Source organism: Muntiacus reevesi, chromosome 2, assembly GCF_963930625.1.
Source record: "Muntiacus reevesi chromosome 2, mMunRee1.1, whole genome shotgun sequence".
Taxonomy (NCBI): domain Eukaryota; kingdom Metazoa; phylum Chordata; class Mammalia; order Artiodactyla; family Cervidae; genus Muntiacus; species Muntiacus reevesi.
Genome location: NC_089250.1, coordinates 183,052,489 through 183,174,384, shown reverse-complemented (window position 1 = coordinate 183,174,384; position 121,896 = coordinate 183,052,489). Strand labels below are relative to the sequence as shown.

The following is a 121,896-nucleotide window of genomic DNA, read 5'->3' as shown; positions in this document are numbered from 1 at the left end:
TTCAGATGTGTGGACGTTAGGGGAGCAGAAGGCAAGGCAGGCAGGCAGGGACAGAGACTGCTGGGGCTCAGGACAGTGGGAGCGAGTGGGTCGGGCAGAGGAGCTGAGTCTCAGTGAGAAGAGTGGGCGCGACAAGCCACCACCTGCTTCTGTAAATGGGCTGACTGGCGCGCATCCACACCTGACCCTCCACTGTGGCTGCGCTTGTACCGCAACAGTGGAGTCGAAGAGCAGTTGCAACAGAGACCCTATGGTGGGCAGAACTTAAAATCTATACTATCTGGCTTTTTACAGAAAACATTTGCGTACATCTGAGACAGAAGATTGCTTGTGGCTTAGAGACTCGGGTGCCAGGAAAGAGGCAAGAAAGAACTGAGTGAGGCAGACTGACTATGAGAAGGATCTTACTGGGGAGGCATTAGGGAGAGGGGAGGACTGTGGCAAACTGGAGAGCACATAGCCCATCTAAAGAGGGCAGCGAGGGACTTCCCTGGAGGTCCAGGGGTCAGGACTCAGCACTTTCATTGCCAGAACCTGGGTTCAATCCCCGGCCAGGGAACTAAGGTCCTGCAAGCCATGCAGCATGGCCAAAAGATAAATAAATAAAAAATTAATAAAGAGGGCAACTTGAGTCAGCTCTAGGCTGGACCCAGAGTTGCCAGGGATTATAAATCGCTTTGCTGTTCAGTCACTAAGTTGTATCCAAATCTTTGTGACCCCATGAACTGCAGCACACCAGGCTTCCCTGTCCTTCATCTCCCAGAGCTTGCTCAAACTCATGTCCGTTGAGTTGGTGATGTATCGGTCCGTCGGTCAGTGAGATGTACCAGAAATCGAGACACTGATGTGAACAAGAAAAGAGACTATAGAGGTGAGCATGTGGACACAGCTCCCAGTTCTGCCACTTCCTCACTGTGTGACCTTGAACCACTCTCTGGACCCTTATGTAAGCTGGGGTTTCCTAGGTGGCACTAGTGGTAAAGAACCTGGCTGCCTGCCAATGCAGGAGACATAAGAGATGAGCACGTTCCATCCCTGGTTCAGAAAGATCCCCTGGAGGAGGGCAAGGCAGCCCACTCCAGTGTTCTTGCCTGGAGAATCCCGTGGACAGAGGAGTGATGGGCCACAGGGTCACCAAGTCAGACACAACTGAAGCGGCTTAACACACGCAGGGCTAGTAATAACACTTACTCCCATGAAGACCGTTGACAGGTTACCATCCTAAGGCTCCTAGAACAGTTGTTAACACAGACCCAACACAGAGCGTGTTGACAGGATGACACCGGCAATGGACAGGCCAAAGAAAACACACACACAGGTGTGCTTTCCGCTGTCTTTTTGGTCACGGGTTTCCTTCCCTGACAGAGTGGTTTAAGGGCATGATCTCGGAAGCCAGAGGAACCAGAGGCATTCCCGCTGTGCCTCTTACCAGTGACTTTCAGCAAGGGAGTTGCCCTGGGGCCCTGGCTTCCTGTCTATAGAACCAGGCTGGTGTCATTGTGAGGGTTACAGGGTACTGACCCGAAAGGGCCCGGAGGTGTGGCTTAACTGCTTCTGTCCCCGGGCCCCTGCTGCAGCGGAGCCCCCGGGGTTGGGGGGGTCATGGGAAGCAGGTGGAGCTCAGATTCTTCAGTTAACTGTCACCTGTCCCCTCCCCCTCACCACACACACCAGGGTCTGCCAGGACAAGGCAGTCCCCCAAGGCTCCCACAGGGACCCAAGGCCACCAGGTGCCCACGAAGCTGCCTGTCTCCCTCTGTGCCCCCCCACGGGTCTGGCCCCTGGCTTTTGCCAGGCCGGCCACACAGCTGCGGGAGCCTGGCTGGGCCGAGGGTGGGGGAGGGACAGATTCCTGGGGCTGGTGCATCTCAGAAAAGGGGTTCAGTCTCCCCTGAGAGGCCACGCCCCCAGGCACCCCTTGCCAAGCTCCATGGGCCATGGGGACTTAGCAGGGTACATAGGTCAGGAGATGTGAAGCATGGGAATGTCTGGGAGCAGGTCTCAGGAGTCAGGGTTCAGAGATGAGAATTCGGATGGTCCCCCTCTGGAGCCCCAGCGACCCGCTTCTCCCCACCCCGACCCAGATGACAGGCATCGTTGTTCCTTGGCTCCATGGACCCCTTGAGGCAGTCCCCCTCGCCCAGTTCATCACAGGCCTCCAGCCCGAGGACCCTCTCCTGCGAGGGACTTGGTTACGTGGGCATCGAGGCTGTGCTGGACCAACTCAAGATCAAGGCCATGAAGATGGGGTTTGAGTTCAACATCATGGTGGTGGGTGAGTGAGGGGTCGGGGCTTACAGGAGGACTGAGCCACGGACAGCACCCTGTGGGCCTGGATGTGTCACCTCTCAGAGCCTCAGTCTCCCCATTTGTAAAGTGGTCCTGACAATTGTACCTCAAAGGGGAAATGCTGAGTCATGAAAAGACAAAAATCACCCAAGAAGCCCCAACTAAACCCAATCAGAACATGAAAAGGGGAGGCCGTGTGTGGCAGGAAGTGGGGACACCCGGACTTAGATGCTGGTCCCAGGATTTAACGCCCACCAGTGTGTGACCTGGACCCCTGACCCCTCGCTGCCTCAGTTTCCTCATGGGGTTTAGCATAGTGCCCATGGATCAGCTGACCTGGAATTGCATTTTTATACATGCAAAATTAATGTGGTAGGTCAAAAGCTACACTTCTCTGCTTCCCTGGTGGTCCAGTGGTTAAGACTCCAAGCTCCCAATGCAAGGGGCCCACATTCCATTCCTGGTTGGGGAACTAAGATCCTGATTGCCACACAGTGCAGCCAAAAATGTAAATCAATATTTTTAAAAAGACATCAGTTAAAAAAATAAAACTACACTTCTCACAAAATAAACTGGATGCAATGGAACATAAAATGTCAGATATATAGCACCAACTAAGGGTATTATTCTAAGGAGGGTGCACCCAACAGAAATGTCATGGGAGTCACATCCATAATTTTAAATTTTCTAGTAACTTCCTTTAAAAAAGTAAAGAGAAACGGGAGAGATTACTTTTAATCATCTTTTTTACTTAACCCAATACATTCCAAAAATACTATCATCTTGACATATAATATACAGAAAACATTATCCATGAGATTGTTTGCATTCTTGTATCATATTAAGCAAAATATGGTTTATTCCTTTACACTGACAGTGCATCTTGGTACCGATTGGCGCATGACCATATTGCTGGTAACAATAGCCAAGGGTGGCTCCCACTCTGAATATCAAAGCCCAAAGGACAATTTCAGCTATAGACACAAAGGTGCATCCTGTCCTGTGATGTAGAATGTTTCCTACTGCAGGAAAAGGTTCATGGGATTGAGAAGCCAGCACAACAGGGAGAATGGACCATCTACAAGTACAGACAGCATGGCGATTGTCGTTTTTCAGTCACTCAGTCATGTTTGACTCTTTGCGACCCCACGGACTGCAGGACACCTGGCTTCCCTGTCCTTCACTACCTCCCGGAGTTTGCTCACACTCATGTCCATTGAGTCAGTGATGCCATCCAACCATGTCATCCTCTGTCACTCCCTTCTCCTCTTGCCCTCAATCTTTCCCAGCATCAGGGTCTTTTCCAACAAGTCGGCTGTTTGCATCAGACGGCCAAAGTATTGGAGCTTCAGCATCAGTCCTTCCAATGAATATTCAGCATGAGGGAATCTCACCAAAAGAAGCCAGAGATGAAAGAGCATGTGCTGTGTGATTCCCAAGTAGAGGGTGGGTGGGCAGAGCTGCTCCTTGCTGCTGCAAGTCAGGAGAGTGGCTGTCCCTGGGGCTGTTAACAGAGATGTGATCAGAGTGGTCTTGGGTGGAATCATGTGTTCTGTCTCTTCACCTGGTGCTGCATCTATCAGTTGTTTCATTTGTAAAAAGGCATTGGCCTGCCCATCCGAAGATGAATGGATAAACAGTGTGGTCTATCCATCCAGTGGAGTATTATTCAGCCGTGAAAAAGTATGAAGTCATGGTACATGCTACAGTGTGGATGAGCCTGAAAGCATTATGCTGAGTGGGAGCAAGCAGATACAAAAGGACAAGTATTGCATGATCCCATTTATATGAAGCATCCAGGGAATTCCCTGGAGGGCCTGTGGTTAGGATTCAGCGGTTTCAGTGACGATGGCCTGGGTTCGAGCCCTGGTTGGGGAAATAAGATCCCACAAGCTACACAGCATCACCAGAAGAAAAAGGTTGAAAAAAAGAAGTATGTACACATTAGGCAAGTCCATAGATGGAAAGCAGATTAGTGACTGGGTAGTGTGTGCCTAATGGATGTAGAGTTTTTGTTGGGTTGATGAAAATGTTTTGGCGCTAGAGAGAGATGGTGTTTGCACAGCACTGTGAACGCATTCAATGCCCCTGAACTGTACACTTCAGTGGTTAATGTTAATTTTTATTATATGAGTAACATAATTTTTATTCATGTTTTACATAATTTTATATTTTATTTAAGAATAAATAATTTTTTATTTTATTTCTGCCTCAATAAAAAATGGGGAAGGCACTGAACTGGAGACTTATGATCATACATGCTTTTCTGTGTTTATGTTATACTTAAAAAACGGTTGACTTTCTGAAAGTTTATTTGAGAGTTTCGGAAACATGCCTAGCCCTTCTACTTTGTTGCTGCCCTGTGGTTATTCGCAGGACAGAGCGGGCTGGGCAAGTCCACCATGGTGAACACGCTCTTCAAGTCCAAGATATGGAAGTCCATGATGCCGGGTCTGAGGGTGCCCACGCCCCAGACGCTGCAGCTGCATTCCGTGACTCACGGTGAGTGAGCCCCCGTCACCCCACCCCCCTCACCCCCCCAGGCCCATGCTCTGCCTCCCGCTTTTCCCCCACAGTCATCGAGGAGAATGGCGTGAAGCTTAAGCTGACCGTGACCGACACACCGGGCTTTGGAGACCAAATCAACAACGACAAGTGGTGAGTCCTCCGAGGGGGCGGGGAGGGCCAAGCCCTGGCCCTCCAGTCTCCAGGAAACATCAGGCCTGGAGCCACCTGGATGTGGCATCTTTGAGACTCAGTTTATTCACCTGTACAATGGGTGCGTGCAGCCCTCCTCCCAAGATCATCGGGAGTCAAGTACATAAAAGTCTTAGCTTGCTCTTAGCTCGATGATGAAGGCTACAATATGGCAAGGCAATAGAAGCCCTCACTCCAGAGTCAGGACCCCTGGGTACCTGGGCCTGGCTGCAGATGCTCTCTGAGCCTCGGTTTCCCTTTTTTGTAACTTGGGGATGATGACATCCCCCGTCCAGAGTTGTTTTAGGATCTCAAGGAGATGAAACACACTCACACAAGCACCTGGGTGAGGCCTGGGATGCTTCATCCATAGACACCTGGTCTCCACCCCTTCCCCAAGGGACCCGGCTAACCTACACAGCTCTTTTGCTTGAATTAGAAAAAGGCAGTAGCATTCTTCACAGACAGGAGCCTGCATGGGATTCATCCCTACACAGCCTCATGGTGGGTTGCCTTTGTGCAGTGCACAAACTGCACATCTGTACAGAGATGCCCCATAAGGGCAGAACACCCAGAGAACCTGGGGAGGTGGTGGTGGCAGGAACTCCCAGCAAGTTTCTGAGGCTGGGCCATCTCCCGCCCCAGCTGGGACCCCATCCTGGGCTACATCAATGAGCAGTACGAGCGGTACCTGCAAGAGGAGATCCTCATCACCCGCCAACGACGCATCCCCGACACGCGAGTGCACTGCTGCATATACTTCGTGCCGCCCACCGGGCACTGGTGAGGTGGCTGAGCCGGCGGGCAGAGGAGGAAGGGACCCTGGCATGGGCTGTGGGCTGGCACCCGCTCATCATGCCCTCACCACCATCACTGCCCTACCTGAGCAGCCTGAGGCCCCTGGATCTTGAGTTCCTGCAGCGGCTCTGCCGGGCTGTGAACGTGGTGCCCGTGATAGCCCGGGCCGACAGCCTGACCATTGAGGAGCGAGAGGCCTTCAGGCACAGGGTGAACTGGGCATCTGGGATCAGTCTGGGGTCAGTGGGGGTGTGGAGGGGGCAGAGTTCACCTTAGCGTGGGCTGAGGTCACCTGTGTGTGGTCCGCAGATCCAGGATGACCTGAAGACTCACAGCATCGAGGTGTACCCTCAGAAGTGCTTTGACGAAGACATCAATGACAAGATCCTCAACAGCAAGATCCGGGTAGGAGGCCGTCTGAGGTGGGGAGGCTAGTGGGACTGAGTCTGGGTGATGTGCTGTCCATTCATTCTTTCCATCTGAAGATTTGTCTCTCTGAAACTTGGGGAAAGTTCATATATTTCTGGCAGACACAAATCTCCGCTCACAAACAAGGTGAGCAAGAAATTGGCCACATCAAAAACACCTAGAATGGAAGAAAATGTTCTCAAATGATATATTTGATAAGGGACTTGTATCTTGAATATAAAAAGAACTGTTACAGATCAACACTAAAAGACAGGAGGGACTTCCCTGGTGGTTCGGTGGTTGAGAATCTGCCTTGCAATGCGGGGGGACGTGGGTTCGATCCCTGGTCTGGGAAGATTCCACATGCCCCACCCCACCCCCGGGGCAATGAAGCCCGTGCACCAGAACTACTGAGCCCACTCTCTAGAGCTCGTGAGTCACAGATGTTGAGCCCATGAGCCGCAAGTACTGAAGCCTGCATGTCCTAGAGCCTGTGCTCTGCAACAAGAGAAGCCACAGCAATCAGAAGCCCAGGCACCACAGCTCCTGCTTGCCCCAACTAGAGAAAGCTGGCACAAAGCAACAAAGACCCAGTGCAGACAAAAATAAATTACTAAAAAAAAGCCAGAACTCTTACAAGTCAACAATAAAAGACAAATAGCTCAATTTAAAAATGAACAAGGACCTTCCCTGGTGGCTCAGGGGTAAAGCATCTGCCTACCAATGCAGGAGACTTGGGTTCAGTCTCTGGTCTGGGAAGATCCCACATGCCATGGAGCAACTAAGCCCATGTGCCACAGCTACTGAGTCTGCACTCTAGAGCCTGGGAGCCGCAACTACTGAAGCCTGCTCACCCTAGAGCCTCTTGCCATAAGAGAAGCTAAAATGGACAGAGACTTCCCTCACCGTCCACTGGTTAGGACTCATGCTTCCGATGCAGGGGACGTGGGTTCAATCCCTGGTCAGGGAACTAAGATCCCACAAGGCATGGCAAAAGAAAAAGACAATGACAAGTGTCAGTGAGGGTGTGCAGAAACCAGAACTTTCACACACTGCTCGTGGGAATGTCAAATGGTGCAACCACTTCGGAAAATAGCCTAGCAGTTCTTCAAATGTTAAACACTGTTACGATACGGCCCAACAATTCCCCTCTCAAAAGAAATGGAAACCTTATGGCATTTTAAGACCCTAAAGAAAAAAAATAAATGAAAACCTATTTTGATATAAAAACTCATACACAAATGTTCATATAACAGAACATTTAGAATGATCTGTAATAGCCAAAAAGTGGAAACAATCTAAATGTCCATTAACTTGTGAATGGATAGACAAATGTGGTCTATCCATACAATGGAATATTCCTTAGCCATCAAACGGAATAAAGTTCTGATAGTGCCTACAATGTGGATAAACCTTGAAAACATGACGTTAAATGAAAGAAGTCAGACACAAATGCCATGTGTTTTATGATTCTGTTATATGAAATGTCCAGAATGGGCAAATCTACAGAGATAGAAAATAGATCTGTGGTTGCCAGGGGCTGGGAGGTTTAGGGGGAGATGGAGAGTGACTGCTAAAGGGTTCAGGCTTTCATTTGGAGTGATGAAAGTGCCTTGGAGTTAGATTGTGGTGACGGTTGCACAATCTTGTAAGTATACTGAACTGAACCTCTAAAGGGAAGTATGTTATAGTGTATAAATTATATCTCAATAAAGTTGTAGAAAGAAAGAGAGAGAGGGAGAGAGAGAGAAAGAAAGAAAGGGATGGAAGGAAGGAAGGAAATGACTCATATCTTCTTTTTCCCTGAAGCAACTGAATTCCACGTCCAAGTCCCAGTCTCCCTGTCCTTGGGGTACATTCAATGTCAGTCTGTCTTGTTCCTGAAAAGCACCTGGGTGAAGCCTGGGATTCTTCGTCCATAGACACCTGGCCTCCACCGCCTCCCTGAGGGACCCTGATAAACTACACAGCACTTTTGCTTGGATTAGAAAAAGGCAGTAGCGTCCTCCACAGATAGGAACGCACATGGGATTCAGCCCTACACACCCTTGTGGCATGCCATGCACATCTGTACATGGAAACCTTGCTTCCTGTCTGGCCCCCAATTTCTCCACACAGTTTCTCTTTCTGCTCCCCACTGGAGCAATGAATAGTATTTCCTGTGAAAGATTCAAAGAGCTTTGACCTTCCGCTTTCTGCCCCAAGGCCAGCAAAGACAGCAGCCTGGTCACAACTGGATTAGAGCTGGGGGAATAAAGGAAAGCTTTTCAAATTAACCTCTCAATAAATCATCCAGACATATAACATCTGTCAAGGGTGGAATACTGGCTGGTGCATAATAATTGTGCAACAGATAGCTATTTTTTAAATACTTATTTATTTTTACATGGCTGCTCTGGGTCTTAGTTTCCTCACAGGAACTCCTAGCTGTGGCATGTGGGATCTAATTCCCCAGACAGGCATCAAATCCGGTCCCCTGCATTGAGAACTCGGAGTCTCAGCCTCTGAACCACCAGGGAAGTCCCCAATACATAGTTATCATTATTAGCATCAATTTATTCCCCATCACAGCCTAATTCTTAGAAATAAAAACAAACCCCCATGCTGCACTTGAGAGCCTAATCTCCACTTGTAGCCACGAATGGGCTTCCGTAGAAGGTCAGTTGGTAAAGAATCTACCTGCAATGCAGGTAGATTCCTGGATTGGGAAGATCCACTGGAGAAGGGATAGGTTACCCACTCCAGTGTTCTTGGGCTTGCCTTGTGGCTCAGGTGGTTAAGAATCCACCCACAATGCGGGAGACCTGAGTTTGATCCCTGGGTTGGGAAGATCCTCTGGAGAAGGGAAAGGCTACCCACTCCAGTATTCTGGCCTGGAGAATTCCATGGACTGTATAGTCCAGGGGATTGTAAAGAGTCCGACATGACTAAGTGACTTTCACTTGTACTTTCTAGCCATGAACAAGTAAGAAACTAAAATTTACAAAAGGGCTTAGCAAACTTTTGTGTGTGTGTGAAGGGTCAGACAATGGTATTTTAGACTTTGCTGCGATCACTCAGCTCTCCCAAAGTGGTATAAAAGCAACATAGACAACAGTAAATGAACGGCCAGGGTTGTATGCCCATGAATTTGACTGCTTTGGTCCAGGAGCCGTAGGTTGCCAGCCCCTGGTTTACAAAGTTCTCTCTCTCTTTCAAATTCCTTCTATGGAAGTATCGTTGATTTACAGGGTTGTGTTAATTTCTGGTTTACAGTAAAATGATTCAGTTACATATATAATTTTCCATTATGGTTACGGGATATTGAATACAGTTCCCTGTGGTATATAGTAGGAGCTCGTTTTGGTCCTTTCTATGTATAACAGTCTGCATCTGCTAATCCAAACTCCCGATGCACCCCTCCCCACCCTCCTTCCCCTTGGTAACCACAACCCTGTGTTCTGCGTCTGTGAGTCTATCTCTGTTTCCCAGGTAGGTTCTTTTGTGTCACAGTTTGGATTCCACCTATAAGTGATATCACGTGGTATTTGTCTTTCTCTTTCCGACTTACTTCATTTAGTATGATATGGCATCGCTTCATTCTTTTTATGCCTGAGTAATATTCCATTCTTTATCCATTCATCTGTCACACGGTGTTAGGCTGTTTCCATGTCTTGGCTATTGTAAACAGTGCTGCCATGAACACAGGGGTGCATGTATCCTCAAATTATAGTCCAAAATTGTCTCTTTTAACCTTATAATAATGGTTTAAAGTGATTGCTTTCAGGTAAGAGACAGGACATGAACAGAATTGACATCACTAACGTAGCTCTGAGTAACACTTGGTTTCCAAGATTGTTCTGCTAAGCCCTTCAAACTGCTAAGCCCTTCCCAAATATTCAGAGCCCTGCATCGGTACTATCATGTCTCCCATTTTGCAGATGAGGAAACCAAAGCACCGGTCAGGCTCTGTGCCCTCCGACTTCAGACATCTGTGCTCCTCTGGCCACTTTCTGTCCCCACAAAGGGCAGCAACTTGAGGGTTCATACTCTCTCTCCACGTCCCCAGTGAGGCCAACCCTCCTGTCTTGTCTCCTCCCTGCAGGAGCGGATCCCCTTCGCTGTGGTCGGGGCCGACCGAGAGCACATGGTGAACGGGAGGTGTGTCCTGGGCCGGAAGACGAAGTGGGGCATCATTGAAGGTCAGTTCAGGGACCCTAGGGAGGGCTCAGGGGAGAACAGATTGCAAAGTGAGGCTCAGCCTCTTGCCCTTGCCATCCTCACACCCACCAGAGAGTCTGGTGGGGATTTTAAGCCCAGAGCCAGAAAACAGTCAGACCTGGGGTCAAGTTCCTTTGTGCTTCTGGGTGACCCTGGGCAAATTACCCAACTCCTTCAGTTTCCTCACTAACGGCTATCATGAAGTCATCAGCCTCATAGGGTGGGTGGAGGGGGCAGAACCACCACTTTGCATTGAAACCTGGCACCCAGGAGGCACCCTATTCATTCACCAGAATTTATTGTGGGCCTACTATGTGCCGGGCGCACTATGTGCAGCTCCCAAAGGGAAACAGTGAAAGTGGGACCAACAGAGTCTTCGTGCCCACAGAGGTGGCCAGACAAGGACAGGTGGGGACGCACAGAGAAGGAAACGTGTGGGGTTGGGGGTGAGCCCTGAAGGAGCAGAGGGAAGTCCTGTGACTCAACAGCCGTTTACAGGAGCCGCCTGTACCAAGGGCTGGGGACACAGCAATGAATGAATGAATGAATGAATGGGAGAAATGTGGGGAGGGGCAGGCAGTGGTGGGGGGTGGGGGAGTGCAGCATACAGCAGGCGCTTACTCAGTGCTGGCCAAGGGCAGAGCACCGAGCAGAGCCCACACTCAGGGTTCGGTGCCGTGTCTTGCAGTGGAGAACATGGCCCACTGTGAGTTCCCCCTCCTGAGAGACCTGCTCATCCGGTGAGTCGGTGGGGAACCCGGGGGGCGCCCCCGCCCGCCCCGCTGACCGGTTGCCCATCTCCCAGCTCCCACCTCCAAGACCTGAAGGACATCACCCACAACGTCCACTATGAGAACTACCGCATCGTCAGACTGAAAGAAAGCCACGCGCTGCCCCGGGGGCCCGGCTGGGTGAACCTGGCCCCCGCCCCGCCCACCGCCCCCGGCCCGGCCCCCACGGGCACCCGGGCCAGCCCCGGGCCCGCAAAGGTGTGCCGGTGGGCCGAGGACAACTCAGACGAGGACTTCTAAATGGGTGCTGGGCGGCCCCCCAATATGCAGTTGTGTACTCAAGCATGTATTAAAGGTGGACATTGCTTTTTATGAAAAGCTGTGCTTTGAAAACAAAAAGCATTTTGTAAATGACTTCTTTGAGCTACCCTCCAATAAAAGTATGGTTCTTTCTAAAATAACAGTGTAAGACCCCAGGCCCTCAGGAGTCTTGAAGAGCTGGGAGGCCCTGTCTTGGACAACCAGCCCCCTCTTCTGCCCAGAACCAGGGTCAAGGTCCAGATCAGGCTCTGTCCTCGGTCACAATGCCTCCCTCCCGCACAGGCGTCATAAGATGTGACCTGGAGCAAGTTGCTTCCTCTGGTGGGCCTCAGTTTCCTCATCTACAAAATGGGGATGACACTATCCCCACACTACAGAGGTGCTGTGCAGATAAAACGAAGTGACTCGGAATGTGGCTGCCACCGAGGAGAAACAGTTCTCAGAGGCAACAGGATAGCACAGACCACCAGTCCAGGGAAGAGGCTGTGCCCACAGGATGTGCGAGCACTTGCCAGGGCCCTCGGGATCCCTGGAAAGGAAATGGACTTCACCGAAGCCCTCACGGTACGCCTGAGCTCCCCCAGGGCACCGGCAGACGGTGAGCATCCAAAAGTGACCCTGGGGAGCATCAGTGGTGTCCCAGCTGCTGGTCTGAGCACCCCTCATCACCAGGGCAATCTTTCTCGGCGGGGGGGAGTAGGTATTCCAAGTGTTACCGAAAGCGGCTACTCACCGCTCAAAGCCGATACCAGCCAGGCTGGTGGAAAGGAAAGTGTGCTTTATTTCAGATGCCAGTGACTGGGGCTGGGGGAGGGTGGATGTTGGTCCAAAGGCTGACTTTCCCCACCCCCACCCTGCCCACTGGCCTCCAGTGGGACATGAGCTTTTCTTTTTTTTGGGGGGGGGGGGGGCATGAGCTTTTATAGACAGAAGGAAAGGGCTACATGCAGAAACAGCACAGTCAGCTCTGACAGTCATCTTCAAATTGGTCACTGGTGGTCTGACCAGCATCATCTTGGTTGTTTTAGGCACAGTTAATCTTCAGTTTCAGGGTCCATTTTTCCCCATTTCTTTGAGGCCAATTTTCAGAATTGTGGCAGCTTCTGTGGTGGGTGCAGTCCGGTCACCAAGTAGTTAATTTTTCCACCTGATGTTTCAGTATCTATAAGACAGCTCACAGGATGTGGCTCAAAATATTATCTATAGCCCTTGAGAAAGAACTAAAGGTCCTCCTTGACTATGCTTAATGACTACATCATTATTATTTGGTCTCCTTTGACCATTTTCCTATGTTTCTGCATTTCTCATTTCTCTGATTAAACTTGTTTTTTGACTAAAGTTTTCCACGGACAGAAGGCAGGCAGAGGACATGGAGGGTAAGGACCATAGGGTCCAGCTCCATTTCACAGGGACAGTGGTCCTGTTCTCTGCTGACAACTTTCCCTCCAGTTCTGGAAGCTCTTGCCATGCCCACAGAGATGCTACAGTGCATGCCTGGCATAGACTCAATTGTGGACCCAGTAACAGTAATGACTGTACACAGATTACTTCTGCATTTCCTGACCTGTATCAGCTGGGTGAGGGCGGGGTGGGAGTGGGGCTTCAGCTGGCACATTTCTGGATTCCCCAGGCCCAGCAAGCGTGGATGACACATCCAGCTCTGCCCCTTTTTAGCTGAAGGACTTTAGGACTTTAGCAAGTCACCTGACATCCTAGATTCCACTTCCTCCTGCAGAAAACAGGGACAGTACCCCCAACCTACTCTCCCAGGGTGTGTGAAGGCAAGCCTGCTCACAGATGTCTAGGTCCCATAAGTGATCATTTATCTGAATATTTTGTTCCATTTTATAGGTATGAGGGGGTTCCCATTGTGCTACATGCTAATCAGGTTCATGTCATAATGATAAAGTCATCGTATCAACTAACAATGCTGGTGTTGTTGTTTAGTCCCTAAGTCATATCTGACTCTTGCAACCACATGGACTATAGCCCAGTAGGCTTCTCTGTCCACGGGATTTCCCAGGCTATAATACTGGAGCTAGTTGCCACTTCCTTCTCCAGAGGATCTTCCCAACCCAGGGATCAAACCCCGGTCTCCTGCACTTGCAGGCACATTTTTTTAAACCACTGAGCCACCAGGGAAACCCAATAAGTAACAATAGTGGGCCTCTTTTAAAACAGGGAATCACAGATGAAGTTAGTTGCAAAGCAGAAAGAGATAGAGAGGTAGTGACCAAGTATATGGTTACCAAGGGGGAAAGTGGGGTGGGTGGGACGAACTGAGAGATTGGGATTGACATATATATACACTATTGATACTACATATAAAATAGACTAACTAATGAGAACCTACTGGAGGGCTCAGGGAAGTCAACTCAGTGCTCTGTGGTGACCTAAATGGGAAGGAAATCCAAAAAAGAGGGGATACATGTACACATATATGGGCTTCCCTGGTGGCCTAGTGGTTAGGATTCAGCGCTTTCACTGCCACAGCCCGGGTTCAATCCGTGGTCGGGTGGGTTCAATCCATAGTCGGGCGGATTCAATTTGAGGTCGGGGAACTGAGATCCCACAAGTCACTTGCTCAGCACAGCCAAAATAATAAAAACAGACAAACAAAAACTTGCATTTTTATGCCACCTGCACTCTTCCCCCATCACATCTCTCTCCAGCCCCTGCCCCTATCACCAGGGATAACCATCATCTTGAATTAGGTGCTTACCCAAATTCCACCTTTCTTTACCCTCTACCATCTATGCTGTTGTTGTTTAGTCACTAGGTCATGGCCCATATACATTTAGAGATACCTACATGTATATGTTCCTAAATCATACACAGCATCATTCTTTTTTTTTTTCATTCTGTGTGTTCTTATAATTCATGGAAATGATTTCGTTCTGTCACTTGCTTTTTAGCTCAACATAATCTGTGAGATTTATCCATCCATCATTCTGTTGATCAACACTGAGATTGTTTTCAGGTTTTTATCATTACAAACATTGCTCTAAACACAGAAGCAGTCTTTATTACTTTAAAAATTAGCATGTATTAAGCATATATTAAGCCTTTATTGGGCTTCCCAGTGGTTCAGCGGTAAAGACTCCACTTACAGTGCAAGAGACATAAGAGATGCGGGTTCAGTGCTTGGGTTGGGAAGATCCCCTGGAGGAGGGCATGGCAACCCACTCCAGTACTCTTGCCTGGAGAATCCCATGGACAGAGGAGCCTGGTGGGCTACAGTCCACAGGGTGGCACAGAATCGGACATGACTGAAGTGATTTAGCACAAGCCTTTATTATGTATCAGGTATTTTATTGCATATTTAAATCATGAGGTTTCCTACCCCAGGTGTTACTATCCTCATTTTATTAATGTGTTATTCTTGTCTTCTCCCTCCTTCACCCCAACCCAATCACTCCCAGGGCCCTGTGGACTCTGCTTCAGGAATCTGGATCAGATCCCTCCCTGAGTGACTACCACCATCTCCAGTATTACTTCAACTTCAGACCTCAGGGCTTCCCTCTTAGTTCAGATGGTAAAGAATCTGTTTCCAATGCTGGAGACCTGGGTTAGATCCCTGGGTTCGATCCCTGGGTGGGGAAGATCCCCTGGAGAAGGGAATGGCTACCCATTCAGTATTCTTGCCTGGAGAATCCCATGGACAGAGGAGCCTGGCGGGCTACAGTTCATGGGGGTCCAAAAGAGCTGGACAGAACAGAGTGATTAACACTTTCACCTTCAGACCCCACAAGCTTCCAGCCGGTCTCACTGCGCCCCTATGGACTCCCTGACATCTGTATTCCACCAAGCTTCCTCTCCTACCAGGACACTATCCTGCCTAAAAGCCCAAACTCCTCCTTTATCCTGGCTCTAGGGATGTAACGTTCAATCTTCCTAGGAGCCTTCCAGAGACCCCTGCTTGGTCCCACCTCTCCAGTCTTGTCTCCCAAGGTTGGCCCCCTGCACCGGGACCACACTGGTCTCCTTTCTGACCTGCAAATGCACCCCGATCTCTTGGGCCTCAGGATCTTCACACTTGCGGTTCCTTCTGTGTGGACCCTTCCCCCCACAAACCCCCAGGCTAACTCTAAGCTACCTTCCCTCTGACACATTCACCCTAAGAAGGTCAGGTCCCCTCTCCTCTACTGCTTTTGTAGCATCTACCAAAGAGGTGACTAAACAATTATTTGTGCAATTATTTGTCCAGTGTATACCTTTTTCTTGGTAGAATGTAAGTTTCATGAAAGAAAGCACTTGCTCATCATCGCCAAAACCCCAGGGCATAGCAGAGCTGGCGGATGGGATCGCTCAATTGGCGGCTTTAAAATATACATGTATGAATAATAAAAAAGAAAAGAAAAAAAAATATGTATGAATGGATGAAGGATTTTGAACGAATTAATGTCCCCCATTCACAGATGTGGAAACGGAGAAGAGGAGCACGCAAGGGACCGGCAACGACAACGTGGCGCCCAAAGGCTGATGCCCCTTCTCGCCCGCGCCTTACCGGGTCACCTCCAGGAAAGACCCTTAAAGCAACACGACCCCTCGCCCTGCCGCAGGTAGGCCTCTTGGCATCTGCCTTAACAGCGCCGCGCGGCGCATTCTGGGAAATGTAGTCTAGCTGTCTCCCCGTTTCCGGCGTCCGCGACTTCTGCTTCCCGCGGGCACCAGCCTCTTGCGAGGCTTTGGGAAGACGGGCGAGACTGCGGTTGTGGATCCGGTTTGCGTCTGAGTTGCTGCTGCACCGGGCGCGCTGGCGTTCGCTGTGTAGCGAGGTCCTGTCAGCCTTAGTCATGCGCTGCGGCTCCTCCCCGGGCGCGGAGGTGAGTTCCGCACGGTCGCAGCCGTTAGGGCAGAAGCGGGAGTCGAACCTGGAGTGCCTCCTCTTGCTGGCCTCTCTTGCTGGTGAGGTCCAGGCCGCGCCTCAGAGCGAGTTCAGTCAGAGTCAAGGGTGGCTGAGTCAGGCCTCAGGTTGTCAGCGTTGTTATTTCGGGCTACAGTGGATTAGCCCGGGACTTAGGAACTAGAGTTCTGGAATCAAAAATGTGTGTTCCAGTCTCATTGCTATCACTTCACAACCATATTATCCTCCCTGGGCTCTATACCTAAAACTCGTGGAGCTTCAGGGTTATTTATTTATTTTTTTTTTTAACATGTAAAATAGAGATACAGCACCTTTGGCGTTAGTAACTTAGAAACAGAGTGGGAATGGGTATTGCCCGGCGCTCAGAAATTGGTGGCCATTATTATTCTTGTATTGGGGAGAAGCAGCAGGCGGGACAAGGAATTGGGGTTGGAAGTTGTTGGGGTCTTGAGGAGGGTGGGTCTTGACTCCGGAGGCCGTTGTCTCCCCGGCAGAGGGTAGGCAAAGGCACTTGGCATCTCTTTCAGAGGCTTAGCATGAACAACTTCGGCCTTTGGAAAGAAGAGTCTCCAGAGGCCACTTTTCTCCAAAGGTCACTTTTTTCTCCAAAGCAGTCTTCTCTGTCAGGGACAGGGAGGCAGGTTACCCTGGACCAGGTGGCAAAGGGTCTCTTCTTGACCAGACTCTACTTGGACTCCTCTGAACTCTCTTCTCAGCTAGGCCCTGATTTCTGGGCTTCCCTGTTTATTTCTGCATTGTTTGCTTGTGGCCATTTTAGCCAGAACCACCCACGGAATTGGGTTCCTCATCCTTCAGCATCCTCCAGGTGATGTCTCGTCACCATAACCTTCCTTCAGCAAGAAACCCTTCTTACCCCTTACGTTTCCTTTTACCAATTTTCCATCCACTGCCACTCTGCCACCTCAGTCCCCAGGCCTGCACCTTGGCTATAAGTTCCCACCTTTCCTTGTTGTATTAGGAGATGAACTTGATCTCTCTCTCCATTGCAGTGTAATAGGGAAGAACCTTTGTAGTCTGTTGCAGGTTAATTACTAAAGGGATGTTGCCTGTAAGCTTAAATTATCCATAATGGCTCTGGGAATTATCCATCTCTGGGAATGCTGCCTTCCAAGTAATGATCATTAAGCGCAAATACCTTTGTTTAGGGCTTCTCAGGCAACTCAGTGGTAAAAGAATCCCTGTGTCAATGCAGGAGATGCAAGAGAGGCTGGTTCAATCCCTGGGTCCAGGAGATCCCCTGGAGGAGGAAATGGCAACCCACTCTAGTATTCTTGCTGGAAAAATCCCATGGACAGAGGGGCCTGGTTGGCTACAGTCCATGGGGTCACAGAGAGTTGGACATGACTGAGTGACTCAGCACACAAGCACCTTTGTTGAGCTCACTAGAAATATCCTTACCAGACCCACGTGTGAATGACGGCAAGAAATTAACACAGCCGTTCTGGAGGCTGACCAGAACCAGGAAATGTTTGATTTTACGCCCTCCCCTTTTAGTATAAAAGAAGCCTGAATTCTAACTTAGGCAAGATGGTTGTTCGGGACACAAGTCTGCCATCTTCTCAGTTTGCCGACTTTTTGAATCAAGTTGCTGTTCTTGCACCAACAACTCGCCTCAATTTATTGGCCGGTTGTGTAGCCAGCAGTACAAGTTTGGACTCGGTAACAGCAGTGGTCCCTAAAAAGTGGCATCAATAATTTCTTTTCTTAGAAGTGGCTTAAGAAGCTCCATTCCTCAGCTGTTCCTCTGTGTGTCTGTCTGTCTCACAGGCTGGCTCTCCTCTTTGTGATTGGCTTCAGCCCACAGCAGATTCTTAGAGGGAAGCTGGACATTTTACCTCTATTTCTCTTCCCTAGCTCTGGCCTCCTGCCCTTTTAAGAAAGCCTTTGGAGAAAATACTGAAGCCAAGGAGGTGCTGGCTTCCCTTTCTGAAATGGAGGCCAGGTGAATGAATGGTCTTTTGTCTAAATATTTTCTACCTAAAAGAGCAGCTGCATTGCTCTTTCCCCTCCCCGTGGTGTGTTTTTCTTCAAAGCAGTATCATCACCTGCATCATTTTTTTTTTCTGTGTATAGACTTACTGGCAGCTCAGATGGTAAGGAATCTGCCTGCAATGCAGGAGACACAGCTTCAGTCTCTGGGTCGGAAAGATCACCTGAAGAAGGGAATATGGCTGCCCATTCCAATATTCTTGCCTGGAGAATTCCATGAACAGAGGAGCCTGGCAGGCTACAGTCCATGGGGCTGCAGAGTTGGACATGACTGAGCAACTAACACACACAGGCATACCTCGGAGATACTTCCAGTTTGGTTCCAGACCACCGTGAGAAGAGGCTATCACCATAAAGTGAGTCACATAAATTCTTGCTTTTCCAGGGCATATAAAAGTCAGGTTTATGGGGACTTCCCTGGTGGTTCAGTGGCTAAGACTCCATGCTCCCAGTGCAGGGGTCTGGGTTCGATCCCTGGTCAGGGAACTAGATCCCACATGCTGCAACTAAGACTCAGTGCAGTCAAATAAATTAAAAAAAAATAAAGTCAGGTTTATATTATACTGTAGCCTATTAAGTATGCAGTAGCGTATGTCTAAAAACTCTACAAATCTTAATTTAGAAAAATATTGCTAAAAAATGCTACCATCATCTGACAATACAGGGTTTCCACAAACCTTCAATTTGTTAAAAAAACGTAATATATGCAAAGTACAATAAAGTGCAATAAAATGAAGTCTACCTATACATCTTTGTGCCAGAAACAGCCCAGAAATGTGTTAGTGGGTTTGATTTATCTCACACAGGATTTAATCCCATTTTGAGTCTGCATTTAAACTTGGGAGTTTTCACCTAAAAATCCAAATATTTAGATTCTGCAAAGTGACCAAATTGGCAGGCAGTGTTGGGCCTGTGTCCCCCACTGCTTCCGGTGGCCTTGTATCTGCTCCATCTGCCACATGGCACTGTTATGTTTCTTGTAGAGAGAAAATCTCCACACTCAAGTCACTCTCACACACAGTAATACAGAAGAAAACCCAAGAGGGACATGTTTAAAGAAAAATGGGAGAGCGCGTATGTCTTTGTGGAAAGCAAGAATATTCCAGAATGTTTAGTATCTATGTCAAAAGCCCATTTTTACCTTCCTTTCTGACCCTTGTGGGTATTTGAGCAGGTGACCCCAGGCCCGGAGTGGGTGATAGTCTGAGGGGGGACTTTTGCCATTCCAGGGACTGGTGGTGTTTGTGGGTTCTGTGTGTTACGGACTGGACTGTGACCCCCAGAACTCACACTGAAGCCCTATCATGACTGTATATGGAGACAGGGTCTATAGGAGGTAATTAATATGAAAAGGAGAGAGAGAGCACCGTTTTTTCCCACCAAGTGAGGGCACAGAGGAGGCACCATCCATGAGCCAGGAAGAGAGTCTTCACCAGGAACCGAATCTGCTGGCACCTTGATCTTGGACTTCCTGCCTCCAGAACTGTGAGAGATAAATGTCTGTTGATTAAGCCCCCTGTCTCTGGTACTCTGTTATGGCAGCCCAGCAGACTCTAACACTGTTTTTCCCAAGAGAAGTATGTGAATCATCACCCTGTCCTGAGCCACAACTGAGCCGACCTTGAACAGGAGACTTTCCAGACTTGACTACATCTCCACGGGTGAGGATTTCCAAGCATGCCTGGTGGTCCTTGAGTCCCTTCCTTCCTCCAGACTCCAGCCTTTTTTCGTGATGCCGCATCCTTTGCATCCTTCATGCTTTGCACACCTGTTGTCACTCATCTGCTTCTCATTTAACTTGCTGACTTAAGGAAAAAGACAGATAGTTTCAAATGCTGGGTGGTTCGAGGTGTAAATGGTATCTCCTGCCTCCCTGTTAACTGATGAATCCTCTTGTGTGTCTAAAATCTCATGATGGAACCAAAACACAGCCAGACTCCATGGAGAGATTTCACAGTATTGCCCAGCAAGCACTCTTATTCTCCATCCTTTCTGTTAATGAAAATAATAACAAAACATTTGCCGTTCACTGAGTGCTCCTATGTTTGAGTCTAGAGCAAAATATTTTAATGTACTCTGTCATTTAATTCTATTATAGTAAGTATCCTCTAGGGAATAGGTACCATTAACCCCCATTTATATTATTGTCAGAATTAAGAGGGTTGTTTTTTTTTTTAATTTTTATTTATTATTTATTTTTGGCTGTGCTGGGTCTTTGTTGCTGGGCACAGGCTTTCTCTAGTTGGGGCGAGCAAGGGCTACTCTTTATTGCAGCTCAAGGGATTCTCATCGCAGTAGCTTCTGTTATGGAGCACCAGCTCCAGGCATGCGGTTTAGTAGTTGCAGCCCACAGGCTTAGTAGCCTCACAGCATGTGGAATCTTACCAGACCAGGTATCAAACCTGTGTCCCCTGCATTGGCAGGCAAATTCTTAACCACTAGACCATCAGGGAGGTCCTGGAATCAAGTTTGTGATAAAGTTGGGCAACAGAGTTCAGTGTCTAAAGAACAAATTCCACCCACTTATTTATTTGAGCCTCTACCATTAGTATATGCCAAGTAGATCTATTTAGTGTGTTGAGAAAATTAGAGGGGCCCTGCTTGGGCAACTCAAAGGAGAATCTTGGGACAGGACTAGAGTCTTCCAAGAAACAGCTTGCGTATTTACTGTGGGTCAAAGCTTCAGTTACGTAGGTGGCATTCAAGTTTACCTTTAGGAGAGTGTTCTAAGGAGCAGAGTCTGAAGCATGCTTGCCTGAGTTTGTCTTGGCTTTTACACTTTCCTAGCCGTGTGACCCTAGGCAGGGCTCTGCACCTCTCTGAGCCTCAGTTTACTTAACTAAAATGTGGGTCACGATGATGTTTACATGATTGTCATTATGAGGATTTTAGTAAGTAAAAACATGAGCTCCCTGGACTTAGGAAGTACTTAAAAAAAGTTAGCTTTTATTGTTAGCTTGCAAAGGCCTTAGAAAAAGTATAACAAAACACCAATTACATGTTAGTTTTGGAAAACTAGTTCTCTGGTGACTATCTGATATAGTTCAGTTGAATTATGGACTGTAGCCTGCCAGGCTCTGTTCATGGACTTCTCCAGGCCAGAATACTGGAGCGGGTAGCCGTTGCCTTCTCCAGGGGATCCTCCCAGCCCAGGGATTGAACCCAGGTCTCCCGCATTGCAGGTGGATTCTTTCCTGTCTGAGCCACCAGGGAAGTCCAAGAATACTGGAGTGGGTAGCCTATCCCTTCTCCAGGGGGTCTTCCCGACCCAGGAATCAAACCGGGGTCTCCTGCATTGCAGGCAGATTCTTTACCATCTGAGCTACCAGGGAAGCCCATAAAAAAACACCCATCACATATCAAGTTTTGAAAACTGTAGTTCTCTGATGACCTGAGATAATTCAGTAGAATTAGCTAAACTGGTAACCTTGTACTGAATTGTTGGTCCTTAGTTATTTGGGCTTTGGGAAATTGCTACCACAGGTGACTTAGACTTGCAGAGTGCTGGATCATAGACCATCTCTTCCCAGCCATAATTAAGTCATGGGAGTAAGTGTGAGCTGAACCAATGCCCAGTTGTGATTATGAATTGTGTGCCATCTGTCTGAAGATGATCTTCCCCTCTGTCTTCAGAGGAGGACATGTGTGAGTGAACCTCTCAGTTGTTGGCCTGCTTCAATGAGTGTGAGGCTGCCATTTTATTTATTTATTTTTAATATTTATTTATTTGGCTGTGCTGGGTCTTAGGTGTGACATGTGGGATCTCCCATCAGAAATTGAACCCAGGCCCCCTGCATTAGGAGGGTAGAGTCTTAGCCACTGGACCACGAGAAGTCCTACGCTTCTGCTGCTGCTAAGTTGCTTCAGTCGTGTCCGACTCTGTGCGACCCCATAGACGGCAGCCCACCAGGCTCTCCTGTTCCTGGGATTCTCCAGGCAAGAACACTGGAGTGGGTTGCCTTCTCCAAGAGAAGTCCTATGGCTGCCATTTTAAGTCGAACTGTTTTGTAAACTCCATAAATGCTATGAAAACAAGCTACCTTTATAATTATAAATAATTATATGTGATTATAGATACATGTACAGCAATAAATACTTTTCCTTCAGACTCCACACCGTGCTTGGCACTTTAATGAACTGTGAACCTCTTACAGGAACTCCATGGCCCCAGGCATCTGAGATCCACAAATCTGGAGGCCTGTAGGCTTCATCCCAGTATGGTTGCAGGTCATGAGCTGGTGTTTATGGAGCACCTGTTAGATGCTAGACATCATCAGAGGGACTTTATAAGCTCAATCTCATCTGTCAGCTCTCAGAAGCTGGAGCTATGACAATCCCCATTTTACAGATGAGGTAAAAGGTAAGGCTTACCCAGTTACTAAGTGGTAGAGCCAGGATCTGGTTTGGGTGTGTGTCAGTGTAGGTCCAAATCCATACTGGTGTGCATTGGTTATGGAGTGAATGTGTGTCCCCCTCAAAATAGATTTAAGAAGGAAATCCTGGGCAAAGTAGAAATGTATCCTTTAAAACTCCATTGGCCATAGTCACTGAAAACTGCCCAGAGAGGAGAGGACCAGGGCTATGTCAGTCAGGCTGTGGTCACTACATGGACTTTGCTGACTTGTGTGTATCTGGCCCTGAGGAGATGATGCAAGACACAAGGCCAGGGCCCTGCAGCTAAGCAGGAGGCCGTTAGAAACTGGAAGGTGTGGGGCAGGTTTGAGGATGGTAGTGTCCCCACCCCTGTCTGCCCCTCCAAACAGAGCCCAACATGTCTCTTCTGTTTTCCTCCTTTTCCCTGTTGTACATCTGTCTCTCTTCTTCTTCTTCCTGTTCTCTCTCCTTCCTCCCCCGCTACATACCTCTGTGACTTGTTCAAATTTCCCCTTTCCACTCCCCGCTGAGGCTGACAGAATGGCAGGCTGCTTGTGCTCAGCTTGAGTGCCAGTGCTCTGGACGGCCCCACATCTTGGTTCTGGTTCCCGCCAAGAGCATGGCTTTCCTGACCAGCAGCCCAAGATTGTAAGGGGAAAATGAAGCACATGTGGTCCTGACTTGCTTGAAGCCCCACCTCGAGGCTGCCCTGAAATCTGGTGTCTTCCCTTAAAGATGCCTCCCACTCCGCAGGGGTGGTCCCTAGAAGTCAGGGGGTGGGCAGTCCAGCGTCTTGTTCTGCCTGTGTGCCACAAGAAAAAATGGATGTTGGTTGTAGGGGGAGAAGTGGAACGTGAGCAAGAATGGAGAGTGAAGCGAGAATGAAGTGGATGGAAAGAAGGAAGCCAGTGGGAGGTGCTAGGCCTGGGGATGCCAGCGCTGAAGGACTCAGGGTCGTCTGGTGGTTAGTCAGTGATTTTACGGAGCTCTCACTACTCACCGCCAGGCACACAAGCCTCACCATGATCCTCTGCCTGCTCAGAGCTCCCTCCCTGCCTCCACCTCCCTCCTCCAAGCTCCACAGGGACACCAAGGACTGACTGTCCAGTTCACCTCCTGTTCATGGTGCCTCCTTGGGTCAGAGCAGAGGCTAATAAAATACATATTTGTTGATCAGATTAACAAATGAAGAAATAAGCAGTTGATAACCAAGATGCACCAAACAATTTTATCAGTCTTCATCTTCCAGCCTCTAAAATTGGAGTTGAACTAAGACACCTGAGTTCCAGCCTCACCCCAGCTCTGCACCTGCTGGGTGTGTGTGTCTTTGGGCAGGTCATTGAACCTCTGTACCTGTGTTTTGCTGTTGCTGTTTAGCTGCTAAGTTGGCTAAGTTGTGTCCGACTCTTTGGCAACCCCATGGACTGTAGCCCTCCAGGCTCCTCTGTCCCTGGGATTTCCCAGGCAAGAATTTTGGAGTGGGTTCCCATTACCTCCTCCAGGGGATCTTCCAGACCCAGGGATCGAACCAAGGTCTCCTGCATTGCAGCAGGTTCTTTACCATCTGAGCCACCAGGGAAGCCCTGCACCTCTGTTTACTGACCTTATAAAGCAGGGATAATAAAACCTCCTTTGTTTCAAAGAGGAACCGATTTAATAATTACAAAGCGTTTAGAACAGAGCCTGGCACATACATAGTACTATGTAGGTAAAACAGTAAATTTCCAGGGTCCCCTCCACCTTGGGACTTTCTCAGGCCGGGGGCGGGGAGTGGTAGAACGGAGGCTGGGAGAATGGCCAAGTAGCTGGGTAGCCGCTGTAGCACTCACACATGCGCACTGGAGGTTCAGGGCTACTATCACCTACAATGCCTACTGGAGTGGGTAGCCTACCCCTTCTCCAGTGGACCCAGGAACTGGGGTTGCCTGCACTACAGGCGGATTCTTGACCAGCTGAGCTACCAGGGAGGCCCACAGCGCCTCCCAGGACCCTTCCAACCCAGGGCGCGGCTTAGCCGGGGGAGGACTACATTACCCACAGTGCATCCCGCGGGGCCTCAGTTCAGTTCAGTTCAGTCGTGTCCGCCTTTGTGACCCCGTGGGCTGTAGCCCGCCAGGCTTCTGTGAACTGAGCCGGTCCCACCTCGCGGAGCAGAGTCGCTCCGTAGTTCGTTTCTTTGCGTGAAAGTCGGTTCAGCCAATAGGGTTCAGCCTAAGGGCTGCGTTACCTAAGGTAGCCTAAGGTTCAGCCAAAGGGCTGCGTTACCGAAAAAGCCTCCCGTTGGCCCGCCCACCAAGACCCATTCCCATTCAACAGCGGGCTTGAACGTGTGAGGACTACGTTACCCAGAATGCTTCCCGTGGGCGGCCCTCGCGGCCTTGCTCTCCAGCTCGACGCGCGGCTCAGCCAATGGTCGCTTCCGAGCGTTCGGGTTTGTGATGCACGGATACTGGTCCTAGTTTCTGGACCGCCTAGACCTCCGTACCCACTGTCCCACTCCGGTTCCACCCCGCAGCACCGGCCCGCCGCGAGCTCCCCACGAGTCGCAGTGCTGTCGGTGAGTGCGGACGCAGGGTCCCCGCTCGAGCTTCTGTCTGCGGCGCTTGATGGAGCGTGGTTTGTGTTCGGCCTCGGTTCTAGCTGTCCCTCTTGCTGAAGGGGCGAGACGGCAAAGCAGGTCGGCCAGAGAGTTCTGACCTTGTCAAGACACTGGAAGGAGAGGGGCTGTGGTGGGGCTCGTGGAGCCCGAAATCCGGGTTCAGGTTGGGATAGAATCTAAGCCTTCCTGGGCAGAGAGGTCCCAGATTCTCATTATATTTTCGAGGGACCTCGTCCAAAAATGGCAAACTGTGAAAATGAAAACTCTCTCGAATTGTGACCGCGTTCCAGGCTCTGTGCTAAAAAAATAAACCCTTTTAAAACATCCTGTTTAGTCCTCTCAGCAACCTCCTCTTTCACTTGAGGAACTGAGGCCCAGAGATTAAGAAATTCTTGGGGGGGGGGGTGGGATTCTCCTGGGAATTATGGGGTTAGTAGCGAAGACAGGTTGATCTACTTTAACTGTTTCTTTTGCCGATAAGGGAGAGTTGGCCTTGGGGCCAGGGCAGGGGCTTATGGGCGCAGAACGCTTATCCAGCCCCTGTGCTGCACCCCGTATGAGTTTACTGTCTCTCCACAGAGCCCTGAAAACATCTTTCCCAGTGTCTGGCCAGAGGTGCAGGGAGAGACAGGCGTTATCTCCAGGCCGGGGAAAGGGCAAGGGCCGCCAGAAGCAATGGCGACCGCTCCCGGCCCGCAGCCTCTGGCCCCCCTGGAGCAGGAGGGTGACATCCTCGAGGGTGACATCCTCGTCGTGAAGGTGGAGGATGACTACTGCTGGGAAGAGGAGCCCTCCTCGGAGGCGGAAGACCCCAGCCCTGAAACCTTCCGCCAGCTCTTCCGGCTGTTCTGCTACCAGGAGGTGGCGGGACCCCGGGAGGCCTTGAGCCGCCTCTGGGAGCTCTGCTGCCGCTGGCTGCGGCCCGAGCTGCGCACCAAGGAGCAGATCCTGGAGCTGCTGGTGCTGGAGCAGTTCCTGACGGTGCTGCCGGGGGAGATCCAGGCCCGGGTACGGGAGCAGCAGCCAGAGAGTGGTGAGGAGGCCGTGGTCCTCGTGGAAGGGCTGCAGCGGGAGCCCAGGAAGCAGAGGCCGCGGGTGAGGTGGGGGGCATTTGAGCCCTGAGGTGAGGAATCGGGGCCCTGCTCCTGAGGTCTGCATTTGTAGGTCCCGTGGGCTCTGACTGACATTGAGGAAGGTAGCTTCAGAGTTTCCTAGCTCTGGCTAGTGTGTGTGTCCATCTATTGTTTAACCACCATAGTCCCAGTCGCCCTTTCTGAGCTACATGGTTTGGTTCCTTAACACCATACCAATATACACAGGTTTTCATGGGAGGGAGGCTGAAGGCCTTTTAAGGCTGGACCTTGAGAGTTGAAAAGATTCCCAAAGAGGGAGGAGCCCTGGGAAGAAAGAACAGGTGCTGATGGATGCTCTGATTAGAGCCCCTGTCTCTCCAGAGCGGTACCATTCAATACAGTAGCTGCCATGTGTGGCTCTTCTTTTTATTATAATTAAATAAAATATAAATTCATAGGTCATACTTTACCACCTTCCAGAGGCTCAGTCGTCACATGTGGCCAAGGGCTACTTGTTGAACAAGGATAGTGCAGATATGGGACACTTCCATCATCATGGAACGTTCTCCAGAGAGCACCACTCAAGAGCACTCTCCTCCTCCTCAGCAAATGCGGGGAGTCTCTTACATATCTCTTCTGCTTGGGTCAGATTGAGTCCTCCTGACTCGATACTTGGCAAACTCTGCAGGTCACCTTTTATCCTGTAGCAGTGCCATTGGCTGCACACTGCTGTTCTTTTGCATCTGTCAAAAGAGAGCAGCACCCACCCCCCACCAAAAAAAACCAAACCTGACCACAAGATGAGTCGAATGCAGTAAGCAAATCTTGCCTTGAGATGGCCAACAGGAATTCAGGAGCCCTTCTCAGACCCCCGCCAGCCTGGGCACTTGGGGTCCCTGGCACGGGCTTTCCTCTGCCACTGTGCACCATCATCTCCGGGTGACAGAGCTGTGGAATGTTAAGCCTGGAACAGGGTCCCTGGCACTGGTTTCACAGTTCCCCAGGGACGTCTCTTGTCCTTGGTATGGTTACAGTCAGTGTTCTCTGAGACCCGATTTCGTCTGATTCGCCGTCCCTGGAATTAGGAGGTAGATGGTTCCAGAGGACCTGGAGATGACCTTCAGAAGTGGAACAAGTGCAGTAACTCAGACTTCCAAGACGAAAGCTGATTCAGGGCCTTCCTGGCTCAGTCCTTTCGGGAACACTCATGGAAGGGAGGAAGGGTGAGAGTGTGATATGGTGTGACAGGGCGAGATGCAGAGTTTCAGGAGTGGAGCGGGCCTCCCCTTCCCCAGCTTGGGAGCCTGACCTCTTCCCGGGTCACCGGCCTTCCCCCTGGGGGCTGGCTGAAGGGCGGCACATGGATGGTTGCAGAGGCCGTCAGACTGAACAAGGCAGCCCAGTGATGAGGCAGAGCCTGGGACCAGGGTGCCCACGATGAGGGGTGGGGCACCTGTGGGCGCCCCCAGCCTTCTGGGAGCTGGCGGGCAGATCTCTGTCTGTTGTAGGATCCAGAGTTGCTCCCTGATGATGCACTGTCCCATGGGACAGAGGAGTGGTTCTCGAAACACCAGGTGGAAGCCCAGCCAGAGGAGCTGTCCCTGGGGGAAGGGGCTCAAGACTCCAGCCAGCCGCCCCCAGCCCAGCTGAGCCATAGACCAAGAGGAGACCCCTCACTCTGGCCAAAAAGGGGTGAGTATCTGCCCCTCTAGAGGAAAGCAGAGTGCTGCACTCAGGAAGGAAAAAGGGAAGGAGTGTGGCTGGTCAGACCTGCGTGCCTGTGGGGTGGGCGGGCTCCCTTCAGGTGAGCGTCCGTGAGGGATAGCTGAACCTGTCCAGCCTTTGCTGCTGTGGGCATGGGTGGGTGACTCTGTACTGTCTCTCCAGGCCCAGCAGCTTCACGGCATCAGGAGACAGCAGCCCTGGCCACATCCTTCCTTTCAGCCTGGTCCCAGGTGCGCAGCTTCCCACTCTGCAGCATCCCCATGCATCCCACGCCCTTGTTATGAGCACACTTCTCTCAAGTGGTCAGGTCTGTGGGTTTCTGAGGCAGACCTTCACCCCCTGGGAAGTCTTACCTGCTCTCAGATGCCACCTGAGTATCAGGTGTGTGCTGCAGGATTCTGTGTTCCCAGTGGTAAGCTCAGGCAACCGCTTCAAACCCAGCTGTATGTTAAAATCTCCTGGGATCAGGGTAAAAATTAGAGAATTTTCCCCCAGACCTGGCCTGGAATCCTAATCTCCTTTGTTTGTTTCAATAACAGCTCTGTTGAGGTGTAATTCACATACCATGCAATTCACCCATTTAAAGTATACAGTGTTTAGTGTATTTACACAATCAAATTTTACAATATTTTAATCACCTCCCCAAAATATCCCCCACTCATTAGCAGTCGCTCCTCATTTCCTCTCCCTCAGCTCCCTGGCAGCCCCCAATCTCTATCTCTGTGCATTTGCCTCTTCTGGATATTGTTTGGGTGTTAATTGTGCTCCCAGGTACCTTGGGTACCACTGGCCTAGAGGCATCCTGAAGTCCCCAGTCACCCCATTTGGGTCCCGGGCCTGGCTTGAGCTGAGGCAGGGCGGGCTAACTCATGAACCTGGAAAGTGTCAGCTCCAGCGGGTGAGATCTCAGCAGACGCAACTGCCCCCCGCAGCGCGTCTGTCCATGGCCCTGCGGCACTGCATGGAGCTTAGTGGTGACAGTGTCCTGAAGAGCAGGGTCCAGCCGTGCCTGAGCTGAGCTTCGGAGGGGAGGGTGGATAACAGCATGTGGAAAGGGAAAGGGTGGGAAGGGAAAAAGGCGGGGGAAGCAGGGCCTTCCTCATCACATAAGAGGAGGGGATGGGTGGGCCCAGCAGGCTGGCCCCGCCTGCATGGCCAGGGGCATGGGCTCAGCGAGCTGCGCTCCCGCAGGTGCCAGTGACCTTGGGGGGCGTGGCCGTGTACCTGTCCCAGGAGGAGTGGGGCTGCCTGGACCTGGCTCAGCAGGACCACAGCTGCGACATGCTGCTGGAGGATGCAGGTGCCGTGCGGAGACGCCGTCAGACGCTGCGCTATGTCTCAGAGTGGGCGAGTCTCTGGGGGGGTGCCCCTTCCTTCGGGCTCACTGAGGGTGTGTGTTGGTTTCCAGGACCCAAGGCCCCTGGCCACCTCCCTGTTCAGCACTTTCCCTGGCTCCCCCCACCTTTAGGAGCCGGTCCAGCAGTTCTCAAACTTTAGTGGCCTGAAGAATCCCTGGGGAGGATGTTAACAGTAGGAACTCGTGGGCCTCGTGTCCAGGGCTTGGCTGAGTGAGGCAGGGTTGTTCCCTGGCGAGTCTGCTAAGCAGCAGCTGCACGCAGCCCGCACCGCCAGGGTCACTGGGTGTCCTGTCAGCCCCCCGCCTGCAGTGAGGGCAGTGTGGTGCTTGCCCCATCTCAGGCAGACGCCCAGAGCTGTCCTGGGTGCCTTCTTGTCCTCCTTCGCCACGCGGTTGTCCAGTGTCAGTTCAGCCTCTGTGCCACACTCGGGCCCTGTGGGCAGGGCTTCTCTTGGCCAGGCTCTGGCTGTCTGCAGCCTCTCCTTACCACCCCACGCTGTCCCTTCTCAGCTTGCCCAGCCACTCTTGACACCTGTTCTCTTCCTGAGATGTTTTCTAAAGGAGTTGAGACCCTGCTTTGTATCAGCTGGAGTCCTCCAGAGAGAACGAACTATTAGGATGTGTGCATATGGAGAGGTTTATTTTAAGGAATCGGTTCTCATGATTGTGGAGGCTGGCAAGTCTGAAATTTATACAGCAAGCCAGCTGGCTGGAAACCCAGGCAGGACTTCTTGGCTGCTGTCTGGAGGCAGAATTCCTTCTCCAGGAAACCTCAAGTGTTGCTGTTAAGGCCTTCAACTGATTTGGTGAGGCCCACCCTCAATGTGGAGGGTAATCTGCTCTATTTATAGTTATCTGATTGTAGATATTAATTATATCTACAAAATAATCTCCACAGCAACATCTAGACTGGTATTTAGGGAATTATCTGGTGGCCAAGGTGATTAGGGCTCTGTGCTTTCACTGCCAAGAGTGTAAATTCAGTCCCTAGTTGGGGAACCAAGATCCTGCAAGCCACGTGGCCAGGAACAAAAAAAAGCCTGCTATATAACCAGAGAGTGACACCGTAACCTGGCCAGCTTAGCACAGAAAATTAATGATCACATACCTTGATTTATATCCTGATCTTTTCCAAACTTAAGTGTATACACAACAAGAAGAAACTTGTCTGTTGCTGAGAATACTGGCTTGCTGGGTCTGCAGTGTTGCTGTCCCACCTCTCTGTGCCCTCTGCTGTCTCTGCCTCCTGTGTGTTGTGACTCTTGGCCATTTCCACTCGGTTATGGTGAGACCCTGACGCCTCGGGACACCTGGCTTCCTTCCCAGAGCCAGGGAGAGCCGTGGGCCCTGTTTCCTCACTTCCTCCTCTCTGAGCAGCTAGTCTGCACAGAAGCCCAGCGCCTCCCTCTCTGTCTTTCGAGGCATTGAGCTTGTCCGCAGGTTCTCCTGACACCCCTTTGCCCTCACGAGGAGGGGGTTGTTGCAGTCCTGTGTTCCGTCCCGGCCACATTCACATCCTTTCTTCTCTTTCCCCACAAGCAGGACTCCCCACTCCTGGGCCCTGTCTGACCGCCCTGCAGGGGCGAGGAGAAGGCCCGTGGGACCCAGCTCGAGCAGCCTCAGGGCCAAGGGAGATCTCTGGTGGAGCCAGTTCAGGTAAGGTATCTTCGAGGAGATGGCATCCCAGATGAAAATCTCGCTTCTCCTGGGCTGAGACTTTGGTGACTGTGTCTGTGGGCTTCAAGCTCAAGGGCTTAGAGCAAGTGCTGGCAGGCTTTTTCCAAAAAGGGCCAGAAGTAAACAGGTTTTAGGGACCATGCAGTCTCCCTTGCGATGCCTCAGCTCTGTCGTCCTGGTGCAAAAGCAGTCACAGGTGGTAGGAAAAGACACGAGTGTGTGTGTGAAACTTCGCTTGCCAAGACTAAGCTCCACCTGAAGGGAAGGTCGGGGGAGACAGGTGGCTTGAGGGGCTCCAGAGGCACGCCCTCAGGATTGCAGGAGAGAGTCCTGCCAGCTCGACTGGGACTGTGCTGCACGCAGGTGCGACAGGGAGCCTAGTCCCAAGGAAGACATGAGGGGCCAGGTGGGGGCCCACAGGATGTCCCGAGTGTCGCCCGGCCAGCAGAGCTCACTCTCCTGGGCCTGCAGTGTGGGTGGAATTGCACAGTCATGTGGTCACTCGGTGTCACCGCCTGAAGAGATGCCAGACTCAGCTCTGTAAAAGCTCTCCCCAAAGGCCAGAGCGGTGGTTCTGTCACGTCTCAGCCGTACAGACGAGGCGAACATGAGCTCGAGCCCACGCTTGGCTTCCAGGATGAGCCAGTGTGGAGACAGGAGGGGCCCGTGGGGGGGGGGAGCGGATGTTTCTCAGAGGGCCTGTCCCTCCCCTGTTGAGTCGTGGGCTCCCACGTCCTCAAGTGTAGATGTGCCCGTCACAGCCCCACCTCACAGGCCTTGATGAGTTACTGTGTGTTTCTGAGTGTCTGCCCCTGATTTGAGTTCCTGGACTCAAGCTCTTGAGTGACGTGTGCCCGGGGAACGTGTGGAAACGGCCCTTGAAGGTACTGCCCTGCATCATCCGCCTCAGATGGGCCACCGCGCCCCTGCCCGCCTTCTGCGAGCGACCCTGTCCCTCCCCCCTCCCCGTGGAGCCCTCAGCCGTGTGCTGTCTGTCTCAGGGCGTGGGAGGCGCTTGGAGGCTGGAGAGGACACCAGGGCGGACGCGTCGCTGAGCACAGGGTGGGCCCACGCACGCCCAGATCTGGCTCCGGGGCCCGGCCAGACCAGACCCCAGCAGCCTCAGGACAGAGCGGGGCCCCTCGGGGTCCGGAAGCCACACGCGTGCCCCGTGTGTGGCAAGGCATTCCGCAAGACGTCGCACCTGGCCAAGCACCAGCGCACGCACACGGGCGAGCGGCCCTACCAGTGCCAGGTGTGCGGGAAGCGCTTCGGCGACCGCTCCAACTGCAGCACGCACCAGCGGGTGCATACGGGCGAGAAGCCCTACGCCTGCGCCGAGTGCGGCAAGCGCTTCAGCCAGAGCTCCAGCCTGGTCATCCACCGCAGGACGCACACGGGCGAGCGGCCCTACCAGTGCCAGCTCTGCGGGAAGCGCTTCAACAACAGCTCGCACTTCAGCGCGCACCGCAGGACGCACACGGGCGAGAAGCCCCACACCTGCTCGGCCTGCGGCAGGGGCTTCCGCCGGGGCACCGACCTCCGCAAGCACCAGCGCACGCACGGCGGGGAGCAGCTGCCGCGCAGACCTCCAGGGCTCCAGGACACGCCTGGGGCCTGGGCCTGATCATTCGGGGACCTACAGGGTCGTTTCAGTCCTGGAGTCAGCCCCCCCATCTCCAGGCGTCTTCAGACTCTGTTCCCGTGGGCCCAGTGTGAGCAGGAAGCCGGGCCCGCAGGTGGATCAGGGTCTGGGGCTACCACAAAGGACCACATGCAGGGGTGCAGGAATTCTTAGTTCAGGGGCCAGAGTCTGAAATCAAGGTGCCTGCGGGCTGCTCCTTCAGGAGGCTCGGGTGGGGTCCGTTCTGCAGTCTCCTCCAGGCCTGTGGCCACAGGGCTCTGCCACCGCCCTCTCCCCGCCCCCCCCCCGCCCCGCCCCCTCTATGTGTCTCCACGTGTGCTCCTGTCTTGTAAGAACACCGTCATTGGATTTAGGGCACACTCAGTCTGGAACAACCTCATCTTAGCTTGTTATATTTGCAAGGACCTGTTTCCTCCAAGTGGGGCCCCCTCTAAGGCTCTGACTGTTGATTTGGGGGACACCCTTCAGCCCACTTTGGGGGAAGCCTTGGTGACTGTGGCCGCTTGCAGCTTTACATGTCCCCGTCCTCCCGGGATTGCTCTTCTCCTTCCCCCAACCTCACCGCACTTACCGGGTGTAGCCTGAGGGGGTTCTCCAGCATCACAGTCGTTGGGGGTCCCCCTTGCAGATCCACGGCTGTCCTGTTGGATGGATGGCTGGTGCGGGAACACTTCCCTGAGACCCTTCCTTCCAACCTCCCCTGCCCGCTGGGAAGTCTTGGGGGTTTCCCCAGGAGAGGTGCCAGGGCTGCCATTGTTCCGGCCCAGGTGGCCATGTCCCAGGATGCAGGCTGGCCTTGGTTGCCCCTCCTTGTCTTTCTGATGTGGCCATGCCTCTCTGATCGGTTCCCATCTGTGGCCTCACACATGGCCGAGTGGCGCAGTAAGAGGCCTTGTTTGCTGTCGCCACGAGTGGGGCAGCTCTGAAACCTCTGGGTTTCAGAATGTTCCATCCCATCACTAGACATACTGTTACTTTTTCACACACCCCACGCACCCCGGTGTGAACTGCCCTTCTCTGTTCCCTTAATAAACAGCGTCTGTCAGTCATCCTGGCCGCTGTGCTCTGTTCTGTGTGTTCTCGGGAGACTGGGGCCACCCAGTTTAGGGATGGCTTCTCCCTTCTGGGCCAGCTTGTGGGACACGTAGCGTCCACCCAGATCCAGCCACGTCAGTGTCGCCAACGGCCCACCCACCTGCCACTCACAGACTCACTTCTCACATCCCGTCTGCTGCTGGAGGTAGCTGCGCTCTGCCAGGCCTGAGAGCAGGGCGAATCCAGTGCCTGTTCCCTGACACTCTCCCTGTCCTGTAACAGGACTTCACGTTCTCCCATTCTCAATGGAAACTGAGGTCTGAGAGCTTGAAGCACCTTGTCCAAGGGGCAGGACCCGCTCTCAACCCTCACCCTCCTGGCCTGCTGCTTCAACAGTTAGCAGAGTTTAACTTGGGACAAAGATTTTGTTTTCTGTCACTGTTGGGGAAACATCTTGAGTGAACTTAACTGCCATTAAAAAGGGTAGAGAGAGTAGGGGAAATGGAATTTTAAAAATAGCCATTGCAGGACTTCCCTGGAAGTCTAGTGATTAAGACTGCATGCTTTAAAAAAAAAAAAAAAAGACTGCATGCTTTCAATGCAGGGGGCACAGGTTTGATCCCTCGTTGGGGAACCAAGATTCTGCTTGCTGCACGGTCTGGCCTTCTGCCTCCACCACCCCCCCCACTCCAATAGATTTTGCTCTTGAGAGCTAGTGACTAGTGGAGGCTGTGTGCCCAGGGCCTGAGCTCTGACCATGCTGTGTGTGCCCCGGAGTGGAGGGCGGGGGCCTCCACAGTGAGGAGAGGGTCTGGGGGCCCCTGGTGATGGTAGTCTGGCTCCAGTCCCTGCAGAACAGGCTCCACAGGGCCTCATGTGGCCTTGGAAGCCAGTTCACATCTGGCTTGTAGTGAAAATGCTCCTTGTTGTCGAGAACAGGGGCTGCCGGCAAGGCCCCCGTGGGAAGATCAAGTGGAGTCTGTGGCCCTGATCTTGGCTGCCTGTGGCTGGGCAGGGCCTGCCTTATTTCGCGGGGGGGTTGGGTGGGGAGGAGGCCCTCGCCCACCCTCAGGGCCCGGCAGCCAGTGGTAACCCCAGCTGAACGATGGAACGCATGCCCAGAGGCCAAGGGCCGTGCCGGGCTGCCTGAACCCTTGGCACAGGGGGTCCAAGCCGACCGCTCTGCTCTTCCCATGGGGCAGACAGGGCGGAGGGGCGCTGAGACCTTGAAAACAAGTTGGAGTCAGAACAGTCGTCACAGAATAGGGCCTGTTGGGAGCAGCTGGGCCAAGAACCAACGAAAGGACTAAAAATTGGTGGAGGTTGGCAGTAGTGCTAGGAAAGGATTGGTGAGGGAGACGGCAGAGCCGCCTCAGCTCTTGCTGGTTGTCCACACGGGCAAGCCTGGCTCCACTGTCCATGGGACAGTTTCCAGCGTCAGAACATTCATATTCTGTATTTAAAAGTCAACCCACCTTTACTTTGGAAGGACCCTAGAACATGATTATATACATGCCGCCTTTGTGTCTTGGTTAAGGAAAAAAGCAAATTTCAGTTCACCGTTCCATTCAAACATTGTGTGTGTGTGTGTGTCATGGTTTGTTCAAAACAGCAAACATCAAGGACCCAGAAAATCAAGCTAAGTTTTTCAAGACCTTTTCAGCTCTGAAATTCTCTAAAGAAGTTTTACTTTAGTTTTGTAGTTACAAGAAAAACAAAAACAAAAAACTTGTATGATGGAAATCAATAGATGCACATTAAAGAGGAAAAAATGCAGAAATGGAAAAAACTGAGAAAGCCCCCTAGTCCCGCTATCAGAACAAATCCATTGTCTCCGTGGTGTTTCGGCCTGGCCCCTTTCTGGAGGATGTGGGGCCAGGTGACGTGTCATGCTGTATGTACAGGTCTGCACTGCGTCCTTGCTGTCAGCGCGTGAAGATGTTCTGACTGAATTCCAGCAGAGGGCTGCAGCAGAGCCCCAGTTGGGGGGTCCCTGTGCTGCAGATGGGAGCGGGAGGGTGAGGGGACCACCAGTACCTTGGTGTTGGTATCAAAGGCAAGTCAGATCACCAGCTCACCTCCTCAGACCTGAGGCATCTACGGCTGACCCCGAGGAGGCACCGGGCCTCCAGGGCTGTCGCTGGGACTTAGCCCTGCGGGTCTGGCCTGTGTGCCCCTCTCGGCCCAGAGCGTTCCGTGCTGCTTCACCCCAGGGCTGGACCCGGCCGGATCTCCAGGGGCCTGAGCCTTCTGATTGACAGGCCTCTCGCCGGCAGGCAGCTGAGGCCGCGCTGCCGCCTCCCGAGATGCCCTGAGCTGCTGGAGGAGCTGACTCTTCCCCGTGCAGTCTCTATGATACAGGAGATGTGCCCTCCATCAGCGCCAAGTGGAGCCCGCCTCCCAGTGCTGGGCCACAATCCTGGGGTACTGTGCCTGAAACAGGACCCCAGCAGAGGGAAGCCAGGGCGCCTCTGGAGCATGTGCCTGGTTCTCAGGATACTAAAGAAACCAGGACTGCGGCCTCCCGGCCCACACCAAGTCACCGAGCACATCAGCATGCTAAAGGCCTCTGGGAGGACCCCTGTGGGACACTTCTCAACCCCAGTGCGTCTCCCCTTTTTGTTCCTGGGATGTCCAGCCACACACCACGTGGGAGGAAAGCTGCAGCAGACTCTGACGTTCCCAGAGGGCAGAATCTGCAAGGTCTGGAAGTCCAATAGCGACAGAGACTTTCAGAGCACCTAGTGCAAATTCACCTTGCGGCCCTGGGGTGGCCACCGTGCCTCAGAGACCCGAGCCTTCCCTGAATCTGACGCTTCACTTAGCTGACCTGAGCCTTTCCTCTCCGGCCGTTAACCATCACATAGTCCCATCCCTGCAATATCTCTTCACCTCTGTTGCCATCACTGGCAGGGAGCAAGTCAATTTGCAGAGCCATTTTTCAGAAAGAAAATGTAACCCCTTCTTGAGATCAAGCTAAGGCATCCTGGGGGTTGTCTGGAGGGGAGTAGGGCAGGCTGGGCTACCCTGCCAGCCTCCCAGAGCAGCCCACACCCTCCTGTGCCAGCCCTGTGCGTGCAAGATGCTGAGAGCAGCAATTAAAAACACGAGCTGGAACCAGGTGAGCATCCCTGCCTGTGATGGTGAGGGGCGCCCCTTGCGGTTACCGTAGCGTGGCTGGGCCCTGCGGGTCTCTTTGAGCTGCTGTCTCATCTTCCGCCTCCTCGCTGTCAGAGGAGCTGGAGTAGGAGCTGGAGCTGCGGGCAGACGAGAGGTGGGTTCCTCTGGACATGTCCAGTCTACTCTGGCCCGGCGTGGCTCCCACCAGGGACTTGGAGCGCCCAGGGCTCCCATGTGACCCAAGACAGGAGGACGGGCAGCCGGCCAAAGCCACAGGGCCAGTGAGCTTCCTGCAGGTGGTGGAGGGGTGCGGCCAGGGCCGGGTACCCCTTGCTTGCTCGGCTAAGCAAGACCCCTGCCCCAGCTTCCCACCTCCCTGCAGGGAGGGCCTGTGGCTGGGGCCCCATGGGATTATGGGCCAGACTCAGTTCCTGGGTGAAAGCACTTCTCCAGTGAGTGGAGCCCCCAGGACCTGCTGTCCGAGTCCCCTTCTTCCCGAAGCAGCAGGGAAGTCTGCGCTTCCCCTACCTCTCCGAGGGTCTCTGGTCCGATGTCTTTGTCGGCCGCAAGTCAATGAATATGGTGGGAGGCTCCACCGGGTTCCTCAGCCGCGTGTCCTGGGCCAGTGCCTGAAAGCCCAGCTCCCTGGAAGCACATCTGGGGGTGGGGGTAGCTGAGTCACTTCCCGGCGGTCACCGTGACCTGCCTGTGCTGGGCTGGGGGCCCCCGTACAGGACCCTGAGGCAGGTCCTGAGAACAGTCCTCAGGATTCAGGCCAGCGCTGTCCAGTGGAACTCTGCGTGGCGCTTAGACGTTCTGTATCTGCCCTTTCCAGTGTGGTAGACACTTGCCGAAAGCTATTTAAACTTGCATTTAAGCTAATATAAAGTAGAAATCCCGTTCCTCAGCTGCACTAGCCACGTGTAGCCAGTGGCTACTGACTGGACAGTGCAAAGTCCTTTCTACCGGACACATAGGTTGTCAGGGACAGAAGCCCGCTTCAGCTAGCTCAGGCAAGAAAGGGAATTCCTGGCTCTCAGACTTCTAAAAAGGGTGGGACAACCAGAGTGTTGGAAGTTGGGATGCAGCTGGGCCTCAAGGGACCCCAGGGCCCTGTCCCCACCTCTGCCCACCCCGGCCCCCAGCTGACCTGGCTGGGGACAGATGCTCGAGGCTGGCCCAATCAACAGTGGCCAGAGGGAGAGGGTCCTCCCCTAGGGAGGATTCCCATGGGGTGGGAAAGAGCAGGTGCTTTGGGGCCTGAGTCCCAGCTCTGCCACTTATGTCCTGGGCAAGACAACCTCTCAGCCTGTTTCCCCATCTGTAAAATGGGGGGTAATAGTAATACTGACACCTGATCATATTCTTGAGATGAAGAGAAATACACATCAGGTGCCCTGCCCTTAAATCAAGGCACCATAAATGCTGAGAGAAGCCACTACTAGGGAGGACGGGGCCAGGGGTCAACAAGGCCCACCTGCTTCCGCCTTCTCGGGACCGGGCTTCCCCGGGCATGTCAGCAGGCACTCTCCGAGTAGAGGCAGCAGCTCTGGACTGCCTGGAGCACAGGAGGCTGAGGCGTTCCATGAGTCGGTCCTGGGTGCTGGGCGCGGTGTGGTCTGCGGGGAGGGGGAAGGCAGCTTGGTGAGGACACAGTCCCTGCTTTGACCCACTGCAGCCTGAGCCTCAGGGCTCATCACATGGAGATGCTGGGCTTACGCGTAGAGAAGTGCCAGGGGCCCAGCCCACCCTCTGCAGCTCACAACCTTAGTGTGGCCCCCTCCAGCTCAGCAGGGTGAGGGGCCCCTTCTTTCCTAAGCAGGGAGCTGTGTGCACCCTGGGAAGCAAGGGTGACCACCTGTTCACAAGGTCGTCCACTCCCTGGCTCCTATCTCACTTGTCAGAGGGAACCATGGTTAACACTTGTGTGTGTTTTTTCCTTTTTTTAAAAAATAGCAACAGGGGGAGTTTCCCTGGTGGTGCAGTAGTTAGCCTTCCAATGCAGGGGTACAGGTTCAATCCCTGGTCAGGAAGATAAGATCCCACATGCCTCCTTGCCAAAAAAACAAAAACATAAGAAATAAAAAAAGCAAACAAACCCCAAACAGAAACAAAATTGTAACAAATTCTATAAAGCCAGCCCACATCCAAGAAAAATCTTAAAAATTTTTTAAAAATAGCAATAGGATCGTCTATAGGTTGCTTTTTTTTTTTGCCTCACTAGGCGGGATGTGGGATCTCAGTTCCCTGACCAAGGATGGAACCCATGCCCGCATGCAGTGCAAGCATGGATTCTTAACCTCTGAACCACTAGTTAAGTCCCCCTCTACAGACTTTTTTTCACTGAATGTACTTTATATCCTTCCATGTTAAGATAGATGTGTGATGATAGGTTGTAGAAGTGGGATAGCTTAGTTAAAGGCTTGTGTGCCTTTAAATGAAGAACGGGGCATTCCCAGATGGCCCAGGTGGTAAAGAATCCAGCTGCCAATGCAGGAGATATCTGGATCAAGAAGATCCCCTGGAGCATAGTGGAAACCGACTCTAGTATTCTTGCCTGGAAAATTCCATGAACAGAAGAGCCTGGTGAGCTACAGTCCATGGCGCTGCAGAGAGTAAGACACGGCTGAGGCTGAGCACATAGCACACAAACAAATGGATAGCAGATTCCGCTGCACTGCTGCCCAAGGGGGCAGCCACTAAGCCCCTCAACCCTGCCCCACTTGTAGTAGGGTGAGTTTCTCCATACCCTGCTCTAAGGGGTTAAATTACAAACAAAACCCTTCTTAAAAGCAGCCTTTGCTCTGGAACCAGGGGCTGGAAATTGCACCTTCTTTGCCTCAGGCCAGCCTCCATTCGCTTTTATGGGAAACTCTTAGGAAACCGCCCAGAGCCAGACCACAAGCCCAGTGAAGGAGTTAGCCCTGGCTTTGTTGCAGAAGCACGCCAGCTGCGAAGGACGGCGCAGAAGCGTGGCGGTGAGGAGCTACCTCTCGCCCAAGGTCAGAGGTAGCGACCGAGAGCGCCAGGCTGCGACAGCGTAGGAGCGACGGCCGAGAGGAGCTTCCCCACCTCCAAGGAGCGGCTGCTGCCGGGCGCAGGAGGGCTGAGAGGAGCTACTCCACGTTCAAGGTCAGTGAGAGGGTAACAGGCAGGAGGGCCAGGGATCTCCACACGGAGGAAATAGGCTGCAAGTGTCAGACATTTTTATCTCTGTTAAGAGGCAGGAGGAAACAAACTAGCGATATTTTTTTTTTCTCCTCTATACAAATTTAAAAGGATGTTTCTCTTAAAATGCTGTGTTGCCCTGACACCTGGTTTCACCTGAAGCTAACTATTCTCAAGACCTTGAGTTAACCAATATATTTTTTCTTATGGAAATGTTTGTCTTAAGCTATGTTAATGTACCCCAGACTCAGTCTTCAAGTTGGTTCTGCCAAATGGCCCAACCTACTTACTCAGATATTGTTCCCCTCATCTATGTAAACGAAATTATTTGTTTGGTAAAGATTCAAGTCAATCGTTTATGGCCAGGGATGAATTATCTGGTGCCATTCTAAATTTTAAGACATTCTTTTCATTAACAGACTGCGAGTGGCTATATAACATACAGCTGAAGACTAGATGGGGGGTACTCTTTCTGCCCCCTTCTGATGCCTATGTCAGAAGCTTTCTCTATCTCCTTTATACTTTAATAAAACTTTATTACACAAAAGCTCTGAGTGATCCAGCCTTGTCTCTGGCCCCGGATTGAATTCATCTCCTCCGGAGGCCAAGAATCCCGGCGTCTTATCGTTCAGCAACAACCTTTCATCTTGGGGGCTTGTCCGGGATCCTTCAGGACAAGGCAGGGATGCTTTGAGCTCTAGTTCTTTGTTCTCCTAGCGAACACATTTTCCACTGTACTTTACTAACTCTATGGTGTGCTTGTGTGAATGAATGAAACGCTCTGTGCGAAGCAAGTGAGGAGCCCTGCTCTTCGGTTCCGTGGTGACCTCATAAGGCTTATGGCAGAAACCTGTCGGGGGTTTATACTGACCTGCCAATGCCAGGAGGCAGCCAATGTCTTCTTCGAGAACCGACCAGAAATGGGCAAAGCGTGTGGACTGAACTCTCCTTTCTTGGTCAGACTTTTCGGTCTCTTTGACCATTTCATAACTCCTTGGAAACTAAAAGTACTAACCTAATCTATCGGATCATAGGCTTTCAAGGGACTTGTAATCTATGTTGCTACTGTGTACTAGGTGGCCTAGGTCTCAAACTTGGATTGATAGTCAGGAAGCACCTAGCCTCGCTAGGCATCGAAAGTTTGGAAGCTAGATGGAGCTCTAGCTCCAAGAGCATCTCTGAGGTTAAAGGTTACTCAGATTGGAACTGCAATGGGGCTTTTTTCCTTTGGTAACACTGGCTCTTAGTGGACCAGAGGAGGCTCTTATACCGGTGTGATGATGCTTGGAAGGAGCATCTCAGTTTAAAGTTCGTGCAGGTCTTATTGCGGTCAGGAATATTCTCAGGATCGTGCACAGGCACTCAGGTGATGCATGTGTCCCCCAGAGGTCTTAGCTTGGGAGGCATCCCAGACGGTTACTCTGATTGCACCCCGGGTGGCATCAGAGGCAAGCAAGGTGAAGAGCTGGACGTCAGTCAGGGATGCCATCAGGTCTACCGCTGGTGCATCCCCACCCCATCTCGGTGGTAGAACCGGGAGGGACGAGTGTGATGCCTGCGTCGATAAGGGACAGAATAAGTCCGACCAGGAAGGAAAAGTTTTTGGTGTAAAGTCTGTCTACACCCCCATCTAGAGCAGGGAGGGACGCCTCTGGTAGAAAAAATGGCGCTGGTCGCTTTTTTTTCTCTCTTACAAATAGGAGCTAACAATTCCAGCCTCACTCCTTTGAACTGTATCCTGAAAAACTGGGATAGATTTGATCCCCAGGTCTTAAAGAAGACACACCTGGTCTTCCTATGTGATACTGCATGGCCGCAGTACCCACTGGGAGTCAGGCGGTCCCAGCTACAGAACCAGACTGGGACTATAACACTGCTAAAGGAAGATGGGATCAGAGTCATTTTGCCAGATGTATTCTTGAAGGACTCAGGCAAGCGCGTTCTAAGCCTTTAAACTACAGCAAACAGGCAGACATAGAACAGGAGGAGAAGGAAGCTCCTGGTAAATTCCTAGATAGACAGAGAGAAGCCCTTCGCAGATTCACTGAGATTGATCCCGAAAGTGAAGAGGGAAAAGTGATCTTAAAGGATAGATTTCTCACTCAGTCGGCTCCAGATATTCGCCGTAAGTTATCAAAACGGGCTTATGGACCAAATCAGTCTTTAGATAATCTGTTACAACTGGCTCAGACAGTCTATTATGGTAGGGAATATGAGGAAGAGAAAGAAAGGCAGAGAAAGACAAAGGAAAAGGTGGAAGCCCTCTCAATGGCTATGAAAACCGTTCTTAAACAGCCTGAGAAAAATGCTCAGAGGGACCCAGGTGAAAAGGGATGGGCTTGCTATTACTGTGGAAAGGAAGGGCATCTCAAGCAGGACTGCCCTCAGGCATCTAAGCCGCCCCTGGCTCCCTGTCTGGTCTGCAAGGGACCACACTGGAGGAGAGACTGCCCCCAGAGGCGTAGGTCTCAGAGGTCTGACTCTCAAGACCATCAGGACTGAAGGTGCCTGGGGGTCCTCACACAAGCTCCCGTCCTAATTACACCCGAGGAACCCCGGGTATTGATAACGGTGGGAGGCCAATCCGTCAATTTCCTTTTAGATACTGGGGCAACTTACTCCGTGCTTACTGAAGCCCCTGGCCCACTTTCTTCCCGATCCGCTTCCGTAATGCGACTGTCTGGACGAGCCAAAAGGTATTATTTCAGTTATTCTCTATCGTGCAACTGGGATTCTGTGCTATTTTCACACGAGTTTCTTATCGTGCCAGAATCACCCTCACCCCTTTTGGGGAGGGATATACTGAGCAAGGTCCATGCCTCTGTTTTCATGAACATGGAGCCTTCCCTTTCTCTCCCTTTAGTTGAACAAAATGTGAATCCTAGAGTATGGGCTGATGGAAAATCTGTGGGTCGAGCACAAAATGCTATTCCTGTAGTTGTCAAGCTCAAAGGCCCGCACTTATTTTCACACAAGAAGCAGTATCCACTGAAACCTGAGGTTAAGGAAGGGTTAAAATCCATCATTGAGAATTTAAAGGAGCAGGGACTGTTAGTTCCCTGTAACAGTCCATGCAATACTCCTATTTTGGGTATATAGAAATCAGATGGTAAATGGAGATTAGTTCAAGATTCACGAATAATAAATGAGGCTGTGGTTCCTTTACACCCCGTGGTGCCTAATCCTTATACTCTTACTGTCTGAAATTCCTGAACGAGCCAAATATTTTTCAGTAATTGATTTAAAAGATGCTTTCTATTCAGTGCCTTTGGCAGAAGAAAGTCAATTTCTATTTGCCTTTGAAGACCCTACTCAGCCAGCTTCTCAGTTAACCTGGACAGTTTTGACTCAGGGATTTCGTGACAGTCTTCACTTATTTGGGAAAGTTTGTCACAGAATCTACAAAACTTTAATAGCTCTGAAGCGGTAGTGTTACAATATGTAGATGATATTTTGCTCTGTGCTGAGACAAAGGAAGCTTGTTCACGAGCCTCAGAAGATTTCTTAAACGTTCTGGCAGGCTGCGGTTACAAGGCATCAAGAGAAAAGGCTCTGCTTTGTCAACAATCTGTTAGATATCTGGGCCTAATCATATCAGAAGGGACTAGGGCCATAGGCCCTGAGAGAATTAAACCTATCCTAAACCATCCCCTACCTATGACTTTAAGGCGATTGAGAGGATTTTTGGGAATCACAGTCTACTGTCATATTTGGATTCCGGGCTATGGGGAACTTGCCCGGCCTTTATATAAACTTATAGCTGAAACTCAGCAGGCCCAAACCAACAAACTGATTTGGCCTCCAGATATTCAAAAGGCTTTTAAGGTTCTTCAGACTGCTCTCCTGCAAGCTCCCGCTTTGAGTTTGCCCACAGGGTCAGAATTTAACTTGTATGTCACTGAAAGAAAAGGTATGGCCTTGGGAGTTTTGACACAACCCCGAGGGCCTCACCAGCAACCTATTGCTTATCTAAGCAAAGAATTAGATGTAATTGCACGTGAGTGGCCCCACTGCCTAAGAGTAATTGGGGCAGCGGCTTTATTAGCACCTGAAGCTTTAAAAAAAATAATTAATGGACGAAAACTTACTATACTGACTTCTCATGATGTGAGTGGAATCTTAAATTCTAAGGTTAATATTTGGATGACAGACAGTAGACTTCTTAAATATCAGTCATTGTTGTTAGAAGGACCAGTAACTAAGCTTAAAGTTTGTGGAAATTTAAATCCTGCTACTTTCCTTCCTGAGAAGGAAAATGAAACACCTGATCACGATTGTTCCCAATTCCTAACTTTAAACTATGCAGCTCGGGAGGATCTAATGGATACCCCATTAGATAATCCTGACATGGAAATATTTACAGATGGCAGTTCTTTTGTTCGGGATGGAAAGCGTAAAGCAGGTTATGCCATGGTGACTGCTGAACAGGTTTTAGAAGCAAAATCTCTCCCCCAGGAAACCAGTGCCAATTAGTGGAGCTTATGGCTCTGACCCACCTGAGTTAAGCAAGGGACAGCGAGTAAATATCTACACCGATTCTAAGTATGCTTATTTGAGTTTACATGCTCATGCGGTGATATGGAAAGAAAGACAGTTTAAAACAGCAACAGTAGACCCTATTAATCATTTCAGAGCGATCGAGAGACTTTTAAATGCTATATATTGTCCTAAAAAAGTAGCGGTTATGCATTGCAAAGGGCACGGCAGGGATGGGAGTAAAGTAGCCGCTGGTAACCTGTTACCTGACTCTCAAGCCAAAAAAGCGGCACTTTACGAAACCCCTCCCTACAGATGCCTTTGATCTGGACAGGTCCTGTGGAACAGGAAAAACCACAATATACTGAGGAAGAATTAGAAAGATATGAGAAAAGAGGAGCAAAGATTACTGATAAAGGATGATTACAGTCCGAGGATGGGCGATTAATATTTCCTGAAAATGCTCAGTGGAAAATTCTTAAGGATTTACACCAGAGTTTGCATTTGGGTGCAAAAAGTACTTACCAGATGGCTTCTTGTTTGTTTGAAGGTAAAAATGTAATGAAAACTTTAAAGAACATTATCAAAAGGTGTGAGGTTTGTCAGAAAAATAACCCAAGACTGAAAAGCTAGCAAAATCTGGATTACAATGAAGTGGAAAGTATTCTGGAGAGGACTGGGAAATTGATTTTACTCATATGCCAAAAGCTAATGGATATTCTTGCTTACAAGTTTGGTGGATACTTTTACGGGATGGATTGAGGCTTTCCCCTGTCATAGTGAACAAGCTAAGGAGATTATAAAGATTTTAATCCATGAAATCATTCTCAGGTTTGGGCTGCCACGCAGCCTTCAGAGTGACAATGACTCTGCCTTTAAAGCTGCTGTAACTCAGGGGGTGTTTAAAGCTCTAGGAATAGAGTATCACTTACACTGTTCCTGGAGACCCCAATCCTCAGGAAAGGCTGAAAAAGCTAATGACATTATCAAAAGACATCTGCGCAAATTAACTCAAGAAACGCAGGACAACTGGATTAAAGTCCTACCCATAGCTTTAATGAGGGCTCAAACTGCCCCCAAAAAGGAGGGACTGTCCCCCTTTGAATGTATTTATGGAAGGCCTTTCTTACGCACAGACATTGTTATAGACCCTGAAGCCTTGGAGTTAACTAATTATGTAACTCAGCTCTCAGCTTTTCAACAGGCATTAACAGAACTCCGGACGACTCCTGACCCAGCCTCTGAATCCAGCAAGCCTCTATTTGAGCTAGGAATCAAGGTCCTCATAAAAACATTGAGATCTGGGGGCCCATCCCCCGAGCCCCTCTGGGAAGGCCCTCACCAGGTCATTCTTTCTTCTCCCACAGCTGTCAAAGTACCAGGAATTGATTCATGGGTACATCACACTCGAGTCAAGAGGTGGCATCATGATCAGAATTAAGTGATGTCATTTTATGTCTTTACTTTCTATGCTCTGACTTTGTACTTTTCAGATGGGCCTGATAATCTATGTGAGCCTACTTCTGCTGACTCCAGAAATCCTGAGTCTGCCGTTTGATCCTCAAGACAATGCCTTCCTGTCCTGGGCTCACTCCTACGCTGCATTCCACAATCAGTCTAACTGCTGGGTCTGTGGAGCACTCCCCTCTTCATCAGTGGAAGGCTTCCCGTGGTGGACAGCTCCACTTCAAGGAAAAGACTTTCTCCAAGTCTGCGAATACCTTCGACAACAATCGCATGTGATGCCTCTTCTTCATCATCTGATGACATCTAAAAACCCTGGAATGGACTGGTGCAACACTTTGTATTTGAACTATGGACATAACGTGACTTTTAATTTTAATTATACATTGTCTCAGTTTAATGACTATTTTGCTGCACATAAGACAAATAGGTCTAGATCTGATGGTTTTTTACCTGATGTTTATCAAATATGGGATGAGGTTATATGGCTAACTCCTGAAAAAGGACGTCTAATATCTACTGCCCCCATATGCTGGGAACAAATAGAGCCATTCCCCAAAGTTAGCCAACAACTTAATTACAATGATTGGAAAACAGTGGGATTTTTGTCTCAGGAAATGTGTAACATAATCATTCCCGTGTTTTCCAACCCCAGTTCAGGATCTCCCTTTGTCTGGCCAGGCACTAACTGGGACTGGGTATCTCAGTCACGCTGGCTTGCTCCAAATGGGACTTACTGGATGTGTGGCTCTTACTTATGGTCTTGGCTTCCCCCTGGCTGGATAGGGAGATGCACCCTGGGTCTAGCCTTTACTCACGGCTTTATATTTTCAGAGCTTCCAGAAAAGCCTGCTAATTTTCCCCACCTTAAAACTCGGTGGGCAAGGTCTGTATTTCACTGGTATGATTATTTGGCCGCAGTGTTTGTCCCTTCTTTGGGAACTGCAGATGTTATGCTACGAGTGGATGCTTTGACTAATTTTACTCAGCAGGCATTACTAGATTCTAAAAAAGCTATTTCAGCTCTTAATGCTGAACAAGCACAAATTAGAAAGGTGGTTTTACAAAACAGATTGGCTTTAGATATTCTGACAGCTGCGCAAGGAGGAACTTGTGCCATCATTCATACTCAATGCTGCACATATATACCTGATATGAGCACTAATGTTACTCATTTCACTGAACACATGAACAAGATGATTTGGGCCATGGATACTCCTGAAGTCTCAATTGCCTCACTTTGGGAATCGTTAACTAGTTCCTCATGGTGGAAAAATATCTTAATTATAATAATTCTGATTGTTTTGTTTTTGCTGTTTGCTCCTACCATCTGTAACTGTGTAATTGGATTTGTTTCTAGTCGCCTGCAAGCTTTTAAGTTACAAAGGATTGCTCAAACTCCTGCTAAGGATGCAGCTTCTTCCAACTACTATTTGGGGCCCCAGAATAAGACATCCTCAGTATGAGGATTAGGAGAATTTGTTGCCTCTCCAATTTAGGGACAATGCCCCTGGTCAGCTCAGAAGCAGTTATGGAATGAGAACAACGCCCCTTTTCCCTAGGCAACATAATTCTCCTAAAAGAAAAGGAGGGAATGAGAGGGTAACAGGCAGGAAGGCCAGGGATCTCCAAATGGAGGAAATAGGCTGCAAGTGTCAGACATTTTTATCTCTCTTAAGAGGCAGGAGGAAACAAACTAGTGATTTTTTCTTCTTCTCTATACAAATTTAAAAGGCGGTTTCTCTTAAAATGCTGTGTTGCCATGACACCTGATTTCACCTGAAGCTAACTATTCTCAAAACCTTGAGTTAACCAATACATTTTTTCTTATGGAAATGTTTGTCTTAAGCTATGTTAATGTACCCCGGACTCTGTCTTCAAGTTGGTTCCGCCAAATGGCCCAACCTACTTACTCAGATATTGTTCCCCTCATCTATGTAAATGAAACTATTTGTTTGGTAAAGATTCAAGTCAATCGTTTATGGCCAGGGATGAATTATCTGGTGCCATTCTAAATTTTAAGACTTTCCTTTCTTCTCATTAACAGACTGCGAGTGACTATATAACATACAGCTGAAGACTAGAAGGTGGGGTACTCTTTCTGCCCCCTTCTGATGCCTATGTCAGAAGCTTTCTCTATCTCCTTTATACTTTAATAAAACTTTATTACACAAAAGCTCTGAGCAATCCAGCCTTGTCTCTGGCCCCGGATTGAATTCGTCTCCTCCGGAGGCCAAGAATCCCAGTGTCTTATCGTTCAGCAACAACCTTTCATGAGGAGGGGCGGCTGTAAGAAGATACCCCTCGTCCAAGGTAAGGAGCAGTGGCTGTGCTTTTCTGGAGCAGCCATGAAGAGATACCCCACGTCCGAGGTAAGAGAAACCCAAGTAAGACGGTGGGTGTTGCGAGAGGGCATCAGAGGGCAGACACACTAAAACCATAATTACAGAAAACTAGCCAATCTGATCACAGTACCACAGTCGTGTCTAACTCAGTGAAACTAAGCCATGCCGTGTGGGGCCACCCTGACAGAATGTGGTCCACTGGAGAAGGGAATGGTAAACCACTTCAGTATTCTTGCCTTGAGAACCCCATGAACAGTATGAGAAGGCAAAATGATAGGATACTGAAAGAGGAACTCCCAGGTCGGTAGGTGCCCAATATGATACTGGAGATCAGTGGAGAAATAACTCAAGAAAGAATGAAGGGATGGAGCCAAAGCAAAAACAATACCCAGTTGTGGATGGGACTGGTGATAGAAGCTAGGTCCCATGCTGTAAAGAGCAATATTGCATAGGAACCTGGAGTGTTAGGTCCATGAATCAAGGCAAACTGGAAGTGGTCAAACAGGAGATGGCAAGAGTGAATGTCGACATTCTAGGAATCAGTGAACTAAAATGGACTGGAATGGGTGAATTTAACTCAGATGACCATTATATCTACTACTGTGGGCAGGAATCCCTTAGAAGAAACGGAGTAGCCATCATAGTCAAAAAAAGAGCCCAAAATGCAGTACTTGGATGCAATCTCAAAAACGACAGAATGATCTCTGTTTGTTTCCAAGGCAAATCATTCACTATCACGGTAATCCAAGCCTATGCCCCAACTAGTAACACTGAAGAAGCTGAAGCTGAACGGTTCTATGAAGACCCACGAGACCTTTTAGAACTAACACCCAAAAAAGATGTCCTTTTCATTATAGGGGACTGGAATGCAAAAGTAGGAAGTCAAGAAACACGTGGAGTAACAGGCAAATTTGGCCTTGGAGTACAGAATGAAGCAGGGCAAAGGCTAATAGAGTTTTGCCATGGAACGCACTGGTCATAGCAAACATCCTCTTCAACAACACAAGAGAAGACTCTACACATGGACATCACCAGATGATCAACACCAAAATCAGATTGATTATATTCTTTGAAGCCAAAGATGGAGAAGCTCTACATAGTCAGCAAAAACAAGACCAGGAGCTGACTGTGGCTCAGATCATGAACTCCTTATTGCCAAATTCAGACTTAAACTGAATAAAGTAGGGAAAACCACTAGACCATTCAGGTATGACCTAAATCAAATCCCTAATGACTATACAGTGGAAGTGAGAAATAGATTTAAGGGACTAGATCTGATAGACAGAGTGCCTGATGAACTAAGGATGGAGGTTCATGACATTGTACAGGAGACAGGGATCAAGACCATCCCCATGGAAAAGAAATGCAAAAAGGCAAAATGGTTGTCTGAGGAGGCCTTAACAAATAGCCGTGAAAAGAAGAGAAGCAAAAAGCAAAGGAGAAAAGGAAAGATATTCCCATTTGAATGCAGAGTTCCAAAGAATAGCCAGGAGAGATAGGAAAACCTTCCTCAACGATCAATGCAAAGAAATAGAGGAAAACAACAGAATGGGAAAGACTAGAGATCTCTTCAAGAAAATTAGAGATATCAAGGGAACATTTCAGGCAAAGATGGGTTTGATAAAGGACAGAAATGGTGTGGACCTAACAGAACCAGAAAATATTAAGAAGAGGTGGCAAGAATACACAGAAGAACTATACAAAAAAGATCTTCATGACCCAGATAATCACGATGGTGTGATCACTCACCTAAAGCCAGACATCCTGGAATGTGAAGTCAAGTGGGCCTTAGAAAGCATCACTACTAACAAAGCTAGTGGATGTGATGGAATTCCAGTTGAGCTATTTCAAATCCTAAAAGATTATGCTGTGAAAGTGCTGCATTCAATATGCCAGCAAATTTGGAAAACTCAGCAGTGGCCACAGGACTGGAAAAGGTCAGTTTTCATTCCAATCCCTAAGAAAGGCAATCCCAAAGAATGCTCAAACTACTGCACAATTGCACTCATCTCACACGCTAGTAAAGTAATGCTCAAAATTCTCCAAGCCAGACTTCAGCAATACGTGAACCAAGAACTTCCAGATGTTCAAGCTGGTTTTAGAAAAGGCAGAGGAACCAGAGATCAAATTGCCAATATCCGCTGGATCATCAAAAAAGCAAGAGAGTTCCAGAAAAACATCTATTTCTGCTTTATTGACTATGCCGAAGCCTTCGACTGTGTGGATCACAATAAACTGTGGAAAATTCTTAAAGAGATGGGCATACCAGACCACCTGACCTGCCTCTTGAGAAACCTGTATGCAGGTCAGGAAGCAACAGTTAGAACTGGACATGGAACAACAGACTGGTTCCAAATAGGAAAAGGAGTACATCAAGGCTGTATATTGTCACCCTGCTTATTTAACTTATATGCAGAGTACATCATGAGAAACGCTGGGCTGGAAGAAGCACAAACTGGAATCAAGATTGCCAGGAGAAATATAAATAACCTCAGATTTGCAGATGACACCACCCTTATGGCAGAGAGTGAAGAGGAACTGAAAAGGCTCTTGATGAAAGTGAAAGAGGAGAGTGAAAAAGTTGGCTTAAAGCTTAACATTCAGAAAACTAAGATCATGGCATCTGGTCCCATCACCTCATGGGAAATAGATGGGGAGACAGTAGAAACAGTGTCAGACTTTTATTTTTTGGGGGCTCCAAGATCACTGCAGATGGTGACTGCAGCCATGAAATTAAAAGACGCTTACTCCTTGGAAGGAAGGTTATGACCAACCTAGATAGCATGTTAAAAAGCAGAGACATTATTTTACCAACAAAGGTCCATCTGGTCAAGGCTATGGTTTTTCCAGCGGTCATGTATGGATGTGAGAGTTGGACTGTGCAGAAAGCTGAGTGCCGAAAAATTGATGCTTTTGAACTGTGGTGTTGGAGAAGACTCTTGAGAGTCCCTTGGACTGCAAGGAGATCCAACCAGTCCATCCTAAAGGAGATAAGTCCTGGGTGTTCATTGGAAGGACTGATGGTGAAGCTGAAACTCCAATACTTTGGCCACCTCGTGCAAAGAGTTGACTCATTAGAAAAGACCCTGATGCTGGGAGGGATTGGGGGCAGGAGGAGAAGGAGACGACAGAGGATGAAATGCTGGATGGCATTACCGACTCGATGGGCCTGAGTTTGAGTAAACTCCTGGAGTTCGTGATGGACAGGGAGGCCTGGCGTGCTGCGATTCAAGGGGTCGCAAAGAGTCGGACACGACTGAGCGACTGAACTGAACTAAACTTGTTTGTAAACAGAGGTCGTGGAAGCAGGATTCTGTTTAGGAGCTGGCTGAAGGGGGCACAATATGCAAGATTACTTGGCTTCCAGAAGGAAAGAGGAAGGAAAAGGCAGTCACATATATAGCAGGGGGATGAATGGGTGAGTTGGTGAGTGAATCAAAGGATGGATGGATGGATGGGTGGATGAAGTCTTACGTCCTGTGTGTGTGGGAAGGCGAGGGCTGAGCAGCACAGAGGGTGTGGCGAGCTGCTGAGGTGACCCTGCTTAGCCCACCCCCCATTTTACTGGGAAGCCCTGGAATGAGCCACTTTGGGAGATGTACTCGCCCCCCACCCCACCCCTGGTGCTCAAGGTCAAACCTTGGCCCTGGAGGCGGTCAGCAGCCCACCACGCAGCTCTAGGAGCACCATCGCCCCGGTCCTCTTCTCGCCCAGTCAGACTCAGAAGGACTTGATCCAAATCCCACTCTTCAAGTTCCTGAAATAATTAGAGCAGTGATGATGAGGCTGCCTCAGGGTCCCAGGGACAGGAATTCTGGATCCACAGAGGCTGTCCCGGGATGGCTGGGGCAGAAACCAGGGTTGAGATGAGGCGGCTCACTCACCCACCCCGGCTCACCCACCCCACACATAGGCTTTGCAGAATGAACCACCCCCGTGAAGGTGGGTGGGGTCCGCCTTTCTTGCCACCCCCTTTCCTATGCCCTTTTTGGGGCAATACTTCTATTTCTGGCACAAAGACATTGTCTGGCTTGGAGGAAGCTCAGTGTCATTTTAAAACTATTTAGGTTCAGGCAGGTTTAGAACGTTGGGAGGTTAGAACGTTTTGCTCCTTTAAGAAACACAGCAGCTGTTGAGATTGGAGGGCTTGGAAGAGAGCTGTGGGGGCGGTGATGCAGCGGGCACAGAGATGTTCATCAGGAATTAGTGTGTCCTGTTAAGGCCTTAAGCGCCTCCCACCGGGGTTTGAGGAAAAAATGGAATTGACAGGATGGAATTGGTGAAAGTGACCTCTGGGTACACCTCGATGCCAGTTTTCTCTAGGTTGTTATGAAAATCTGTCAAATAAGGCAACAAAGATAATTTTGTGATGTTTCTATGTCATATGGGGGCATCTTCTAATGAGCCCATCTTTCTCGGGGAGGGCTGGTGTGCGTAACTGACCAGGGCTCACCTGTTTGACAACTTTGTGTAACTGAGAAATGCAAGGGTTTTCTTTTCCCTCCACTGGAGCAGCTAAGCCCAAAGGTACCGGTTCTGTTGCCCCATTGAGTTACTGTACTTAGTGTAGCAATTTAATCTCCACATTCCCCACTCCCCTGTTGAACAAAACCCCAGTTTCTCATGATCTCTGAACCGGCTTTGTCATCGTGCTGGCTCTCGTGGATGATCTAAATGACAGCGTTAATGGGAGCTCACTGCGTGTATGAGAACGAGGGCTTGAACGTTTCCAGGTGCTGCTTCCTCACAGTCTGCTCTATCTTCTGTGTCTTCATGATGATTCTTGGGATTAGTTTTCTTTTTTCTTTCTGTTTTAAGAAAGCTGGGGACTATGTGCTCCTCCCTGTTCACTGTAACTCTGAGGATTGTCTGTCTGGCAGGTAGGACTTGCCTGCCTGATGGTAGGCCTGGTGCTGTGGGCCTGAGGTCATTGCTACGGACTGAATCTCTGTGTCCCTCCGAAATTCATGTGTTGAACTCCTAATCCCCAATGTGATGGTATTTGAAGGTGATGAGGTCACGGCAGGGGAGCCCTCATGAATGGGATTAGTGCCCTTAAAAGGAGACTCCAGGGAGCTCCCGCAATGAACCAGGAAGCATGCTCTCAACTAGACACCAAACGTGATGGAGCCTTGACCTTGGACTTCCAGATTTCAGACTGTGAAAAATTAGTTTCTGTTGTTTAAGCCCCCTGCCCAAGTCTATGGGACTTTTGTTATCACAGCCCAAAGAAACTAAGACAGACATAGCGGGGAGGACCAACACCTCGAGGAAGCCTGGGCTGGGGGCACGCCTACCTGGAGGGAAAGCATGGGCAGATGCCCCAGGGGCTCCTCTGAAGGCACCTCCACAGCGCCGCAGGCCTTTTCCTTCCCTCGGCTCGAGTCAGAGCAGGCTGGGTCCCGGCCGTCCCGGGTGACTTTGTGGAGGATGTCTTTCTCGATCATCTTCCTCCTCTCCCTCCGCAGGGCCCTGCGGTTGGCAGCGTCTGAGCCTTCCGGGGCCCGTGAGGCCGAACCTGGGGGCTCTGTCTGCAGGTCTGCTTCCTGAGGAAAGCAGGTGGCCTCTCCTTGAGGCCCCTGGCGAGGACTCTGTGGCCCACTGGTGTTGAGGGTCCCGCCCGCATCATTATCCTGCCGTGGAGGGATCTCTGCAGACATCCTGAGAAGAGAGTTACTCTTGCGGGGGGCCCTTCCTTCCAGACGGGCCGACTCCTGGGGCCGGGGCCATGCCTTCCACTCGCCCCAGGGCTCCACGGCGGATTCTACAGGCACCACAGCTGGCTACACAGGAAACAGACGTCCCTGGTTAGCAGCCTCCAAACATCCCTCGGGGGGCAGGGGGGTTGTGTGGTAAGATGTGCAAGGAACATAAAATCTGCCATCACCTGGAACAGAAACCCTGTACCTTCCGTCTCCCAGCCTCTGGTGTATGCTCATCTACTTCCTGTCGCTATAGGTTTGCCTGCTCTAGATATTTCATCGGAGTGGAATCACGCAATACTTGTCTTGGGTGTCCTTCCACTTGGCTTCGTGTTTCCAGGGTTCACCCATGTTGTGCTGTGTGTCAGGACTGCATTCCTTTTCATGGATGAATACTATGGATACACTCCATTGTATCCATATTGTCTGTTGTTTATTGTTTATCCATTTTGTCTGTTGATGGACACCTGGGTTGTGCCACCCTTTTGGCCAGTGTGCACAGATACAAGTGGTTAGAGGTGGAAAAGACAACACCCAGGCCCTTTGTCTCCAGATGGAGCCCACAGCCTCAACCCCCGTGAGCTGGTACAGGCTTTTCCATCCCAGGTTAAACCATAATTGTCTGGAAGAGTAACTGCCGAGGTAATTGTAGAAATGGAAAAAACACAAAACTAAGTGAAGTAGACATAGTTCCAACTGAACTAACCAGGGAGCTTGGCAGCCTTGGCAGTTTTCCTGTTAGAGTTATTTCAGATGTATTTCTAGGCCTGCCTGGGGGTGTGGGTGACTTCTGGTGTGGACATGCCCTGGCTCCGTATGATGACCCTGGGTCAGTGCTTGCACTCAGGACTATGTGTGTGTGGTGAGGGGTCAAAGGGGTATAGGGGGTACAATCAGATAGAAAATCAAGTCCCTGCCCCCAGCTCTAAGTGTTCTGGGCTCCTGGGAGCATGATGTGCACAAGGCCAGTAGATGTTTGGTGTCTGAACTCCTTGGGCTGTACCTGGAGAAAGGCCTGGGTGATGCTAGACCGGGGGCGTTAACCTCTTTAGAACCACACTGCTTCAGAGCCCAGTGAGGGCCAGGAGCACCCACACCCTATTTTGACTGAAGGGTCCCAGGTCCGTGGACCCCTGGAGCCTGCATTTAACAGACCTCAGGAGGAGACCCAGAGGAAGTGATCCAGGTCCCAGCAGGGTCGTCGGCCAGTTCCTCTGACAAGTCTGGAATCAGGGCGGTTTGATTTCGCTGGAAGATGAACAGCTCCTCATCCTCATGGTCTGACTGTGGACAGATGAGAAGGCTTTGGGTTAACGGTCCGGAAGCAGGGCCAAGAGGGCCTCGTCTTCCACCCACTTGCCCTGTCCCTGGCTCTTCGGCTCTCTGACTGTCTGGGGAGACCAGTTCTCTTCCAAAGGGCCTCGCTGACACGGATTTCAGAGGTTGATTTAGAAATGGGCTCAGCAGCGCCACCTGGTGGAGGTGAGATCCAGGGCGCCCAGTTCTGGGTTACCTGCCACCCGCTAAGCCCAGTTAATGCCTGGCATGGAATGAGCAGTGCAGTGAGGTGACAGCTTGGTACTTCGCTTACATGACACCGAGCTCTCTGGTCAGCATCGTGTCTGTCACGGGAGGAAAGTGCAGTGGGGGCCTAGGAAGATGTAGGAAGGTGCTTGCTTACCGAGGAGGAATCCCAGTCCAGAGACGGGAGCTGATCCTTGACGGCCTCTAGGATGGCGTCGCAGGGGCTGGGCAGTGAGGGCCGCCAATCTTCATCACGAGATGCCATGGGATGCCGCTCAGCATACCATCATCCAAGGAGCCTTGCAGAGGACATGGAGTAAAGAGAGAGGGTCCCAGAGACAAGGGTTGAGAGCTCAGGGTGCTGACTTTTCAAAGCATATACCATCCCTTGCCTTGGGGGTTGAAAAGAGATTGGGGGACCACATACCCCATCTTCCTTCTAGTTGGCAGGTTCCTGTTACTGAGTGCCAGGCACTGTGCTGTGTACTGTGTGTGTGTGTGTGTCCGCGCACAATGCAGGATAGAGCCATGGAGCCACAGATGTATGGATATGGTGATATTTTACAATAATATATAGATACATGTATTGATATATATGTACTTGATATGTGGGTATATGGATATGATGTACAGAATGATACATAGATATATGTATAGATATATGATATATATACTATGTAAACTATATATGTCCAATATAACATAGATATTATTATTATCTACAGACAGAAATTGTATCAAAGTCAGAGGGAATTTCAAGCCACTACTTTTTACTGCCCCCTTACAAAGGAACAGAATAGACATTTTGGAGTCCCCAGAATACTTTTTTTGGAGTTGACACTCAAATTATCAGGCAGTTGGCCAACACACCCCTTTTGTATCCCAGAGTCTTAACAGACCCCCTTCAGGGGTCAAGGAGGCTTAGAAATGTGGGGTGATGGCACTTCAGAGCCGGCATCTTGAGAGTACTTGCAGCCTGAAAGGCCTCTGTCACTATAAAATAGGAAGAGAACACTCCTGCCCCAGCCTTGGCTCCCAACAAGGGAAGCAGCAGGCGAGGTGAATGGGGGCTTTTTGCTTTTTCTGTGCTCACAGGAGTGGGGCAGGAGCTTGGTGTACTCTGATCTGGGAACAGCAGGGCAGATCTGGTATATACATCACAGGATGTTCTCCGCTGCAGGGCAGATCAGAGGGCAACAGAATCATCTGGTTGAAGGGGACAAGCAGAGACTCTTAAGTTCTCCAGGAGGACAAGGTAACAGAGGAGGAAAAGGCCCTACAGGCTGCGGCAAGAGCACCTAAGAGCTCAGAGGAGTGAAAAGTATCCAACGTGTTGGGGGAAGAAGTTTTCAGTTGCTGGAGTTTGTGGTGCAAACGGACCAGACCGTGAAGGGTCCTGAACGCCAGGTTGAGGCGCGTAGCTCACCGAACGGACTGCCGAAGACTACACGAAGCAGCAGCCCCAGTCCGGCAGAATCTTGACCGCGCCTCCACGTCCGTTTCTTGGCTGCAGCCCGTTAGCCCCGCCCGACGCCCCGCCCCGGCCCCTCCTACCGCCCCGCCCCCGACCCCTCCCGCCGCCGGATCGCGGGTTGTTATGACAACTGGACGCCACCGACCACTCGGGTGGGGTTTTTAAATTCTAAACTTCGGAAACAGGAAACCCTACTATCGCGCGTCCTCCCACCAATTCCTCAGCTCGTTTCCCCAGCCCCCACCCCGTCCACCTCCCATCATTTATCTCCGCAGCTGCGGCTTCGGCCTCCGCCTCTCTTCCCGGCCCCGACAGGGACGAAAACGGCCCCGCTGCGCCTCTTCGGTCGTGTTCTCCTGCTTGGGCAGCGGCGCGATTACTGAAGCCGTCGCCGCCTTCGGAATCTCCGTTCAGCAGAGTCTTACATCACTGGACGGCCAACTCCTTACCACCACCCCCCCACCCCCCCGCTCCTCTTTCGGGACTTGGCGCGTCCTGCCTCTCCTGAAGCACGATTGGTTCTCCTGGCCAGCGGAGGGGCGGGGCAAGGCGGACTCCCCTTGCTCATTGGCTGCCGCGGGTGTCACACAGCGAGCCGGGCGAGCTGACCGGAAGGTCCGGGTGCGGGACGGATGAGACATCCACAGCGCCGGGAGAGGCCAGGGGGGACCCGCGAGCGTCCCGGCGTGCTCCGCGCCACCCGTAACCACTTCCGGGGCGGGAGCGGGCCGCTGGGTCTGCGCGCTGTGGCGGCGACCAGCGCGGAGGGAGCCCGGGCGGGCGCGGCGGCGGCGAGCGGCGGCCCCAGGGCTGCCCGGGGCCCGAGGCCCAGCGCGGGGAGGCTCCGCGGCGGCCCAGCCCCTGCCTGGTGCTCGCACCTGCTGCCTGTTCGCGGGGTGTCCCAACTCTGCCGCTGGTTCGCCGCGGGAGTTTACAGCTCCGAGCGTCCTCTTCGCAGCTGAGGAGCCAGGAAGGAAAAGCCACGTGCGGGGTAAGGTTACTGGGAGGAGGCGTCGGCGCGTTGGTAGTTCCCTAGGTTACCCTAGCTGGGGCCCGGGAACGAGGTGGGGATGCCTGGAGGCAGCGGAAGGCCCACGCCCCAGGGCAGGACGCCGTGCCCTCGGGCTTTTACAGACCCTGTGGCCGTGACGGTCACCACCAACGTCGTTTGTTGTTATTATTTACTTATCTTGGTGTGCTTTAGAAGTAAAGGATACTTAGCATTTTACCGGATGGACAGAACGCAAAGGTGGAAGGAAAATTAAAAGATCTCATTCCCAGTGCTACTTCCTGGAGATAAATTCTAGAAGCGATAGGCAAAAGATTTTCGACAAGTATACGTGATATATACCTGCATATGATTTTGTTCCTAAGGAATACCCCGTCGTCTTAGAGCGTCTGGCATGGAACAGGGTGATAAAGTAGCTTTATGGTCCCTGGGCATCCGAGTTCTCCTTCCATGATTCTGATAGCCCCTCAGCGTTGTGCCCAGTTTCAGACAGTTGAAAGGGAAAGTCGCTCAATCGTGTCTGACTCATGGGGTCTGACAGACCTCATGGACTGTCCATGGAATTCTCTAGGCCAGAATACTGGAGTAAGTAGCCTTTACCTTCTCCAGGGGATTTTCTGAACCCAGGTCTCCCGCATTGCGGACGGATTCTTTACCAGCTGACCCACAAGGGAAGCCCAAGAATACTGGAGTGGGTAACCTATCCCTTCTCCAGTGCATCTTCCCAACCCAGGAATCAAACCAGGGTCTCCTGCATTACAGGTGGATTCTTTACCAACTGAGCAAGCTTCTAATAAAAGAGAATGTGGGTCCTACCCTGGAGGAGGCATTTGGGAGTAGAAGAGACACCCCCAAAGAAGGCTGAAGGAGTGTTGTGAAAGAGTGCGGAACTGACACTCAGCTGATTTGGATTCTTGTTCAGGTTTGGCGACCAGGATCGTTCAGCTGCTGTGGGCAGAAGTCTGCTGCAGCAGGAGTGTGACCGTCGCGTTTCATCCCCTGGAACTACTAGAAAGGAAAGACCCAACCGACCCCAGCGCCCCCTCCACAGCGATGTCGGAGCTCAGCGATGAAGCCAGTGAGCCAGAGCTTCTGGACCGCAGCTTGTCCATGTGGCACGGGCTGGGCACGCAGATCAGCCGGGAGGAGCTAGCTGTCCCCCTGGATCTTCACACAGCGGCTTCCGTCGGCCAGTACGAGGTGGTGAAGGAATGTGTGCAACGGTAAGAGGTCTTGGGAGGCGTTACTTCCTCTTGGACGTGTGAGCGCCATGGTTCACATCCCAGGTGGAGCCATCAGGAGGCGAGTGAGGCCTGGCCCCCAGCTGTAGACGTTTAACCCACGGGTAGATTATGGACTTCCCTGGTACGGTAAAGCATCTGCCTACAATGCGGAAGACCCAGGTTCAATCCCTGGGTTGGGGAAGATCTGAAGAAGGAAATGGCCACCCACTCCAGTATTCTTTTTTTTTTTCCACTCCCGTATTCTTCCCTGGAAAATCCCATGGACGGAGGAGCCTGGTAGGCTACAGTCCATGGGGTCACAAAAAGTCGGAAATGACTGAGTGACTTCACTTCATTTCAGATTAACTGCTGCTTCTCTCAGGCGGTTGTCAGGGATGGTTTGTGCTGGGCACCAGTGAGAAAAGCAGTTTCGAATAGTAGTGTGTAATCAGCAGTGTCTTGGCCTCGGCACTGCTGGAAAGCTGGGTGAGCTCCTCCTTTGCTCTGCGGGGCGTTCTGTGCACCTCCAGATGCAGAGCCACACGCCTGGCCTCCCACCGCCCCCTGGATGCCAGTAACCTTTCCCTTCGCAGTTGTGACAGCTAAAAAATGTCTCCAGGCTTTGCTGACTGTCCTCTGGGGGCAGAACCTCCCCTGGGCAAGAACTGTCTCTGTGACTGGTGGGAGGGAGGAAGAGCTGACCTTGAGGTAGGAAGAGAGCACAGATGAGAACAAGACATTGGAGCATGGAGGCAAACTCAAGGTAGTTTGCAGAGGCAGTGGTCCAGAAAGTGGAGTCACCCCTGAACCCTGTGATGTCCAGGGTGGCAGTTGACTCTGCTTCCTGTCAGCACTCCCCACTCTTTCTCTTGGCCTAGCCTGGCCACTGGGTTTGGTAAATCCCATGTGTGCGATGGCTGGCATGTCTAGCATGACTTGCATTTGTTTAGGAGAGAGTTAGATTTGAATAAGAAGAATGGTGGTGGCTGGACCCCGCTGATGTATGCCTCCTACATTGGACACGATACCATCGTGCACCTCCTGCTTGAGGCAGGGGTCAGCGTGAATGTGCCGACCCCGGAAGGGCAGACTCCACTGATGCTGGCTTCCAGCTGTGGCAACGAGAGCATCGCCTATTTCCTTCTCCAGGTGAGCTGCGAGGGCCTCAGGCCACTTGGCAGAGAGGGAACCACTGCAGTGTGCTCGGGTAATCACTTTGATTCTTTCAGTGGGATGGCCTGGAGGGTGCCTGCCCTGTGTGGAGGAGACGCGGCCTTAACAGGCATTCTCTGTTCTCTTGAAGCAAGGTGCTGAGCTGGAAATGAAGGACATTCAGGGCTGGACTGCCCTCTTCCACTGCACCAGTGCTGGGCACCAGCAGATGGTCAAGTTCCTTTTGGACAGTGGAGCGAACGCCAACGTGAGGTCATTACCAGGTCGTCAGTGGCCGTGGGAGTCGGGTGGTCACGGCTGACTCTGAGGAGGGCAGCTAGCGAGGCAGCTGGAGGCCAGAGAGCAGGAACCCTTGCCTCGGTGTGACAGGCTCAAGACCTGGGGTGGAGGCACAGGGAGCGTGCTGGCTTTCTGGTGTGTCTGTCACGTGACACTCCGTGCAACACTTTAAGCTCTGCGTGCCTTGTTTCCTTTATCTGAAAAGAGGATGGCAGTGCCTCTGTCACGGGATTATTAGAAGAATTACATGTCCTGTCATATGCCAGGGGCCTAACATAGTGAATGGCACTGAACTGACACGTGTTAGATGCCAGTCCGTTTCTCTTTCTTGCCTTCCTTGTGTGTATACGTATATATCGTTCCACATACATGTATGAAGTGATACTTCTAAAGCACTCTTGAGTTTTTTAAGCTGGAAGTAGTGTTGTTGTCTAAAGCGTGTCACTGTGATAATCCTCTTTCAACCCGGCATCCACCTGACACTGCACACCCTGGCTGATGTCAACCAGAGTCACACACTGTAGGTCTCCAGCCCATTAAGAAAGAGAAAAAGGGCTTCTCATTAAGTTGCAACTTGTTTATTGACGTTGACTTCAGTGATGCCAAAACATGAAAACTATGTGTCTTGGAACATGAAAACCAGTGGTTAGCTTGCTTCCTGTCTCCTAGACCGGGTGACACTAGTCAGAGCCAGGGGGCGCTCTGAAGAGGTGAACGTGCGCCTGGTGCAGTTCAGCTCTGAGTTACGCATAAGCAAGCACCAGGTACTTGTAGTGAGGGCAGGGTCGGTTGTTAGTTCTGGAGTCCCGGGAGGGTTCCTGGAGGGTCTTGATCTGCAAGGTGGGGTATCTGGAGAGGTGGAGAGGAGATGCTCGCTGTGAGCAGGAGGGACGACAGCTACTTTTTGCTGTGGTTAAGTGGAGGTTCAGGTCACAGCAAGTGGAAACAGCTATGAAGGAGCAGAGACGGGAGGTGGATTGTCTTTGGAACAAAAGACTAGCGCTGGGGGTAGAAGCCAACGGAGCCCTCCAGGCTGGGGGGAGGCGTCACCGTCGCTGAGGTTTTGTCTGCAGCAGGGGGACTCCCCCTGCTCCCCGTCTGACCACAGTCCCCCTGCAGGGAGCCAGTGTATGGATTCACTCCGCTGATGGAAGCTGCGGCTGCCGGCCATGAGATCATTGTGCAGTATTTTCTGAATCATGTGAGTGACCCTGTTTATTAGCTTGTAATTCCATCACAGCAGCTGAGGCATCTTATCACCGAACTATAAACTGCAGGAGAACTTTCTCCTACACAGAAATAACGGCTCTGCATCCGTTGATTCAGCACATTTTTCACTGAGTGTCTGTGGATACCCCATGCTGAGTGCCGCATCAGGCATCAAGGGTACAGTCGTGAGTGAGTATAGACACCTGTTCCTGTAATGCCTTTGAAAATATTTGAAAAGTGTGGAAAAAAATTTAAAACAGTAAATAGCACTCATCGTCCCATCACTTACAAAATTTACACAGAATCAGGAGGCCACCCCCATTCCTCCTCAGGATGCCCACTGGGTTGATAAAAGACCACGTCTATAGACACCTGCAGACGCATGGCTTTATGCTTTGCACGAAGTGGGATTCCACTGCCTGTTTGCTCTGCAGCTTCTGAAAAACAGCTTAATGGGACATAGACATTGTACCCTTTTATGGTATTCCATACAGTATCCATGCCATAGTTAGTTGAATTAGTTCCTTATTAGTAGAATTGAGGTTTCCAACATTTTGCAATTACAGGCAGTGCTCCAGGAAATATCTTGGCACACACAGCTCTACCATGCATGCAGTTATCTCTGTATGTTGTATTTCTGTTTTTATAAATTAAAAAAAAATTTTTTTTTTAATTGGAGAATAACTGCTTTGCAGGGTTATATTGGTTTTCTGCCTGTTGTCATATGTTCAGTCGTGTCCGACTCTTTGTGACCCCATGGACTGTAGCCCACTAGGTTCCTCTGTTCATGGGATTCTCCAGGCAAGAATACTGGAGTGGGTTGCTCTTTTATGTGTGTGTGTGAGAGAGATTTTATTTATTTATTAAGCTATGCTGGGTCTTAGTTGGTCCATGTGGGAATCTTAGTTCCTTGACTAGGGATCGGACCCAGGTGGGGTCCCTGCATTGGGAGCATGGAGTCTTAGCCACTGGACCACCAGGGAAGTCCCTGGGACATTTTGGTCATAAAATATTAACATGCTATCTCTTTCTGAAAAAGAATTTGGGGATAGTACCTGCACATGTAAAAACCTGGATGAGACAAAAGGTGCACATGCCTCCTGCCTCTGCCTCAGTCTCCGTCTCCATGTTCTCCCTACAGCTGCTCCCCAGCTTGTTTATTTTTTTTAAACTGGTCTGTCCTGGCTTCTTCACCAGTGGACATAAAGCTCGCTCTTGTGGGTGGCAGCGTAGTGCTCCCTTGTATGGTTGAATCAGGTTCTCCAACCCTGGCCGGCTGATGGCATCAGGTTGTGTCTGCCATCACTCAGCGCCCTGCAGGAGGTCTGCACACATACATCATACACGTGTGTGACCACGTCTGTACAGTTGGGTACTGAAAGCAGGAGTTTGGGATATAGCCTAAGGACAGCCTTCACTTGATGAGGCCAGACTGCTATGCAGAGAGCAGGTCGTACCAACCTGAACCCTGTTCAAGGCAGTGAGGACACTGAATCGTGAAGCGCTTTAAACATACAGAACGGTACAGAAGGTAACACCAATACAACCCCCACGTGGATCCAAAGGTAACCATAGTCCCCTGACTTTACAGTCTCCTCACGTGCTGTGTGCAGACTTGTTTTACACATTTTAAAGGTTTATATATATAAATGCGTGCTTATTTCTGCGATGATTCTGTCACTCAGCGCAGTGTGGTGCGTGTGGATGGGGCTCGCGCGTTTCAGCCCTCTTCTCCAAGGTCCACAGCTGGGAGTGAGGCTGCTCTGTAGGTGAGGCTAACTCTCCTTCTTCTGCAAACTGTCCCAGGGAGTCAAAGTGGACACGAGAGACCACAGTGGAGCCACAGCCCGGATGCTGGCCAAGCAGTACGGACACATGAAGATCGTGGGACTGATTGACGCCCACTCACCTTCTCTGCCCAAGAGCCTCTACCGGAGCCCAGGTAGCGGCGTCTGCAGCCTGGCCTCCACCGGCACCCCCTCTTCCCCCTGGGCTGAGGAGGGAGGGACTGCCCAGCTGAGGATAGGCGGGCAGGTGGGCGGGAAGAGGGCAGCTCAGAGGGGTGGCTCTGGCTTTTGTTCCTTGACTTTGCTCTGGCGTTTGTTGCCAGGCAGATGTTTTAGTTTTGTGTCCAGTTCATTAGCGTTGTGTCGCCTAGAACTGCTTCCACAGAGGAAGGAGATTGATGTCTGTCCACAGTGCCAAGTTCTGCTGCCTGACTGGATTCTGTCATTGTTGGGAGTTTATAATGGTTTTATTTATTGCTTCTCTAGTTTTTTCCCAGGTACACTACCATAAAACCTGCACATAGCGACAAGATTTACTACTTTTTTCCGTGATTCTTACACCTCCGATTTCTTTGCTGTCATCACACTCACTCGTCCCTCTAGTTCCCTGTTGAATGAAGTGGAGGTAGTGGACTTTGACTTTGGCCCTAATCTTAGCGGAAATGCCGCATTAGGTAATACGCTGGCTTGCAGAGTAAAGTTTGCATATATATCATCATGTTAGTAAAGTATCCGTTATTTCCTGTATTCTTGAATGTCTTTATACGTGCCAAATTTTGTCAAAGGTGTTTTTAACATCTATGGAGATGATTGTGAATTTTCTCCTTATACCTGTTAACACAGTATATTAATGAATTTTCTAAAAGTGAATCAACTTTACATTCTTGGGATAAATCCTACTTGGCATATTATGATATTTTTTAATTGTTTTTATTTGGCTGCACCCAGTCTTATTTGTGGCATGTGGGATCTAGTTCTCTGACTAGGGATCAAATCTGGACCCTCTGCATTGGGGGCACAGAGTCTTAGCCACTAGACCACCAGGGAAGTCCCTTATTTTCTTAATATGGTTTTGGATTTTGTTTGCGAGTATTTTATTAATTTTGTGTGGGTACTCATAACTGATGCTGGTCTGTGATTCTCTTTTGTTCTGTCTTTACCAGCTATGGGTCTCAGTATTGAACTTGCTTCATAAGCAGAACTGGAAGCTTCCCTTCCTTTCTGTGCCCTAGAACGGTGTATGGAGCATTGGTCCCACATGGTCCTTGAAGGACTCTCCTGTGACCCTGTCTGGGCCTGGCCTTTGCCCTCGTTTCTCTGCTGTGGTTTTCTTGAAGACCCGCTAGTCTCTGTACAGTGAACGGGCCGCTGAGCCCCTGCACGCACAGAGTGGCTGCCGGCTCCTCCCTGCCCTCTGACCCTGCCGGGGTGTGGGCTGCACCTGGTGCTGGCTCTTCCACTGAAGGACAGGGGCTGCGGCAGCTCAGCGTCGTGCAGCCACCTTTGCTTTGGTTCCCCTCCCTGAAGGTTCATGTTTTGTGGCTCCTTCACCCTCCGCTTGGACGGCCCCAGTGTCCTGGAGGCATGGATAGTGGAGTATGAGGGAGAGATCCACTCGGGGTCACTGCCCCAGCTTGGGGGCGCTCAGGCAGCGGCCGGCTGAGCCTGCAGTTCACGTCTCAGTGAGCTGCTCCCCTCCTGTCTAGGCAGCACACACGGCCCTGGAGATGCAGTGGTCACCAGGGGCTTCTGTCTCTGCCCCAGTCCTCCGGCTCCAGAGTGAGACCCTCCCCAATGGGAGCTTCTACCAATAAGCTGCTGAAATGTGCCTTCTAAGCATCACGATGTTTGGAAAGCGATGAAAAGCTATAAAGTGCCGACAACCATGGGCACACTGAGCTCTTCGGCTCAGATGGGTGGTGATTTGAAAACTTGAGTAAAACAGCACAGGAGCCTTCACGTGGTCCTTGTTTCCCAGTACGTTGTTGAGGTTGAGAATACACATTGAGAAGAGGAGGATGCGCTGGACCCCTGTGATGCTCGGCAGTCTTGTGTCCCCCCTCCCCCCACATCCCTGTGGCCCCCCGAGCATTGGACCTGCCCACTGTGGCATTTCTTGCAGGTGACAGCCCGGGAACACTTTCCTTAATTTAGGAAAATCAGTTATGATGATTTTTCTTCCAGCTTGTTATGAAGATTAGTCTAGTCCATCACTGGTCAGGCTGTCTGAATCTTGGTGCTTAACCCACAGAAAAATACGAAGATCTGAGCTCTTCAGATGAGTGTGGCTCTGTCCCTCCGCGACAGAGGCCCTGCCGCAAGAAGGGGCTCAGCATCCATGAGGGGCCGCGAGCCCTGGCCCGCATCACGGCCATCGGACTCGGGGGCCGGGCACAGCAGCCTCGCTACGGTGAGCGCCCCATGACCCTGGAGCCTGGGATCCCGTCCCAGAGAATGAGCACTCAGGCTTGTGATATGGGGCCCCCGGGCAGCTGGGTGGGAGCAGACGCTTGAGGACTCAGAATGGGTCACAGGGATGGAGGCATGCCAGGCCCCAGCTGGCTCTTTGGGCCTTCCTTTAAACTTCCTTTCTGCCAGGTAGAATTACAAATAGAACATTTTCTCCTGGAGGAGAAGCATCGCTGAGCTCAGATCCATTCCTCAAGGGGGTGGGTCTCACGGGGGTGAGAAGTGTCAGAAGGTAAACACACCTGGTGGGCCAGAACCTCAGACCCCAAGTGTTCAGATCCCCTGAGCTTTGTCAGACTCTGTCCTGCGTGTTGAGTGCAGTGCTCTTGAGGAGCAGATGCTGAGTTCTTGGGGCATGTCGGGGTTGACACACTCGTGCTGGTCTGGCTGTGTGACCAGATTTAGATGTGGTGTCTTGCTCATCAGTGACCAGGCCACCCTGGGAACTCCCTCCCAAGCCAGGAGACCACGTGAGGACTTGATTCCCTTCTCAGACCCTTGGGTTGGGGTCCTGGTGCTGGCTGGGAACTCCAAGCCCGCCTCCTCCCAGGGCCGGGGGCTGACCAAGAGCTGGTGCCTCAGGCGAAGGCGCGGGCGGTAGTCCTGGCGGCTGGGAGCACAGGACCCTGGGATGAGGTCTGTTCCTTCAGGGGCACCCAGGCCGCCTGTCCCACCTGCGCTGTGGCGGGGGTGGGGTGGGGTGGGGTTGATGGGGGGAAGGAGCACCCCCCGCCCCCCCAGTCTCTTAGCTGTGGCCGTTCAGGAGATTGCTTTTCCTCTTACACTGTGTGATAGTTTAACTTTTTGTAAGCACGTGTATTCTCTTCCCCAGCAGTTAAAAAACATTTTTGAACGATAAAGGTATAAAGAAGGAAATAAGTTAACCCCTGGTCCCACCAGCCAGGCACTCTGCACACACACACTTTCTGTGGGGAGGGACAAGTGAGGTGAGAGTCGCTCAGTCGTGTCCGACTCTTTGCAACCCATGGACATACAGTCCATGGAATTCTCCAGTCCAGAATCCTGGAGTGGGTAGCCGTTCCCTTCTCCAGGGGATCTTTCCAACCCAGGGATCAAACCCAGGTCTCCCGCATTGCAAGTGGTTCTTTACCAGCTGAGCCACCGGGGAGGGGCAAAGTGGGTTAAACACTTGGGTTTGTGTCTCGCCTCTCCCCCTCGTTTTCTCACAGGCAGATACACTCACAGGTTACATACTTCACCGGCTCGCTGTTAACGTTTAGCCAGAGCTCCTCAGCTTCCTGCTCAGCCAGGTCATTTGGCGAGGGGTGTGTGTTTCCAGTTACAGGAACGCTTTGTGGCACAGATCTCCTTTGGCCCAGCAGTCTGTAAACACAGCTTACGGTTTTCTCCTCTTGGCAAGGCGTCAGTGTGGCTGGAGGGAGAGGTGGCCGTGCACCTGCTGTTGGACACACACTTGTCGGGGACCCCTTGGAGCCTTTCGATGGCACAACTTGTCCAGGTTGCGGCAGCAAGTGGACAGTGCTGTCTTGGGGCTCCCCTCCCCAAGGCCCCAAGGAGGAGGTGGTCATGTGCAGAAGGACGCTTCCTGCCTCTTGTGTGCAGGGGTTTATGTGCCCCTTTCTGTCCACAGAGCAGATGCCTCCGCGGGGCTACGTCAGCTTCAACAGCAGTGACGAACACCCCCTGGAGGGGGGCGGCCTGTGCTACAGGGATGTCACCTCGCCCATCAACGAGCGGGATGTGGAGAGCAGCAGCAGCAGCAGCCGTGGTGCGCTCCCCCAGCAGACCGGGCTGGGGCCGGGGAGAGGGTGGGGGCTCCTGAGGAGAGTCCGGCGTGGGGCCAGGGTCTCTTGAGCCAGTCCGGGGATCGGTGCAGACAGACAGGTCTCGCCCCTGGAGTGGCGAGTCCTTGAGAGCGTCTGTGTGTTCCTTGCCGCCCGCCCCGCACGATGCCTGGGTCTCCCTGAGAACAGGGCAGATGAGCCCTGCTGTGTGCGGAGGGTGCGCGGGCCCAGCAGTCAGCATGGAGCAGAAGCGACAAGGTGGCAGGCAGGGCGGGGGCTGGGCTGGGCTGCGTGTTGCCACGGCCAGGCCTGTGGTCAGGCACCCTTGTCTCCCCTCCGTCAGAAGAGCAGGCCTTCTCTGCCAACCCTGGAGTCATGCGGAGCAGCAGCAGCGAGGGCCTGGCACGGGCCCCGGGACTCAGCAGCGAGGCCTCCCTGGAGAGCAACGAGGTAACCCTGCCCTGCCCTCCCCTCCCCTCCCCTCCTTGCCCGGCGTCGTGGGAGCGCCTGACGGCTCAGCCAGGTGAGCAGGGCTGTCAAGCTGTCTCAGAGGCATCTGGAGCTCTGTGGAGCCACGGTGGCAGGTGGGGCTTTGGTGAAGGTTCAGACCGCCCAGTGTCCCCAGGAGGTGAGGGAACGTGGATGAGGCCAGATGCTGGCGGCGGAGTGGGGCCTGGACGGGCCAGCCCAGAGCCACTGTAAACACACCTTTCACCCAGGATTCGGATCACGTGCGGAGAAGCTCAGTTCGCAAACAAACTAAAAGTTATGTGAAGACCAAGAACCGTTACAGCAGCAGCGACAGCCAGTGGGCTCCCAGCGCCGCGACGTCCTATGCCCCGGGAGCGAGCCCCCAGACCGACAGGCCCTCCTATTCAGGACCTCAGGTAAAGCCACGGGCGGTCTTGGATTGCTGAGGCGTTTATTGGTACTTCCTGTGGGCCGGCACTGTTGAGAAGGGTGGGGTGGGATTCTCCACACGACCTAGAAGACTACTCAGCTGAGGGTTCTCGCTGGGGAGAGGAGCAGGCTGTCTGTCTGTCCCTCCACGGAGGTTCCTGTCTCGCCCTCTGGTTTCCATGCTCATCTCAGTCTCCCTGAACCTGGGGAGGAGAAACGCTGGACCAGCATCAGCACTGACGTCAGGTGACAGGGACAAGCTGCACGAGAGGCAGAGAGAAGGTGACACTCGGGACTGTCCCTCGAACGGCCACGGGGCCCCTGCAGAAGAAACCTTGGAGGAGGGCTACAGGCGCGGGAGTGCGAGTTCAGAAAAAATAATCTCAGACCCTGGACGCTTTGGTTGGGATCCAAGCCCTAGTGCATCAAACACTAGGCATTGGTACTTCTGGCCTGGACCTCAGCGATGCTGGGGAGGCCAGGTTTCGACACCACAGACGAGAAGCAGGAAAGGCAGCACTGGGGCCGAACAGAATCAGCCAGGTAGGGGCTATGAGCTGGTCCCAGCAGAAGCATCGGGGATCATCCTTCCTGGCAAAAGCCAGATCTTCCCAATTTGATAAAAAAAATGGATCTGCACATCCAAGAAGCCAAATCAGCTCTAAGTTGGTTAAACTCAGAGCCACACCTGGACACATCACCATCAGTGTCGGAAAACAGTCCTGGAGCAAGAGATGAGTGACTCAGCACAGACGCGAGGACCTCCAGACGGTTTAACAGTGTATTTCTCATCAGAGTCCAGGGAGCCCAGAAAACATGGGGTGACGTTAACTAGGGACGCAACATCCCGTGAAGCCTCTCCCCCAAAGGGGGCGCGGAAACAGTCCCAGGCAGCGGAGACTGAGGGCCGCTGCTGCAGCCTGCCATGGACTGTGCTTCCTGCTAAAGTGATGAGCTTGGCCAGGGAACAGCAATGGGCTTAGCATGTCCCTGGATGCCCTAAGGCCATGCCTGAGGACACAAAGCGGACAGCGTGGGCTCCCTGCCACGCCTGGGGGTCAACAGGCTCAGGACGGGCTGGGTGCTGAGCGGGAAGACGGTGGCCCGCGTGCAGGGTGGGCCTTGTCCTGCCCACGTCTTCACGGCCCGCCCGTCCTGAGCCAGCCTGCTTGCCCCCAGGATCTTGCCACACTGCTGGAGCAGATTGGCTGTCTCAAGTACCTGCAGGTGTTTGAGGAGCAGGATGTGGACCTCCGCATCTTCCTGACCCTCACTGAGAGCGACCTGAAGGAAATCGGCATCACGTGAGTGTGGGCCTCTGTTGCCAGCTGAGGTCGCAGCTCTCAGCATGGGGGGGTCACCCCGTCCAGAGGCCAGCTTCTCCCTGCTATCAGCTGCCCTCTACTCCAGCGGCCGCTCCTGGCTTGGATGCTGGCAGCCTGGGTCCCGAGACCCGAGCTGGCCTGGCGGACGCCACCGTGCTCAGGGCACCAGACGCTTCCCACCCTGACCCTGAGATCGTCTGAGCAGCCTGGCTCTCCATGCTGTGAGAACCGGGCAAGGCGATGGGCAGAGTGAGGGGTCATGACTTCCTGGGACACTTCCGTCCTCTCTCCCGGGATCCTGGGGGCTTCCCGCTCCCTTCAAGGCTGGGGTCTCTGTAGCGGACGGTCTTGGCAGGATGGCCCACGGAACCTCCACACAACAGCAGGTGCTGAGCGGTGTCCTTCTTGCTGCAGGTTGTTTGGGCCCAAGAGGAAAATGACGTCTGCCATCGCCCGCTGGCACAGCAGCGCCCGCCCCCCCAGTGATGCCCTGGAGCTGGCCTATGCCGACCGGCTGGAGGCTGAGATGCAGGAGCTTGCCATCCAGCTGCACAAGGTGAGGGCGGTGCCGGGGCAGGGGGCGGCAGAGAGCAGCAGCTGGACCGGTGACAGGTCAGGGGCAGGAGGGGGTACCCAGGAGGTCGGGCGCACTGCAGGCTTGGGGCAGGACTGAGGAAGATGGGCCTTCAGAGCAGCAGACGTGGGGGCCAGGGTGGGGGGACGCAGCCTGAGGTGCTCTCCCGCCTGCCCCAGCGCTGCGAGGAGGTGGAGGCCATGCGAGGCCTAGTGTCCCAGGAGCAGGAGCTGCGAGCCGTGGTGGAGAGCTGCCTGCTGGAGCAGGACGGTGCCCGCAAGGACGTCCACACACAGCTGCAGGAGACCTGGGCCCTTGCCAAGGATGCCGCGCTTGTCCTGGACCAGCTGCGGTGAGTGGGTGTCCGGCTGACCCCCGGCCAGCACCAGGCTCTTATTTGTTTCCTCTGGATTTCCCATCAGTGGGTGGTTTTCAGGGCCTCCTGGAGTAGCTGCCACGCCAGGCTGTCCCTCCCCGCAGGCAGCAGAGGGGCCCCCGTGGGTGTCCCTGCCGGGCGCTCAGAGAGGCTCCCAGGTGGAGCCTGCTCCACACTCCAGGCCGCCCTGGCTTTGCCCCTCACTGGCACTTGGTGTCCGTCCGGCAGGGCCTGTCAGGCTGAGCTGTCAGCCCGAGTGAGGCGGGACGAGTCCCTGCGTGAGGCCCCCCTGAGCCCAGGCCTCCCTGCAGCAGGTGAGGAGGGTGGCGTCCTGGCTGTGGGGCGGGCGGACGAGGGTGGGCCGCCTCCCGGGCCGGGTTTCACCATGTGTCTTGGTGTGCCTGTCACGTGGACGCCTCCCCGGTCCCCTCGCACTGCACGCCCACGTCCTCACGGTCTCTCCCGGAGGGCCTCGGCTGCCAGCACCGTCCAAGATGCCACAGCCCAGCAGGCTGGCCCTCGCACACTCAGCCCTGGGGCCGGGCCCCTACTGGCCGTCAGCGCTTTGCTTCACAAGTGGGCAGAGAACATGCTGACACTGCGGGGACATGTGGCTCTAGAGGGCCAATCCTGTCACAGTGGCTCAGGCCGCCTGGAACCCACGCCCACCCGGCTCTCTGCTCCACAGACCCCAAAGGCTGGCAGGCCTCCTTGCAGGCCCTGAGCCTCCCCGAGCTGTCGGGAGCCCTGGAGGAGCAAGTTCGGGAGATGGGTGAGTCCAGGGGCTGCAGCCCAGCGGCCGCGAGGTCCGCCGTGCCTGCTCCCCGGCCCATGAAGCCGTGACTGTGCGCTCCCGTCCTCAGGGCGAGTCCTGTGCTCCATGACCCAGAGCCTGGAGAAGCTGCAGGCGCTGAGTGGGAAGGAGAGCTGGCGGGAGCCCTAGCCAGGGGACGGTGAGTGTCTGGTGGCTGCGGGCCCGGAGAGCAGGGTCGGCGGGGTAGCCGAGGGAGCACCCTCCAGTCTGCCTTTTCCCTTCTCAGAACTGGACGTGGGGTGACTGATCCACCCTGAAGCTGTGTGCCCAAGGACAGGAGGCCAGCGCGCGGGCAGCTGCGGTGGCCAGAGGAGCAGGCCCAGGAGCAGCAGCAGCAGGCAGGCCGGGCAGGGCCGGTGCAGGGCAGTGACGCCCGCAGCGAGGCAGGATGGGGCCTCTCATCCTCTCGTCAGACCCTCTCGTCAGACCCTCTCGTCAGGCGGGGGAGCAGGCAGGGCCGCGGGGAACATCCCCAGGCCACACTGAGGTTCACCCAGATGGGGAGACCTGGGGCCCCTGGGCAGCGTAGGTCATTTGTGGGAAAATAAAACTTACAGTCCGGTGGTGGTGCGGGTTCGGTGCTGGCCTGCGGTCCTGGCTGGTGAGGCACAGTGAGGGGAGGGTGCGCCGTGCTGGGCGCAGGGCCGCCAGGGTGACCTGCGCTGCCCCATCCTTGGCCCTGCGGCGGGACCACCAGTGCACAGAGCCCCTCCCAACAAAGCTACCCAGCAAGTGAAGCACGCCCCAGAAAATCAGAGGAACGAGGTTCAGGTGTTTTATTACAGAGCCAGTGCTCCTGCCCACACGTGCCAGCACGGCTCCAAGGCAGGTGCCCAGGCGGGGGCAGGAACCTGCTGTCCTTACCAGCCAGGCCGGCGCCACAGAACCCGCCAGCTTCACTGAGCAGTCTTTCCATACCGAGGAGACCGCCAGAGGTGACCCTCCTGGCCCGGGCGGCTCCACTGCTGTCACCGCACACTCGGCTGGTGCTGCCGGGCCGACTCCTGGGGGCGCCCGCAGAGGGTGCTGCCAACAGAGGGGGAGGCTCTCAGAGCAGGCCGGAGCAGAGGCACCCAGGCCGGCGGTGGGGGAGGGAGGCCTGTCAGCTTCCACTGAGAAACCACCGGCGCAGGCTCATGGCCCAGCGCCCAGGGCAGGCAGGGCCACAGCAACCACAGGGAGGGGGCCGCACCCCGCCTGGGAAAGGGCCCCGAGCCCCACTTAGGCTCCACCTCAGCCCTCAGTCCCGGGAAGCCCGGAAGGGACACCTCCCATGTCTGCCCCAGGCCCGCAGCCAGGATCGAAGGACACACAGCTTCCCTGTCCCTCCAACAGCTCCATCTACCTGGGCCCCATGGCCCTGCCTGTCCACAGGAACCAAACCCAAGGAGGTACAGCTGCTCTGAAAACTCACAAGTAAAGCTAACAACCAAAATTCAGTGTCCCCTCCTAGCTTAGGCTGGGACTGGCTCAGGGCAGGATGCAGGAGAGTCCACCCAGGGTGGCTCCTCAATCAAGAACAGAACTGCCGTGAGAACAAACCAACTTCTCCAGGGCAGTGCGTGCACCCACTGGGCTGTCAGACAGCCCCTGGGCCCCCCAGTCCACAATGAGACGTGCAGAGTGCTCCGCAGCATGGGTGTGCCCACGCCGCCCCCAGTAACTGCTCGGGGCACTGGGGAGACAAGGTGCCCACTCCCCCAGTCAGGTGGGACAAACGTGGCACATGCCAGAAGACACGCCCGCAGAACACAGCCCACAGGCAGAGAGCTGGTGGGGGGCACCTCAGGAGGAAGACTGGAGCAGCTTCTCCAGGGCCTTCTTCTGCTTCTCTGTGGCAGCCGCCAGGGCCTCAGCCAGCTTCTCCTCCGGCATCATGTTGAGCACCTTGAGGGCGAACAGAAGCTGGTACTTGGCTGTGCTGATAAAGGCATTGCTCAGGAAGTTGGGAAAGCCCCCAACTCGGTCTTTCTGGGTGTATAGAGGGACACGGACAAGTCCCAGTACCTGCGGAGAGGAGACTAGGGTTGGGACCAGGCCCCACGGGGACAGCAGGGCCGTTGCAGGAGGAACTGGTGAGCCGCTAGGCTGGGGATAGGGGAGCCAGGTCGTCGACAGAATGTGAGACCCTAACGGGTAGGGGGTAGCCAGCCGGCTCCCTCGGGGAAGTGCAGCCCTTCCCTTCCCCCAGCGAGTTTCAAACCGCGCCCCCCACCCCCCCCCCACCCCCGGCATGCACGTACCCCGCCCCCAAGTCCCAGCCCGCCCTCCCTGGCTGGAAGCCCCCAGTCCGGACCCCATGCTCCCTCTTCCACCTGATGAATCCCAAATACCCCAAGGGTCACTCCCAGGCCTTCTAGGCGATGAAACCCACCACTAGGAAGAGACTTCGTGCCCTCACCACGAGAACCCAGACCTCTGTACTCTGCAGTTCACACCCCCCGGAGCAGGCACCGCCCCTTCCCAGCCTCCCACCGATCCCACGCCCCCACTCCCAGGATTGGCAATGGCAGGCAGCAAGGCAGATGGAACACAGCCCCAAGGGCGCCCCGGCCCCCCTCCCACCCTGCCCGATCCCTGGTCCCTCTCTCCTCCCCGAAGCTGAGACAGCGTCACCCTCCCAGCCCGGCCAGGGAACCCTCAGGGGGACGTGTTACCCATCGGTGCCTTCCGCGGGGCCAGAGCCAAACCCCGGGGCGGGGGGCGGGGCCCGGGGCACGGGCGGCGGCCCCACCTCCAGGCCGTGGTCCCGCGAGTGCACCGCGCTGATCTCTACGGCGTGCAACTGCTCCAGCGTCAGCTGCCGCGCGTACAGGTGCGCCACGACGCGGTGCGGGCCCTCGGTCAGGTGCGAGCTCAAGTAGTCTGCCTCCGTGAGGCGCAGGCAGCCCAGGCCCAGGCCCAGCACCCGGTTCAGTCCGTCCTCCAGCGACCAGAAGCGCCGGTCTACGAAGCCACCGGGGAAGCCCAGCAGCCCGTCGAAGCGCATCTGCATCTGCAACGGAGCTTCAGGTCACGGGCGCGGATCCGAGCGGCGGCGCCCCGTCCCCAGCCGCCCGCACGCCCGCGTCCTCACCAGCACCGAGAAGCGCATGGGGATGCGGCCGAAGAGCTGGCCCGGGTTCGCAGCGTACAGCATGGCGTGGCACGAGTGGCTCCAGCCGGGGCCCAGGCGCATCGCCTCCACCCGACTGATCCGCTTCAGCTCCGGCACCACCGCCGCCGACATCTTGGCACCAGCGCCCGCGGTCCGGACACCGCCCCTTAAGTGCGTGCGCGGCCCGCCCCCGCCCGGCGCGGCCAATCAGCGGGCAGCCGCGCCCCGGTCCCCGCCCCTCCGCCAATCGCCGGCGCGCGTCGCGGCACAGCCGTAGCGGCGCCCAGGCGCGTCGTTGCGAGGCGCAAGGAGCGTGCGCGGGGGAGCGGCGGCGCGCGCCCCAGCCACCGCCCAATAGCTGCGCGCCCCGAGCGTGCCCCGCCCACGGCCCGAGATGACCACTGGCCTCCGACGGCCCGAAGGCACCCGAGTGGAGCGTGGACTCCGGGTATCCGACTGGGGGCGGCGCCCGCGGAGTCCAGGCTCAGCCTGCCCGCTCGATGAGGGCAGAAGTCCCAAGTAACTTTGCGCCGGGGCTTCCCCCAGCGCCCCCCTGGCAGCGCCGCCCTGCGGGGTTCCCGCCACCAGCTCCAGGCTTGACGGGCGCCGGCTTTTGGGGGCTCAGATGAGCCCTGGCACCAGAGGCCGAACCCCGCCCTCAGGCATGCCAGCCCCATCGTTCTGCCACCGGGTGAGCACTGGAATCCAAGGTTGCTGCTGTCGGCCTGCCTCTAGAAGAGCAGGACAGCGGGATCCATAGTCCTAGTCCACTCCCAGGGCTGAACTGGGTGGGAGTGCATGCTGAGGAGCCCTGGGGCTCCCTAAGCCCAGCCTGCTGGGGCAGAAGTGATTGAAATCCCGGGACAGGGAGCTTCCCAGCCTGGTAGGGGAAGCACACTGACTGAAAACTGTCCACCCTGGCCAGGCACCATAGTTCCTATTTGCATGAGTTGTTTTAGGACAGGAGGTCCTAGTGAGGAACAGGAAACTAATAAGCCACCACCAACTGGAAGAGTTCGGGAAAGATCATAAAGTGACACATGTCCAACCACCTCTGAGAATCCGTCTCGCTGCCATCCATCTTGGCTGAACAAGGCGTGCACCACCAGGAAGGACCCTGAGTCAGAACGATAGGCCAAAGACAACCTGGAAACTAATCCCATCCCCGTAAAAGCCAAGACTGCGAGCCACGAGGCAGAGCAGGCCTCCTGGCTTCCCTGACCTTCCTGCTCTCCGCGGGCGCCCCTTCCCGGTAAAGCCTCTTGCTTTGTCAGCACCTGTCTCCTCAACTCATTTCCGAGTGTTAGACAAGAGCCCACTTTGGGGCCCTGGAAGGGGTCCCCCTTCCTGCAACAAGTAACGACTCTGGCAGGATTCTTCTTTGCTGTGACTGACATCCTGACCACTCGGGGTACTCAAGGACCAGCTTGCCCGGCAATGGACCAGACCCAGCGGCCGCAACTGGGACCCTTTTGTCCCTGCTCTCCTCCTGACACGGACAACTGTCCAGACTGCCCTGACCAGTTAAGAAACAAGAGACTTTACTGACCTTTCTCCCCTTTGCTCTCCTTAACCCTTCCTATCCTACCCTTTTTTTCTAGTCCCCAGTCCTGGAAGCAGGAATCTGGTCGAAGGGCCTCAACCTGAGCTGAGGATTGGAGACTGATCACCTCCTCTTGGCAGAGAACTGGAATTCTGATTCTGTTCTGGTCTGGTTTCTGTTAAGGCCAAGTTCCAGTCCCCCCTTCTCTGGAGGCCCAGGGTAAAGTCCTGTAAGGCCTGGGTATCTGCAGGTGGCAGATGTCTATAAGGCCACCCCTTTTGCCCTTCTCTCCTGACTGCTCCCTGCTCTTCTTTCAACCTGGCTTCCTTTCCTCCCTGTAGAGGTTTTCTTAAAGACTGTAATCTTGTATTTAAGGGAGTGTTTGAGAACTGCCAGATCTATGTGTGTGTTTTATATTCCGTGTTCTGATTTGTGATTCTCATTTTGCTTTGTGTGGCTACCATTTGTTTTAGACATGCTGCCATTTTGTTAGAACTTGATTTTCTTTCCCTGTGCCTTGAGACCAGGGTTATCAGAACACTTATCTAGACTATCTGTAACTCCTAGAGACTGAGGAAAAATGGGAAGAAGTCTTTAAAAAATTTATATATTCCGTTATTTATAAACTAGTGAATTTTATATTGTAATGTCTAATTCATGACTAAGTTTAGAAAATGAATCTAGATCTTGCCTTTTATCTGTCTGAATATGTGTATATCTTGGTATATCTTTGTTTCTGGCTAAGATTTTTAAGATTAATTTGTAAATGAGCTCTATTTAATTGACTTAAAAGAAAAGTAAGCAGCTTACAAATCAGATAATTCTAAATTAAACTAAATGAATTCCAGGTTCAGGTGAACTGGGAAATATCCAGTATTAATACCTGGTAACACAGACACCTATCAGCAAGTATATCTGCTGTGCCTAGGTTTCAGTCAGCTCAGCTGCTCAGTCGTGTCCAAACCTTTGCGACCCCATGGACTGCAGCACGCCAGGCTTCCCTGTCCATCACCAACTCCCAGAGCTTGCTCAAACCCACGTCCATCGAGTCCATGATGCCATCCAACTGGCTCATCCTCTGTCGTCCCCTTCTCCTCCTGCCTTCAATCTTTCCCAGCATCAGGGTCTTTTCCAATGAGTCAGTTCTTTGCATCAGGTGGCCAAAGTATTGGAGCTTCCTATAGGTTTACTAGAGATCAAAGACGACTGTATTCTGATAAAAATTTGTCAAGAAATGGACCTCATTGTGGAAAATACTTTAGGGAATCTAAGATGTGTTTTCAGTAGAAGGTATGAAGATACTGAAAAGAGTTATGCATGATCAGGATTTTCTAAAATTGGATCACAATTAGTTGGATAAATGGATTTTGTTAGGAATGACACAGCTATAGGAAAACTGGTTAGAGCCAACTAGGTCCAATACGACAGAGCCCACTTTCACTAGACCTTGAGCCTTGGTATACACACCTATTGTGACATTATCAGCAAGCTAAATGATACACCCATCAGCATTGACTGAATCTGACCAAATGTTCTAAACCCTTTTGATTGATTTGACAAAACTTCCTAAATCAAATTCTGTTGAAGTTCTTTTGATCTCTAGTTAACTTTGGGGTGCTTCAGAGCACCCCTGAAAGCATCCTATAGAGAGATATTAAACTAATTGTGTTTATTTGGTTGGTTAAATTACATGGGAATAAGTAATAAATCCTCGCAGGATATAATATATGGTAAATATTACTAATATAGATATCCTAGACATTACATGGAGTTCCTAACATTCTGACATGTCCTAGCATTCTAATGAGAAGCCTCATGGCTTCACAGAAGTTAACAAAAGGATTGAATGAACCAGCGAATATGCATTTAACTTTTATGGTTTCTATCTGAAAAAATCAAAGGTTTGAATTTGTGTTTTGGGGGAGTAGGGGAAACCTTCCCCTCAAACTAATTATGACAATAATTTGGTAAAATTAGATGTTACAAACAATTATATTTTCTATCTGACTCCTCCAGAGATTGGACACTCTTGGTTTCTAGTAACTTTATCAGATGAGTTAGGAAAGTTACCTCACTAACAGATACAGAAATCTCAAGGAATTTTTAAGACCTTGAAAAGGGAAGAATTCGCCTAGATTTGTTAGGTGAAATCGATAGCTTTTGGCATGACTTTCCCAGTCCTGAAAGGTTTTATTTTAAAAGCTCAGTCTGAGACTTTAACAACAAAGCAAAAAGTCTATGCTCAATTGGTCATATAAACCAAGCTAGGCCAAATTTTTTAGAGCGTAAGTATTTTGCAAACAAACTAGCCTTAATTTGGTTATATTTGATAAAAATGAGGGTTACTTTAGGGAGAAAAAGATGTTTTGATAAATGTTAAATCCCAGTTTGTTAATAGAGGTCTGTATCTAATAAGACTCATTTCCTGGATAGTTCTTTGCTGTTATGGGATATTAATGTAAAACTTAATTGAATTCCTAAAGAACACCCTTTTGTTTCTGAAGCTTATCTCAGTAATCTCTTTGGGTAAAGATCATATGCCTCATGAGCTGCAACCAGGACTGAAGGGCGTAGTTTAAGGTCTCCAACCTGAATGGAAGGACCTTTTAATCAGGTACTTTTAACTAGCTCATGCACAGGGAAATTGACTCAGAATAATTCCCACTTCCAAAGACCCCTACAGTGGACTGGTCTATAGAGAGGACACCTGATCTGATCTCACCTTAAGACGATGCTCAAACAGAGGAGAAACTGCACTACCTAGGACGAGAAGGTGACATCAGAGATAAGAAAGCTTGCCCAAGATGCTGGACCTGACTGGTATGATCATTTAAAATGCTTTCTTGACTTCTTAGACCTTTGCATATAAATCAAATGCTTTTCTATCGTAGGCCCGACCCTATGCTAGTTTTAGAAACCACCCAGTTGTTGGGTTTGTGGCCAGTTACCTGTCTAGTTCTGGGTTACCCTGCTGAATCTCTCTGCTCCAAGGTGCTAACTGGCTGACCCTGAGAAAACTTACTTTAAAAGAAAAATTATAGTCAGATCCAGGTCACTATTGACAATTACTAGATGGGATCCCCTCATCTGGCCAATCAATAATGCCTGCTGTGACCCTGGCCATAAAAGTTTATGTTGCTCAACATAAATGTTGAGTTTATTGTTGCTCAATCAGAGCAACAAGCAAAGTTTCATCAAAGGAAAAAAATCTCCCACAGTTATGGGATGGATAACACCAGGCTGTGGTAATTTAGGCATCCGTCTTGGCTGAACGACGTGTGCGCCACCAGGAAGGACTCTGAATCAGAACGATCGGGTCAAAGACAATGTGGAAACTAATCCCATCACCGTAAAACCGGAGGCTGTGAGCACCAAGGCAGAGCAGTCCTCCTGGCCTCCCTCACCCTCCCGCTCTCCGCCCAGGCCCCCCTTCCCAGTAACATCTCTTGCTTTGTCAGCATGAGTGTCTCCTCGGACAATTCATTTCCGCGTGTTACACAAGAGCCCACTTTTGGGCCCTGGAAGGGGTACCCCTTCCTGCAACAAGCCCAGCACACCAAGCACCCTCCAAGTCAGACACCACAATGCCAAGTACTGTTGAGGAAACAAGGTCTCCCCCATTCAACAAGTGGGGACCTGGGGCTCCAATGAAGGGGGTTTGTCTGAGGGCATGCAGCAGTCAGTGAGAGCCAGGATCCCCCCATCAGACTCCCACCGTCTCCCACCAGCGTCCACAACAGAAGCCTGCAGAAGGGGGCCCAGGTTGCTGACCTGGTGTCAGTACTGGAGGAGGTCGTCGCTAGGGCTCAGCAGCATCAGTGGGGCTCCCCTGGAGCTTGTGGGGTCACGCACTCCGCCAGCTGGCCCCAGCTTCATTTTTCTCCCGCGGTGAACACCGATTTGCACTGCAGCCTGCACTCGGGAGAGCTGTGTGGTGAGGGCAAGCCCTGGGCACAGCGAAGGCTGCCCGGGGCGGGGCTGAGCAGGAGAGGGTCAGAGAGCAGGCGAGGGTTGGCAGGACCCGCCAGAAACTCACTCGTATTGGGTCCACAGTGGGCTTCCGTCGGGAGATGTCGGGGGTGGGGACCCGATAGGCTTCGGGAGACAGCAAGGGACAGGGAGGCGTAGCACATTGCAGTTCATGGGGTTACAGAGCCAGGCGTGACTTAAGCGACTGAACAGCAACAGAGAGGCTCTCCCCCACCGAGGCCCTCTGCCGGGGTCAGGGCCCAGATGGGGCAGCTTACTGGGTTCGAAGGGAGAGCTCATCATGAGGAGGGGCCCATTCAGAGAGGACACTGCCTCCAAGTCTGCACACAGGTTAGCAAAGGAGGTGGGATCGTCTGGGGTCAGTGTAGCCCACGCAGGAACCCATGTGACACCGAGTGTCCTCCCCCCTGGGATCATACCCAACCAGGCACGACCGAGGGTGGCAGCCTTGCCTGGAGCAGGGACAGGCTGCCAGAGTCAGAGGGCCCAGGAGAGCCAGGACCAGGCTGGCAGCGGTGGTGCCAGCGGTGGGTATGCCGCGGCCCAGCCTTCCCCTGCTGGGAGGCTCGCCGAGACCAGGCAGGGGGTTCCGGCTGGGTGCCAGCAGCCTGGCAGCCAAACCTGCCCCTCTCCCCACAGGAGACGCACAGGACGCTGGAGAAACCTGCTCCCTTGCCGAGAAGCCTCTGATCGCTCCGAGACTGAAACTGCACCCCACACCGCCAACTCTGACGCTTTGGCCACTCAAAGCAGACAGGCCAAGTCCACTCTCCGGGCCCATGTCCCTGCTGGGCTGACTGCCGGGGGGGCAGCCTTCAGGGCTCAGCTTGAATGTCTCCTCGGTGAAGCCCTCCCCAGGCACAGGTTAAACCTGCTCCATCTCATGACCTGCCAGCTCGCTTCCTAACAGTCCCCAGACATGGGAAAGACTTGGATGACTCGTGTGGCATCTCACTGACAGAAGACAGGCTCCAGGGGGCCTTGCCCGTTTTGCCCTCTGCTGGGACAGCAGGCACTGGTTCACGGCAGGGGGACGAACTGGCGACGGGTACGCTGACGCCATTGAACACCTCGGGGCCCAGGACTCCGCCAGCACTCAGGAGGCAGGCCTGAGGTCTGAGGGTCCCTCCCCGCTTTGCTCCAGGCCCAGAGTCAGCACAGTGATGGCCAGAAGAGGAACAGCAGCTGTCCTCATGGCCTCCTGGAAGCTGGAGGTCGCTGGCATCTTAGACATGAGGGAACCGGGGCTGCAGCCACGAGCGGGCTCCCATGCCACCGCGGGGGCGGCAGCTGCCGGCCGCCACCCAGCCTCCCAGGAGGGGACCTGAGCCCGGCGGGGCTGGGCACAGAGGGAGCAGGCGGGCCACTGCTGCGTGGTTTTATTACTATAAATATACAGTAAAAACGGACAAAAACTAGCCAATCAGAGTATGTCAAGTGACAGCACGTGAGTCCAAGACAGGCCAGTCTGCACCCTGTCCTGCAGAATCACGGACACCAACACAGATGGTGCGAGGTTGGGGTGCTGACCGCAAGAGGAGTGGGCAGCGGGACACGGCCTCCCCGCCTGTGTGCAGGTGTGCGTGTGTGTGCATCGCCTCGTGTGCACCCAGGAGCACACGGCGGCTGAGAGGGGAGGGCACGCAGGGAGCCAAGGGGCTGGGGCACGCTGCCCCAGCCGTGGCCTCTGCTCACAGGCTGGACCGGAAAGAAAAGGGGGCATCCACCCCGAGGGCCCCGGGCGGGGCTGCCGGCTGCCAGCTGCCCCAGGACCGTGCTCCCTGGGGCAGCTCTGCAGGGAGCCGGGCCTTCTCTTGCTGGCTGAGGGTCAGCTTCTGGGTGCTGAGACCCACCCGCCAGGCTCAAGGCCTTGCATGGACAGCTGGTCCGGGGCACCAAGGCCAAGCGCCCCCTCGGCCTTTCCGCTGCCCAGAAAACGTATCTTTAAAAGATGAGGTCACCTCAGATGGGACCCACAACCCCCAGGCAGGTCCCACCACAGGAGCCCCAAACTGAAGAAATCAAGGAGGGACGGTGAGTCAGGGCTACACGGCAGAGAGAGCAGAGAAGCCTAGAGGCCTGTCACACCCCCCCGGGGGGACAGGGGAGCAGCAGTGCCCCTGGCATATGCAGCCCCCACCTGGAGGGCCCGGTAAGGTGGGCGAAGCTGCCTCTGAGAAGGCGCCAGGCTCAGAGAAGGGCCCAGACAGAAGCACTGCCAGTGGCCGGGCCCATGGCGGGTCTGGTTGCCCGGCCGGCCGAGCTAAGGAAGGTGCTCACGGGGCCAGTGGGGAGGGGGAGGCCACACGCACGGTGGCGGGACAGGCACTGTTTCCTTCATTGGCTGAGACTCGGACCCCGCTTCCTTCCCTCCCAGAGTCCCGCGGCGTTTCCTGTCGCGGCTGCGCTTGGTCCGCCACCGAATTCTCCCCTGTGCTGCATTCACTGGCGCTGATGGGCCCCTCAAGGGCTTGGGGGCTGTGGAGGCCCATCCAGGCTTCCCGTGGGCGACCAGCCCTGCAGGGTGTGTGGGGGGAGCCCCGGAGCTCGGCGCCCAGAGCAGAAAGCCGCCGTCCTTCATTGTGCACCATCGGCAAACACGTCGACCACAGACAAGGGGGGTTGGTGGAGGCGACAGTCACACGGCCCCTCGGAGCTGGGAACCACACCGCCATGCAGATTGGAGGAGCCAGGGTCGCGCTGGGGTCTCAGCGGAGCTGGGGGCTCCGTGCTGCCAGCTGGCCCGACTCTCAGAGCGGGGTCAGCTCAGCGGCCCTGGGGTCGGGGCTGGGGCCGCCAAGCGGGGGCCGGGGGTGCCCAGTGGCGTGGAGGCTGCGGGGCGTCTCCATGGAGGTGGACCATCCTGCGGGGCGAGAAGGTGAGGGTCAGCGGGCGGCCCACAGGCTCTGGGCTCCCGCAGCCACCGTGGAGGCAGGGAACACGGTGGACCTGGCAACCTCGGCCAGCCGAGGGGTACCCGCCGCTGGACCCTGCCCACGCTGGCGCTGAGCTTCCTGCTTCTGCCGGGCCACCATCCCGTCACCACTGGGTTTGGCCAGAACTCAGCCCCCGCCACCGGCGGTGGGGCACATGCAGAGGGCCCCGGGAGGCACCCCCAGGGTGCTGTGAGCCCCGTCACGTGCTCAGGCCACCTTGGGGCACCCCGGGAGGCACCCCCAGGGTGCTGTGAGCTCCCCCTGTGCTCAGGCCACCTGGGGCACCCTGGGAGGCACCCCCAGAGTGCTGAGCCCCACCACGTGCTCAGACCACCTGGGGCGCTGGTGCCTGGGGGTCGGCACACCTCGCAGGCCCCTGGCGGCTTCAGGGGCAAACCCAGCTGCCCCCAGGGCCAGCGACAGACCCTCAGGGATCCAGCGAGGGGACTGTCTTCTTAGGAGCCGTGGCTACACATGGGAAGCCAGCTCTGCCATGCAGCCCAGAGGACAAATATGGTTCTCTGCAGCCAAGTCTGACCCATTTCCCGCTTCTGGAAGTTTTACCCAAATGGCAACACTATCTCCCAAGGATGAGGCTGGGGCCAATGTCATATAAATGCCAGGTCCTATTTCAGTCGAGGCTAAGTGCTGTCACAAAAAGCGACCAACGAAGGTGAGAGAGGTCTTTGGGAGGAATGTCGTCGGGAGGCGGACCCCGCAGTCTGGGGCAGCAGGGCTGACCGGGAGGGGTGCCAAGTCCTCCAAGGCCGACAGCCTGGGGTCTGACCCCACCACACTCATCTAGAAACCCTGGGCCATCGAAGGCGCCAAGTTCTCTCTCTCCAGACTTCCCAGCGGGCTGATGTCACCTGGAGGAGGGGCAGGGGTCCCCCAGTGTGTCTCCCTTTGGGGGTGCTCTCGGAATGGCTTTCAGTAAAATGTCCATTTGGGCTGTCTGGGGAGAGGGAGGTGGGGAGATCGCTCACAGGCTGACCCCAGAGCACGCTGGTGTTCTAGGAGAGTCCAGAGGTGGGGGCAGGGACAGGCCAGTTGTCAGCAACAGCGGGGTCCTGGCCAGCGCTAAGTCACTGATCCTGGGACCCTCGAGGCTAAAAGAGCCTGACTGGGCCGCCGGGTCCAGAGGGAAAGTCCTCCGGTTCCAAAGGCTGGTCAGACCCTCCCCCCGCAGAACCAGCTCTCTGGAGCACCCCTGCTGTGGCCTTCGGAAGCCTCTGGATTCAGAATCCAGGGCCCCAGAGAAGACATGGATGTGGAAGCAGCCTGGAGGACAGGAAGGAGCCCCCCGCCCCACGTGCGAAGGCATCACGTACCGGCTTACTCCTCTAAACCAGCGGAGCAGGAGCCGGGCCCCAGGGCTGCCAGAGGAGGAGAGAGACGGAAGCTCAGTTAGCAGGGTGCTCGGAGGGGCCACACGCTCCAGGCAGAGGCGCCGGTGGGGGATGAGGTGCAGGCGCGGGGGCGGGGTGTGATAGGAACAAATGCCACACACGCGTGAAGAGAGGTGCGAAGTGCCTTTCCTGAGAGCGTGTCCGGTCCTGGTGCTAAGGCAGAGGATGCCAGACGGGGGAAGGACGCGGGCAGCCGGCAGGGACGAGAGGTTGGGCGCGGCAGGGATGAAGGGCTGGGCGCGGCGGGGCCCAGAAAGGGCCTCCAGCCTGCAGGGCTGCTAGGGTGCCAGGCGTTGTGGGTCTCTCCGTTTTACAGATTTGCCCGCCCCACCTTTATTCCATCTGACAGGTTACACTAAGATCCACTAAACCACGCTCCCTCCACCCAGAGGACGCCGTGCAGTTGCTGAAAAGAAGACACCTCCCACGTGTGGGGGCTCACATTCCTAAAGCCACACAGCGCTGTGGGAGATGCTCAGGGTCTCTGCTGAGGGAAGCAGCCCGCGGGACAGGCAGCGGAGTGGGGGCGGGCGGTCACAGAGGTGGTGGGTCCCCGAGGACCCCGGCCCGCCCCCAGGAGCAGGCAGCCAAGCTGGGGGGCAGCAGGAGCAGAACAGGCCAGTGTGGGCCCCGCTCTGCTCTGGCATTGAGAACCAAGCCCCCCCCGCCGTCCCACCGGTGGCATCTGCCGCTCTCCCCACCCCGCAGCTGGCCGAGGTCCACAGGAGGTCCGAGACACGCTGGGAGTCCTGACCGCCAGAGGTCCCGGGCCCACTATGGGCCTGGCCAGCCCAGCAGACGCCTGGAAGCTCTGTGGGCCACTCGAGGGAGCAGAAGTGGGGGGCGGCCCTGCACTGGCTGAGGGTGCTTGAGGTGTCCCCCAGCGGCACCCAGGGGCTGGGGTGAGAGGTCGTCGGCAGGATCAGGATTCGCTCAAGGCTCCCAGAAGCGGAGTCTCTCCTGACCCCTCCTTCCCACCCCGCCCGACCAGGTCTTCATCCTGGTGAAACACCAGGTCTTCGGGAGTCACTCTAACAGAGCTTCGCCCATGGGCTCCTCTGGGGGGCCTGTGTGTGTCGGTGAACCACCTGCTGCCCTGCTTCCTCACACCAGGACCCCGACTTCCAGGACCCCGACCTCCAGGACCCCGACCTCCAGGTCCCCTCTGTCTGCACAGGCTGCCACTTGGCTGGAAGCCCCAGGACAAGAGGCCCTTCTACACCGAAGCCCGTCTCAGCTCCCCTGATGCCCAAGGTGTGGCTCCAGGCGGTGCAGCTCCAGGGGCAGGTGGGGGCAGAGAGGAAGGCCTCCCCCCGCCCAGGAAGGAGCGAGGCTACTCGCTCATCTTGACTCCAGAACCTCAGGTGTGGCGCCCCCGCCTGGCCTCGGGCGCAGCGCCCTTACCTGGCAGGTAGACGTCGGCAGGTGCGCCGGGCTGGCTGCGGCCACAGGGCTCGGGGCTGCCGTCCTGCAGGACGTTCTCGATGGATGGCATGCGGCTCCCTGCGGGGGACGGGGCAGGTTGGGGGGCCTGCAGGCAGGAGGTGGTCCAGCCATTCCCCGGAGCCCAGACTCGACCCCAACTCCCCCCTGCTCTCCCGGGACCCAGAAACAGATTGTCTATTATGCTTTCTTTCTTTTTCCTTTTCTCCTGCCCACCCCCCACACAGCGTGGAGCTCTGTTTTGTTTTTATTAGAAAAACATCCCATGCCCACGTTGAAAAGACTGTCTGCTATCTTCCAGGATGGGCAGGGGGGCGCACAGCTCCAGGCACACAGCAGGGCGTTCACATGGGGGGGTGGATCCTCCTCCTTACACGTCAGACCTCAGCTGGGACCTGCCCTGTGCTTGTGGGGCCCTCAGAGGTGCCTGGATCCCACAAGAGGGCCCTGGAGGCCCCTGGTCCCGGCGTGGTGTGCAGGCAGGAAGGAGTTGCCACCACTGGGGGGTGAAGCTGAGGCCTGAGGGGCAGAGGGGCCTGCCTAAGTGGTGGGCAGGAAGCGACAGCACTGGACTCCCACGGGGACATGGGGGACACGCAGGGGAGGGGTTGGCTGAGCTGTGCACACCCCCCGGCGATCGGCCACACCAGGCCCGAGTCCCAGAGGCCCTGGGGGGCCCCCGCCCCGGTGGGACAGGCAGAGCCCCAGGCCAAGAGTGTGGGGCACCCACCACGGCAGAACCGTCCAGGCAGAAGAGAAAAAACGGCTGCTGCCGCTAAAGAACAGGTAGGGAGGGAAACTGGGGCGGCCGAGGGCTGTCCTCCGGGAGAGCGTGCAGGACCCGTGGTGTGTGGTCGGCCAGCACGGCCCCGAGAAGCCTCAGAGGAGCAGGCAGGGAGCACGGCAGGGCTCAGGCCGGGAACACTCACCCTGCTTCACCGACGAAGTCTCATCCACCGTCTCCGTCATGAAGCTCTAAGACACAGAGAGGAGATGTTCGTGGACCCTGGTGCTGACAGCCGAGCCCGATACGGGGGCTCCCACGGCCTTCACCCACCAGTGCCCACCCCACAGACGAGGAAACTGACGCCAGGGAAGGTCACGGTGGTCATGGTCGCTGAGTGAGGGAACAGCGGGAGCTGGGAGGCCAACAGGTGGGCAGCAGGGACAGAGAGACAAGGCGGGGGCCTCACCTCAGGGGAGCTGCTCAGCGCCGGCCCCGCCCCACTTGGAGGGGGCAGAGCCTCCGAGTCGTCCTCCTCGTGGATGGGGGATGACGGGGACCGGAGGGTGCTGGGGACACAGGACAGGTGAGTGAGCTCAACCAAGCCAGCCCCGGGGGGCCGCCGACACCCAGGGAGCCAGCACCGGTGCACCAGGCCCAGGGTATGTGTCGCAGGAGGCCCCCCAGGGCCCACACACGCCTGTCTGCAGAGGGGAAGGGAACTGCGACAGCAGAGGCCGCAGGGAGAGCTGGGTGGCAGCAGGACAGGCCCAGGGGCCTCCGCTATCCTTGGAGCCATTCTGTGACACGCAGAAGGGGCTGGGGCCGTGGGAGTTCTGCAGAACCTGTGCCTCCTTCACACTTCTCTAGAAAACCAGCGAGCGTCAGAAAAACTGCGCCCAGCAGGGCTGGTCGCCAGCATCTCCAAGGGTGGCCTGGAGGACCCATGACTGACCCGTGGCTGGACCCTGGGCACGTGGCCCCCATCAGCGATGATGACCCTGTGCTTGCTGAGTGGGCTGGGACGGCTCGTGGGGGCCGGGCGGGGTTTGGAGGTGCAGCTGGCAGGCCTGCAAGCCTGCCGCAGGGGGCTGCCGGCGCCGGGCTCACCTGTCGGGGGACTTGCTCCGGGGTTTGCCCTTCTGCAGGCTGCTTTCCACCATCCGATCGATCCCGGCAAGTGGACAGCTGGCCTGTGACAAGCCGTCCGAGACACCTGAGTAGGTGATCTCCTCGTAGAGGGGAGCCGTGGGGACGGCCGGGGGGCCAGCCGGGGGCACCGCCCGAAGGCCATTGAGTGCCTCGAGCAAGGAGATGGGCTCGTAACCGGGCGGGATGCTGTCGGCACTCTGCGGAGGGAGGTGGGAGTGAGGGGCCAGCCGGCCAGGCGCCCGCCCACTGCCCATGGCGCCCCTGAGACGGTCTGCTCCCCAGAGCCTGCTCTCTGACCATCCCCCGTCCACTCCACCTTCCAGGGTCTCATCCCCCGCCCTCGGGGGGGCACCCCTGCCCAGAGAGGCCTCAGCCATCAGCCGCGGCCCTGGACGTCCCAAGTGTCCAAGTGGTGCCCAGGATGGAGGCAGAGAAGACGCCCAGAAGGCCGCCCGACTCGGCCTCGGCCAGCCCCTGCCTGACTTTCTGCTCCTGCCAGGTGGGCGCAGAGAGTGGGGGGGGGGGGGGGGGGCGCGGTTAGTAAGAGGAAGGGCCGGAGTAGGAGGGCAGCGAAGCCGTGGGAGAAGCTGCTGGGAGCGTGCGGTCCAGGCCACGAGGACCCGCCTGACACAGTGGTCGGGCCTGGAGATCCTCCGGGGCTGCTCAAGTGCTGCTGGGCCGACACGGGCTCCCGGGAGTCTAATAAAGCCCAAGACGGGTACTGCCCATGCTGGGAGGATCCAACCAACGGGCTAAGTTCAGGGCTAGAGGTGAAAGGAGCGGGAGGCCAGGCGCCGGGGATGTTAGTTGGGCCGCCGGGGCCGCGGGTGGGACGGCCGTCTGCCGTCAGCTTGTGAGCGAGGTGAAGGGCAATGCGCTCTCCTCGAAGCCCTGCCTGCCCTGCTGACCTGTGGGAGGTGACAGGGTGACCCTGGGGGCTTGGCAGGCAGAGGAGCCGGCTGGGGCTTCCTGACCTCAGCAGGCGCTTCCGGGCCACCTGGGACCACGGCGCCTGCATCTGTTCCCAGGCCGCCTGCAGGTTCAAGTTATTACACTGATCTCCCTCACCCCTCGGAACAAGGAGAAGAAAAGGAAATCTCTGTGTCTAAGCTGACCCTTGGGTAACCCGACTCTCTGCCTTTTACCAAGGGGGGATCCAGGCAAAGGCCTGGCCCGGTGGCTACTCACTAGCTAGCTCCCACCTGCCCCCACCCCGAGATGCAGGGAAAACGAGAGAAATACGAAGTGTCGGCCCGCAGAGCGGGGGTGCAGGGTGAGCAAGCGTGAGGGGCATTCACAACAAGAGCGGCAGCCTTAGTTCCACCTCTGACATCATTCCACTGCCAGCAAGAAAAAAAAGGGAAACAGGGCATTCGGGAGGAAGCAGAGCTGGCGAGAGGGGTGCCCGGGGCTTCGTGCCGACAGACCTTGTGTTCTGCTTGTTCCACAAAACTCCCTTCCTGGGCGGGCACGCCGGGACTGGGGAGAGTGGGTCTGACAGGTTAAAGGAACTGGACACATTGGCCTGGGATGAAAGTGCTTCCCCGTTCCTGTCACTGTGCAGTCGTCAGGGCACGGGGCAGAGACGAAGCCACGGGGCCAGACACACTTACTGTTTCCCTTTTAGGTTTCTTGCTGGCCAGTGAGGCGGGGTGCGACTTTGATTTTTTAAAGGGACACTGTCAAGATAAAAATCATAGGTTTAACCGCTGCCACCCCCCGTGTGGCACCGAGCGGGCTGGACGGGGTCTCCCTGGCCTGCAGGCCTCCAGGCAGGCCAGGCACCAGTGCTTTGCACCAGCCTCTGAGCCACGAAGATCTGGCCAAGCACGGGTTCTACCTCGGGACTTGGGTAGGCTGGGCCTGCGTGTCCTCTTGGCACTGGAGGAGCTGGCCCCTTCCCCAGCAGCCACTTCTGGTCTGGGTCCCCCCACCCCACCGCGAGCAGCAGGTCCTGGCAGGGGTGGGTATGACAGTGGCCGCACACTCCCCACGAGGGGGCCCAGCGGGGCACAGAGAAGGGGCCTGCAGGCCCCAACACAGCCAGGTCGACTCACTGCCAAGACTGACTCCTAAAGATGGAGTTCAAGTCCCTGATCGCTCCCACTCGGTGCTGATCTGAAGACTCACTGCAGAAAATGGCTCATGTGGGCTCTGGTGCTTCATGGAAACTGCTCGTGCAGGGAAGGTGGTGGAGAACGAGGGCCACTTACATGGGATTATAACCTCCAAAGAGGGTGGTGCTGGCCCTTGAGAGCATGTGAGGTTAACCAACCAGGCTGCCCTGCACTGTGGGAGGCGCCTCGGCCCTCCAGACAAGAGGGACAAATACGGGAGGGTCCCACCTGACCCTCGGACACCAGGGCAGAAACCAGGAGCAGCTGCAGTTGAGAACCCACTGCCAAAGCCCACCCTCCGTGGAGCAGCCAGACTCCTGCCTCGGGGTGGGAACCTCAGCACCGTTCTCTCCACCAGAAACACGGGCGTGCTGGAGAAAGCGCTGACTGCTCTGAAATCAAGTCCACCATTAAACGGCCGAGTGCCTGGTTTCAGAGCTGGAAGCCCTGGTGGTCATGGGCCTCGCAGAATAAACAATGTGGCTGTCCCGGGAGAAGTGGGGAGACAGGCACCCCCCAAGGGGCATCCTTGCCCCTCATTCAGGGGCACACAGCACCTTCAGATATTGAAAGAGAAGCCAGAAAGCTGAGTCTCCGGGAGGATTCTCAGACTTACACACTGGCCCGGTTCTCAAACACTGGGGCAGAATCGGTCACACCTGGGGCCCGGGGCAGGCATCGTCTGTGGGGACGGCAAGCCGCGCGGCACTGGCTCGTACCCTTTCACAGCGTCAGCAGAGCCTCTGAGAATCACGGGATCCAAACAACTCAATCGAGAGCCAAGAAAACAGGCTCACAGGCCGACAACGCCCAAAGCCAGAGGGGACCCGAGAGCCGGGCCTGCCCCATGTCCGTTCTCCTTCCTTCTGCCCCTCTGCCCCCCTTGGCGACCCCCAGACCACTGCCCCATCCGTGGGTCTCTCCACGTCCCTTCCTGCTCCTCTGCCTGCCCTTCTCTCAGCACCTCCCTGTCCACCTTCATCCCCACCCGCCTATGTCTCCCTCCCGTCTCTCTCGAGGTTCCTGAAGTCTGATCCGCCTCCCCTCATCCGCTGCAGCAAGGTCTGATCCCCGGTGCCTCAGGAGCTGGTGCAGGGGAGGGCTGTGGGTGCCCTCCCGTGTGCCTGGGCAGGGGCTGGGAGAGCAGGGGGCAGGAGAGGACGCGCCACTGCCACGCTTAGGAGGGGAATTCCCTTCCTAAGAGCACACAACGCCCCTGGCTGTCTGGTGTGGTGGAGAAGAGGTGACCGACACCACGACTCAGACTCAGCCAAAGGTCACCTCCGTCTTAGAACCTCACCATCGGCAGAAGCAACCTCCTCGTGGCAGCCGGCTCTCACGGGGCCTGGGCCGACCCCCCCACTCAGCCTCACCGCTGCCCCCCGGAACCAGGCAGGTGAGCCAGGGGCCCCGAGAGCTGGCAGGGCATGGCCGTAAGGGCAGAGCCTGGGTAACCCCATGCTGACCCACCAGCCCCGCCGGGGGCCCTCAAGGTCCAAACGTGAGGGCGGGGCCTGTGCAGTGGGCGGGGTTTCTTCCAGGCCCCACCCCGCCCTCTCCAGCCCCGCCCTCTCCAGCCCCAACACAGAAGGAAGCAGCACTCACAGAATGCTCGTCGTGGTCCATGCTCTGGGCCAAAACGGGGCTGAAGGAGATGGGGGACAGGGCCCCCGGCTTCTTGCGCACCGCCCGGATCTGCAGAAGAGCCCGGAACGCTGCGGGGGAGGGATGGGTTCAGGTGGTGGGAGCGACACTCTGAGACCCTGCTGAGTTTCGAGACCCTGACGACCACCCACCCCGCAGTGATCCGAGGAGAGGCCCGGGTTGAGGTTAAAGGAGGGGGAAAAAAAAAAGATGGGAAAGAATATAAGCAGATTCCTCCCGGTAGAAAGCCAGAGGCTCAAGGGAAACATGCCAGCTTCTTGGAATCGAATAGTAAGAATGACTTCCTAAAGACCATGATTCTCAGACATGAGGAATTTCAGTCAGTCCAATACAGCCAATGAAACAGATGGCCACCATTCTATTTTAGTTTTCAAGTGGATGAAGAATTTGTTTTATGAAAAGTACGGTAGTCATGAAATAATATTTGTTATCGAAAACGAAACAAATGATTTAATCACAACAAAGGCCTTCAAAATGCCCTGCCTTGGTCTCCACTGACTGTATATACAAACAACGAATGCCTTTAAGCTGGAACGCAGTTCACTAAAAATAAAAGTAAATCCAATTGGGAAACAAAGTAAAATGACATGTTATTACTACGGACTTACTGAATTTGAGTTAGGTTTTTGAATATGCTAAACGCTTTCATAGGGCAAAGAGCACTTAGTTACAAAGATCAATTTGCATTATTAAAAAAAAAAAAAGACCCTAGACTTTTTTTTTTTTTACCAGGCCTCGTGGCACCATCTTGAGGGATCTCAGACTCCACCAGGGATTAAACCTGGGTCACAGCAGTGAAAGCCTGCAGCTCTAACCACTACGCCACCAGGGAACTCCCTGAGTTTTGCTATATGTAAATCACACTTTCTTTTTCTCTGCCAGGGTTTCCCAAGGCCATGAATATTGATTAACTGCTCTGAAGCGTGATTTTAACATAGCTATAAACAATCCAACAGAAGAGCTTTACAGTGAACAGTCACTGACCAAAGAACTAAACGCAACAACAAAGACATATTTTTACGACCCGAATTTTAAATCTACTGATGCATTGCTTCTGAAAGCAGCAAGCAATACACCTGACAGCCGTCTATGACTGGGGGAAAAAAAAAGCCATCCTTTATTTATTCAGAGAAAATGTCCTGCAGTGGCCACAGGAGGGCGCCCTCGCTGCCCACACCCAGCACCCACTGGGACCAAGCCAGGACCCTGGAGCCACCAGCAGGACCCACGCCCTGAAGACGTTCATTCTCTGCCGGAGAAAGGATGTTTCACTCAGAACTAGGCCTGACGTGACAACTTTTCCAGATGCTCCAGTAAACGAAATTTAACTCCGTGATCGTTTACACTCAGCACACTTTCCACTTTCTTGTCATGTCTTATCAGACTCATTTGAAAAGACCTTGATGCTGGGAAAGATTGAAGGAGAAAGGAAAAGCAGACGACAGAGGATGAGATGGTTGGATGGCATCACCAACTCAATGGACATGAGTCTGAATAAGCTCCAGGACTTGGTGATGGACAGGGAGGCCTGGCGTGCTGTGGTCCATGGGGACGCAGTCGGACACGAGTGAGCGACTGAACTGAACTGAACTGCTCCCAGTCTGTCCCACGCACTCCCTGAAGAGAAGCTCTGCGTCGCTGATGGCCTCCATGCAGCTCCCTGCTCACATCCGCCGCCAACCCCTCCTGGACCCGGCCCGACCTCCCGGAGGTGCCGCCGTGGCCGCGGGGGGCCCTGCCCGCCCCACTCACGCAGCCGGCAGATGGGGCAGTTGCTGGCCTGGTAGCGCAGCGTGTCGGCGCAGGAGTTGCAGAGGCAGAGGTGGCGGCAGGGCAGGATGAGCGTGTCCCGCAGGTCGGACAGGCACACCACGCACTCGCTGCTGTTGTCACTGTTCTCCTCGTCCGAGGGCTGCGGGACATGGGCACCCAGGTCGGTGGCTCCCGAGGCAAAGAGGCCAGGGGCTGGGGGCCTTCCCCTGGGGGCTGCGGGGGGGCCCAGGGAAGCCCCTGGGGGCAGAGGAAGGTCACCGAGGGGCAAGGCGCCCCCCATCCACCCCCCAGATCAAGAGGACTCGGGGCTCCTGTTCCCCACAATTGAGGGGCGCTGTGCCCCCACCCCCGGGCTCTGTGGGCCGCCAGGCTCCCCTCACGGGTGTCGCACTGCAAGCTCAGCTGCTGCTGTGAGCGGGGAAAGGCCAGGGACGCCTGGGCGAGGTCTGGGGGCAAGAGCGGGCCTGGCGTCCCAGGCTGCCCTGACAGTCAGAGCCCAGTGATGGGAAGGAGGCAGCACGTTTACCGGAAAAAGGACAAAACGTCCCACAGACTCTGCTAACTCAAGAATGAAGGAAAAGCGATGGAGCCTGGGGTCCTGGGGCCTCCAGGAGAAGGCACAGCAGGGCCCTGGCCAGGATGGTAGCCCCAGGCAGGTCACCACCCCCAAACAGCCAGGGGAGCGCGGGGGGCACGCCGGCCTGGCCCACCCGCGGGGCCACGAGCACGAACCTTGGTCTCCTGGTTGTTCTTGTTCTCGATGCCATAGATCTCCTGCAGCAGGTAGCTAACCCGGTCCACCTGCAGGGCAGAGCAGCCTCTGGGCACCCGCCCCACCAAGGGCTCCTCTGCACCCCCCCCAGCCCAACACCCCCTCCCAGGGGCCGGGCTCAGTTCCTGGGGGCAGGCGTGGGCGTCTACTCTGTCCAACCGCCCACCCCCAGGGAGCAGGCACTGCTGGAGATGAGAGGCGAAGTGCCCAGAGGAAGCATGGACATGGCTCGGCCAGGTCCCGCCCGGCCCGGAGGGCGTGAAGCCAAGCTCTACCGGGCCCGGTGACTGCACCTTCTGCTCACCTTATCAGGCCCAACCCCACAAGAGAACGACTCCAGACTCTCCCGTCAACCCCCTGTCCCCCACCACACTGACCAGAGTTAGGCCTCGAGCTGACTACGTTTCAAAGTGGTCCGAGTTGCTGCATTGCCCAGCACTCACGGACCACAAAGACCCTCCTGAGAGCCATGGTGTGCCGGTCAGCTCTCCTGAAACCCTCGCCTAGACCACCACGGGGTCTCCTGCCCTCTGGACACCTCCAGGCATTGGCCCTGCCAGGGTTCTCTCGAGCCCTCTTTTTTTTTTTTTTTTAATTTTTTTTTATTAGTTGGAGGCCAATTACTTCACAACATTTCAGTGGGTTTTGTCATACATTGACATGAATCAGCCATAGAGTTACACGTATTCCCCATCCCGATCCCCCCTCCCACCTCCCTCTCCACCCGACTCCTCTGGGTCCTCCCAGTGCACCAGGCCCGAGCACTCGTCTCATGCATCTCACCTGGGCTAGTGAACTGTTTCACCATAGATAATATACATGCTGTTCTTTTGAAACATCCCACCCTCGCCTTCTCCCACAGAGTTCAAAAGTCTATTCTGTACTTCTGTGTCTCTTTTTCTGTTTTGCATATAGGGTTATCATTACCATCTTTCTATCTCGAGCCCTCTCTTAAAAAACTGACCACTGCCAGCCCCGGGCTGTGGCTAACATGCCTGAGCAGCGGCACCCAAGGGCAACCTGATCATCACGGCTCTGGAGAAAGACCCCACCAGGGCCCCGGTTAAACCAGCCTCCAGGCTTGGCTCAGGGGGCCCTGGCCTCTAAGTCCTCACAGAGCACACCAAAGCGGGAGGCCACCATGGGTAGTTCTTCCTGGGGCTGGAACAGGGGGCTACTGACTCCAAAGAAAGGCTGCACTGGTCTGCAGCTCCTATGGGTGCCAAGAGATTCCATCCTTCCCTTAAATGTGGATCAAGTCGATTCAAGCCTTTATTCAACACGGACGTCGTTTCAGGAAGTTGTAAGGAGAAAGGAGGGAGACTGCAGTGTTTCTTTCTTAATTTCTTCCTTCCTTCCCTCCCTCTCCTCTCTCCTTCTGTCCATTCACACATTCAGCTAACGTTTACACAACGCTAAGTTCAAGCTGGACAAGACTCAGGACTACAGTGGTCAACACAGGTACCCGGTGGGTATGCAGTACACGCAGTACATGCAAACCTGGTGACCCTGACCTGACTTCTGAAGCTCAGGGCCCACTGCAGTGGCATCAACAACTAATTCCGCAGCAGCCATGGTGGCCTTGCAGAATAACCCACAGAGACAGAGGGTCACGTGTCTGCACGTGTCTCAAGAGGGCTCCCGGTGTTCCCTCTGATGGACTTACGATCTGCTTCTGCTTTAAAGGCTTCACGGAGAAGCTGCCGTCCATGTGCTGAGGGGAAGAAAGACCAAGACATTAACTCGGCCGTGCTCAGGCCCACCCTCGGTCAACCCACATCCCTGGCTGAAAAAAGGACAGACCCAACGAAGACTCGAGAGTCAGGCCAGGGATTCTCAAAGCAGCCCTCTGACCTGGCTTCAAAACTACCCAGAGAATCTTCTAAATACACCGTCTCCTGGGTTCCACCCTGATCTACAAAACCCAACTTTCCCTGGGTAGTTGGTGCTCAAGTAGGTTCAAGTTCACCACCATCAGCCTGGTCCCGATGATGGACAGGCGCCTCCCCAGAGCAAGCAGCAGCACTTGGACAGCAAGAACTAAGACAGGCTGCTCCAGCCCTCAGAAAACCTGGTCTAATCGCGAAGATGGCACGAGGACATCATGTGCCCACGTCCGCAAGGAAGCCCAAAGCTCAGAACCGTGAGGACAGCAGGTTGGGTGGGGTCGGGGGAGGCACACTGCTCCAAGCCCACAGTTAATCAGTCAAAGAACCTGATCAGAGCTCCTGCTCCCCAAACACCCCTTCTGAGTCCACCGAGATTGGCACCGGCCTTTTCTGTGAGCCTGGTAGTGGTAGGTTCTGAGCAAAGTTTCTAGTATACTGCACCCCAAAAATAAGGCCGTTTTCTCATGGGGCTCTAAACGCACAGCACAGAACGGAACGTCTGTCAGCGATGGCCCATCAGCGGCCAGAGCACATCTATGGGTAAACAGTCACCATCCCCTCCAACCAGGCCGGCTTGGGAGCGCAGCCGGGGGGCCCAGAGAGGGAGAGGGCCGCCCCTGCCCCCCACCAGAGGGGCCTCAGGCTGGCTGGCTGACCCCCAGGGGCACCAGAAAAGGCCCGGATCACAGGGAGGAGATGGCCTTGCACGGGAGGCTCTCAGGGCTGGACACACAGGCCGAGGGAGCTGGGTCCCGTGGGACGCACAGGTCTGAGGCCGGTGTCCTTGTGGGGCCCCTCCTCGGCCACCTGGGCCACAGGCTGATGCTGAAACCTGCCCGCTGCTGGCCGATGCCCACGGGAGGCGGGGGTCTGCCGTGGCCTCTGCAAACAGGGGCCATGCCCCACGACTTCCAGCAGAGCTCTCAGCAAGCAGGCACCCTGTCCCAACGCCGCCAGGCCCTCGCTCACTGCGTGCACGAGTACACAGAACTGCCTGGCCCCCAGGAACAACAGGCCCGGCGAGAGGACCATCCCAAGACCCCGAGACTCCCTCGTGGAAAGTCGGTGGTGAGGCTGACCTTAAGTACCCCCACCACCCACTGAACACACGAACAGCCAGGGCCTGGACTCGGGTCTGGGTGAGAAGAAAGGGGCAAACGCCTAAGCTCAAACACATGTAACGCTAATAAGCGAATCCTTCCATGCAAATGGTCTCTTTCTACATGGGGCAACCCAACTCGGGGCCCCCAGGAAGGCATGAGCCTCCCATCTAGGGCCGTGCCAGGCAGACAATAGACCTTCGGCCACCCCACCAACATTCACTGGGCGCCTACTGTGTGCAGGACACGACAGTAAATGGAAGGTCAGCCGGGCAGTAAGGGGTAGGATGGGACTTACCTTTTCGAAGGCGGCTAAGAGCACGTGGGCGTGGCCGGTCACTTCCACAACTGCCCAGGAGAGAGAAGGATGGTCAGAGTCGGCCTCCGCCGCCCCAGCTCCAGCCCCGGGCTTCTTCTCTCCAGATGGTGCTTCCCCAGCTCGCAGCCTGCACACGGAGCCCACCCCACCGGGGACCCCACGCCCACAGCAGTGGGAGGCAGTAGTAGGCAAGGTCAAGGTGCTGACGGCCTTCGCAGCTCCCCCGCGGGGTGGACGCCAGCGCTGCCAGCCTGTCTGCCCTGGGCTCCGCCCTGGGGGAGTGGGGTCGACACCGCCTGCGGGCAGCAGGGCGCCTGGAACCCTCAGCCTGCTAAGCCACATGGGCGCTATCTCTGGACTGAACGCCCACGCCCCGCCCCTGACGGATGGGGTGGGAAGGTCCTCGGGCCTGGAAGGAGTGTTGAGGGGGAGACGCCACTCACCGTCCCCCTCGTCCACCATGGCCTGGATGACCACTGGAAACACGCCCCGGTCCAGGTCAAAGTTCAGCTGAGGAGAGAAGGAGGGGACAGTGGTCAGAGCGAGCTGGACGGAGCGGGTGCCGTCAGCAGGGGTATCAAGGCGGCGGGGCCAAGCAGGTGCAGACGCCGGTTCTTCTCTGCAGGAAATGGTGTAAAAGGGCACATTGTGTTCTGCGTGTAACTCGGGGCCACCAGGGATATCTGCGCCACCTTTTCTGGAACGTCCTCACCTGCCCTCCCAGCCCTGGGACCTCACCGCTGCCCGCGCGGCCCCCTGACCTGGAACCTTGGACGGTCCTGGAAACACAAGCGCTGGCGCCGGCCCCCCGCGGCGGGTGCCCCCCACACAGCAGCGTCGTCACAGTGCGGCCGCCGCCCAGTGAGGCCCGGCCAGGTCCGCCGTCTCCCCCGCCTGCTCACCGTGCCAGGCTGTGTGGGGCGGCCTCTGCCTGACACTGCTCGGTGCACCTCCAGGCACCGGGGGCCTTGGCGACCCCGCGTCTAAGCTTGGGAAGAACAGCGCCCCACCTGGCCCGAGCAGAGATGGACACAGAGTGGAGGAGCCCGCGTGGCTGTCTGGGCTCCCGGAGGGGGCGCCTCTCGCCTTCCCTCCCCTCCAGTTTAAACCCGCCTGCGACCCCCACTGCCCTCCCGCTGCCATCCATGCCCCACCCACGTGTCCACCCAGTGTGGCCCCGTGTCTGCGCGCTGGCGGGGCGTCACACGGAGCCCGCGGGGCAGAGGCACTCAGGGGGGTGCCTGGCGAGTCCCCAGCTGCGGGGGGGCGGGGGGAGCCAGTGCTGGGACGGGGCGGACAGCACGGCTGGGCTCAGGTCTGGCTCTGCAACGTGAGCCTCTGGTCCCGGTCCTGACCCAAAGACTGTGAGCTGGGAGGGCACGCAGCCCACGGCCGAAGGATGGCACATCCCCCAAGCACCCTGGGACCGCACGTCTCCCCTGGCCTCAGGCACCAGCTGAGAGCATGGTCAGCTTAGCAGGGCACACCCGTCCTGCCAACATGGGACCCAGCACGCAGCCATCCAGCTTTTCATGATCAATGCCAGTAAGTTCCTGGTTTTCATAAGCCAGACTGAGGTGCTTCTGCCACTTCTGAACAAAGAAGTCCCGACAGAGACCCGGCTCTGAAGGCCCCGCGGCCTCCCTGGTGTTCCCGCGAGCACTCAGCGCCCGGAGCTCAGGGCAGCGCCCAACACTGGACATCTGGCCAACAAACGGGCTCTGCAAACCCCGAGGGTGACTACACTGGCTGGCCCGGGGCTGAGCCAGGGGACTGGGTGACGACGACAGGGCACCTCGACGCCACCGCCCCCCAAACACCAGGACCTGGTTGGGGGGGACCCAGGGAGTGTGGGCACCCAGAGAGCAAGGACCACCTCCCCTGAAACTCCTGCTCCCCAGAGCTCAGCACAAGTCACGAGCCAGAGCCAGGCCCGCGGGGAGAGGACAGAGACAACCGCCCACCCAGAGGATCTGCAGGGGATGGTTCTTTTCTTAAAATTTTTTTTTCTGTCATGCCAAACGGCATGTGGGATCTTAGTTCCCTGACCAGGGATGGAACCCGCACCCCCCTGTGGTGGAAGCATGGAGTCTTAACCAGTGGACCACCAGGTAAGTCCCGGGAGATGTGAATTTTTAATGCAGGGGGCAAGGCTTTCTTAGGGAAAACGGGGGCCAGGTGAGGAGCTGGAGCAGGAACGAAGGCCAGAGGGAATCCCGCTAAACTCTGCTGTCACAGAGGAGCCACTGGACAAAGGGATGCAAGCCCCAGGCCAGACGGACACCGGGAAACAGGGAAAGCAAGAGGGTAGGGGAGGAGGGGACGCAGCTGTGACTGAAATAAACAGAGGCCCATGAGGGGCTGGTGGGGAAACTTTGAAGAAGCCCCACCAGCCACAAGGGGACCTGTAACCGACTTGGAAAGACCACAATGTGGTCCAGGAATAAAAGAAAACAATGCATGTACGTGGCAGGGGGCCACATGGGAAATCTCTATACCTTCCTCTTAGTTTTGTTGTGAACCTAAAATCACTCTAAAAAAGCCTTTAAAAAGCAAACTAAAACAAAGATAAATGAAAACACACATCCAAAGACTTGCATGCAAATGTTCACGACAGCATCATTCGTAACAGTCAAAAGGTGGAAACAACCCAAACATCGGTTAGCCGGTGAACGGACAAACAAAATACGGTAGCGTCCAGCCAGTGGGACGTTATTCGGTCACACCAAGGGATGAAGTACCAATACGTGCTACAATACGGATGCAATGCGGACAAGCCTTGAAGACACGATGCTGAGTGACAGAAGTCAGACATGAAACGTCATATCGTGTACAAATGTGTTCATGAGAAATATCCAGGACAGACAAATCCGAAGAGACAGGAAGCGGCTAAGTGGATGCCAGGGGCTGGAGGAGGAATGAGGCGGGACTGCTAATGGGCAGAGGGTTTCTCTCGGGGGTGACGATCACGTTCTCGAGCTAATAAGGCAGTGATGACAGCCACGCAAGTCTGTGAAAACAGTCAATTCCACCCAACTGTACACAGGCTTCCCAGGTGGTGCTAGTGGTAAAGAACTTGCCTGCCAATGCAGGAGATGTAAAGAGATGTGGGTTCAGTCCCTGGGTCGGGAAGATCCCCTGGAGGAGGGCATAGCAACCCACTCCAGTATTCTTGTCTGGAGAATTCCATGGTCAGAGGAGCCTGGCAGGTTACAGTCCATGGGGTTGCAAAGAGTCGAACACAACTGAAGCGACTTAGCACGCATGAATATTGTTATTATCTTTAAATAAGCAAATCTGGGGGAAAACGGTTTAAAAAAGGGAGGACGGCCAGGTCTCTGATGCCACGATGCTTGCAGCCGAGGGGATGTCTGGCTGTGTCTGGAGGCACTTTCAGTGTCACTACTGCAGCAAGGGATGCTCCTGACACCTGGTGAGTGGGGGCCAGGAACGGTGTCCCCCCCTGGACCCAAACGTCAACAGCACCAAGGCTGAGAAACCCCAGCACAAAGGAGAAGCCCGGGTTTGGTGCCAGAGTATCTGTCACATCCCTAACATCTGCCAACACCCCCTTCCACGCCCTCAGCAGGCAAGGACGTCACGCCAGGATGTGACAGCCTGACCCTGTCCCCCATACAGCCTAACTTCCAGAACCTTCTATCTACAGCAGAGCTGAGCCGTTTCCCAGCTACAGTGATGACTGATGAAGTTTCCACTTAAAAACAATACACGTAACAGAGGGAGTCGTGGGCGTGACTGCGAGTGGGTGCAGGGCTTCCCTCCGGGTGATAAGAATGTCCCAGAACTGCCTGACGGTCACACCCTGTGAACCGTCTGTCGCTGACGTAAGCCTATGCTGTATGTATTTTATCACAGTAAAAAATGCGTGCAAGGGGCCCTGCCTGGCGGTCCAGCGGTTAAGACTCTGCACTTCCAATGAAGGGGGCACACGTTCGATCCCTGGTCAGGGAAGGAAGATCCCACATGCTGCACAGTGTGACGAAAACAGACAAAAAACCACACGTGAGAAAAACTGAGCAGATTCCAAGAACGTGTCAGCTGAGTTAATAATCAGAAAAGGAGACATGAGGACAGGGTGCCAGGATAACAGCGCTGGACAGGTCGAGTGTCCACGCCCTGGACCCACCAGGCCACACGCTGACAAGTCAGGGATGTGGTTCCCCGACACCCCAAGGGAGGAAAAGGGGGCGCCCTGGGGAGCACTCAAGGCCAGCTTGACACGGAGCCTCCAACAGCTGCAATCATCCCATCCAGACAACGCCCAGACTGACCGCGCTCCACAGTCCAGGCACCGGCGGGGTCCAGACCCCGGTCAGCAGCCACAGCTGACGCTCACCAACCACAGAGGAATCTGAGCAACAGGCCACTGCACTGGGACCCTTCCCGTGCAGGAACACGGGGCCCAGCCCTGAGGCTTGTTACCTCGTCATCCTTCCACTCCGAGAAGTCGATCTTGAAGGAGGGCAGGGAGAACTGCTGGCTCACGCCGCGCTTATAGTGGACGGTCTCGGACTGCAGGGCTGGGCTCTTGGGGCTATACCTAAGGGGCCGCATGAGAAAGGATGGTGAGACACGCTCCCAGCCCGAGCCCGCACCCGCCCCCTTCCCAAGCTGGGCTGCACCTCTGCCTGCAGCTTTCATGGTTTGTGCACTTTTCTGAATGAATGGGGGACAAAAAACGCACAGTGACCCCCGTCCCCTGCCTCATGCTTGCTCCCAGCCACCTGCTTCTCTGCCCCGCCTGCAACCCTGGAAGTCAAGGCATAATCACACCTGCAGGTGCAGAGTTACTTTTTAGTGCCCAGGCTGCAGTCCACCTGCAGTCTGCTCACATGCCTGAAGCTGTCCCACAGACATCATGGAATCAGATGCCGTGTTCTCAGAACCCTGCGTGGGCTCCACCGCAGTTTTACACTGACTGATTGGATCAGACCCCCGCTGGCGGACACCGGGCGGTCACCAGCATCTTACTATTCCAACATCTTGACCATGTATGCAAGCACGTCCCCCAGATAAACTCTCAGGAAAGGAACAACTGGGTCAGGCAGCATACACACTTCCCATCCTAATAAAACCCGGGCTTCCCCCTCCGCAGGGGTCCCACACACAACCCGCCTCCCTCCGCCCCACCCACACCTGCTGTCCCTGAGGCCTCATTCCGTCTCCAGGACAAAGGACACTCTTGAGGGTCTGCTGTGAGACTGGCCCCGGGGATAGGGGCAGGGGCAGGGGCTGTTACATGATCAGGAACTCAAAGCCTGGGATCTCAGAGCACTGACCACTCCGCCCCTGACCAAATCTGGCCTCCGAGGGGACTCCTCCAGCAGGACGGGGGTGGGTACGTGTCTGCGGGTCCCACCAGGGGTCTGGCCCTGCAGCCTGGAGGCAACCCCGCTAGGGTCTTGCTGAAGTTGCAGACTTCGGACTCTTGGGGCCTGCAGGATCCTTATTTCAAATAAAACTTCCGACAGCTCAAGGACAGGACACAGACAGAGCAGGGCACCTGGGCCCGGAGCCACGGGGTGACTCACGCTGCAGTCCCGTTCAGGAACTCCTCCACCGCCTGGCAGTAGACGGTGATGGCCACCCGGGCGTCGGCGTCGAAGGTGAACTCCAGGCTGTAGAGGATGCGGGGCTTCTCGCCGTCCTCAGTGGGGCTGTCGGCACCGTCCTTGTACCTGCGGGGGATGTGGAGGGACAGGGCAGGTGAGGGGCCACGCCCCACCTTTCGGGGAACGTGGAGGCCATGCCGCGCTTGGACAACGAGGCCCAACGTCGCAGGGTCCCCCTTCCCTTGCCTCCTGCCCTGGAAAGGGAGGCTGACACGTCCTCATGGTTTGGGGACGGCCCAGGCACCTCTGGTCTCCCAGGTTGGAGGCGGTTTCTCAGCCCCCTGAGGTCTGGGCTGCATCGCCCAGCACGGTGGGGGCATCCTGTGAGCTGTGGGGTGCTGAGCAGCACCCTGATTCCTGCTTGCCAGGGGCCAGCAGGACTGCCCCCACCACCTCCAGTTGTGACAACCAAGACTGTACCCAGACCTGGCCTGCGGCTCAGGGGCACAGTCGCCAGCTGAGACCCTGGGTTACAGGCTGCAGCACCTGAGGCTGAACCCGGCGGCCCCGGCCCGCCCTCAGCCGAGGAAGCTCTGATTCCACGCCTGATTCTGCACGTGGGCGGGTGGGCCGGGAACCACTCTCTCCCAAGTGCAGGGCACCCCTGGGGCGGGGGGACCCACCTCACGAGCCGGAGGGAGTCTTTGCGGATGTTCACCAGGCTCCTCAGTGTCTTCACGGGCTCGTGGGGTGCAGGCGTGACATAAGGGAACTAGGAGGGAAAGAGAACTGCAGGTGACTCCAGGGCTCAGCAGAGAAAGAAAACAGGGCTTCATCGAGGCGACGGTCACAGCCCTGCCTGGTCACCCCGGGGCCCTCACACCAACCACAGGACAGCACCACCCTCAGCCGCATCCGAGGAACCACAGGTGACGCGGCCAGCACGGGGCACGGCTGGGACCAGAACCGCCCCGAGGTGTCTGGGTCCCCAGTTCTGGGAAGGACCCTCCGCGGAGTCCCTGGGGCAGAGGTTAGGGCTGGGCCAGGACAACGGTCAGTACAGATTCAGGTGGGGACACGTGCGCACGCTCTCTCTCTCTCTCACACACACACACAGAAGTTTCTGGAAGGTGTGGGAGTGAGGTCAGTCTTGGTGACAACACAGTCTTGGGAAACGCTGTCACTGGGAAGCCAGGTAACGGGCACCCAGCATGTCTGCATCAATGCAGGTCACCCGGGACAACAGGTCTGCAGGAGGCCTGCGGGCCAGGCCTTGGGTCAGCGCCGAGGCTGCAGAGACACAGAGGCAGGTCCTGCCTGGTGCCGGGGACGTGGGAGGGTGGGCAGCTCAGCAGGGCACGGAGGCCCCGCCAGCTCTGCAAGTGGGGGGCCGGCGCTCCGGGTCCCGGGCCCTCGGCCCCCATCACTTAAAAGAATCAAGACTTTGTGTCAACCACAAGGCGGCTCCACGGCTACAACAGCCCACAACTCAGCAGCCTTAGGGGACGAGTCACGACTCCTCAGAGGGTCCCCTGCCCGACCCCTCCCTGGTACCGGGGACCGTCATCTCAGGACGCAAAACCCAGGGCAGGTAGGTCCCTGCTCAGCAACCCCCCAGACCCTCGTTCTCTTGCTTTCTACTCTCCATCCATCGGACGCTCTCTTATCATCTGCACCCCTCCTGCTAAACCCCTGCCTCCAGCCCCTGGGAGAGTCCTGGGCACAAGGCAGGTGCCACAAGGGCTGAGAATGAAGGAAAAACAGCGCAAGAAGTCACTTCTCTGGGGACTCATGGGGGCAAACTTGCAGAAATGGCGCTGGCCATTTTTCTGCGTTTCTGTTTGGATCTCATCTCTCGCCCACTGGTTCATGGAATGTGGACGACCTTTTCTCTCTTTAAAGACAGTCATCCGTGGGGCCTGGGATGAAATCCCGAGACTGGACATGCCAGGTTCAGGGATGACTGCTCTGTCCCTAGGGACCCGCCCTCAGCCCAGGCCTCCCGCACGCGTCTGGATGGCACCTCTGTCCCATGGGGAGGAGACCTGGTGCCCGCTGGCAGCCGGCGGCCTCGCCACGTCACCCACGTGCCCAGCCCACCGAGACCCACCTGGACTGGGCGATTGCCCAGGAAGTTCAGGTCCATGTTCTCTCCAAAAAGGTAACCTTCGGGGTGGGGGGTGTCGAATTTCTCACCTCCCATGAAAAAGTGTGACGCGAAGTAGTTTCCTGGGGAAAAAGGAGACGCAGCTGGAGACGACGAGGCCCAGCACGGCCCCCTGGGAGCACCTCTCGGCCCAGCAGCCCCTCCACCGGCCCGGGCGCCCCCTCCCCGCTCAGGGACTTATCCCGCTCCGACACCGCTTCCTTCTGCAGCAGGTTGAGCTCTGCGCCCAGCAAGGACATGTCCTGGCCCCAACCCCGGCACGTGTGTGCCTGACCTTGTACAGAGATACGTGCAGGTGTAAGTAAGTTCAGAGGTCAGAAAGGACGCAGGTCCTAAAGCCAGAGACACCGGCCTCTGAGAAAAAGAGGGCGAGGTGGACACAGACACATAGAGTGCGGCAGGCCCTGTGAGGACGGAGCAGGCAGACACTGGAGTGAGGCAGCCAGAAGGCGAGGGAGCCCGGAGCCGCCGGAAGCTGGGGGGAAGGAAGGAGCCTTCTGCAGAGCCTTCAGAAAAAACAACCCTGTGGACACTTGGCTTTGGATCTCTGGCCTCCAGAGCAGCGAGCATAAATTCTGCTGCTTTAAATCACCAGGTCTGAGGCACCTCATTAGAGCAGCCTTAGGAAACACGTGGGCTTCCCTGGTGGCTCAGATGGTAAAGAATCTGCCTGCAGTGCAGACCAGGGTTCAATCCCTGGGCCAGGAAGATCCCCTGGAGAAGGAAACGGCAACCCGCTCCAGTGTTCTTGCCAGGAGAATCTGGTAGGCAGAGGAGCCAGGCGGGCTGCAGTCCATTGGGTCACAGAGTCGGACCTGACTAAGCGACTAAGACACACACACACCCGGGAAACAAGTACACCTTCTCTGACCCCCAGACTAAGTCAGCACCCTGCTCCACCTCAAATCTGAACTCCAAGACCTTTTTCACTTCAGCACTGACCACAGTCTAAACTGTGTGGATCTGAGTTATCTCCTTCCTGCCCAACTCTCCACACGAGACCTGAGGCTAAATATCCCCAGAATGCACGCATGCATGCTAGGTCGCTTCAGTCGTGTCCGATTCAGTGCGATCCCAATGACGGCAGCCCACCAGGCTCCTCTGTCCCTGGGATTCTCTAGGCAAGAATACTGGAGTGGGTTGCCGTGAATACCTAAACACTAAATCCACATTTCTTATAAAAATAGATGGATACAGGGCCTCGAACACGGGTCAGCTTCAAAGGACTGAGCTCACAGCCTCGCTGGGGAAAGGCTGGAAGTACCACCTCTCCCAAGCTCTCCAGTCTGATACCTGCCCACTGTCTCCCTTTTCTCTCTGGCACAGAGAAAGGCAGGGTGACCACAGGGGCCTGTGGATTCTGTGAGCCAGAGGGAATTCTGGGTCCTCGAGCTCTGCTGGGTGCCCCGCATGGATCCCAGTGTCCCTCCTAAGAAACGCAGCCTTGGCTACAGGGGACACAGCCAAGGCTGCCTAGGCCGGAAGGCTCACAACCAGGAGTCCAGCCTGGTGGCTCCGCTGGCAGAGAACCCAGACAGGATGTGTGAGGCCACGGTGTACTCCCAGCCCATGTGTGGACCAGGAACCAGAGTAAACCGCAGTGAGAGAAAAGGAATACAGTGGTGACAAGTTACATAAACATAACACCCCTGGTTTTATGGAACATCATATGTATGTGCTCACTCGTCATGTCCAACTCTTTGTGACCCCGTGGACTCTAGCTCGCCAGGCTCCTCAGTCCACAGAAGTCTCCAGGCAAGAATACTGGACTGAGCTGCCATTTCCTTCTCCAGGGGATCTTCCCGACCCAGGGACAGAACCCAGGTCTGCTGCATTCCTACCTGCAATGTAAGAAGGCTCCATCCTCTCCACACCGTTCCCAGCCTTTGCTGTTATATCAACTATGTGTGAAAGTCGCTCAGTCGTGTCCGACTCTTTGCGACCCCATGGACTGTATAGTTCATGGAATTCAACTATACCAACTACAGAGTATCAACTGTAGTTTTAAAAATTATGGCTAAAACAAATCCACGCCTCTGTCCCCTCTCTGCTGCGGGGCCGAGGGACACTCGGCCTCGGACGGCTCGCCCCACCTCTGCCCGAGGGACTCAGACTCTGCCCTACTTACGGGCGTCCCAGTGACCTGGACGACAGAGAGAGACCATGAGCGCCCTTCCCGGGAGGCTCCCGGGACCCCTGCGCTCCGCCGTTGTCCCTGACACACGTCAGCCGTGGAAGGACACGGCGGGTGTGAAGCCTACCCATGTTCACCGTCTTCCAGGATGAGGAAAACCATGGCTGTTTCCATGGCAACCCGTGGAGGCGGGCAGCGGACTTCTGGGGTTCCTGTGTTGTGTGTTCACTTTCACACGTCTGGCTGTGCACGTGTGTGTGACCATCATTTACAAATGAAAATTGGAAACATTCTAGTTTCTTAAAGGAACTAACCCTGCTAAGGAGCTATGTGCCAGGACATGCAAAGATCTCCTTGGGATCAGAGTCAAAAGGCAGAGTGCTGGTCAGCGTGGAGAGTGAGCTGGACTCAAGTGGAATGAAAGGGTTGGGCAGGATCCACACCAAACATTCAAGCATCTTTGAGGAGGTGCAGAGAGAGTGGGAACGTAAACCACCACCCTCTATGTTCTCCCCCAAACATTGGCTATGCACCCAGGGTGCTATCAAAACCTGAGTTTATCAAGAGACTGCAGTCTGAGACTCCACTGCAGAGTGAAAGTTTGTGTCCCCCCCAAATTCACATGTTGAAACCCAAGCCCCAGCGTGACGGTGTCAGGACGTGGGGCCTTCGGGAGGTGATCGTGTCATGAGGACGGAGCGCTGATGAACAGGGTCAGTGCCCTTGTAAAAGAGGCCCCACAGAGCCCCCCACCTCTCCTACCACGTGAGGACACAGAAGGCGGCTGTCTGAAAACCCGGAAGAGGGCCCCCCAGACAAGGAATGTGCTAGCACGCTGCGTTCCAGCAGCCCCAGGGGACGAGGACAGACCCCCGGGCCAGAGGGTCCAGATGTCTGGACCCACGTGTGTGCACACATGCTCAGGCGCTCAGTCACACTTTCCAAAGGTCACTTCATTAACATAAACTCGGCTGTGGTTGCAAAGGGTCTGTTAAGAAGATTAAAAGACACCCATTACACGGTATCACTCTTCCCCAAGGAAATTCCAAGGATTTGAGGAATTCTGTGCCAGAAACAGATGAAAACCAAATATATGTTTATTACAAATCACGATGCCCCTGCCAGATAAACTGTGATATGGACTGAGACACCGGGGGGCCCTGCTAAGAAATGCAACTGCCCTGGAACCTGGGAGGCCAGGTGTGGGCTGCACTCAGCCACCCGGGTGTCTGCCCACTCGGACGGAGGGGAGCAGGAGTGGCGAGAAGGCCGGGAACAGTCCATCCGTTCCACCAGCCGAAAATCTTTTTCGCTGTACCACCGCACAGAAGTTCCTGGCTTGCTGACTCCCGCTGCTGACACCCCCCAGCTGGGCCTGCCCCCCAGGGGTCAGGACGGCACCGTCTGCAGAAAGGGCTGACCGCGGAAAGCCTCTCCAGGCCCATGAGATCACCCGCCAGGTGAGGGACAGCCCCTCGGACTACGAACCTCTGCCGCAAAACTCAGAGGAGCTAGAACCCTGGGTCCACCTGCCGTGATCGGCCTGCTCAGGGACTCCCCAGAGTCGCGGTCACACGCGTGCACGGAACAGCTCCTCTGCTCCCCACGCTAGGGCTGGGGGACTCAGTGCAGCTCAACCTCCTGGGGCTCAGCGTCCCCACTCCAGGTGACATGAGGCCTCGGTCAACAACACCGGCTGCGGAAGGAGGGCCACCGGGAACGCCCTGATGACAGAAGGAGCCGATCGTGCAAAGAAGCTTCACGTGGGTGAGGAGACACCGGATAAACACCAGTGCTTCCTGGCCTCCCTGCCACGCCAAAGCCGTACCAGAGTGGACAAGGTAAGTGAAAAGCTCGCACCCGCCCTCCATGGAGGGAAGAACAGTGAATGAGAAGGGTTCTGACCGAGCAAAGCCTCCGCTTTGCTGAATCTCCACCTCTTTCAGGGGGAGGCATCCTCCCCAGCTCCCACACACACCTCTTTTCCAGACACGGCCTCCGCACGTGGAGCTGGGCCCCAAGTGTACGCAAGTCCCAACCGCTGACACAGCTGGGGGGCTGCCATGGTCACCTGACTGTGCCGGGCCGTCCCCAGATTCAGCCCCCATCCCCGGGAGCTGGCCCAGGACTGCAGGACTTGGTCCCTGAGGGTCCCCGGGGGTGAAGCCAGCTCTGTGCCTGGCGACATGGAGGCCAGGGCGGACGGGGCTCCGTGGTCTCCTCCTCCTGGCCTCCCGGGCTGGGATCCCCATCCTGGGTTCCAGAGACCGCGCCCGCCCCGGCTGTCAGTGCGTGTTCCCCTTGGGAGAGCTGGTGTAAACGCCAGTCAGTCTCCAGAGAACTCACAACGAAATAAACAGCATTCAGGAACACGCTCCTGCCACTGAGTGAGGATAGAGCAAATCCAGTATTATTATTTTTTTTAAATATGCAAAAGGTCCCACAAAAAGAGGAAGAGAAATGAATGGTAATCTATATACAAAAACATACCCAGTCTAAGTAAAAATAAATAAATTAAAACTGCCAAAGGATATCCATGGCTAATACTAAAAGGAAAAGCGACAGAACAGGACACACACACACGCACACGCACGCACGCACGCACGGTGAGGAAGCAGAATCCCTGCAGCTCTGGTGGGGATGTGAACAGGCTCCCACCACACTGCAAAAGCTTCGGACTCCGCACATACGCCACCTGAGGGGGCCAGACCCACGGCCAGGAATGGAAACAGCCCCAGAGGAATGGGCACTCAGGGTCGTCAGGACCGGACACAGAAAACAGTGGTGGCTGTCACGGGCTGGGGGAGGCGGCGACGGGACGGAGTTTCAGCTCCACAGGAGGACAACGGTGGGGCTAGCCACATGGCCGTGGGCGAGTGCTGAATGCCTCTGAACTACACACTTACACTGGGGAGGGTGGCAACCATCACGTGGAATTCACTGCAATTATTTTAAAAAGTGAAAAAGCCAAGGGCACCCAATGAAATCAGACTGGTGGGCACAGAAGCCAGTCACAAGAGTGTCCTCAGCGGCATCACTCACGAGCCCAAATGGGAGCCCCCCCAGCGCCCCCCACGAAAGCTCACGGCTGAACCCGCAGACGCCAGGGCGTCACGTGGCAGAGACAGGAAACTGGCTGCCGCCCTGCTCACAGCCTCAGCCTTCGCGTCACCCAACGTGAGCCAAGAGCGCCCGCTTCCCTTTATACCAAGTTCAGGAGCAGGCACGACTCACCTCCGCTGGAGCCCGAGTGGGCCTCCCAGGGAACGGGGCAGAGACTTGGGGGGGGGGCCACCGGGGCTTCAGGGGCTGTGGCTGCTCGTGCCCACCAGCCCGCCCGCGGGTGACGGCGTCTCCCCGGTATTGACAGTGTGAGCGCGGACATGTGTGCACACACCGCATGCTCCTGCAGCACTGAACACAGTTCGTTTCGGGCCCTCCTAAAGCACCAAGGGCATCCGGTCACTCAAGGCCATCACAGATCTGCAGGGACAGGACCCCCGGGTAACAGAAAGTGGAGGCTATCTGAACAGTGGACCCCAGGGCTGACCGGGGGGAGCCAGCACCCTCTCTGGGGGCCAACATCTCAGGCACTGGGCACCCAGGACCAAGCCGACACTGCATGGGATGAACAGATGAGAAACTACTGTTCCGCAGCCGTGGCCGGCTCCCAGCTCAGGGACAGTCGGCCCATGTTTTCTAGACATCGAGGGACCCCCACTCCGCTCCACACCATCGACTCGTCTGCAGACGGCCAGGGTGCGGGCCAGGCGGGGGTGGGCTGGGCTCCCCCAACTCCCAGGAGCTGGGCAGACGCCAGGGCAGCTGGCAGAACTGAGCGATTCCACTGTTGTTCACTGAGCCCGCACCCAACCTGCGGGGGCGGCACGCAAGGCCTACTGCCCCTCGTTTCACAAAATAACACAGAAACGTGAGGCTCAACGCCTGTACCAGACCACACGGAAACACATGGGAACGGCCCACTGGAAGGGGCTCCGAGCAGGCATCTGGCCACGGGCCCCCGGCTGGGGGGTGAGGAGGGCGGCGCTGGTCACCGCCCGGGAGGTCATCCAGGAAGTGCAGGACTTTCCCAGGAAGCTGCCAGGCCTGGGAACACTCGGGCCGAGGCCGGGTCCCATCCGCCAGCTCCCGAGGACTCGCAGAGTCTGGACTGAGGGGCCCGGGCACCAGAGGTTAACTTAACCCTAGAGGCACGGAAGTGGGGCCTCAGAGCAGGCGACCAACAGGCCCACGGTCACGGGGCAGCTCAGGGCGCAGGGCCTCTGGACCCCAAATCCAGGGCCCCTCCTGCCAGGGCTCCATAGGCAGGAGGAGACTCCCTCTCCCAAGGCTGGGCCGAGCTCCGCCCGTGCCCACCCTGTGCGTGTGGTCATCACAGCAAGGCCACCCCAACCATGAGGAAGTGCACACCCGTGCCCCTTCAACCCTGGGTAGCCGGGCGCTCTACGCCACGGCCAAGCTCCAGGCATGGGATGAAAAGCCCATCAGTCAGCCAGCCTGCCCAGCACAAGCCCAGGCTTCCTCCCCTGGTGCCAGCTGAGGGGGCAGCACAGCAGAGCCCAGGAGCCACGTAAAGGATGCTCGGACCCCCAGGCCCCCAGAACCCCGAGGGCAGGCAACACAGCGAACCGCAGTGGGCAGAGGGCACAAGCATCCACCGCAGGCTTCCAAACCCAAGCAACCCATGGCTTCTCCTTCAGGGAGACAGGCCCTCAGATGCCCACTGCCACCTGCAAGGGTTTTTGTTTCCGCTTTTACCTAAAGCAGAAAGGTTCGTTGTTGTTGTTTAACAAAAAATGTTAACAACCGAAGTTCGGAAGATACAGCTTCTTTATACAGCTCTTTCAATGACAGAATCCAAACCGAGTTCACGTGAGCTGAAGCTCAGAACTGGCTCTGCCTTATGAACGGTGCAGGGGGCATGATGCCGGCGACGATGGCACGGGGCTCTGAGCGGGAAGGAGAGGCCACTGAGGGCGGGTGCGCCTCTTCCCCAGCCCTGCCCCTCCACCACCAACCTCGGGGCTCTGAACAGAGGCTCACTGCCCCGGGACACTGATGGGCATAGAGAGTCCTCCCTCGTCTGGAACACATGCCTTGGTTCTTTCCTTTAGACACCAAACTAACCAGAGTCAGCAAGGCCCCACTCAGAAAGGGAAAACCCAGGTAGCAGCGGTCACGAGCAGACACCTCTAGATGCCACCAACACAGAAGCACACACCCAGAGTCTCCTGGCATGCACAGCGGGCCCCTCATCGCGTGGTGGCGGGCCCAGAAGCCCATGGACCCCCAGCTGCCACCCCAGGGAATAAGATGCAGCCCAGCGACTTCTCTGGTGGTCCAGTGGCTAAGCCTCCGAGCTCCCAATGCCTGGGGCCCGGGTTCAATCCCTGATCGGGGAACTAGATCCCACATGCCACAACTAAGACCGAGGACAGTCACATAAATCTTGAAAAAAGAAAAAAAGGTGCAGCCCAGTCCGAGCAGCCTGCACACTAGAGAAGGGGGTGTTTTCTACAAGGCTGCTGCACAAGCATTTATTAAACACCAACCGTGTGCAGGCCCGGGTGCTGGGAGACAAAGGGCACAGTCTGATTTCTAGCTCCTTTGCCAAAGAGAACAAAAGTCTAGTGTTACGAGGACATGGCAAAGTTCCAATGAGACAGTGAAAGTGCCAGTCGCTCAGTCGTGTCTGACTCTCTGTGACCCCATGGGCCGTAGCCCACCAGGCTCCCCTGTCCCTTAAATTCCCCAGCCAAGAATACTGGAGTGGGTAGCCATTCCCTTTTCCAGGGGATCTTCCGGACCCAGGGATCAAACCCGGGTCTCCTGTGTTACAGATTCCTTACCGACTTACTAGGGAAGTCCCTCTGATGAGATACAGGAGGAGAAAATGGTCTGAAAGGACACGCACCTGATACACAAAAGGTTCAGGTCCGGGGAGCATTTCACATCCAACTGAGGGGCTGGTGGGTCGGGTGGCTGGTGGCCCCTCCTGACACTCCTCCTGTGCGACCCATCCCTGCCGTGACCTCCCTCACACACCAGGGCAGGGCCGCAAAGACACACAGGGCCAGAAAGACACGCGAGTCACCCAGGAGCAGCAGCCCACGGCCAGGCGCTCCTGCGGGGACCCTGTGCGCCCAGGCTTCCCCCGGCAGCGGCACCCTTCTCCTGCAAGGCTCCAGCCAGGTGTCCCGACGCTTGCTCCAGCCCTCGGCTGGGGACCGGTCACCTGTGTGACGGGGGCAAGGGACAGCATGGCAACGGCGTGCAGAAATTTACCGTCAACTGATCGCCGATGAAGGTACAGAGGCAATTTGATGGGAAAAGAGACGTCTTTTCAACAAAAGATGCTCAAGTAACTGACTATCCACATGCTGGAAATAAAAACACAAAAACCTACATCTTGACCTCAAACTATACATTAAAAGAATTAACTCAAACTGGACCACACACCTTAATGTTTCAGCTAAAAGTATAAAATTTTAAGAAAAAAAAAAGATAGGAGAAAAAAATCTCTGTGGCCTTGAGCTAGGCAAAGATCTTTAAGGTATAATTCCAAAAACATTAAACATTAAAAGAATTGGGGAATTCCTTGGCAGTACAGTGGTTAGGACTCCACATTCTCACTGCCAAGGGCCCAGATTCAATCCTTCCTTGGGGAACTAAGATCCCACAAGCCACAGGGTGTGGCCAAAAAAAAAGAAACATGATAAACTGGACTTCACCAAAATTAAAACTGCTCCTCAAAAGACACCATTAAGAAAATGAAAAAGACAACCGCAGGCTGCCAGACATTTACAAATCACAGAGCTGATACATGAATTGTATCATCGTCTCCAGAACCCATAAAGAACTCTCACCACTCAGTAATAAGATAATTCAGCTTCTAAAAAGTGAACAAGCCTAATAGAGCCAAGCCCACCCCATCCCTAACCTGCCCCCCACCCAGCACACAAAGAATATACAAAGACCAATAAGCACATGAAAAGACCTCAACAGCATTAGTCATCAGGAAAATGCAAATCAAAACCACGAGATACCACCTTACACCCACTAAGACAACTATCATTAAAAAGGTAGACAATAATAAGGGTTGACAAGAATGCTGGGAATTTGGAACCCTCACACACTGCTGATGGGAATAAATAAAGTAACCATTATATTATGGAAAACAGTCTGGCAGTTCCTCAAAAGGTTAAACAGATGATCCAACACTTCCACTCCCAGGTGTATACCAAACAGAACTGAACACACCACACAAGCGTCCACAAATGTTGGCAGCGGCATGATTTCTAAGAGCCACAAGGTGAAAACACCTCAAGTGTACATTAACTAGTGAACAGATAGACAAAACGCACTCCAACCACACAGCAAAGCACAACATGGGTGAGCCTCAGAAACGTCATCCTAAGTGGGAGAAGCCAGACACACACACAAAAAGGCTGATTCCAGCATCCAAAATGTCCAGGAAGGGCGAACTGTAAAGACAGAACACAGATCAGGGATGGGATGGGGGTGGGGGTGACGGCGGAGAGCGCCTGTGAACAGGCTCAAGGCAAGGAGACTTTAAGGGGTGATGGAAAGGTCTGAAACTGACTGTGCTGACGACTTTACGATTCTGTAAGCTTACAAAAAGTCACCAGATCACAGGTTTAAAAAGAATGAGTTGTACTGCACAGGACTGATACCGCAATAAAGCTGTTATGAGTAAAATAAATAAATACAATGAAAACAAAGTGAATGCTGTTAAATTCAAGCTACATACTGTTACAGTGCAAGCTGAAAGTTTTGAAGCAAAAGAAAATTGGACAGGAGATTTTTAAAAGTCCTCTCCCCCCACCCCCCCACCCCCAACACACACAGGTAACCTTATTGCAATAATCATTTCCCGGATATATACCCATATCAAATCATTAGACTATATACTTAAAACTTATACAGTGTTATGTGTCAACTGTATCTCAATAAAGTCAGAAAAAAATTGGACAGTGTTACAGAGGTGTTAAAAATAAATATCAGCAGGGCTTCTTGGATGGCTCAGTAGTAAAGAATCCATCTGCCAATGCAGGAGACATAGGTTCAAGCCGTGGACTGTAGCCCACCAGGCTCCTCTGTCCATAGGATTATCCAGGCAAGAACACTGAAGTGGGTTGCTGTCCTCCTCCAGGGGATCTTCCCAACCCAGGGATCGAACCCACATCCCTGCTGTCTCCTGCATTTGCAGGCTGCTTCTTTAGAGCTGAGCCACCAGGGAAGCCCAACTGAGCCCACAGGCCACAACTACTGAGCCTGTGCTCTGGAGCCCCGGAACCACAACTACTGAAGCCTGAGCTAGAATCAGTGCTCTGCAACAAGAGAACCACTGCAATGAGAAGCCCGAGTCCCCCAACTTGAGAGTATCCCCCACTCGCTGCAACTAGAGAGAAGCCCATGCAGCAACAAAGACCCAGCTCAGCCAAAAATAAATTAATAAATAAAAATTTTTAAAAAGATCTCAAGCAAGTTCTAGCTTCCAATGATTCTTTGTCCGTAACACAATCAACGAAATTGGCAGAGACCTGAAAAGAAAACAACCTTCTCATAAACTGATTGTACAGTCCATGGGTCCCTAAAATCATCTCAACCCCCCTTCCATCCACAGCCCACTCTTGAGGAAACATACTCAAGTCCTGCTTAGGTCCCCAACTGCCTCCCAGAACAAGGTGGCCCGAGGGATAAGGAAGCAGAAAGGACAGCCTTCGGACTGGACAGGCCCAGGAGGGCACTAACCTCGCTGGCAGCAAAACCGAGGTGCGCATGGCATTCACCTGGGTGCCAGCCCCAGTCGATTAGTTGTGCCTGACTCGGGCATCCAGGATCGGTACAGGTGTCTGGACTGATTAACAAGGTCTGCCACTCAGAATCCAAAAGCAGTGCTCTAAGTGCCTTGCATTTGTGATTTATTTTCCAAGTGCCCCACTGAAGGGACTTGCTCTGGTCCCAGGTGACCACCTTAAACTTACTGCTGTCCCTGCCAAGCCACAGCTAACTGCTATCAGAATCTGAATGGATCACCTAGTTTCCTCTATAAGCCAATATAGCAGCTGACTTGTGAAGACGTCTTAGGTGCTAAGCACTGTATGAGGAGCAGCCCATTTTACAGATGAGGAAACTGTGACCCAGCGGGCTAGGTGGCTTGCCTAAGACTAGGAAGACTCAGTCAAAGACTACCAGGAAGAACATGAGAGACGGAAGAGGATGACTTCAAACAACTGACTGCTCCATCAGGTCTGGGATGTCAGCCTGCAGGGGATCCCCACACCAGCCTGGGCTGCCCTGTCCTTGTGCCAGGGATCAAGAAGGCATGGAGGTCTCCCATGCCTATCAGGGAACATGGCCCTCTGCCCAGCTCTGACTGGCCCCAACTGTGCTAGTCCCCACTCAGTTTATTTCTGGTGGTCCCAGACACTTGCCTTCTTTCCCCTTCCAAAATGAGAGCAAAGCAGTTTTCAAATTTGAGTGGACAGTCAACTCACCCTGGGAATGGGTTTTAGATGCAGGTTCTTAGGCCTCCAGCAGACCCCCAGGAAGTGTCAGGCAGAGTCCAGGGAACACACCTTAAACAAGCTTCCCCATGGTCCTGGACCATATTCAGGGGAAACCTGGCCTGGGGGATGCCTGCAGGCCAACTGAGAGGCCAAGAAACCACCAACCGGCTGCAATGCTTCAGAAGTCAGAATCGAAGGCCCCAGTCTGAAAGTGCCCATGAGGCCCAAATGCCCTGTCCTCCTCCCGGGCAAACGACCAGATGAGGAGATGGAGCATGAGGAACCCGAGCTAAACCTCCAGGTCAGGCCACTCTCCCCATCAGAGAGAGGCAGGAAAGCAGTGTGGGGGGGTGGGGGTGGGGTGCGGGGATGGGAGGGGGACAGCTGGCCTGGGAGTCCGACTCCTGGTCCAGTTCTGAGACCCTGGGAAAGTCACTTCCTTCCTGGTGGCCCACATCTCTCAGGCACAAAAGCGGGTCTGGAGAACCTGGTAGGTCCCCTCCAACTATCCTTTGGTTCTCCAGCAAGGACTCCCAGCTCTTCTCCCAAGGACAGTAATGCCTCCCTGGGCCCAGGCCCACTCCCCAGCGCCTTCCCACCCACCCACTAAACACACGCGCCAGGTCACGGGAGAGCTAAGCCTCTGTCCAGACGGGACGGGAGACTGAACAGAACCCGAGCCACTAAAGAAGGCGAAAACCAGCAATGGAGTGATGTCGATCCCTTTGACAATGACCACTTTGTAAGCGCAAGCAAAGCGCCGGGCATGGGGTTAAATCCTTGCCAGATGCGAGCCCCAGAACCTCACCCCGGTCCTTGGGGAGGTTTCCTATCGAGTGTCTCCCGGGTGTGCAGCCGTGTGAGCGTGCAGCGCGCAGGGGCGAACTGACTGACCCAAGGTCACCCGGCCGGGCCGCGGCAGTCAGCGCCGGGCCGACCCTCGCCCCAGGGTCTGGGTGGAGGGCGCGTGGAGCCCCAGACAGTGAAGCTGCAGGGAGGGCCGCGGGGCCGAGCAGGGCCCCCAGACCACCCTCCGCCGAGGGGCCCGCGCCCTGGTCTCGCCGCCCGCTGCCCGCCCCCGCGCGCTCCAGCCCGCGCACCTCGCCGTCCGCGCCCGGGGCAGGGGCCCGGGATCGAGGCCGGAGTCGGGGCGGCCACTCACCGGACTTTGGGGGGTAGCGATAGGCCGAGTTCGCTTGGATGTCGATGTCCTCCACGCCCGCGATGCGGCGGCTCAGGATGGAGCCCATGGTGCACGGCGGGCCAGGCCGAGGCTGGGGGGCCGGGCGGGCGGCGGCGGCGGCGGCGGCGTCCTCACGCGGACACGGCCCGGACCAGGCCGCACGGACGCTCGCCCACGGCCGCGGGCGCACGGCCTCCCCGAGCCCCCACCCCCGGCTCGGCCCAGGGCCCGACGCCACGGCAGCCCTCCGCCCCCCGGAGCGCGAAGCACCTCGGGAAATAGAGTCCCCTCGTACGCTGTGGGGGCCGAGCGGTGGCGTGGGTAGCCCGACTGGAAACTACACTTCCCAGAAAGTTCCGCGTCCAGGCTCGCCGAGGTTGTTGACAAACGCTCCGGGATAAACCAAATGAACCTGAGTCCAGAGGGGAGTGACCATCAACCGCCCTGCAAACTATCCATCCCTTTGCATTCCAGAGCAGGAGACTAACATCGTAAGTCTTTGGCTTTTTAATAGTTTGTTCGTACAGATACCTCTCGAGGAAATCAACGCCTTCCATTTACTCCCTCTTTGAAATACCTTCCTGAGCTACCATGGTTCTCCCCACTTCCCAGGGTTTGATCTCCTGGCCCGGCCAGCAGAGGGCAGACCCTCACCTGCCACCCGGCAAAGAAAAGCTGGGGGTGGAACCCAAGATTGCTTGCAAGAGTGACTACACGGGAAGCGAAGCACCTTTTCCAGAACTCAAGGCATCTCTCCGTCTCCACGTCCAGAACAATTATTTTGAAGACATCAAATCCCCTTCAGAGGCAGTAAACCTCTCCCCATTTTAGAGACAGGGAAGCGGAAGCACAAAGAAGAGAGGGCTTAAGGGTGCTTAAGCCAAGTTCAAAGAATCCATGTTAGACCCTAACTGAACCGCCAGGGAATTCCCCAACTTTCCATTTGAATAAATATTTATAAATAAACAAAGAGAATCCGGGTTAGAGTTAAAGCCTCCTCAAGGTACTTTCCTGGCTTGTGATTCACACAAAATTCTGTAAGCAGGCAAGTGAGGATCTGTTTTTACCAACTTTTCAGGTGAGAAACGGCTCTTCTGAGAAGAAAGTGGCTTCCCAAGACAAGCCTGTTCTATTAAGAAAGGAGCTGGAGGACTTCTCTGGTGGTCTGTGGTCCCAGTGCAGGGGGCCTGGGTTCCATCCCTGGTCAGGAAACTGGATCCCACATAGTGCAACTAAGAGTTTGCATGCCTCAACTAAAACACTACACATGCCTCAGTGTAGACTGAAAGATCCCGTATGCCACAACCAAGACCCTGCGCAGCCAAACAAATAAATTATATATATATGTATATGTATATGTATAAAGCAGCTAGGGAGGGCAGAGGCTGGCTAGGAGTCTTAGGTGGTAAATTTACCACTGTCCACATTAAAGTGAGTCTTAACACCTTTCAGGACTCCGGAATCCAACCTTCCTATTTTCAGGGGGCATGGGAAGCCAAAAGTCAAAGTAAGTGAAGGACTTGTGTGATTGTAAGGGAGAGTGTAGGTCTTGGGGGAGCCTGATCTAACTAACCTCTCTGCCATGCAACCAAGAACCCCATTTACTGAGCAACTACTATGTGCCAGACGTTGGTGTTGAACACTATCCATGAATTCTCTGCCGTAGTTTCTGTTTTCATTCCCAATAAGCAGAAACAGGAAAGAGGCTGGCAGAAGTGAAGTATCCCACTCAGTTTGCATAGTAGATAAGTGGTAATAAAGCTGGAATTTGAACCAGGCCACTCTTTTTAATGTCACACTCCCCTGCCACCCCCAACCCCCATCACCCAGACACAGGAATGCTCCAGTACCAGATTTCTTGTCTCTTGCTCCCAGATGGGCCTGAGGATACCCCCACCCCATGCGACCATTCTTCCTTCACTTCAAATTTCTTTCTGTTGAATCACATAGCACTGTTGAGTCATATATACACAAACAGATAATACCAACACAACATTCAATTGATCAGTCTCCCTGCCTGTGGGGAGGGAAGGAGCGTACTGTGGTTCTAGATGTTCCCACTGACAAAAAATTCTAAGAGAAAGTCCTCCCTACAGATCGTGGCCATGGCAGTCATTTCCATGGGCTGGTGTTGGATCAATTAAAACACTCCTTTTAACAGAGCTTTGGACTTTACGTACACTTTTCTGTGCTTATCCATGCGCCAGTGGAAGACAGGCACTTTCTGATTTGATACTGGTTCTACTATCAACATCTTGGCTGATTCATTTATTTACTCAACAAATACTTATCATGCAGCTACTATATGAAAAGCAGTGAGCCAGGCAAAGAGCCAGGTAATAGAGATTAAATGGTGGAAACCACCAGATACGGAACATCTAGTGAGGAAACAGACACTAAAGGTGAGCAAGTATATAAGTAAAATGCAGTGGGTGCTATAGGGGAGTGGCCTGAGGTGCAGTGAAATACTAGGAGAGACCTACTATTGCTAGGGGAGTCAGGGAAGGCTTCTCTGAGGAGGTGACATTTAGGCTAGGACTTGAAATACACGGAAGAGCCAACCTGGCAAACTCTGAGGGAGTGGGTCAGCCCAGGTTCCAGGCAAGGATAACCACCTGTGCAACGGCCCTGAGGCAGCAGGCCCTGAGAAGCTAAGTAAGATTGATGAGTCCAAAGTCCAGTGCAACTAGAATCTAGTAGGCAAGGAGAGTTCAGGGACAGGGATTGGAGGTCAGGTGGTGGCCACATCTCAAGGCCCCTCAGTTATTCAGGGAGTCCGTGGTGGCTCAGCTGGTAAAGAATCCGCCTGCAATGCAGGAGACCCCAGTTTGATTCCTGGGTCAGGAAGATCCATTGGAGAAGGGATAGGCTACCCCCACTCCAGTATTCTTGGGCTTCCTTGGTGGCTCAACTGGTAAAGAATCCGCCTGCAATGCAGGAGGCCTGCGTTTCATCCCTGGGTGGGGAAGATCCCCTGAAGAAGGAAACGGCTACCCACTGTAGCATTCCCAAAGAGTTGGACACAACTGAGTCACTTTCACTTTCAGTTAGGCAGCACCCAGTCCTTTGAAACACAAAGACAGACCCCAGTCACACTTCAGGGCCTGAGTGTAAGTTCCTCAAGCCACTAGACTTCTCAAGCCCTCCGAGGGTGCACAATCCCTGACTAATTCTAGGCACCCTATGGATGTCTGATAAATACATCTGTGGGGTGACTGAAAGAATGAACTTGGAGAGAAAGAGGCTGGAATCCCGGGCCTTCCATAAACTAGCAATGCCAACTTTGCCAAGAGCCTCAACCTCCCTGGACCTCAGGTAAAAAGAAGGCACTGCCGGAAATGCCCTTTATACTGCCCTCCCCCCATCTACTGGC

At 54.4% G+C, this 121,896-nt stretch overlaps 6 protein-coding genes across 23 annotated transcripts; 3 read left to right on the top strand and 3 right to left on the bottom strand.

Annotated features, from left to right (window-relative positions):
* The first annotated feature begins 2,112 nt into the window (after positions 1-2,112).
* Positions 2,113-11,423, top strand: SEPTIN12 (septin 12). The gene is made up of 9 exons (XM_065920279.1): positions 2,113-2,275; positions 4,666-4,791; positions 4,866-4,947; positions 5,632-5,769; positions 5,877-5,994; positions 6,094-6,189; positions 10,277-10,373; positions 11,081-11,132; positions 11,198-11,423. The coding sequence occupies exons 1-9, from the start codon at positions 2,113-2,115 to the stop codon at positions 11,421-11,423; spliced, it is 1,098 nt and encodes a 365-aa protein (XP_065776351.1).
* Positions 11,424-16,123: 4,700 nt separating this feature from the next.
* On the top strand, positions 16,124-33,810 carry ZNF500 (zinc finger protein 500). Of its 7 annotated transcripts, XM_065924269.1 has the most exons (10): positions 16,161-16,270; positions 18,187-18,274; positions 18,406-18,677; positions 22,476-25,252; positions 25,874-26,389; positions 27,876-28,059; positions 28,255-28,322; positions 29,284-29,392; positions 30,992-31,105; positions 32,128-33,810. In XM_065924269.1, exons 4-10 carry the CDS (start codon positions 25,046-25,048, stop codon positions 32,751-32,753), a joined length of 1,824 nt encoding a protein of 607 aa, XP_065780341.1. In that variant the 5' UTR covers positions 16,161-16,270; positions 18,187-18,274; positions 18,406-18,677; positions 22,476-25,045; the 3' UTR covers positions 32,754-33,810. The 7 variants fall into 7 exon arrangements, with proteins under 7 accessions (XP_065780343.1, XP_065780340.1, XP_065780345.1 ...); XM_065924268.1 differs by lacking the exon at positions 18,187-18,274 and having other exon boundaries at positions 16,135-16,270; positions 25,012-25,252; XM_065924273.1 differs by lacking the exon at positions 18,187-18,274 and having other exon boundaries at positions 16,135-16,270; positions 22,476-22,681.
* Positions 33,811-35,477: 1,667 nt separating this feature from the next.
* DNAAF8 (dynein axonemal assembly factor 8) lies at positions 35,478-57,485 on the bottom strand. Of its 3 annotated transcripts, XM_065924265.1 has the most exons (10): positions 57,032-57,485; positions 55,763-55,904; positions 55,237-55,365; positions 53,677-54,162; positions 52,019-52,136; positions 38,404-38,545; positions 37,455-37,583; positions 36,974-37,063; positions 35,885-36,156; positions 35,478-35,804 (listed from the first exon to the last, which is right to left on the bottom strand). In XM_065924265.1, the coding sequence occupies exons 2-9, from the start codon at positions 55,868-55,870 to the stop codon at positions 35,904-35,906; spliced, it is 1,455 nt and encodes a 484-aa protein (XP_065780337.1). In that variant the 5' UTR covers positions 55,871-55,904; positions 57,032-57,485; the 3' UTR covers positions 35,478-35,804; positions 35,885-35,903. The 3 variants fall into 3 exon arrangements, with proteins under 3 accessions (XP_065780337.1, XP_065780336.1, XP_065780338.1); XM_065924264.1 differs by having other exon boundaries at positions 35,478-36,156; XM_065924266.1 differs by lacking the exon at positions 35,885-36,156.
* Positions 57,486-57,773: 288 nt separating this feature from the next.
* ANKS3 (ankyrin repeat and sterile alpha motif domain containing 3) lies at positions 57,774-72,547 on the top strand. Of its 5 annotated transcripts, none has more exons than XM_065924251.1 (17): positions 57,774-58,070; positions 59,011-59,311; positions 60,262-60,460; positions 60,615-60,736; positions 61,883-61,964; positions 63,779-63,914; positions 66,011-66,169; positions 67,841-67,978; positions 68,341-68,444; positions 68,714-68,881; positions 70,074-70,198; positions 70,634-70,775; positions 70,973-71,145; positions 71,398-71,483; positions 71,858-71,941; positions 72,033-72,122; positions 72,210-72,547. In XM_065924251.1, the coding sequence occupies exons 2-16, from the start codon at positions 59,142-59,144 to the stop codon at positions 72,110-72,112; spliced, it is 1,968 nt and encodes a 655-aa protein (XP_065780323.1). In that variant the 5' UTR covers positions 57,774-58,070; positions 59,011-59,141; the 3' UTR covers positions 72,113-72,122; positions 72,210-72,547. The 5 variants fall into 5 exon arrangements, with proteins under 5 accessions (XP_065780323.1, XP_065780322.1, XP_065780321.1 ...); XM_065924250.1 differs by having other exon boundaries at positions 68,338-68,444; positions 72,190-72,547; XM_065924249.1 differs by having other exon boundaries at positions 57,776-58,070; positions 68,338-68,444.
* Positions 72,548-72,735: 188 nt separating this feature from the next.
* NUDT16L1 (nudix hydrolase 16 like 1) lies at positions 72,736-75,272 on the bottom strand. 3 transcript variants are annotated; one of them, XM_065924261.1, is made up of 4 exons: positions 75,060-75,268; positions 74,718-74,978; positions 73,768-73,870; positions 72,736-73,009 (listed from the first exon to the last, which is right to left on the bottom strand). In XM_065924261.1, exons 1-3 carry the CDS (start codon positions 75,210-75,212, stop codon positions 73,769-73,771), a joined length of 516 nt encoding a protein of 171 aa, XP_065780333.1. In that variant the 5' UTR covers positions 75,213-75,268; the 3' UTR covers positions 72,736-73,009; position 73,768. The 3 variants fall into 3 exon arrangements, with proteins under 3 accessions (XP_065780333.1, XP_065780331.1, XP_065780332.1); XM_065924259.1 differs by having other exon boundaries at positions 73,768-73,990; positions 75,060-75,265; XM_065924260.1 differs by lacking the exon at positions 72,736-73,009 and having other exon boundaries at positions 73,785-73,990; positions 74,641-74,978; positions 75,060-75,272.
* Positions 75,273-81,979: 6,707 nt separating this feature from the next.
* MGRN1 (mahogunin ring finger 1) lies at positions 81,980-118,746 on the bottom strand. 4 transcript variants are annotated; one of them, XM_065924256.1, is made up of 18 exons: positions 118,503-118,746; positions 105,596-105,714; positions 104,169-104,257; positions 103,465-103,611; positions 102,356-102,473; positions 98,356-98,422; positions 97,892-97,941; positions 96,271-96,318; positions 94,565-94,633; positions 93,812-93,971; positions 92,000-92,109; positions 89,891-89,956; positions 88,236-88,474; positions 87,595-87,694; positions 87,331-87,376; positions 86,363-86,461; positions 84,881-84,925; positions 81,980-83,476 (listed from the first exon to the last, which is right to left on the bottom strand). In XM_065924256.1, the coding sequence occupies exons 1-17, from the start codon at positions 118,588-118,590 to the stop codon at positions 84,885-84,887; spliced, it is 1,656 nt and encodes a 551-aa protein (XP_065780328.1). In that variant the 5' UTR covers positions 118,591-118,746; the 3' UTR covers positions 81,980-83,476; positions 84,881-84,884. The 4 variants fall into 4 exon arrangements, with proteins under 4 accessions (XP_065780328.1, XP_065780329.1, XP_065780326.1 ...); XM_065924257.1 differs by lacking the exon at positions 89,891-89,956; XM_065924254.1 differs by lacking the exon at positions 84,881-84,925 and having other exon boundaries at positions 118,503-118,745.
* Between the last annotated feature and the right edge of the window lie 3,150 nt (positions 118,747-121,896).

What these genes read in the sequence shown, in the direction of transcription:
- SEPTIN12 (XM_065920279.1), top strand. Translation starts at nt 2,113, where the DNA reads ATGGACCCCTTGAGGCAGTCCCCCTCGCCCAGTTCATCACAGGCCTCC. An exon ending in CAAATCAACAACGACAAGTG is followed by an intron (nt 4,948 to 5,631) that starts GTGAGTCCTCCG and finishes CTCCCGCCCCAG; the next exon opens with CTGGGACCCCATCCTGGGCT. An exon ending in GAAGTGGGGCATCATTGAAG is followed by an intron (nt 10,374 to 11,080) that starts GTCAGTTCAGGG and finishes CGTGTCTTGCAG; the next exon opens with TGGAGAACATGGCCCACTGT.
- ZNF500 (XM_065924268.1), top strand. Translation starts at nt 25,046, where the DNA reads ATGCTTCCCGTGGGCGGCCCTCGCGGCCTTGCTCTCCAGCTCGACGCG. An exon ending in CACGAGTCGCAGTGCTGTCG is followed by an intron (nt 25,253 to 25,873) that starts GTGAGTGCGGAC and finishes GTCTCTCCACAG; the next exon opens with AGCCCTGAAAACATCTTTCC. An exon ending in CTCTGGTGGAGCCAGTTCAG is followed by an intron (nt 31,106 to 32,127) that starts GTAAGGTATCTT and finishes TGTCTGTCTCAG; the next exon opens with GGCGTGGGAGGCGCTTGGAG.
- DNAAF8 (XM_065924264.1), bottom strand. Translation starts at nt 55,870, where the DNA reads ATGGCATCTCGTGATGAAGATTGGCGGCCCTCACTGCCCAGCCCCTGC. An exon ending in TGACCGCCTCCAGGGCCAAG is followed by an intron (nt 38,546 to 52,018) that starts GTTTGACCTTGA and finishes CCCTCCCCGCAG; the next exon opens with ACCACACCGCGCCCAGCACC. An exon ending in TCCCGAGAAGGCGGAAGCAG is followed by an intron (nt 37,584 to 38,403) that starts GTGGGCCTTGTT and finishes CCCCACCCCCAG; the next exon opens with ATGTGCTTCCAGGGAGCTGG.
- ANKS3 (XM_065924250.1), top strand. Translation starts at nt 59,142, where the DNA reads ATGTCGGAGCTCAGCGATGAAGCCAGTGAGCCAGAGCTTCTGGACCGC. An exon ending in GAGCCTCTACCGGAGCCCAG is followed by an intron (nt 63,915 to 66,010) that starts GTAGCGGCGTCT and finishes CTTAACCCACAG; the next exon opens with AAAAATACGAAGATCTGAGC. An exon ending in GGCACAGCAGCCTCGCTACG is followed by an intron (nt 66,170 to 67,840) that starts GTGAGCGCCCCA and finishes TTCTGTCCACAG; the next exon opens with AGCAGATGCCTCCGCGGGGC.
- NUDT16L1 (XM_065924259.1), bottom strand. Translation starts at nt 75,212, where the DNA reads ATGTCGGCGGCGGTGGTGCCGGAGCTGAAGCGGATCAGTCGGGTGGAG. An exon ending in CCATGCGCTTCTCGGTGCTG is followed by an intron (nt 74,979 to 75,059) that starts GTGAGGACGCGG and finishes GCTCCGTTGCAG; the next exon opens with ATGCAGATGCGCTTCGACGG. An exon ending in CGCGGGACCACGGCCTGGAG is followed by an intron (nt 73,991 to 74,717) that starts GTGGGGCCGCCG and finishes TCCTCTCCGCAG; the next exon opens with GTACTGGGACTTGTCCGTGT.
- MGRN1 (XM_065924254.1), bottom strand. Translation starts at nt 118,590, where the DNA reads ATGGGCTCCATCCTGAGCCGCCGCATCGCGGGCGTGGAGGACATCGAC. An exon ending in TCGCTACCCCCCAAAGTCCG is followed by an intron (nt 105,715 to 118,502) that starts GTGAGTGGCCGC and finishes CTTTTTCCCCAG; the next exon opens with GAAACTACTTCGCGTCACAC. An exon ending in AGAAACCTAAAAGGGAAACA is followed by an intron (nt 88,475 to 89,890) that starts GTAAGTGTGTCT and finishes CTCCCTCCGCAG; the next exon opens with AGTGCCGACAGCATCCCGCC.